The sequence below is a fragment of the Kogia breviceps genome, chromosome 3 (genome assembly GCF_026419965.1).
Source record: "Kogia breviceps isolate mKogBre1 chromosome 3, mKogBre1 haplotype 1, whole genome shotgun sequence".
NCBI lineage: Eukaryota > Metazoa > Chordata > Mammalia > Artiodactyla > Physeteridae > Kogia > Kogia breviceps.
The window spans coordinates 955530-1085039 of record NC_081312.1 but is presented as its reverse complement, the minus strand read 5'-3'; the positions used below and the strand labels follow the sequence as shown (position 1 = coordinate 1085039).

Below are 129510 nucleotides of genomic sequence, written 5' to 3'. Positions count from 1 at the left end.
GCGGTGGCCTCTCGTTGCGGCGCGTGGGCTCTAGGCACGTGGGCTTCAGTAGTTGTGGCACGTGAGCTCAGTAGTTGTGGCTCGCAGTCTCTAGAGCACAGGCTCAGTAGCTGTGGCGCACGGGCTTAGTTGCTCCGCGGCGTGTGGGATCTTCCTGGACCAGGGCTCAAACCCGTGTCCCCTGCATTGGCAGGCGGACTCTTAACCACTGTGCCACCAGGGAAGCCCTGACACACATTTTCGTGTCATGAAGCCAAGCCGTGAGTTTGCTCAGACCACAAAATGCAAACAGCCCAGGGGAGAGAGACCACGGGCATTAAACAGGTTTTCCAGAACTAAACACTTCAACAGATTCACCCTAGCGCCCTGAGCCCTTCCCCGCAACCATCAGTCCCCTCCATTTCGGTGGAACAGCCACTGGCCCCATCCCTCTTGAGTCCCATGGGCTAGGAAGCCACTTCTCAACTGGCTGAAGCTGCAAAGAGCCTACTGTAGTCTGTGCTCAACCAGAAGCTGAGTGGTAGCTTCCTTAACCCTTCACAGTTTGGGGTAAGTTTAGAAAAATAACAGGTCTTTTGGTATCGTTCCAGAGAGGGAAGGGATCATACATATGGAGAGACCTAGAGTCTGCCGGGCTTAAATCCTAGGTTTTTTAAAAAAAACTATTTATATATTTATTTTTGGCTGCGTTGGGTCTTCGTTGCTGCGCGCGGGCTTTCTCTAATTGCGGAGAACGGGGATTACTCTTTGTTGCAGTGCGCCGGCTTCTCATTGCGGTGGCTTCTCTTGTTGCGGAGCGCTGGCTCTAGGCACGTGGGCTTCAGTAGTTGTGGCTCGCGGGCTTATTTGCTCTGCGGCATGTGGAATCTTCCCACACCGGGGCTCGAACCTGTGTCTCCTGGGTTGGCAGGTGGATTCTTAACCACTGCGCCACCAGGGAAGCCCTAAATCCTAGCTTTTTAGAGATGAGGATGCTAGCTGGGTTCACTGACATTGGGCCCCTGCCAACTCGGCTTGCTTCCCATGGACCCTGCCGACCCCGGGCGGTTCCGCAGGGTCCGGTGTCACCGGCTTGCACCACGGAGTCCCAAACTCATGTGACAGCACGCTGGGTGAAAGGGCCACAGGTTGGGTGTGTGGCTTCACACGCGCCAGCCAACTTTTCCAAACAGTGCCGAGAACGGCCTTCAGCAGTCTGAAAGATGTCAGGGGCGTGCGTGTGGACGAGCTTCCCCGGGCAGCAGCGCTACAGGCGAGAAGCGTCAGAAGAAGCTGATCTTGGAGTTTCCCAAGAATTATTTCCTTCCACCACAGAGCAAGCAGGAGGAGAGGAGAGGCCAAAGACCGGTCGAGTTCTTAAGGAAAGAGGAGGTGGGCCCCGAGCTCTCCTCCCTGCCCCCCGGGGATACTGTGCTTCTGACCCGATGGCCATCCTGCTACACAGAGGGGCACACGCTTTGGGCAATCAACCAGAGAAGGCATTTTCCAAAGAAATCGTTCCATTCTGCATAAAAAGCTGCACTCCTGGTTTGGCAAGCTCAACCTGCAATTTAAATTACAAAGCTGGGGCTTCCCTGGTGGCGCAGTGGTTGAGAATCCGCCTGCCGATGCAGGAGACACGGGTTCGTGCCCTGGTCCGGGAAGATCCCACATGCCGCGGAGCAACTAAGCCCGTGAGCCATGGCCGCTGAGCCTGTGCGTCCGGAGCCTGTGCTCCGCAACGGGAGAGGCCACAACAGTGAGAGGCCCGCATACCGCAAAAAAAAATAAAAATAAAAAATAAATTACAAAGCTGCAAAAAGCCACTATATTATGTAGTAGCTGCTAAATTCTCCACTCAAATACAAGTTGTTCCTTCCTTTGATCTCTGGACAAAATCTTGGGGAGGCAGCCCCAGGCAATGTCTCTGAGTCTCTGCAGGTGTTTTACAAGGTGAAAAGACACCAGTTTGGAGGGGAACTCACTCTTCCCTGTGGCACCAGCTTCCTCACTGCCACGTGGCCCACGGGTGGGAGGCTCTGTCCTCTGGGCTGGGTTAGGACAGACAGCCCCCTTTTTCTCAGTATCGGATGTTGTGAGGGTCTGAGTAATTACAATAAGGTGCTGTCTCTTCTTTGCACCAATAACAGCCCCATTGTAGACGAGCTCACAGTGGTCTCAGGTCAATACGTGGATAAAAGACAAGTAAGTGATTTGATAACGTTGTTTGATAAAACGTGTTTTTTCAGGGACTTCCCTGGCTGTCCAGTGGTTAAGACTGTGCTTCCACTGCAGGCGGCAAGGGTTCGACCCCTGGTCGGGGAACTAAGATCCCATATGCCGCGGGGCGCGGCCAAAATGTAAAAAAAAAACAAAAACAACAAAAAAGTGTTTTCCCAAACACTTTGGAAAGCTGCCGGTTTGCTCAGAAGTTTAACATTCATCTACCTTACCATCAAGCCATTCCACTCCTAGGCACTGACCCACAACAAATGACCACGAATGTACAGGAAAAGCCTTAGATGAGAACGTTCCCAGCAGCTGCCCTCATCAGAGCCAAAACCTGGCCCAGCCCAGGTGTCAGTCGACAGGTAAACAAAACCGTGGTCCCTCCACACATGGAATACACTCAGCAACAGAAGGAATGGACCGCTGAGGGGTGCAGGACGCTGGCCGGTCTCGGAGCGAACGGAGGGAAAAAGCCAGACACAAAGGTGCACGTGCAGAATGAGACCGAGCCTGTGAGGTTCTAGGACGGCAGCGTCTCTGAAGGGATGAAAACAGAGCAATGGTCACTTCCGCCCGGGGCAGGGAAGGGGCGGCGGGGCCATCGTAACTGGCAGAACTGTATACATTTACCAGCTGGGCGTAAATACACACAGCCGAGCTGTAAGTAGATTATACCCCAACCTAAAGTTACTCAGAGGAACCATACAACCATCTTACATGACTGCGATGAGAATTACAATTTTAGGACCCCGAGGCAACTCTGATGAAACATATTAATGAATACGTTTCCTGCCAGCCTTACCCACTCTGCATTTGTTGGAGGGGAAGTTTGCTGCACTTCTCATGGGAAAACAGAAAGCGTGTTCCTTCCTCATCTGACACATATTCACTTCCAGAATGTCCAACTTTCTAAGGTCAAATTATGCCGTTCCGCAAATGCTCTGCATGAGTTCGGTTTTCCTGGGAAATCGCCCCGCCCCGGGCAAGGCAGTTCTCCTTACTCTGCTTCCACAGCTCCCGTCCTTCCCCTTTTGTGACATTTGTCCCACCAGAGGTCAGGGACCCCGCCGGCTCTGCTCCACACCACCCCTAAGGGCCTAGCACAGAGCTCGGTATCTATTATGGGCTGAATCGTGTTCCCCTAAACGTCACGTGTTGATGCCTCAACTCCCAGTACCTCCGAATGGGACTGTATTTGGAGGTAGGGACTTTGAAGAGGTCATTTTTTCCGAAGCTTTATTGAGGTATAACTGACATATATTTATTTATTTATTTTTTTTTTTTTTTTTTTTTTTTTTTTTTTGCGGTACGTGGGCCTCTCACTGTTGTGGCCTTTCCCGTTGCGGAGCACAGGCTCCTGACGCGCAGGCTCAGCGGCCATGGCTCACGGGCCCAGCCGCTCCGCGGCATGTGGGATCTTCCCGGACCCGGGCACGAACCCGTGTCTCCCACATTGGCAGGCGGACTCTCAACCACTGCGCCACCAGGGAAGCCCTGACATATATTTAGATATAATTGATATAGAACATATAATTGACATATGAGGTACATTTTAATTGTACACTGTTGACCTAAAACAATAAAAGACACCAGCAAAATGGGTGTATTTGGGAACGGCAAAAAATTGCAATTCAGGACATGTAATCTATGGTTAACCACGGGCAAGTCTGGAGAGCAAAGGAGAGAAAACTCTTGAGAAGGGGGAGATGGAAGGGGCTAATCTGAGCAAAGAACCCATTGGTGGAAACTGGGAGTTTGACATGCAAGTGGTCTTTCATTGGCTGAGTTGTGACAGACCCTTATTGGCTGGGCTGTTGTCGGGCAAGGGGAAATTCTTCCTCCTGCTGGGTAGTAAAGTAGTAACCTTCTTCTTTGTGGATGCAATGTACTCTTTTCCTATTGGGTCCGCAATTAATGTAGCGCAGCAGGGCATGCTTGCTCTCCCTCTTCTGGCCTCCTGACTCTTTTTTCTTTTTTTCGGCCTCACCACGAGGCTTGCAGGATCTTAGTTCCCTGACCAGAGATTGAACTCAAGCCCTCTGCAGTGAAAGTGCGAAGCCCTAACTACTGGACCGCCAGGGAAGTCCCTCTGACTCCATTTTAAATAAGGTTTCTGTTTCTTACTTTTTACAACATTAAGGTGTAGTGTGATGATTTCATACACATACATATTGCAAGCCATAATAAGGTTAGACAATACATCCTTCACCTCATATAATCACCATTTTGTTGTTGTTGTTGTTGTTATGGTGAGAACAGTTAAGATCTACTCTTAGGAACCTGCACGTACACAATACTTGCTAACTATAGTCACCGAGCTGTACATTAGATCCTTGGAATTATCTACCATATAACTGGAAGTTTGTACCCTTTGAAAAACAGCTCCCCACTTCCCCCAAGCCCAGCCCCTGGCAACCACCACTCTACTCTGTTTCTATGAGTTTGATGATTTTTTATTTTTGGTGTTAATATTTATTTATTTATTTATTTATTTATTTATTTATATATTTAGGTTGCGCTGGGTCTTAGTTGCGGCATGTGGGATCTTCGTTGCCACATGCGGACTTAGTTGTGGCGTGCGTGCAGGATCTAGTTCCCCGACGAGGGATCAAACCTAGGCCCGCTGCATTGGGAGCCCAGTCTTACGCACTGCACCACCAGGGAAGTCCCAAGTTTGATGATTTTGGATTCCCCATATAAGTGATATCATACAGTACTGTATTTCTCTTTCTCTTATTTCAGTTAGCAAAATGTCCTCCAGATTCATTCACGTTATTGCAACTGGCAGAATGGCCTTCTTTTTTATGGCTGAATAATATTTCATTCTATGTATATTCCAAAGATCACATTTTCTTTATCCACTCATCCATTGATGAACGCTTAGGTTGTTTCCATGTCTTGGCTATTGTAAAAACGCTGCAGGGAACATGGTGCAGATAGCACTTCAAGATAATGATTTCAATTCCTTTGTATACACAGAAGCAGCATTGCTGGGTCACACTGCAGTTCTATTTTCAACTTTTTGAGGAACCAGGAGGTAATTAAGTTTTAAAGAGGTCATATGGGTTGGCCTTAACCCAGTCTGACTGGCGTCCTTATCAGAAGAGGAGATGAGGACACGGACACACACAGACGGACCACCACGTGAGCACAGGGAGAAGTCTGTCTGCAGGCCAAGGAGAAACCAGCTCTGCACACACCTTGATGTTGGACTTCCAACTTCCAGAACTGTAAGAGAATAAATGTCTATTGTTTAAGCCCTCAGTCTAAGTGCTTTGTTACGGCACCTCTAGAAAACTAATCCAGCACTGACTGGGCCCTCAACAAATATTTCTTAAATTAAAATTAGGTTGAAACAGAAGAGCTAACAAGATTCTCTTTTAATCACAATGTTTTGCATCTATTTGCTGTGTCTTAAACGAGCCTAAGGCAGTTTCAAATCTGAAAGCAAAGAAATTTTTTAAAATTCCCAAGACCTGTAAGATTAAAAACAATACTCCTGGGAATTTCATCTATTTCTGAGATAAAACCAATCAAGCGTCTTTTTGTCACAGTGACTGCACACCGCTAACAGGTATAGTACCCGATCATGCGGTCACGCAACAGGAAAAACGCTGGCCGAAGCCCTGCTTTCGGCCTGGTCTCCCTACACCCGCCATGCCTGGCGGAGAGGGGAAAGTGGACCGGAGGCTGCCCCTGCCCCATCCTTGCGGGTTTCCTGCGCTGTGATGTGCGTCACGTGGGGGAGTGGTGTCACGTGAGGGGTGCGTCGCGCGGGGCGTGGCCTGTAAGACAGAGGCCCTCGGCTTGTCAGCGAAAATCCAGGCGATAGAGGAACGGGCTGGACGACCCCGGGGCCAGCGGACAGGACGAGGGCCAGGCAGGCAGGCGGCCGGTAGAGGCCGAGGTGGGGCCGGAGCCGCACGGCTCTGTCAGAGCCCGACATTTCGTCAGGCCTGCCCCGCATGACGCAGCAGGGCCCGGAACCCGGCCCGTGACGTGTGTCCAGTGCGTTCATGCGGCACTCTCCACTTGTGAGGGCGGGGCAGTCCTCCAAATTAAGAATTACAGAAAAGTGAATCATCCGCGAACTTTTGGTGATTTAAACGGAGAAGCATAACCAGTTTCGAAAGTTGTTTGGGAAGCAAAATTAAAAACAGCCGAGACGCCCTTTCCTTCCGCACCTCCTCGTACGAGTCCCTCCCACAGGTCGCCTCCGACCTATCACGAGCCGCCCCTCACACGAGTCCCGCCCTCGATGTCACCCCAAGCCCATCCTGCGGCGCGTGCGCACCACACCGCCTTCCCGCTTCCCCGCCCCCGGGGCGCCCACTCTGACCCTTGACCTCTCCCGGACTTTCCCGCGTCTCCGAGTCCCGCCTCCCGGCGCACGAGCCCCGTCCCCGCCCCAGGCCTATCCCGCGTCGCGCCGCGCAGCAGCCCCGCCCCGCCCCGCCCCGCCCTCTTCCTGGACCTATCCCGCGTCGGGCCGTGCAGCAGCCCCGCCCCCGCCCCGCGCAGGGGTTGGCGCGCGGCTGTGACGTCACGGGCAGGCGAGGCGCGGCCGCGGAGCTGCGCCGCTGCGGGCCGCGGCCATGCCCAAGCGGGGCTGCCCCTTCGCGGACGCGGCCCCGCTGCAGCTCAAGGTGCGTGTGGGCCGGAGGGAGCTGAGTCGCGGCGTGTGCGCCGAGCGCCTCACTCGGGAGATCTTCGGTGAGTGAGGGGAAGCGGGGTCGGGCAGGCGGTCTCCGCAGGCTGCGCTCCCTGGAGCCGAGGGCCGGGGCCAGCCGCCCAGGCGGGTTTGGGAGCAGCGATTTGGGCGCTGTGAATGCGCCCGAGTCCACGACCTGTCCCCACCCTCCACCTTCCCGAAACAGGCGGCCTCCGCGTGGGGCCGAGACGGGGCTGTGTCCTGTGGGAACGCTGGACTCGCGCAGGAGCCAGCCCTGGTCTGACCAGCCCAGCGAGAGGCCGAGGAGTGGGATGTCCCGGTGGAATAAGCCGGTAGAGGCATCCGTTCTGACCCGAGAGGCGTTTGTGGAGCGCGCTTTCCTTGCCAGGCGCTGCGGCTGCCGGAGACCCTGCCTTGCTGTCTCCTGGGGGGCCAGCCAGAGAAGGACTCTCCAGAGGTCATCAGGGCAGGCACGGGTCGCTGCAGGACCACCTGCAGGCTGTCAGAGGTCTCGTGGAGGAACAGAGTCGAAGCCGAATCCTGCAGGATTAGGCAGGCAGAGAGGGAGAGGAAGGGAATTCCAGGCAGAGGGAACAGCCTATGCAAAAACCGGGAAGCCAGAGGGTGCTGTCCGGTTCATTGTGTCTGGAGTATCCAGTTCCAGAGATGTAAGGACACTGACCTAGGAAGCCTTCTCTGGCTTCCTCATGCAGGTTTTTGGGTGCATCGATATTATTGATCATCACTTTGGGGGGGTTAATACTCTGGGGTAACTACAGAGTGGAATTTACCTTAACTAGTGGTGGGAGGCACAAGGTTTGTGCGTGTAGAACAGTCAGATGGTTACCTGGGTGTCTGTGATTGAGTGGTGCTGCCTTGCATTCGGGGTGTGGGTTAGGGCCTGGCCTGGGGAGACCCTGCTTCTCTTCCTCCTGCTGCTCCCCACCCCTCACCCCGCTGCCCCCATCAGCAGCTGCTGTGCCCTTTCTTTTCTTGCACATGCAGGGTTGCAAATGCAAATGCCTCTCAAGGCCGTGCAGATGATAAAAATGAGTGAAGCTGTGAGTGCTATGGCCAGACTGCAAGTGTTATCCTCTCAGGACCTTCAAAAAATGTAAACAATGCAGACAGAGAGAAGAATTAAAAATAAATGGGGGCTAAGTCAGTCTAGCTCTTGACCACGATGTTCTGGAGCATTTGCAGGGGCTTGTCCTTCGCAGGTCCCGGTCACAGAGGGAGTGCAAGGCTCCCTGGGCCTTCCCTAAGAAGGGCAGGACATAGGCCAGCGTGAACTCATGTGTAATGAATTCCAAGCCTGAACCTTGGTCTCTTTATCTTGAACGGACCACAGTCCCCTCTAAGACAAGTATTAGCCTCGCCACATGACCTCCCTCCAGTCCCACCCTATTATAAGTGGGGGTGGGGGGGATTGGAGAAGGAGGAAGTGGGTGTGAGGGGGCTGTCATCAGCCACTCCATTTGAGTTACCCAACTGTGTGTTTCTTTCGGTTTCACTTAGACCAACAGTTTCTAAGGTCTCCACCCTGGCTCTGTTGGGACAGGACAGAAAACCACCAACAAAGCATTTCTGGGGCTGGCGCCTGGCATTGGACCTTGTGACAGCCCCCAGTGCCCTGATGGAAAGCCACTGCTCTGGTTGCTGAGAAACCACCTCAGCTCTGGGGTCAGGGGGTGGGGGGATGTCCGGGGCCCACAGAGGTCTGGAAAGTTCTGGGGTACCTTGTCCGGAGCTGGTTGCTGCCATGCCTTCTGCTAGCAGCTCTGTGGTAGGTGAAGGGGTGCGTGCTGGCCTGGGGTGTGGGCTCAGCTCTGAGTCTCTGGCTGTGCGTTAGTTAGCGCTCCACAGCGCAGAGCTTCCTCTGCTGGACGAAGCAGGCTTGTGGGTGCTGGGGAGGAGACGAACGGCAAAGGGGTGCGGCCACACATGTGGGAAATGGGCAGAGTGGTAGCACAGGGAGCCCAGGTGGCGCTGCAGGGCCCAGAGCCTTCCTGGAGGAGGTGGCCGCTGAGCCCAGGCAGGAGGTCAGGGTGGGACCCAGCTCGCCAGAGAGCAGCGTGGTCCGGGGTGGCTGGATAGCCAGAGGCCCGGCCACACTCAGCTCAAGGGACGAGGTGGCCACGCAGGTGCTTCCGTGCTGCAGCGGTATAAGCGGGGAAATGGTTGTCCTCCGCAGAAAAGACCACGCAGCTCCTCTTCCGCGGGGCCCAGGCCTGCATGGACCCCGCGTGGGAGGAAGGCTGCGCCATCGTCGACACTCCGGAGTCCCCGAAGCCTGGCCCCACAGAAGCCCCTCGGGCTGCACGCGGGCAGATGCTGATCGGGCCTGACGGCCGACTGACCAGGAGTCGAGCCCAGGCCTCCGAGGCTGGTGAGTGAGGCCCACGGCAGGCGCTTCCCAGCTGTGTGCTAAGGATGGGATGTGGCAGGGGCTTTTCCTACCTGGGCTGGCGGGAGCCAGGCCCTAGTCGGACAATATGAACAGGGCGAGCGCCTGCAGGCTCTTGACATTAGGAGGCGCTGCTGTCACCAACATCCACGTCTGGTAGCTGCAAACAGTTTCTAACTGTTGGATCGGAAAGGAACAGAGACCCCTCTGGGTGACCCTCCTGGGTGTCCTGCCTGCTATCCACCTGCAGCTCTCCCACGGAGTTCCACCTGGCTGGGTGGGAAAAGCCTGTTCGGGTCCCTGTGCAGTGTGGTGTGCGTCTCAGACTGTCACCTGTGTCGCCCCCGGGTCTGGGTGGGGCAAAGGGACCTCTGTGTTAACCCGTGATGCAGGGACCACGCTTTGAGATGCAGCGGTGAGACACACAGGGGACGAAGGCCTAGCGACTTCTGATGCAGGCGGTCAGGAGAAGGGCTGACCCTTAGGTACTGACGTTTGGGTGCTGGGAATTGTAGGTGGGAGTCACGGAAGCCAGCTGGGACCTCTCCCTGGTGAACGGGTCTGCGTGCTGTGCTTACGCACAGGTTGTCGTCTTAGGACTTAGTGGTCGGTCAGGCGCGGGAGGAGGGGTGGCCCCCAGCGCCAGCGCTGCAGCTCCCCTTCGGGCTGACGGACGTTTCTTCCCCACAGACCCGGCCACGGCAGCATCGGGAGCCTGCGCGTCGTGTGTGCGGGCCGTGGACGGGAAGGCGGCATGCAGCCAGTGCGAGCGGGCCCTGTGCGGGCGCTGCGTGCACACCTGCTGCGGCTGTGGGGCAGTGGCCTGCGCCCTGTGCGCCCTCGCGGAGTGAGTGCGGGCCCCGTCGGGGAGTGGGGGCGGCAGGCCCATCCCGCCTTGCCCGGTGGGACGATGTGACGCCAGTAAATGCTTTGCTCAGCTTGCGTTTTTCCAGGACCTTGAGATCCTTTCTGGAGGAAGTCCAGACCTTGCAGGTCAGCTCTGCGCTGTCTGTGGTCTGTCCCAGACCATTCGTGCTCTAGTCCTTTGAGCCCTGGCGTCAGGAAGCCTCACGTGGCCTTCCTACGTAGCGTGCTCATTAGCGGAGGACGCGTGACATGTGAGGGCAGGAAACAAACGTTTGTCTGTGACTTGGGTGAGCGTGTCCGCCACAGCCGGTGGACTCCGTCCCTGCCCAGGAGGTCTCGGGCGGTGTGCTTGTCCAGCGGCCACTCCCGGCTGCCGGGTGGGGCTGGGCAGTGCCCCGTAAGAAAGGTTCTGCAGATCTCAAACCAGTTTAGTCCCGATGGCCTTTAAAACCAATCCCCAGGAAAAAAAACACAACCCCAACCATGGACAGTTAAAAGCGCGCCTCCCGAGAGGTGGGTCGCTGCACGGTTGGAACGCGCTGGGCAGAGGGCGGAGGCCGGGTGTGGGCCTCCCGTGCTGGCCGGTTCAGGGCTCTGGTGCTGGACGACTCGCGAGCGTGGAATACTCTTTTCTTTTGATTTTGCCAACTCAGTTTTTCTTTTCTTCCTATTTATATGTAAACTGAGACGGGCAGGGCCTGGCCAGTGGCTTTTCCCTGGAGGGGGAGCTGCGCACAGCACCAGGGCCAGCTGAGGGGCCAGGTGGGCGCCCCGCCCGCTGGCAGCTGCTTCCCTCCCCGGGGCCGTCCTCATCCTCAGGGACTCCCGTGGCAGCCTCCCCACGCCCCTGCTCTCTGCTGCCTGGTCCCCAAGTGCCCGCAGGGCCCGCCGCGCACCTGCCTGGTTCTCGGGCCCCGGCGGGGCGGGGCCCTCTGACCCGGGTGATGGACAGACGGCGCGTCCCGGCTCCCCTCTGGAGGCCACGCCTCAGGCCTCCGAGCTTCGGCGCCGCCCTGGAAGCAGGCGTCCCGCCCACACCTGGTGGTTGCCGCATCCCCCGGGTTAGGCACGGCCGCCGGTGGGGCATCACCGCCAAGAGCTGGAGCCGAGCTCCTGGCCCTGGACGTGGACCCTTTGCCGCTGCGCCTCAGGCGTGCTGCCGTCTCCGTTCAGCATGTCTCCCGAAGCATGTCCCCTGCCATTCGCTGAGTTGCCACGTCCCTACCCTACCTGAGCTGTCGCCCCTGTGAGCCACCCGGGGCCAGTCAACCCTGCCGCACACCTGGCCGACGTGAGACCCGGGCTGAGTCCCGGGGGCTCCTTAGCTGTCAGTCCGTGGGGACGGCTCCAACGAGCACCCCAGACGTTGACCCTCGTGCTCCAGAGGCAGATACCTGTCGGGGGGGCTGGTTCTAGGGCGGCCGCGGGGGTCTGCTCCTGGAGCCCTGCACTCTGCGGGTTCCGCGCTCCGGCCTCTTCCCGGGCCCTCGAGCCGCCTCCCTCTGTGGGTGTCCTTCTCCAAGGACCCAGCCCTGTGGGCTCGGCCCCCTGCGGCAGTGGGGCCCCGTCTTAACTGGTTCTGTCTGGGCCAGCGGCCCCGCCTCCAGATAAAGTCGAGGGACCAGGTGGGGTCGGCAGCTCCCGTGGAACTCAGCCCTAACGCCAGCTCCTCTCCCCCAACCTCGCGGTATCGCAGCTGCAGTGACCTCCACGAGAAAGTGCTGTGCGCCAGCTGCGCCATGTTCGAGGCCTGAGGCCGGGAGAGGACAGCAGCCCTGCCTGGACGACCTCGCCGCCGTCCACGCTGAGGGACTGGGGGGAGGGGTGGGAGGGGACAGCCTTTCTATTTTGTATTTTGTTCTCCTGACCACAGAAGAGAATAAACCCTTTCTATTTGGACAAGAGGACTCACTCGTCAGCGCCCCTGGGGCCCGTGGTCTGCCCGGCTCCCACCTGGCAGCGCCCTGAGCTCCATGCCAGGTGCCACCGATTGCCCCGTTGACAGGTGGGGACACCGAAGGCCAGAGCGTGTGAGCCCAGCTGGGGCTCCAGCGCCCCTGGGGGGTGGGGCCGCGTCCCAGGCTGTCCCTGAGATGCCACCGTAATACGCCGCTGTCTGGGTGGCTGGGCCCCAGGTGACCTGCCTGTCCAGTTCCGTCTGGGTGGTGCAGCCTGTGTGGCCTGAGGGAGGGGCGTGGACGAGAGGGGGAAGGGAGGTCACAGCCCTATGCGGGGCCTCCTCACCTGGCTCTCGGGCCCCGGCTCCCACGCGCGGGGTCCTTGCAGCACCGGGGGCCCGGGCCCTCGGGGTGAATCCACGGGTGGTCAGTCCCGCCCCTCCGAGGAACCCTGGAGGAGAAGAGAGGTTCTTTGGGGTGGGGGGCAGGGAGGTGTCCTGTGGGCAGCGGGGCACCCACTCTTGGCGGGTCAAGTGACTGACTCTTCGAGGGGGCTTGGGCCAGGGTGGGGTTTTCCCCCGAGTGCAGAGCCTGGGACCCCTGAAGCGGGAGCGTGGGAGGGCCACAGGGAGGCAGGAGGTCTTGGGGGCGGCTGCAAGTGAGCCCGTGGGTCTTCCTGAGCTGAGAACATTCAGAGGCCTCTCCGGCTCGGCCGCGTGAGTGCAGCACGAGCCCTCATCGTGGGGCCACCCCTCTCGCCTGGCTTCCTGTAGAGGCCCTGGGCCTCCGTCCTAGTGTCCATCTGCAGGCCGCAACCCCAGTGAGCACGTGAAGAGATGCTCAGCATCACCCATCATTAGGGAAACACAGCTCCGTGTCACAGGAGATGCCGCCTCACACCCGTCAGGGGGCTGCTGTTTAGTAGAAAACAAGTGCTGGCGGGGCCTGACAGAGGCGGGAGCCCTGTGCACTGCCGTGGGGGTGTAAGGTGCTGCGGCCTCTGGAACACTGTGGCTGTTCCTCAGAGACTTTAAAGTAGAGCTCACGTGACCTAGCAATCCCACTTCTGGCACCTACCCAGCAGGGATTCAAGCAGATGTCTGTACACCTATGTTCATAGCAATAGCATTCGCAAGAGTAAAAACGTGGAAACAAACCACGTGTCCATCAAGGGATGAATGGATAAGCAAATCGTGGTCTATCCATACAATGGAATATGATTCGGCCTTCAAAAGGAAGGAGATCCTGACACAGACTGCAGCACGGATGGACCTTGAGGACGTCAGGCCGAGTGAAGTAGCCAGTCACAAAAGGACAGGTCCTGTGTGATCCCACTCCTGTGAGGTCCTCAGAGCAGTGGGGTTCACAGAGACAGACAGTGGGAGGGGGTAGTGAGCGTTGAGCAGGAACAGAGTTTCAGCTCGTGACGATGAAGAGTTCTGGACACCATGGTGGTGCTGGTGCCACAGCCACGTGAACGCATTTAATGCCACTGACCTGGTCACTTAAAAATGGTTAAAGAGGTAAATTTTACATATATTTTACCAAGTAAGAATATTTAAAATGTTAAAAAGAGAATTGTTGAAAGCAAAACTAATAATGTATGTTGGGGATTTTGAACATGTGGAAACAAAAGTGGTGACCACAGCACGGAGACGGCAAGTGGAGGTGTGTGTTCTGAGGACCGTGCGTGTGAAGGGCTGGATTTCACTCCAAGGCAGAGGCTGCTGAGCGAGTCAGAGACTGACAGCCGACCGGCCGCGGCTATAGTCATTCCTTCAGGAGAGATTTGTTCTCAATTCCACGTGGGATCCTGGGTTGGATCCTGGAACTGAAAAGCAACATCAGTGAGAGAGCTGGTAAAATCGAAATAAGCCAATAAAAGACAGAAACTGGGGGGCTTCCCTGGTCGTCCAGGGGTAAAGAATCCGCCTTCCAACGCAGGGGACGCAGGTTCGATCCCTGGTCAGGGAACTAAGATCCCACATGCCGAGGAGGAACTAAGCCCACACGCCACAACTACTGAGCTCGCGCGCCTCAACAAGAGAGCCTGTGTGCTGCAAACTACAGAGCCCACGCACCCTGGAGCCCGAGTGCCACAACCGGAGAGAGATAAACCCACATGCCACAACTAGAGAGAAGCCCACGTGCCACAACTTAAGAGCTGATGTGGCCAAAAAAATTAAGAAAAAATTTTTTAAAAAGATCAAATGGTTGTTTAAAAATAGTTATTTAATTCAAAATGAGGGAGAAAAAGAGGAGGAAAGGCACAAAGAACCAGTGGGACGCACAGAGGAACAGCAAGATGGTGTTTAGGCTCAGCCACGTCTAGATCCCACTCCTGTAGGTGATGTAAGCACCCCCGTACGGGTGGAGACCCAGCCAACTCTGTTGTCTGCAAGAAATTCACCTTGAGTATGAAGACGCAAGGAAATTCAAAGGGAAAGGGTAGACTGAGTATCTGCTGAATGATGACCCGTCTTCGAGCAGACATCCCCGGCGCGGCATTTACTGGGGGGCAGACCCCGCCCCATGCCGTCCCGACACCCCAGGCTGGCTGGCCCCTTGCTGGGAGCTGCTGACCTACCCGCAGCCCCCAGGGCCTCGTCTGCAGCACCCAGCCATGCCTGCTGAAACGTGGGCGCTACAGGTGCTAAAGGTACTTCTGCTCCTGTCTTGCTGTCCCTCTGGAGGCCCGGCCTGCTGCTTGGAAGGGCTGGGTGGGACATGGGAGGGCGTTCGGCCCCCGTGCAGGCCAGGCCGTGGGACCTCCACCCTGCTGGTCCTCGCTGCCCCAAGCCGCTGTTCACCAGGCCGCTCCGGCTCTGCTCTGGCCCTGTGGCCGGGACGGGATAGCGCCCAGGAGTTTCCTCCCCGAAGCGTCGGTCTCCCTGCACCCCTACCACTCCCGCCCCGACGCTGCTGCAGGAGGCGCCCTCGCAGCTCTGGGGTCTCCGGCCTCCTCAGCTCCTTCCCTCTCGGCCCCACCCACCCGGATGGGACACACCATCAGGGTAAGTTTGTGCTCATGTCCATGCCCATGACCTTGAAGCCTGTCACAGGCCGAGGAATGTCCCTAAGGCCATCCCCCGCATCCCCCAGTTATCCCCCAACCATCCCCCCATCCCCCCAGCATCACCCAAGGAGGTCCCACGAGAAAGAGCAGCTCGTGCCCCTCTGCCTGGCCGCCCCCCGGCCCCGCCCCGCCCGCCGTGCCCCAGCTCCAGCTTCAGAGGCACCTCCCGGTTTTCCACACCACATCTGCCGCTTTGCGGTACCATTTGCTCAAAGTTCGAGGATAATGGAAAGGTACTGCTGTAGGTTCTGGTGTCTGTGATACACATTTTTTCCCCTTTTTTTATGTGTTAAAATACACACCTCTTCAAGACCCTGCCTTCAGCTCTTGGGGGTATATGTGTACCCAGGAGTGGAACTGCTGGGTCACATGGTAAGTTCTATTTTTATTTTTTGAGGAACTTCCATACTGTTTTCCAGAGGCCGAGCCATTTTACAACCCACCCACAGTGCGCAGGCTTCCAATTTGAAGGACGTTTTTATGTGTCTGAAATCTGGATCCGAGGCATCATTTAGCAGGTAACATTTGGTGTGTTTGTGGGAGTGAAATAGTTCAGAGCCTATAAAAACTGAGCAATCAGGCACCGCCCAGAGGCACACGCAGGCCTGACTGACCCACCCACCCCGTGCCCGGCGCAGGCGCCCTTTCCAGCAGAAGGGGCTGCCAGCCCGCCCCAAGGCGTGCCCTGTCGGGGTCACGGGCCCCGGAGCCTGGAGAGGCAGGCCACCTCTGCCCCCTCCCCCGGACCCAGGGGCCATTCCCCGTGAACGTCCGGCCCTGTCCCGGCCACGCCTGCGGGGCCGAGTCCTCTTGAGAAGGAAGGAGCTGAGGCTCCGCCCGCCCCTCTCTGGGCAGGCGCCTGGCGGCCGACGCGCGGGCCCGTGCCGGCAGCCGGCCCCTCCCTGCGCCCACCAGGTGGCGCCCACGGCACGTCCCGCTGGGCTGCTCGGGCGCCCTGGACCCACTCCCGGCTGTCCCCGGCTTGCGGTGTGAGCCCCGGCAGGCCGCGCTCGCGGGCCTCCTCAGGCCCCAGGGCCTGGCAGTGACCCGAGTCTCGGTCTCGGCCAGCTCTGGGCCCTGCAGGGTGGCTGCTCCTTCCTGGTGGTCAGGGTCTGCGGCACTGCCTGGACAGAGCTGGTAGGCAGACAGACGGCTGTGCAGTCTGGGTGGCTTCCTTGGGGCGTGGGGCTGGGGTGAAGCCAGGCGGAGACAGGGAAGGCCAGGGCATCCCCCCTCCAGTGAGTACCGCCGGATTGGGGTGGGGGGAAATCGTCCCTCAAAGTTCCTCCCTGGGGCCTCCGGGCACGAAGGACTGGCCACACGCTCCTTCACCTGCCACCCAGCAAAACAAGCCACAGAGTTGAAAAGCAATTTTTAATTGAAGAATTTGGAGGGAAAGTCTCATAATAGTAAAAATACTAAAGTTGAGTATAAAAAACGCCACGGTGCAGCGCAGCGTCCGGCCGGGAGACACGGAGGGTGCAGCGACGGCCCCTCCAGAGGGTGTCAGGTGGGGCCGGGGCGACGGCAGGAGAGTGAAGCTTCTATAAGGACAGGTGCTACCAGGGGAAGCCATCGGGTGAGACGGTCCCAATGGGGAAGGGGGCGGAGTGAGGGCTCTCTCCTGAGATTAGAAACCCCAGTATGCACGTGAAGAGCATGACACACGGCAGCAGATGTCACCTGGCTCTTCCATCTCGCCGGGGCGAGCCCCGGCCCAGCCCCGCCCCACTGCGGGGGCCACCCTCCTCCAGCCTCAGTGCTGGGGCTGCTGCGTGCCCCGCCCCGAGCGAGAGGGGGCCGGGCAGGCACACCACGGCCAGGGGGCTTCTGGGGCCCCGGGGCCGGGCCGAGACAGGGGCAGCCAGCGAGAGGGACGGAGGGGCTGCGGGCAGGGCCCACGCGGGCCCGATTGCACTTGGCTGCAGAAGTCCTCAACGTTTTCCTACGTGAATCTAATCGTTCCGAAGGCCGAGGCCACTTCTGGAGAACTGGATGAATAAATTAAGAAAAACCGCAGGATGTCTTCCTCCCGACCTGGCTGGCCAGGGGGACACCGCCCCCAAGGCGGGCATCCCTGCTCACAGCACGAGGCGTCTTCCCATCCGTGTTGGAGGACGGCATCGTTCCGCCCAAACGCATCCAGAAATAAGAAACGTTAAATAGAGATCATCCGTGCGAGGCTTCCTCCCGACCCTTCCAAGCCCTCGTCTGGAGCACATGGCTGCCCACGGCGGCGTCCCAGGGCAGCCGGCGGGCCCCTCAGGCCGTGCCACTGGCCGAGTAGGAGAACTGGGGGAAGTGAGGCCGCCGCTCGCTGTCCATGCCCTCCATGCTGTCATCTGTGGGCGGGAGGGGCGGGTCAGCTCCCGGCACCAGGGAAAGCGAGGCCGGCCCAGGGCTCGCCTCCCAGACTCCACATCCAGCCTCAGCGAGCCCCCATCCCACGACCCCGGGGACGGGGGGAGCCGCGGCCCTCCCGCCCTCATGGCCACCCTTGAGGGAGCCTTCCCAGTAAGATGCTGAGCATGGAGGTCTGCTGCCCGGAGAGGAGGAAGGGGTTGGCAGGGAGGCCCACCCTTCACCTTGGTCGGGCGGCGTGATGGTGATCATCTGGGCTGTGAACTCCTCATCGAAATACCTGGTGTCCGTCTCGGACGTGACCTGAGGCTTGAAGGGTGGGCTGAGCTGCAGGAAGGGGGCTGCGTTACAGGCCTCGCCCTGCAGTGCCCGGCACACCCGGACCTGGACCCAACTGCCCACCCAGGAGCCAAGGCTGGGGCCAGGCCTTCCTCTGCCCACATCCCCTCTGGGTCCTCGCCCTTCAGGGATCCACCTGCGGGGCCACCGGCCTCATTCGCCGCCCCCGCAGGGCAGAGTGGCCCGGCAGCGTCAGGCCACAGAGAGGACTCACCACAACGCAGGATGCAAGGGCAACTGCAGACGGACGGGCTGGCGGGAGGAAGGACCCCCACTCCCCCGACCCCTGGCCCGGGGGCAGGGCTGCCTGGGAACTAACAGCAACTAGCAGGGGGGTCTCGGGCCGGGGCTGGGACTGGAGCCCTCGGAGGGCAGGCCCAGGAGGCGGCAGGACCCTGGCTGCAGCAGAGCAGGGTTGGAAAGCCCTGTCTCACAGGGACAAAGGCCCAGCCGGCCATGCGTGGCCTGCAGGGGAAGGGTGGGCTGGAAGCGGGGGGGGGAAGCACGCTTGGGGACAGGCACCCAGCAAGCCTAAGGACAACCTTCCTAAGCCTGCTGGCCCCCCCCACCAGCGCGGGCCAGGGCCCTCAGAGCGCAAGGGGCAGAGGCGCACGCACAGGAAGCAGCCGCCTCGCTCCTCGGAGGCCTCCTCACGTGTGTCTGTGGCGTGTGTGAGCAGGTGGGGGTGCGAGTGGGCGTGTGCGGGAGGAGGGGTGCACACTGGCCCCACGCACCTTCTTCTCATACACGTCCTGCCACACGATGCTGGCGAAGAAGCGGTGCTGCATGATCTCCTTGGCGTCCTCGGAGCCCCCACCGAGCCTGCAGGGAGACGGAGGCCACGGTGACGGGGTTGCTGCCTGCTGGGCCCAAGGTTCAGACCCCTCCTCCCACAGGCTGAGGTCGGCCACCCGCCAGGCAGCAGCCCGGGCAGCTGCAGCAGGTGCGGGGCGCTGGGTGGGCAGGAGCCGCCGGCAGGGCCGGGTCTTCCTGAGCAGGCGTGAGCAGGCCCTCTGCCCAGGCCGGCCCAGGCCGAGGACATCACACACAGCCACCAGCACGGTCGTTCCCTGGGGGTTTCGGGGGGCAGCCCGGGGCAGGGCTCACCGCTGCTTGGGGTCCTTCTTGAGCAGCCCTGAGAGCAGGGACTTGGCCTCAGGGCTGAGCGTACGTGGGAAGCGGATCTCCTCCATGAGGATGAGCTCGAAGAGCTTCTCGTGGTCCTGGTTGTAGAAGGGCAGGCGGCCGCACATCATCTCGTACATGACCACGCCCAGCCCCCACCAGTCCACCGCCCGGCCGTAGTCATTGTCCTCCAGCACCTGGGGTTGCAGGGCACGGGCTCAGAGGGCACCTGAGACATGGGGACTCAAGGGTCAGGAGGGGGGAGTGGGGGACACGGGGACTCGGGGCGCGGCAGGCGCGCACCTCGGGGGCCAGGTACTCGGGCGTCCCGCAGAAGGTCTTCATGGTGGCGCCATCCTTGATGCCCTCCTTGCACAGCCCGAAGTCCGTGATCTTGATGTGCCCATCCTTGTCCAGCATGAGGTTCTCCAGCTGCAGGAGGCGGCCTCCGGGTCAGCCCGCCGCCCCGCCCCGCCCCCAGCCCCGCCCCGGATCCCCAGCCCCGCCCACCTTGAGGTCCCGGTACACCACGTTCTTCTCGGAGTGCAGGTAGTCCAGGGCGGACACGATCTCGGCGCCGTAGAACCGGGCCCGGTCCTCGGGGAACACCCGCTCCCGGGACAGGTGGAAGAAGAGCTGCGGGACGGGGAGCCTGAGCGGGAACGGCGACCTGGGCCAGGGTCACGGGGCGGAGAACCTAACCAGGCGGGGGGCGGGGGGCGGGGAGGGCGGCCACCCAGACACCCGAGGCTCAGCAGGGGCCACCCCCGGGGCCCGGACCCTACCTCGCCCCCGTTGGCGTACTCCATGACGAAGCACAGGCGGTCGTGGGTCTGGAAGGAGTACTTCAGGGCCTGTGAGGGAAGCAGAGCTGGAACGCGGCCCTCAAGCTGGGCGGGAGCTTCGCCGCCCCGTTCAGGGCAGGGGATACCCCACTGCCCCACCGGCCGCGCCGAGGACGAGCGGCTGCAGGTCCAGGGACCGTGCGTTGAGGAGGCACCCCTGCAGGGCCGGCCCTGCTGCCCTCACACCTCGAACCACGGGCGGCCTCGTTTGAAAAGAAAGGCCCGCCGATGACCGGTGACCGCTGGCTCACAGAGACACGGATGGGAGACCCTCCCCGGTTCTCGGCTCCCGCAGGGCCAGGCCGGCTACACCGACCAGGGAACCTGCGGAATGCACCGTCAGCGTCCCGTACAGGGGCCCACTGGAGGGTGGAGGGCACGACAGAGCCCGGCCTTTTCCTCACAGTCCTCCAGCCAGACAGAGGGGAAAAGCGCAAAATGAAGCAGACGAGGCAAAGCCACGATAACGAGTAACGTCTGCACGAACAAACACGACGTCTGCTCTTGAAGTCTGAGGTTTCTCGTAAGAAAGCGTCTCAGGACAAAAACCACCGCAAGTCTGACCACTCCTCCGGCTCTGCCCCTGCTTTGGATCAGGCCATTCCCTGGAGCGAGGACACCTGTACTGAGCGGAGGGGACAGGCCCACGGTGGTCCCAGGCACAAGACCTCGGAGGCCGGCCCCGGGTCGCCCGAGGCCTGAGTCCTGAGCCCCGTCCACTTGACTGCTGACCTTCCGGGGACGGAGCTGGCTGGGCTTGGCAGACTACTTCCAGGCACTTCCTTGTTGCTCCAGAAGACCAGGGGTTCTCCATACACCCCTCCTGGCCCAGGCTCCCCCAGGACAGGGACCTCCCGGAGCGAGCCTCAATGGGGAAGCAGTGGAAGACCGTGCAGAAGGGTGGGGGCCAGAGGGCAGGCCGGGCCTCCTGCCCTCTCTGTGCACCTCCACCCGCCCCTCCTGGAGACCTGCCCGCTGTCCGCCGGGCCCTGAGCCCGCCAAATTCGCAGGGGAGAAGGGGTTGGTGCGAGTGACCGCGCGACCCCAGCACCTGGCGCCTGAGCCATCCCCCCCGGGGTCCAGAAGGAACTCACAGTCAGGAAGGGGTGCCGGGAGTTCTGGAGGACGCGGTTCTCCGTGAGTGTGTGGGCCACCTCGTCCTGGAAAACAGGGCCCACTGAGCCGCCCGCCCCGCCGGGCCCGGGCCCGGCCCCGGCCCCCAGCCCGGGCCCCAGCCCCTACCTTGGCCACAATGACCTCCTTCTTCAGGATCTTCATGGCATAGTAGCGGCCCGTGGCCTTCTCCTTCACCAGGATCACCTTCCCGAAGGTGCCTTTGCCCAGCAGCTTCAGATACTCAAACTCATTCATGGTCTGAGGGCAGCGGGCAGGCACCAGGGTCAGGGGGCCGCACGGTGACTGCTGGAGGCCCAAGAACGGCGAGCGGTGCCAGAGGCCGGCGCCCCCGCAGCCAGCCTCGGGGCCGAGCACCAGTGGGGCCAGACGGGTCCGGGGGGCTCAGGGCTCGTGGGAGATCACGGGGCTGTGCGCCCCGACTTGGAGCCCTGGGGTTCGGGGGGCAGTGGGAGCAATGGCACCGGGCCCTTCCCGAACCTGGCGTCCCTCCCTCACTCCCGGGCGGGGAGCTGGGCGGGGCGGGGCGGGGCCCCACGACTGCAGGGCCCTGAGGGCAGGGCCGGGCCTCACCACACGGTGCTTGGGCTTGGCCAGCGCCACCTCCATCTCCTCGGCCCCTGAGTTCTCCCCGGGCGAGCCCGACCGGAAGTCCATCATCTCCTCCTCCTGCCTCTTGAGCCCGTCGGCCACCGTCTGGATGGCAGTTGTCCACTCCTCCCTGCAGGGCAGTCGGTCGCTTGAGGCCCCAGCCCCACCCAGGCCTGGGGCCTCCCCCTCCGAGGTCGCTGGGCTTGGGGCACCGGCACGCGTCTGTAGCTCGTACCGCTCTTCAGGGGTCTCTACGTGGAACGTGCGCTCGATGACCGTGGTCCACTGCAGGCAGCGGATGATGAAGGTGTTGGGCCGCGGCCGCTCCGTCTTCATCAGCTGGCATTCTGGGGGCAGGCGGGCATCCATCTGCGCCGCGCCCCGGCCCACCTGCCGCAGCCCAGCCCTCCCAAGTGGTCTCCCGCCCTGGAAAAGGGGGCTGGGACCCTGCTCAGAGCTCAGTGGCGCCCCTCAGGGGGTGTCCGGGGGCCGGTCAACCCTCCGTGGTCCTTCCTCAGGTCTCCAAGCCCCCCTGGCAGCCAGGACACAGCCCTCAACCAGCTGGAGGGTGAGAGGTTTGGGAGGGCCCCCCCCCCCCCCCCCGCCAGCAGGAACGTCCCACCACTTTCCCAGCCTCACGATGACCAGCGCCCCGCCTGGCCCCTCTCGGCGCAGGACCAGCCCCAGATCGGAGGCGGGTGGTGACTCACCCTCCGGAGAAGCTGCCTGTCCACCCCAGAGGCCACTTGGGCTGCACCCTCCCCGCACTGCTGCCCACGCCCCCAGGTGCACACGGGAGTGAAAACAGGCACATGCACACCTGGAACACGCACACCTGCAGCCGAGGAACCGTGGAGGTGCCCCAGGCCCGGAGTGGGGCTGGATTCCAGCCCAGCCTGTATGAGGCGGGAGGGGGCCGCGGGGCCAGCGCAGGGGTCTCCGACATTCCAGCGTCTAGGCCCTGGCAACCGCGAGGGGCCCCGGCCGGGCTCAGCCGAGCACAAGGGAGCGAGGAATGGTCTGCCAGGCCACGGGGCCAGGAGGGGGCTGGGGGCCCAGCCTTACGCGGAGGGCGGCCTGTGTCTACACGGGGCGGGGGAGAGAGGAAAACCTGTGCGGCCAGCCTTCTGGGTCCCCACGTGCCCGCCCCCCCCCCACTCGCTCAGCGCATCAGAGACCACCAGGAGCCCCCAGCGCTCAGGCGCCTGACACCCACCCAGGGCCTGGCGTCTCATCCCCCCACCCTGGAACCCTTCCCCCGAGGAAGAGCCCCTGGGGCAGAGGCCCCTGCACAGCCGCCTACCCCTCCCGCATGCCTCTGGCTCCTGCGCCTGGAGCCCCTGCTGGCCTCACGCCCGGGTCAGGGCCCCAGTCCCGCCCACTGCTCAGGAAGCCCCTCTGGGTGGTGCCCACCTCCCATGCGCCTCCTGAGAGCCCCCCCACCCCGCGCTCCCCTGCATTCAGCCTGGGGAACACTCCCGAGGGGCCTCAGCCCCCCAGCAAGGCAGCATCCCCCTGGCGGAGCATCCTTCCCAAACCTGGAAGCCCCCAGCCTGACCCAGGAGGCCCTGCGGGGAGCCCAGACACACTGCAGGGAGGCTCCCACGTGGCCACGAGGCTGTAGGGACGGGGGTCTGCCTCCTTGGCCTCCCCTCACCCCCAGGCCCCTGTTCTACCTGTTGCTTTGTTGAGACCTGAGGAGCCCAGGAGGGGGTTCAGGGACCACAGGAACCAGGCCCTGCTAAAGTACCCCCAAGGGAGCCTCCCTTGTGGCTCTGCTCCTCCCGCTGGAAGCCCCGCAGCACGGGGCCAGGCACACTGGGGGGTGGGCAGGACAGTCAAGGTACCAGGACGGCCCCCACCTCGGCATATCTGCAGGCGTGGGGGCTGGGAATCCTTCCCCATCAGCCGAGGATGGGCCACCTGTGCCACACCCCCTCCTGAGACCCTGGACCAGAACCTGTGGTCTGGCAGCGGGGGGTGGCAGCCCGAGGGCCCCGAGCTCCCAGGCACGTGGCAGGGAGGGCAGAGCCCGCCAGAGGGTGGGGGATGAATGAAGGAGCCTGGAGCGGAGCCGGGACTGTGCTCTGCACCCCAGACAGCAGCCCCGGCAGACCCCGGGGTGTGCTGGTCAACGAGCCCCTCACTCCCTCACCCGCGTCCCGGGCCAGCCCGGGCAGAGCCTCAGGAACAGGGACCAGGCCGGAAGGCCCGCCCAGCCCAGCGTCCCACCCACCCGCCGTCCCCACGCCTGGGTGCCCTGCACCGCGGGTAGGGTCACACCTGCCGTCCTCCTGCAGGTACGTAAAGCGGCCACGGTAGCACTTGGTTTAGAAAAAGTGCAAGTTTGTTCAGCGTCCTGAGACGCCCCAGGCCAGCAGTGCGGCACCCACCCACCCGGCACCCCGGCTGAGGGTGGGAACGCACTGTCACGGTGGACTGGGGCCTCTGAAAACCTCGGTGGGCACTCGTGCTGGGGCGATGGAGGCCCCGGGAAGCCGGCTGCCCCCCACCCCCGCAATCTCTTCCTGCCTCCGCCCGGGGGCTTTGGGGAAAGAGGCCCTGGGGGGCTCGTCTGGCCCCCGCTGGAAGAGGGGCCCCAGTCGGCCAGCTGCCCCAGGCCGGGCCCGGCCCGGCCCGGCCCGGCCCTCCAGCCTCCAGAAGTCCGCCCGGAACCACCTCGGGCTCGGCTCGGAGATCCCTGGCAGCCAGGGCCGACCACTAACCGGTCCCTGAGGTGACGCGGAGCCGCAGGCCCAGCCTGGTCCCCGGAGGCTGGCCTCGGACCCAGAGGCCGGGGGGGACGCCCCGTGGGCTCTCCCCGCCCCGCCCGGCGCCCTCACGCCGAGCCGGGGCTGCCGCCATGCACTTACGCGCCACGGAGAAGTTGTTCAGGGGCGACTCTCGCCGCTCCACGTCCTGCGGCCGCTCCTTGTAGCCAATGAAGGTGCCGTCGTTCTTCAAGAGGAAGTACCGGGGCCGCCAGGTTTTGATGTACTCACCTGAGGACACGCGGGCGGGCGGGCACTGAGGGGCTGCAGCCGCCGGACCACGCTCCCGTCCCCCACGCACCCCGCTCCCCGGGGTAAGTCACAGCCGGTCGCGCCGGGACAGAGGCGCCCAGGATGCCCCAACTCTGGGCACTGACCCCGATTCCCCTGGGGCAGGCAAAGGGTGGGTGGGAAGACAGGTGTCACTGTGTGAAAGCGCCACCCCTGATGAAGTGCCAACCCCGAACCTGTGACTGAAAGGGGGCCAGGTCCGCACCTGGACCTGGGGGAAGCGGTACAACGGACGGGAGCTCCGCCCGATCCAGGGGGCCTTCCTGGAGGAGGTGGTGCCAAACCAGCGGGTCTCCAACCAGAGCGCGGGCACCAGCTACAGCCACCCACCGGGGGCTTCAGGCCAAGAGGCCTCCCCACCCACCCTGGGTGCCGCCAGGTGGTGGACGCGGCAGCTACCGTGGTGTCCGTGGCGACTGGGCTGCCCACCACAGCTGGCCCCTGCCCAGAGGATGGAGCCTCGCTAGCACCCAGCAGTGAGGGGGCCGGCATCGCACTCAGAGCGCGACTCACGGGGGCCTGCCCGGCAGACGTGAGCCCACCTGCAGCCCGTCCCCAGGGTGGGCACTCGGGACAAAGCCCCCTCTGCCCGTGTGACACCGCTCACTGTCCAGGGGCCCTGAGCGCTGTCGTGAAGCCAGACCCAGAAGGCGGCTGCGTGGTCCTCGGGCTCGGACCTGCGCTCCTGGGCCCCCACATCCCACCCGTGGGTCACCCAGGTCCCGAGGAAGGTTCTCCCCGAAGCTCTGCAGCATCAGCCATAAACGGGCGCTCACGCTCAAGAATCAGAGCAGATGTCCTCTGTGACGTTCCAGCGACTGCCATTTTTCATACTGACACCCAGAAAAAACGTTTCATTTACATTTTGCCGAGCAAGGAGTTTGAACACCACTGAAGAACTTACTAATTAGGCGCCCGCTTCAGCAGAGGGCCACCGGGCAGCAGGAGGGGAGGGGGCCGGGCCTTCCCTGTGAGCCAAGCCCCACACGCGGCCACCTGGAGGGCCAGCAAAGGCCCAGGCCCCCGCCCCTCGGTCTGCTCTTCCTCCCCCGCCTCGCCCCCAGCTCTCACCCTGCACGACCCAGGGCCTCTGGGGGGTGCTGGGCAGTCGGGGCCTCCACTGGCCCAGGGAGGACCCGGGCGTCGGCCGGTAACTTGCCCTCACCCCAACAGCATTTAGCGGGGCCTCCGCCCAGTTCCGAGCCCCCAAACCCTGGGGACGTGGGCTGGGAAGGTGGTGAGGCCGCCCTTGGATGCGGCCCCCCGCCCAGCCTCCCCGGCGCCCCTTCCTCCCCCGGCCCGGTGCAGGGTGGGGCAGAGCTGGCCCCGGGGGCCGAACGCAGCCCACCCCGCTCGCACCCGCCGCGCTCCAGTCTGGAGCTGTCGGCCCCTGATGGAGTGCCTCCCCTCCCGCCAGCTGACGCTCCCCGGGACGCTAAGTGCACGGGGAGAGTGATGAGCGCCTCCCCCGTGCAGCCCCAAAAATCCATCTTGATTCGCCAACTGCTGCCCAGCACGGCGGCCCCCCAGCGCCGCACCGCACGCGGGCAGTCGGCACGTGTGCGCCCGCAGAGGCGTCCGCGCTCGGCGGGACCCGCACACGCCAGCCCGGGCCTCGGACCCCACTGTGGCTGAGGCCCTGGGAGGGGGACCCGCCCCCAGCCACGTGACCCTGCACCTGCCCTCCAGCTTTCACCCCACAGGCCCACCCCCAGGGCTGGGAAGGCCCTGGGATCCGGAACTGGGGGTGCGTGGCGGAAGCGGCACTGGCCAGGGAGAGGCTGAGGGGCAAAGCACCCGACGCTGCTGAGCCTGTGGCGAGGGGTCCGGCGGATGGGCCACAAGCCGGCTAGGCCCCCCGCCAGCCCCCAGACCCAGGGCGCTGAGGGGGTCCAGGCGACAGGAGCGGGGCAACACACGGGTAGAAGCGACAGCCGGGGAGGCAGCCTCACTCGGCCCCTGGCCCTCAGCAGCCAGCATCCAGACCCCCGGAGGAGGTGCAGGAACGCTGGGCGGGGGCGGGGCGGGGGGCCGTGCAGGGCCTGGGAGGCCAGGGCCAAGGCTCTGAGACCCACAGACCCCTTTCTTCAGCCTCTGGGACACTCCTGCCTGCAGACGTCCAGCCCGGCGGTCACCTGGGGGCCGCCAGCTGCAACCTGGACCGTGGCCCGCATCTCAATGAGTTCAGTGCAGACAGGATGCCGTTGGGCGGGTGGCCGGCCCAGGGACGGGGACGGGGGAGACACAGGAGGGGCGAGGGGAGGAGGTGGCCGCCCTGTGCCTGGCCACGGCTGTGCTCTGTCCTCCCGGCCGTAACGCCTGCACACACACAAACGGCCCGTGCTGGGAACGCACGAGAAAGCCCAAGTCTGCTCTATGGATGCCGCTCCCTAAACGGGGGGCGGGGGGGGTCCCCCGGTCTCTGGGGTCAGATGCCCGCCCACCACCGGGTGGCCTCCCAGCAGCGGCCACGCCAGGAGTCAGCAGGGACTGGCCTGGACCTGGGCCCAGGTCGGGTCCCCTCGTCCCTGCCACTCCCGCCCAAGCCCAGCCCAGGGCTCCAGAAGGGCTCCCGCTCACCCCAGCCCAGCTGAGCAAATGCTTCAGACCGGGGCCCTAGAGCCCCACATCACAGCTGGCCCAGCTCCCCTCCGCGCAGGGCATGACAGCACCCCGGCCAGGAGACCGGAGCTGGGGGCGGGCACTCGGAGGCACGTGTGGTCTGGTGCCCACTCCCACCTGGAGCGTCTGTCCTCAGTCCGCCCCCGAGGTGGGGGGCTCTCTCAGAAGCCCGGCCCTGGGCCGGGGCGGGGGAGGGGCCCTGCAGCACCCCACCCACCCCTCCCAGACACTGGCACCCCACCCGGCCACCAGCGAAGGGGACCCACACCCCCTGAACCCCGAATGCCCAGGCCTGGCCACCTGCCTCCCAGGTTCCCGATGAGGAGGCAGCTGCCCTGGGTGGCGTAGGCGTCGGAGGGCACCCAGGTCAACCAGGCTCCTGTACCCAGGGCAGGGCTTCCCTCCTCCTCCTAACGCCCTGGGACCCCAGCCCCGGCCCCCTCGGCGCCCCTGTGCCTCGTCCACGGGGAGGGCCCTCCCACCATCCCAGCTCACCCCCAGGAAGGGGCTGCAGGACCCCCGAGGAAGGGGGATCCCTCGCCAGCATCGCTCATCCCCCACAGCCCAAATCACCCTAACAGGGCCACACAGCCAGGATCGGGGACAGGACGTGTGCTGGCCAACGGCCTGTGCCTCTACACCTCCCAGCCCGGGTCCCAGGCCACGCTGTGGGTCAGGGCACCCCCAGCAGGAGACCCGGAGGCCAGGACCCGAGCCGCCGGGGGCCCCAGCGCGCAGGCTCCCCACGTCCCGGGCCTGCCACCCGCGAGCCCTCCCCTGCCAGGCACCTCGGCCCCTCCAAGCCCCCAAGCGCGGGCCACCGGCTGCCACACCCTGAGCTCCGTGAATGGTCTGAGTCCCCAGCTCCCGGGGAAACTGCTGGATAAACGCTTTGCCACAGCAGTGGCAGGCGGCGGCTGGCAGGGAGCCAGGCGGCGCTGAGCTGTTTCTCCACAGCAAAGCGAGCCCCAGCAGGCCGGGGGAGCGGGTGCCAGCTGACGGCGGCCACCACGCGGTCCCCCGCCACCACCACATCCGTCGCTCACGGACAGCTGCCTCACGCCCTCACCCCCTCCGGCGCTGCGCGCGAAGCGGAGCGGGCGCGGGCCCGGCTCATCTCGTGTCCCCACGTCCCCATGTCCCTGTCCCACCGGCAGGACACCAGACCACGGACAGTCAGCGAAAGCCCGAGAGCCGGTGCCGGGGAGCGGGCACGCCCCACTCAGGCGGAGCCCGGTACTGTCGGGCGAGCCACGCCGCCTGCTCCTTGCTCCCGGGGCCGCCTTTCCGAGGGCAGCGCTCCCGGGGTCCTCACGGGGGCACGAACGGCCAGTGTGGACAACAGGAGAGGAGAGATGGCCACTCCCGGCCCAGCAGCTGGGGGGACATGTGGAGGACGGGTGTTCCCCCGACACAGCCCCCTGAGCCCGGCTGGGCCGCCCCCAGGCTGCCTGGCAGGCCGAGAAGGTGGGATCATTATGACCAGTCGTTCCCGGGAGAAACTGAGGCCCAAGGAAGAGGGCTCTCAAGGTCACAGAGAGGCAGATGGTGGCCAGAGTCCAAGGTCCGGCTGCCGAGGCGGGGCTCACTCCTCGACACAAACTGAGAACTCTTCGCAGGTCGTTGGTTCTGTCATCAAGCAGGCAAGAGCCCAGGGCCTCAGCCCAACGCACACACACTCCAGAGGAACGTGGGGAGCAGCGCCGTGCCCCCGCCCCCCACCATCAAGGCGCAGCAGGCGACTCTGGGGTCTCCCTGCCCCTTCCTGCTGCCCCAGGACGGGGCCGGCTTTCGGGCCTCTCACCAGCTACGACCGACAGCCCCCTCGCTCGCGGCAGCCGCCTGCACAGCACCTGGACGTCCCACCCTCCCGGCCACCTCCGGAAACCCTCCTCCTCGGACACCACACATCACCCGCGGCACAGGCCAGAAAAAGGGGCCACCCCCGACCCCCGCCACCCACCTCCCCCGCGCTCTCCGCCTGATGTGCACCTGGCCTCACGCTGCAGGGTTCAGGGGTGCTGCTTGCAAAGAGCTGGGCTGGGGCCAGGGTTCAGGGCAGCCACAGCCATACCTCTGCCTGCAGGGGCACCCGGGGCCTACACTTTCCACGGCGGGTGGGCCTGGGAGGTGGAGCAGGCAGCCCCCAGGCCTGTCAGTCCACCAGCTTCCCCCCATCTGCTGGCCCCTTGGGTCACAGGCCCTGGCAGAGGGGACTCCGGCCACCACGGGTCCTAGGCCAGGGCCTCAGGCAGCGTCTGCCCAAAGCCTCACGGCACTTAAGTTCTAGGTTTCCAGAATGTTTCCCTGGGGACACGCTGCTCACTCCTGTGCTAAGAACCCAGGATAGACCCAATGAAACCAAGGGAGGTGCCGGGGCTCCCCGGGCAAGGCGGAGGCAAGGACGAGAGGGAGGGGGCGGGAAGCGAACAGACGGGCAGCACGGGCTCCCAGGAGAGCAGGTGGGGTGGCAGCAGAGCCCTCCCTGCAGACACACCTGCAGGAAAGGAGAGCCCCGTGGGCACCGGCCCTGCCCAGACCCCCTCCCTGCAGACACTCAGAAGAGGCAGAGCAAGACCCTGGCGTCTAAGTGACCCCCAGCCTCCGTGAGCCAGGGCCCTCCCCGGGGGACGAGGGGCTCCAAGCACCCACCCCACCTCCCCCAGGGAAAAGCACCACCTCCACAGGGGAGCGGGCAAGGGGATGAGGGACAGGTCGGGGGGACCCTCCAGAGAAAGGGCCTCCCACCTCCCAGCCGCCCAGCTCTCATTTACTGTTCCCTGACCGGGAGCTGCGTTGTGGTGCGACAGCCGTTGGGGACAGCGAGACCTGGCCGGGGACGTGGTGAGGACACGGTGACACGGTGGCAGGCTGCATCCCCCCAGCTGCCCGCCCTGTCACCTCCCGTTCCCGGCCACACCAACCCTGGCCCTGGCCCCGGCCCTGATCGAGCTCGTCACAGCCCCCAAACTCCAGCTCGCAGCGTACCCCGCCCCCCGGCCGGGGGTGGAGCGCCAGCACGGGGCCCCTACCCCCGCCGGGGACAACCGGCTGAGGCCTCTGGGCCGGCGGAACCAGCCGGGGGGCGGGGGGCGGGGGGGTCTGTGGTCCTGGGCCTGCTCAGGGATCTGTGAGCCCAAACCAAGGGCCCAGGGGATCCCACCCCAAGGCCCCCAGGGGTGGCAGAAGAGGCACCAGAGAAGCCCCCTATCAACGGCAACATTCCTGAAACACGCGCGTTATTTCAGACGGTGAAGGAGCCGAGCCTGACGCAGGAAGAAAGGCAGCAGGGGCGTGGCCGGTGGGCGTGGCCGGGTGAGCGCACGCGGCCCTCGGCCAAACTGCGGGGGCCAGGTCCGGGCCGGGGGCCTGCCCGTGGGGGTGAGTGGGCGGGGCCCGGGGCACCCACCGCTCCGGGTGCAGAGGCGGCAGGCGGCCGCCGGCTCCAGTTACGGGAGGGCCCGCGGAGAGGGCGGGCGCTGGCAGCGAGCCTGGCCGGGTGCGCCCAGGCAGAGGGGATGCCAGCCGCACCAACGCCCCCGCCCCCACCCTCCCACGGCACTTCTAGGAACTGGCCTGACGCGACCCGGCCCAGGCCCCTCCTGAGGGCTGGCAGTGGGCGAGGCCCGGACCCAGGGCCCCCTCCCCTCCACGTACAGGGCGCACACTCAGCTCCCTGGGGCGGCTGGGCTGCCGGTAGAGGCCCCCTCCTCGCCACCACAGGACCAGGAAGCGGACAGGAGCACGGCCCGCTCAGGGCCCCTCAGGACCGGGGCAGCGGTGACCCCTCATCCCCCGGCGCAAGAACGCCCGAGCTTCCTCTTTCGTTGTTTGTTTTGAAGGGAAAACTCAAGCGGCTCACAAAACAGGAAACGGTCCCACACGGGCCAGCAGGCCTCGGTCTCAGCCTCTGCCACCGCCCACAGGCTCAGGGGCACCCCTCCAGAACGGGCCCCCTCCCAGGAACCGTCCCACGGAGCAGAGGCCCCAGCACCTGCTACCACCCTTGGGCCGGCCGCCTTCACGCACCTGCCTCAGTGGACCAAGAGGAGCCCCCGGACCAAAGCCATGGCCGTAGCGGCGAGACCTGGAGGAGACCTGGGCATCCCTCCCCTGAGCCAGGGACGCTGAGGTGCGGTGGGAGGAGGGCCCAGGACAGCCCCGCCCTCCAGCCCGGGGCTCGGGGCGAAGGGAGCAGCCTGCCTCCCCTGACGGTCCCGTGAGCCCCTTGCCCAGGCAGAGCGGCCCGGGCCGTGCACACAGATGATTCACCCCGACGGGCCCCCAGGCAGGTGTGCTCAGAAGTGGGTTCGACAGGCCCCTGCAGGCCTCGGCCCCTGCTGTCCGCTCAGCAGAGCCGTCGCCCCCTCTAGAGGGGAACTGGGCTGCACCCCCATGGCCCCGCCCCATGGGAAGCCCAGGACTGGGGATGAGTGGGAGTCTGTGTCAGCAGGTGGGACCACTGGCTCCCCTGCTTAGAGCCACCTGAGGGGGCAGGTAAAGCCCAGGGCCGTGGCTGAAACAGGACCTGGCCAGGACCGAGGGAGGGGAGGGGGGAGGAGCCACCACAGGTGGGGGGAGTTAAGCCGACGCACAGACGCTATCCTCCCACGAGTGCACGCACCGGGCAGACCTCACTTGGGGCCATGTCCAGGGAAGGTCCTGGACGGGGGACCCCGTGCCCACAGGCCAGCTCTCCTCCACCCCGCCCCTCAGCCCCTACTTGCCGGGCTGTGGCGTGGTGGCCGCCCTTCTGGACCCTCCTGGCCAGGCCATCAACCGGCCCACGTGAGCCCAGGGGTGCCCGAGGCCAGTGCCCCACCCCCACCCCCACCCAGACCCTCAGCCCCTTCCTTCACCCCGCGGCCAGCATCTCGCTGCCCTCCTCCCTTCTCCCGGCCCACGTGGCCCAGCTGGCCTGTCCGTGGGTTGGAGACAACCAGGAGGAAGCCCACAGACCCCGCCCCCTCCACGGGCTCCAAGAGTGGGACCCGCGGGTGGGGCTCTGCTGGAGCAGCTCTCCGTGGGGCTGGGCTGCAGCCGAGGTGGTGCACAGCCCGGCAGGCACCAGGTCAGGTGGGCAGGGACGACGGGGCCCTGGGGACACGTCCCAAAGCAGCTGCACGGACTCAGGCCCGTGGCCTCGCACAGGCCAAGTCCAGCCAGACCTGCATCCTGAAGGAGGACAAGGTTTTGAAACTGTCAGCCTCCAGATATCAGGAGGGCGCACGTAACAGACCAAAACTCTGGGAAGGCGGCTGTCGGAGCCACGCTGAGCCCAGCGGCCCCCGGCACTAGGGGCTGTCGGAGCCACGCTGAGCCCAGCGGCCCCCGGCACTAGCGGCTGCAGGCGAGCAGCGGCTGCCCCCCGCTCGGGCTGTCCGCCCCTAGCTTGGGGTGCCTGCCGGTCACTCACTCAGGACGTCCTGCTTTCCTCAGGAAGTCTGCCCACCTCTGGGGACACCCACCCGTAGCTCGGGACGTCCACCCGGCTCAGCCCTCTTCCTCACCACCTTCTGAGCCTCGAGCAGCTGGACCCCTCTCTCCTGGGGACAGCTGAGGACACGGAGGCCCACAGGGCCTGCCTGGGTGCCGCAGGGCAGCACAGGGCTGGGACTTGAGCCGTGGCGTCCGGAGAAGGAGCTGGGGGCCGGGGGTCTGTCCTGCCCTGACCCTGGCCAACGGGCCGTCGGGTCGACTCTCAACACCCACTCAGCCCCGAAGGTCCCCTTGGCCCTCACGTGCGGGCCCTGGGCTGGACGCGGGGCAGACACAGCATGGTGGGCAATGAAGGCCCTCATCCCACAGCAGCCCCCCAACCCACGTAACGAGAAGCAGCAGCGTGGGGGGCCTCAGGGCTGCAAGGAGCTGGAGGACAGCCAGCGCTCCCCCAAACCCCCCGCGAGGGGCGGGGGCGCCTCTCACCAGTGCTGCAGGAGCCCTCCGCCCGCTCCCAGCCCAGGGGCCCCCAGCCCTACCTGAGCCACACACCCCACAAGAGGCCTCGCTCCCTCTCTTCCAGCCAGTCCTGAGAGGCGGGGGGCAGGGCCGGCGGGGGGGCAGTGCTGCAGGGGAGGGAGGGTTCTGGGGGCGGAGCGCGGGGTTTGGCCTGCACGTCCGCCTGCCCACAACCAAGGCCAGGACGCTATCCCCACCCAGGAAGGGTACGCGAGCCCCCCACCCCAGTCTCGGGAACGGGCACCGCCGCGTACCCCCAGCCCCAAAGCGGGGTCCTCCTCGATCCCCCAACATCTAACCCAAGCCCCTCCATTTCCCACCCCTCGGCCACATGACCCCTGCTCCTTTCACCCAGTCACCCCAAAGTCCAGCACACAGGAAGAGCCCACGTTTGTGGGAAAGAACAGATCCGTAAAAGACGGACCGAGAGACGGACAAAAGAACAGAGAGGACAAGACAGCAGTGGGGGCGGTGGGGTGAGCCTGCGACCCCCAGAGGTTCCCACGGGGTCGCGGGGAGCGGGGGGGTGACCCCTCGAGGGCAAGCAGTGGAGGTGGGACATGGCACGACCCCTCCCGGGCTATAGGAGGGCCAGGGCCACATCACTGCCCCACACGCTGCCTGGGTTGGCACGTGGGCTGGAGAAAGAAGAGTGGAGGCACATGGGCGCGTAGGACCCTCTGTCCCGGCCTGAGTCTGGCTGCGCTCTGCCCCAGGGCCTACCCCACCACCACATGCACAGTACCCAGGGGGAAACCAAGGCCCAAGGAGTCAACAGACTTGCCCTTGGAGAAGGACACAGTGATGGGGCAGCCGAATCGGGTCAAAACCCAGCTCCCTGGATGCCCCGCTGGCCCCGACACCCCGTGCCCCCAGCGCACACGCCCAGAGTGGCACTCTAAAATCCACCCAGCATGAGAGGGGCGCTCCCACCCGAACCTGGCTGGCCAGTGTTTGCCCCAGTAACTGGGACAGGAGCCCCGGCAGCCCTGAGGCCTAGGCATCTCCTAGGTCAGTCCTTAATCGAACAGTCAGTTAACAAACATTTGCCAAGGATTAAGCGGTACCGGTCCCCGTGTGTTCTTGTGCTGCCACCAGGCACAGAGGGGAGGACGGGGACCAGGGTCAGAGGGGGCATCCTTGACACCAAAGAGGGCTATAAGGTGAGGCAGACAGAGTAGGACCTGAGCTGGGGTGGGAGGCTCCAGGCACAAGAAGTGGTACTCCTGGGGGTCAGGAAGGGGTAAACACTGGGGGAGGGGATCCAGAAGGCTGGTGGGTGCAGGGAACCTTGGAGGGGCTCGCCACAGACCACAGGCCCCTGCGGCCGCCTCACCTCCGTCTTGAGGCCCAGTGCACCGTCCTCCCTGCAGCCGCCTAAGTGAGCTCTAAAAACACACAGCTAACCACATCCTTGATCCCCTGCTTTGTGCCCCCTGCAGCCCCTTGAGGTCTCATCTCCATCACTCCTGTGCTGCCCACCGCAGCTCCTGCAGCTTCCCAGCCTGCTCTGCTGGGAGGCTCCTATGCATCCCACAAAACCCAGTCTTGTGACACCCACTTTTGCCGTGCTCCCCTGTGTGTTCCACCTGTGTCTGAGGTTCCCCCTCCCAACAGCCTGTGGGATCCCGAGGTGCGGACGGGGACACCCTCACCAGAGGGCGTGCTTGAAAAGTGGCGTGGCTAGCTAGCGTGGGATCACCAGAGCTTTCGGAGGGAACAGGTCTAGAGGAAGAGCAAGTTGGGGGAGGAGGCGGTGACTGGCCAATCCCCGCCCTGGAGCAGGAGGGAGTGACTTACCCAGGCACCTGGACAGGAGGCCTGTCCAGCCCCCCACCACCGGCCGCTAAGCAACAGAGGGCGGTGGGGCAGGCAGGGCCGGAATGCGAGGGGCCCAGGCCCAAGCTCCCGTCCCAGCAGCTCCTCTCTGAGCCCCTCCCTGGGCACAGGGCCACGTGAGTGGGCAGAGGCGAGGCTGAGGGGGCTCCACGGCAGCCAGCTCGGCAGCTCCAGCGTAAACCCGCCACTGGGTGGCACGGAGCCCCCTCCCGCCTACAGCCAGGCCAAGCAGCCCTGCCCTGCCCTCAGGAGCCCTCGGGCAGCGCCCCAGGCCGCTAACGCGCCGGGCCTTGGACCGGCCCCAGCGTCCTCACTGCCTTCCAGGAAAGCGGGTGGCTCTTCCTGCCCACGGCCCCAGCCAGGCAGCCACTCCACGGGCTGCACGCTGGCCCAGGGCACACCTCCCCGCCCGGGAGGTCCCGCGAGGCCATGCCCTCCAGGCCGTGGGGACACTGGGCCCCAAAGCGCACCCGGGCCAGTCCAGGAGGGTCCAGGAGCCCAGGAAGGCCTCGCTCGCCCGGCAGCCACGGCCCAGGCCGCCCCCGGCCACTGAGGAGCTGCAGGCCCACTTGGGACCCTCACCCCCGGGCGGCCCCGCGGGCACTGACCTCGTTTGTGCAGCCAGCCCTCCTTCACGATGGCGACGTCGTTCATGGTGCCGGGGCTCCCGCGGGCCTGCGTGGCCCAGACCTCGCTCACACGCCTCTAGCAGGGTCCTCCCAGAGCCCAGCGGGCTGTCAACAGCCTCTGGAAGAAGCAGAGAGAAGTGTCAGGCTGTGTGGGGCTTGAGGACATTCCTCGGACCCCAAGGTGAGCCCAGGAGGCCCGTAGCGCCTGGGGTCTCAGCCCAGGTGTGCCTTCCCACATGACCTGTCCCCTCTTAGCATCCAGAGCCGCCACTGGCCCCCGCTCCGCCTTCCCGCCACGGCCCCTAATACAAAGCCACTCACACTGCTCCGTGGGCCCAGGCCTCCCCTCCCCCTGGGCTTTAAGCCCCTGCCACCACCCCTCCTGGACCCCCAAGCCCTCAGAGCTCACTGCCCCCCTTACCGACCCATTCCCACCTCCCCTGACCTTTGTACAAATCACTCCTGTCCCCAAAAGGCCCTCCTGGTATATCCCAGCCTCCCTAACCTGCCGGCCCAGCGGAGGCCACCTCTTCCAGGCAGCCTCTCTGACTGCTTCAGCCCACACCACTCAGCCTCCCCAATCCCCTGGTGAGGGTGCCCAGTTCTCCTTGTCCATGGTGTTCCTGCCCAGAGGCTGGGGTTCCCAGGCAGAATCCAGAGCTCCTCTTCCCTGCCCCAGACTGGGAAAGGAGAGAAATTCAAACGTGAAGAAGGCAGGGCCAGGAGTGCAGGCAAATGGTACAAATGAGAGCCCGGAGCCCTCCAGGGTGACATGAAAACCCCCTACACACACCCATCCCAGGGAAACGCCAAACCCCTCCTAAACCACAGCGCCCCCGCCGGTCTGAATCTGGTTCATTCATTCGGCCAATATGTACCGGGCATCTCTGGTTTTGCCAGGCTCAGCGCTGGGCACTGGGGACAAAGAGAGGTTCAGATGAGTCCCGTCTGTAAGGAGCACCCGGTCCAGGGTGGTTACAGACCCATAATTATAGCTTTCAGGAGGCAACAAATGGGGGGGGGACTGTGCAAACTCAGAGGCACCGGCACCCGCCCTTTGGAGGCCCACCAGCAGCCTTCTCTTGAGCAGACACTTTGGCCATTGATCCTGTGTGGCCCACCCCATTGCTCCCCTGCTGGATGAACTCCTAGGCATCCCTCAAAACCCTGTTCTCACATCACCAGTTCTGGGCATCCTGGAAAAGAGCACTCTCCCCATGAGCAGTCCTCTGCTACCCTTCCAGTTGGGCACTCATGAGGGCAGGCCAGGAAAGACTCCTCTCGGGGACACCCAGGCCGGGCAGAGACCCTGAGTACCTCCAACATGGGTCTTCCTATAGCCACCTAGACACTCTCCCGCAGCCCACCTTACTGGCCTCCTGAGGCATGGGCTGAGCACCCAGAGAGGGCCGCTCTGCACTGACTGTCTTGGGTTAAATTTGGAAGGACAGGAAGACCCACAGTCACTGCCTCGTGTCTGGGACGGGGAAGACGCTCCTCGCCCAACTCAGCAAGCCCACAGGGAGGGATGGCAAGTAAGACTGGAGGAGGTACCACCAAGGACAGGGCTCTGAGCCCCACCTGGCAGGCACAGGGGGCTCTGGTGACACTTGAGTAGGCGTGGCCTGGAGGCAGAGGGCTGGACCCAAAGACCTCTGGATGTGCCCCTACCCCCACTGGGGCCTGAGCAGGGCCTGGTGCTGACAGAGTCAGACAGCTGCCGATGGCCCCGTGTGTAAAAATATATCTGCACATACACAGGGTGCTGTGCATGTGCACAGAAACACACACACCAAGCCAGGGCCTGGGCTGCCTCTGGGCACGGGGTGGGCGGCACGGAGGAGACCTCTGCTTCCCGCTACTTCTGTCCTGTGAGTGACTTCGCCACAAAGGTGAATCGCTGCTGTTATTACTTAAGTCACAAACTTAAAAAAATAATAATGGTTTGTGCTCCGAAGGGCCCCCTCTCCCTGCGTCCAAAACACTGGTTTATGAACTGGCTGCTCAGCTGGGGGGCAGGGAACCAAGCCCCACAAGTGTACCCCACCCTTCACCTGGACCAGAGCTCACAGCAGTTAGGGGTGGCCTGAGCAAGGTGGGAGGGGGCCAGGAGTGAATGTCGGGGGCCCTCTGGCCACACAACACAGGCGCAGGGCCCCAACTCTGTCCACCGCGACAGTACTCGGGAATCAAGCCCACCCACCAAGTTCACCAGCCGCCCCGGGCCTCTGGGTTGGGTGGGCAGCACCTCCAGAACCCACCCAGCTCAGGAATAAGTCTCAGGGCCTGGGAGGGCTGCAGTCCTTTGTGGGAGGGCCTGGGCACCCAGCCACCATGGACAACTTTTTGTCTATGGGAAAATGATGTCCCTTGCAAGGGCCCACCCACAAACTTCAACGAGGGCCGGGGCGATCCTTTTCCTCGGCCCCCTGAGCACCTACTGTGCGCCGGGGCCCCCCTGGCCGGGCGCCCGGGCAGCCCCCGGCCGCAACAGTGCACCGGACCCCGCGCGCGGCCGCACCCCTCCGCTCCGGCCCGGGCCTCGCCCGGCGGGGCCGCTTCCCCAAGGTCATGCGGGAGGCCGGGGCCGGAGGCACGCACCCCCAGCGCCGGCGCGGCCCGCGCCCTCCCCGCCCAGGCCGCGCTCGGCCACTTCCTGCTCCCGCTCCTCCATTCCAGCCGCGCGCGGCCCTGGCCCCGGCCCCGGCGGCCGCGAACAAAGCGGCCGGGCCGCAGGGAGGAAATCCGGGCCCCGGCGGCGGGCGGCGGACGGGCGGGGACTCACCGGGCGCCGCGTCCGGCGCGAGCGCGGGCCTAGCCGGGCCGCGGCCTCCGGCGCCCGCCGCTCCGCATCCCCGCGGGCCGGCCGGCCGGGGCCGGGCTGGAGGCCGCGGCGGGCGCTGCTCTGGCGGGCCTCGCGCGCCGCCGGACCCGGAGCTCGTGCGCGGCCGCCGGCTGGCTCCTCCGGGCTGCGCTAGCTGCGCTGCTGCGCTGGGCCGGCCGCCCGCCCGCCGCGCTCGGTCCCGCCGGCCCGCCCTCTCTCCGCCCCGCGCCCGCCCCGCCCGGCCGCCCGCCCACATCCGCCTCCGCCGCTCGGGGCGCCCCCACCGCGGGCCGAGCGAGGGCGCGGCGCCGGGGGCGGGAGCGCGCAGCGGGCGGCCCTCGGGGTCGGGGACCGCCGCGCGCTCCCGCCGCGGGGCCTGTCCCCAGGCCACGTCCTCTCTGGCCTCGGTTTCCCCGGTTGTCCGGTGAGCCCGCACGTCTCGGCCCAGTTCTGCCCCGACCCTGTTAAAGGGGCCGGTCTGGGACGAATCCTGGGCTTCTGCCTCCATCGGGCGGGGGTGGGGTTGGGGTGTAGGTTAGTGTGACTTTTAGAATGTGCCCCAAGTGGGTAGTTGAAGCTCGGGAGCTGGGGGCTCCAGGGGCCGGGATGGTCCTGAAAGACCCAATCCAAGGAACCTAACGAGTGCAGGTCCCCTGGGGGTCGGTCGTGCGGGAGGCTGGCTGGAAGGTGAGCGATCGGTCATCTGTGTGCTGAAGGCCTGCCGTGGGTTTGGCCCCGGGGTGACCGGCAGCGCGAGCCCTGCTCCCTGGTTGGGGTCTGCCAGGAGCTCCCCTTCCCCAGAAGGAAAATACTGACACCTGGCAGCTACAAAAGTGGCCGGGGACTTCATGTGGTGACAGAGGGAGAAGAGAGCCACAGGGACCAGTGGAGGGGCGTCCAACTGGCACCGCTTCATCGAGCACGCCTGGCCTGGAGTGACCGACCTGAGTCGGGCACAGACACCCAGAGGGGGTGCTGGCGGGGGCAGACTCCAGAGGAGAGCTGTCACAGCTGAGGCGGCCCGGGACCCTCCCTAATGTCTGATTGGGCCCCAGGCACTCACAGTCCACTGGGGGACAGCTAAGGGGCCAGCAGGACACTGCAGACAACTCCCCACCCCGACCCCTCCCTGGGCCCTGTGCATGGCCAGCTTCTCCAACAGCTGCCCCTCCCCCCAACCCCGAGGCCTCCAAGTTGATGGTAAGCCTTTTGTAAAAGGAAGGCTTGTGGGCTGCTTTTCTGGGGTTGGTATGTATTTGGGGGGAGGAGGACAGTTTTGTTCCTCATCCAGGGTCAGAGTTCAGCTTGGGGGGTATAGACGCTTCATCTGGGTCAGAGGTAGAAGAAGCTGAGCACCCAGGACAGCATCCGCAGCTGAAACGGGGGCCCCGTCCCTTCCTCCTGGGACTGACCGAGAGGAGGACGCTCCTGAGGGAAGGTCTGCCCCCCCCGCTCAGGGGGACCCTCACTCCTCCGGGAGAGGACACCCGGTTCTGGGCCTCTCCCCTTGGTACCCGGCCCTCCCCCCCCAGCCAGCTGCGTGGCTGTGAACATGCACCCCCGGCCCCGACTCCAGGGGCCAGGGGAGAGGCCCAACTGGCCCGCGCTGCTGGGGCACCTGGCCGTCGCTCACGCCCTCCTGGGACCATCCCACCCACCCACCGTTCGTTCTCCCAGGAGCCGTTTCCGCACCCACCCCACCCCCCATCCTGCGCTGGCAACGCTGAGAAGGCAAAGGAGGCCCGGTGGCCTCAAGGGCCACTGGGGGCCCGGGAGGGCGCCCTCTCGTGGATAACGTGGTGACTCCCCAGGCTGTCCTTGGGCCTGCTGGCCATTTGAAGACAGCATCTTGGCCAGAGGTGTCATCACGGTGGTCCAAAACCTTGAGGCTTCCTCACCGCTGGCCCATCTCCAGGAGGGCTCCCTGCCTGGTGCGCCCACCGAGGGCCCGTGACCTGCAGTGAGCCCCACACCCCATCCCGTGCAGCGCCTACGTGAGCCTGCCCTATGGCTCGGGCATCTCTTCGGACGGGGCCAGTGCCCTCCTCTGGCCTCCGGAGGGAAAGCGTAGTCCCTCTCTAGAACACCTCCTGCCTGCCCCCCCAGACAGAACGTCAAGGACGGGACCCAGACCCACCGGCCACCCTGGCTGAGGCTCAGGCCGCGGAGGAGCCCCTTAGACAGATGTTTGCAACAAAAACTGCTGCACCGGCCCCTGGGGAGGAAGGCCACCTGCCCCCTCCTAAAGCACAGGGTCCTCAGGCCCTGTCACCTTCCGCAGCTGCCAGCCATCGGGCAGGACTCAGGGGCCTGAGCCCCGGGCTGCCTAGTCTCGGCAGCAGCTGCAGGGCGGGGCCTCCAGGCAGCTCCCGGGCCAGATGGCCGCCTGGCTGGCTGCGTTCAGGGAAGCTCTGCCCCCACCACTGCGACAGCCTCCTGTCATCCTTGTACCCGAGACCGTACCAGGCCAAAGAGGGGAATCTGGGGGCCAAGGGGCTGCTAGCTGCCAAGTGCCATCTCGGGGCTGCCTGGGATGGCCCCTCCTGGGCCTTAAGGAAGACTTAACTCCAGGAAGACTTAAGAACTTCCGACCAGAAAAATGCAGGGGCCTCTCTCCCCCATCCCCTCCTCCCAGTGAGCTTTCTCCTCCTTTAGCCATCCCTACCCAGCACAACCCCAGCCTCTTGCTGGCAGCGTCCCCTGCTGCTGCTTCGATCCCTCCCATGCCCCACAACCTCTGTCAGGGCCCCAAGGAGTCCTCTGTCCCAGCAGCCAGGCAGGGCAGTCCAGGACACTCTGCCCGCCCCAGGGCCTCACTCCTAGCCTGGCTGGGGAGCTGTGCGCCGGAGCTGGGCAGGTGGGCGCGACGGAGCAGTCAGGATTAGGTTGGTGGCACCCGTGGACATCCCGCACAGATGCCTCTGCCCTGCTTTCACTCAAGAGACACAACTGCACCCGCACTTTGTGCCACGCCAACTTCTTAGCAGCAAGGATACAGCGGGGAGTGGGGGGTGGCAAGGTCACATGACATGGGGAGCACTCTGGAGAAGGCTATAAGGCCACAGAGAAGATTGTGGGTTTGGGGGGACCTGAGCGGGGGTGATCGGGAAGGACCACTCCCAGGGGGTGCTGCTGGCGCAGCGACAGGACTGGGGAGGAGCCGGGAAGGGCTCTCTGGGGAGAAACGTGTGGAACCTGAGGACTGGCCATGAAAGGGCCTGGGGTCTTGCTGTGTGCCAGACCCCACAGTTAATCTACCCATTCTGCAGATGAGAATATCAAGGTTTGAAGAGGTTAAGGGTCATGCCCAAGGTTGGGAGGGGGCAGGGGCAGGGCTCTGATGCAGGCAAGACCCCAGGAGGCAGTCCCCTCCGGGTTCACTCTGAGCTGGCTTGAAATCAGCTCCCCCCGCTGGGGTAGGGGGGCATGGGTGTGGAGGAGGAGGTTGGCCCTCCTCAGGAAGGGACCCCCAGAGCGCCTGGGCCATGGGAGCCAGTGCAGTCTCTGTGGCTCTGAGCGCAGTGTGAGCCCAGGGTTCCAAGCTGAGACTGCCAAATACAGGAAATAACACTGCAAGCTGTCTGGTCACATTTGAGTTTCAGATAGATAAGGAATAGTATTTTAGTATAAGAATGTGGCTTTCCTTCCCTCAGACTTTAGGTCCTAACTGCGGTGGGCCCTGGGGCCTCTGGCCACTCCTCAGGCCCCCAACCCACCAGGGTTTGAATAGGATCCCCGGGGGCTCCCACCCCATCTCACAGCCAGGAACCCCCTCCTCCCAGGGGTTCCAGCCTTCCAGGAGCATGGCTGGAGGGCTCCCCACACCTCCTGCTGCTTCCTCTGCCTTGGTATACCTGGCTGGTGGGGTCCCAGCTCTTGCAATCCAGCCCCTCCCCCAACACCACCCCCACTTCTGGTCAAGGCCTCCTTTCTACTACTCCCGGGCTGCTGGGCTATGCAGGTTGAGAATTGAGGCCACTGCCAGATCTGAATCCTGGTTCAACAACTTACTGCGCACCTTAGCGAACCTCCAGCTAAACAGGCGTCATAATCAGAGCGCCTGACTAACTGGATCGTTGTCAAGAGCTGAGCAATGGCCCACAGTGCCTCAATCCTGCTCTGCCCAGGGTGGCTGGGAAAAGACTCCCACCAACAGGACACCCCATCCCAGGGGCCCCAACCTCTGCAAAATCGTTTCTATTCTTCTGGGCTCTTTCCTTCACGCAGCAGACCTGCGCGTCCCCTCACATCTTCACGGTGCCCTTGCACCTGAGTCACCAAGCCCGGGGGACGCCAACCCAGCCCCTCCAAGGTGTCTCCTCTCCCTGAATGCTTTCCCGCTGGCTCTGGGCTCCGGGTGCACATCCCGCTCTCTCTCCATCACCGCGATGGTCCCCTCACCCCCATCACGTCTTCTGGGACATGCCCAGCCCCCCCCCAAGTGCTTTCCCAATACACCACTCAGCGCCTGGCTCCCGGCAGAGGCTTTGCTAGGTGGGCTGACAAGATGAGAATTCTCTGTTCAAGACTCCAAGGTCGAGAACCCAGCTGAGTGTTTGGAAGAGGGTCCCAGCTAAATCAACTTGAATTCAAAACGAGGCTTTCAACGAAAAAGGGGTGTCATCTTTTCCATATTTACGACCCCCCACTCCCCCTCCTCCATCCCAGGGCAGGCGCCCCGCGAGGTGGCAGGAGGCTGTGTCCCGGCTGTGCCTTCGGGTGACTTGCTCCAGCGCTGGCTGGGAGAGGAGCTGTTCCTCGGAAGGGGTCCCTTAACAGACGGGCGCAGTTGGGACCCCATGGGGGGGGGTACCCTGAGGACGAGACGGCAAGTATCGCGAGAGAGCCCCCCCCACGCGCCGCGCCCCGCGTCCCCTCCCACCCCAGCGCCCCAGATGGCGGCGCGCCGGGCCCGGCCGGGCGGGGCGGACAGGGAAGGGGCGGCGTGGGTGACCTCAGCGGTTCCGCCGCTCCGGGAAGTCGCCTCGGCCCGCCCCCTCCAGCCCCCGCCCCGAGTTTCGCTCTCTCCGGGGCGGGGCGAGCGGCGGGTGCTGCCCGGCCAGCCAAGTTAGAGCGCGCCCCGCCCGGCGCCCTCCCCGTCCCCGCGCCCTCCCCGCCGGGGCGCGCTGCCCGCAGCTCCGCGCGCGCCGGGGCGGCACCGGGGAGGGCGTGCGGCGCGGGCAGCGGCCGGAGAGGAGCTCGGGGCGGCGGAGGTGAGCGCAGGGGGCGGGCGCCCGGCTCTGCCCGCCCCGCCCGCCGGCCCGCTCCCCGCGGCCGCGCTGCCATAAATGGGGCCCGCGGCGGCGGCGGCGGCTGCATCTGGCGGGCCGGGCAGCAGCTGGAGGCGGCGCGGGGGCGCGGGCCTGGGGTGGCGGCGGCGCGGCGACTCGGGCGTCGGGGGACGCGGCAGGCGGCCGCCCCGGAGTGAAGTTCAGAGGCGCCCTGGCGGGGAGGGGCACTCCAGGCGGGGACGTGCGCAGGTTCGCGCGACTCCGGCCCCCTCCGCCCGCGTCCCGGGACCCGCCCCCGCGGCGGATAGGCTCCTGTTTACTTTCGATCGAGTTTTTCCTGCTCCGGGCAGGTGCCCAGGGCGGCTCCGGGCGGGCAGTCGCGCGCGGAGCCCCGCGCCCCTCTCCCCGCGCCGCCCGCCCCCGGGAAGGGCCGGGGGCTGGTCGGGCGACTGGGGGCGAGCGGCGGCCGCGGCGTCTCCAGGCGCGCTCACGGGAGTGCCGTTTGTGCCCAGGTGATGACCGCGGCGGCATGGAGTTCCCGGAGCACGGCGGGCGGCTGCTGGGCCGCCTGAGGCAGCAGCGTGAGCTGGGCTTCCTGTGCGACTGCACCGTGCTGGTGGGCGACGCGCGCTTCCCGGCCCACCGCGCCGTGCTGGCCGCGTGCAGCGTCTACTTCCATCTCTTCTACAGGGACCGGCCCGCGGGCGGCCGCGACACGGTGCGGCTCAACGGCGACATCGTCACGGCGCCCGCCTTCGGCCGTCTGCTGGACTTCATGTACCAGGGCCGCCTGGACCTGCGCAGCCTGCCCATCGAGGACGTCCTGGCCGCGGCCAGCTACCTGCACATGTACGACATCGTCAAGGTCTGCAAGAACAGGCTCCGGGAGAAGGAGCGCGCGCTGCCCCTGGAGACGCCTGCCCCTGGGACAGAGCTGCCTGGCCAGCCCCCAGGCCCCTTGTCTGCCTGGTCCCCTGCACTCTGTCCAGCCGCCCAGAAGGCCAGGCTCCCTCCTGCTGGGGTCAAGGCCACCCGCCCTCCACTGGCACTGGGGCCTCCCCCCTGGCAGGCTCCTGGAGAGTCAGACCGGGCCCTGGACCTGTCGCTGAAGCCTGGCCCGCGGCGGGAGCCAATCCGCCCACCCTGCGTCCTCCAGACCCCCCCTTGCAGCCGGATGCAGCCAGGGGCCCAGACGATCGTGAAGGACGAGTCAGACTCACTGTCCGAGCAAGAGGACAGCAGAAGCCCTCGGTGCCCCCACAGCCCCCTGCAGCCACCCTGTGTTCCTGCAGCCCAGCACCGGGCCGGGGGCTTGGAGCCGCTGCCCGTCAGCGAAGTGGGCAGTGGGGAATTGGCGCTGGAGGCAGAGCCGGGGGCGATCAAGGATGTGTTGCGGCCGGCCGGGCGCCTCTGCCTCTGCCCGCTGTGCGGCAAGCTGTTCCCCAGCGCCCAGGCGCTGCAGCTGCACCTCAGCGCCCACTTCCGCGAGCGGGACGGCGGCCGCGCCCGGCTCTCACCCGACGGCGCAGCGCCCACCTGCCCGCTCTGCAGGAAGACCTTCTCCTGCACTTACACGCTGAAGAGGCACGAGCGCACGCACTCGGGCGAGAAGCCCTACACGTGTGTGCAGTGCGGCAAGAGCTTCCAGTACTCGCATAACCTGAGCCGCCACGCCGTGGTGCACACGCGCGAGAAACCCCACGCCTGCCGCTGGTGCGAGCGCCGCTTCACGCAGTCGGGGGACCTCTACCGCCACGTCCGCAAGTTCCACTGTGGCCTGGTCAAGTCCCTGCTCGTGTGACCTTCGCTGCAGGGGTGAGGGTGGAGGGAGGGGCGGATGGAGTGTGAGGGGCCGGAGCTCAGCAGGTGAAGCCCCTGAGGCTGGGCCCGCCGCGGGGAAAGAACCCTGCTGCCCCGGGAACGCGGCCTCAGACTTGGGCTGACGGGGAGCCCCACGGACAGCCCTTCTCCAGCCTCGCGCCTCCGCCAACTCCCTCCTGCTCCCGGACGTGCCCTGACCGGACACCGTCGTCCTCTCCGCCCCCTCAGCCAGTCCCGAGGAGTGTCGCCAGCTCGAGGAGGCCCATTGAGCCTCCACCTGGGGCTTTCCTGACCAGCAGGCTCAGGGGTACCTGTGAGCCTGGCGCCGCGCTCAGTGCCGGACGCGCGCTCACAGATGCTGCCTGTGGGAGTCCCCGGCGGGGAGCTCTGATGCAACGCGCTCCTCCTGGTGGATGCCAGTGGAAGCCCCTGCAGGGGAGGCCCCGGGCGCAGCGAAAGCCAGCAGGGCACAGCTGGTGTGACGGGGGTGCAGGCCCCAGCGGGGGCCCGAGGACGGCAGGAGGAGAACCAGCCAGACGCCGCGAGGCTCCAGAGTTACAGGCGCTGGGGTGGGAGGTGGGCCCTCCGGAGCTTTCGGCCCTGACCGCAGCGTATCACAGGCAGAGAAAGCGGGGATTTGGACACGATTCTAGATACAGAAGGAGCCTCCGGGGGCTGCCAGGGGGCTGCCCGTGGGTGATGGGCCGTGCCGCCGCCCTACCTGAGCATAGGATCCAGGGCGCCTCCGAGCCTCCCCAGGGCGGGGCTGAGGGGGCTGGGAGTGCAGCTAGCCGCCTTGAGTATCGCAGGTCAACGGTAGGCCTGACGTTGAAGGTCATTTCTCCTCCTCCTCAGGGTCTCCCTGGAGCTGCTGGTCATTTCCAGACCACTGAGCAGGGGGGCTGAAGGCTGCTCTCTTTACCAGGAGCCATGTTTGCAGCGTTTCCCTTCCCTACGGCGGGGCCTGGGTGGAAGCAGCCGTCTCTCGAGGAGGGGCGGGGGTGGGAGGCCCTCTGGGCTGATGCTCCTAAAACGCAAAAGGCCACCACATTCGTGCTTGGTGGGGGGCACCTCGCCCTGCCTGCCCACTCACCCAGCAGGGCTCGCTGCTGGAACCCAAGGGGGTGGGCAGGGCTGGGGCTGCCCCCGCTTCTGGGAGTCCCCAGGTGGCAGAGCCACCTGGGTTCCTGGTTCCCCCAGACTGCATGGGCTCTTTCTGCTGTGACTGGAAGTGGTGCTGAGGTCAGAGTTCAAGTTTAAATGATCTTCTCGGCCCCTGACAACACTTGATGTCGTATTTATTCATTTGCCTGGTCTGGAGTGAGAAGACCATTAGCTTTTGCAGCAGGTGGACAGGCGGGGACCGTCTCCCTGCAAGCCCTCGGCTCTCCCGGTGTGTGGGCAACTGGCCTGCGGACCAGAGAGAGAGCTGGGGGAAGGGGACCTCCGCTTCTTATTGTCCTGGCCCCCCTCCACCTCTGGAAGGGCTGGTGGGACCTCACTCTTGGCATGATGTGTTTCATGACCGGATTTCCGTGTGTGTGTGTGTGTGTGTGTGTGTGAGAATCTGCCTGTGTGGGCACCCGTGTCCAGCAAAGGCGGGGCCTGAGCCGGACCAGCAGCCGCGTGCCCACCCCAGCAGGCAGCGGGGAGATGAGCATCGGGCCTGGTTTTCCCCAAGGAGTTTCCACCGGGGAAGAAATTTATTTTCCTGGGGCAGGAAGCCTGTCCTGAGTTATCAACACTGGATTCATTGTCTTTTGCAAACAGTTACTGTGAAGTTAATGTACAGAGAAGTGGTCAGTTTTACATTTAATAGCTGACGCGGTTCAGAGAAAATAGATATACATACACACACAAGTATATTTAAGACGCTAATCGCGTGCCATCGTGTAGCAGAGGCGGGTGTAAATGCGCTTCGGGTGGAGCCCGCTGCGTGGGGTCCTCCCGGGAGGCCCAGCCTCCGGCTCCTCTGTCACTGCTGTCCTGTCCCTGGGGGGCGGCTCTGGGTGCCCAGAGAACAGTTGCTGCTTCGCGTTCCGCGGGAGCTTTTGTGTGCACGTGCCCGCCTGCTGTGAAGGTCTGGAAATCAGTGCCGTCTTCCCATGTTCTCATCATCGTCTCAGTGACAGTGGTAATAAAGCCCACCCCAGGTGGAGACGGCCGTGATTATTCCTGGGGACAGGAGCGCGTGTGGGAATCGGGGGCGCTGCTGGTCTTGTGGGGGACCCAGGTGGGTGGTGCGCAGTCTGAGAGCCCTGTCCCAGATGCCCCCTGCTGCGTCTTGTGGGTGGAGTGGGGCAGGGCCGTGGACAGGTGACAGACACTCTTTCCCCAGACTTGGACCCCGTTAACCCTGAATTGGGGGAGGGGAATCCCAGGGAGCAGGATGCAGGTTGGGACCTGGTGAGAGGCCTCGTGGCACCTCGCTTGGGGTGCCTTCTGAGCACCCACACGCCCTGGGACTCAGATCTGAGGCTCCCAGTCCTGTGGTTCTGGGTCTTCCTGTCCCGCCGCATCCAGAGGCAGCTCCCCTGCCCTCTCCCCACCCCTCCCCTCCCCAAGCCCACCCTGTGCCCTCTCCCCTCCCTCCACACCTCATTTGTCCCCCTCGCCTACCTCCCTCTGGGCGGGCTGGGCCCCCACAAGAGGTGGGCAGGCTGCCCCCATCCCCGCCCCGTGGAGCCCAGCTTGATGTCTAGAGGGCCGGGGGGTCAGGCCGGCTGGGTGGCTGGGCGGGCCTGGCCCTTTGGTGGTTCCAGGATCCCTGAGCCAGCCAAGCTGGGGTCCAGGTCCCCCCCCTCCGACCCCGCTGCTTCACGGAGGGGCGTGAGGCTGGTGCTTCGCTGAGCCTCCTGGGAGCTGCGCCTTCCCCGGGACAGATGGGTAGACGGCCTTATGTGCGTCCCAAGCCTAGTCCTGGCCAGACACCCTCCGGGAAGAGCTGAGACAGACCCCAAGGGCAGGCCGGGGGGACCTGCTTGCCTAGTGGTCCCCAGAAGTTGCCCCGAGCTGAACTGGTGCCGGGAGGGCTGCCGGTTCTTGGGCCAAGCTTCAAGGCCTCCCCAGTCCCGACCCCAAGTGCAAGGCCTTGCTTCTGGGAGGCTGCGCCTTGGCACCTTCCCTCCCTTGCCCAGCCCGGCCCCCACGGAGCCTTCCTCCTGGACCTGCGCCACGGCCCCGCGGGGAGGCCCTGTCATGTTCCCAGCCGGGCCAGTGACTCAGCCCAGGGCCTTCTCAGAGCCCGGAGAAGGCTGTGGCCGTGCCAGCCGGGCAGGGGAAGGGGGCGGTCAGAAGGTGCCTGGGGGCAGAGCTGACTGGGGAGGGGCTTCTGGGACCCGCAGCCGCAGCCGCGTTCTCGCCCTGCGCACTGACACGCCCGGCCCGAAGCTGTCGCCCTGCCTGGCCCCTGGGCGGCTTGTGGATGCAGCCCCGAAGCCGGGCCCTCTTTGCACAAACTTCGGGACCGCTGGCGTTCTGGACGCGGCCCCCCTTGGCCGGCGGCGCCCGGGGCGGCACAGAGGAGCCCACGGAGAGTGCGGAGGCTCGGACTCTGGGGCAGGGGGGCTCCCCAAGGCCCCCGGGCACGGCGAGCGCTCAGGGCGCCCCAGGTGGACGCGGAGATGGGTGCTCCGGGCCGAGGGCCGCCGCTGCAGGGGCCGCAGAGCGAGGGGTCGTGTGCGAGCGGGCGCAGGGCTGCGACGGCCGGGGCGCCCCCGGGAAGCCCCCGGCTTTGAGGCAGGAGAGGCCAGGGCAGCTCTGGCCAGCCTCAGGTTTCCTCCATCCCGCGCCGGGGGCTCAGCCAGCTGCCCACTCCCCCCACCCGTGGCCTCGCCCCTCCCTGGGTCCATCCCCGCTGCTGAGGGAGGTGCCTCCTCACACACCTGAGGACAGACGCACGGACTTCGGACGCGCCTCCGGCCCTGCCTGCCAGCTTCTGCTGGTCCCCTGGCTCTCCTCTTCCCCCCTCAGCCGCACGGCTCCTTCCTCAACGCCCGACCCTGCACGGCCACTGTCATTGTCAGGGTCACTATACGTCCCCTCCCCCTCTTCCCCCACGCCCACGGTCACCTCCACCACTGCCTTTATGGCGGGTCCCCACGGAAACGGAGCCCTCATCTAGGCCAGTTTCCGAGCTGAGGGCCCGGCGCTCGATGTCTACAAGCCGAGAAGTGGCAGAGACGGTGACGTCCTCCCAGCGGTGCTGCAGCATCTGCGCCCCGCTTCCTGCACCCACAAGTTCCAGGACCTTCTCAGTTCCCTCCCCCTCCCCTCCCCCACCTCCCCCCCCCCCTCAGAAAGGAAGGTGTCTGTGCCTCCCCACCCCACGCAGGCCACCTGGCCCCCCCGATGCCGGCACGGAGAGAAGCCCCCCTCGGTCCCTGTCCCCAGGTCCCTTCCTCTCCCCCACCTCCATGTCCTCACCTGTAGAACAGGCACCGTGGTGTGGCAGACAGCTGCTGAGGGGAGCCTGGGGCACCGCCCAGCGGGCACACGGGCAGTGCTGCTGCTGACGATGCCACCCAGGGCGGAGGGCGGAGGGCTTGGCCACAGCGCCCCACGGAGCAGGCAAGCCAGTCCCTGCAGTGCTCGCCGTGCCAGGTCGTGTGTGACGGGAGGGCAGATGGAGGAGCGTCACCGTCGGGCCCCGGGCCTCCTGGGCCACCCCGCGTGCTCCCCCCGCAGCTGTCCCCGTCCGGCCCCCGGAGGGCTCTGGAGGGGGGCGGCCGTGGACCGGGGAGTCCAGGACGGCTGGCAGGAGGGCAGGGGCTGTTCAGAGAGGAAACCGGGTGGGCTGACAGTGTCCAGGCCCCCGGAGCCCGGCTCCGGCCAGGCTAGCGGGTAGCCCCGCGGAGAAGTCAGTGACCTGAGGGATCTCGCAAAATCCGGGGGCAGGAGGCCTCGCCTCCCTGAGTTGGACCCAGATGGGTTTGTTTTCACCAATTTGAACAGAAACCTGTGTAAAGAGAAACCTGTTCCCTTGCCTCCTTGAGCAGACAGCTGAGGCCTTGAAAGTTAGGTTCTGGAGCCAGTTCCATTCTGTGTGCCTGTGTGCGTGCCTGCGTGTGTGCGTGCCTGCGTGTGTGCGTGTGCGTGTGTGCGTGTGCGTGCCTGCGTCTGTGCGTGCCTGCGTCTGTGCGTGTGCGTGCGCGTGCGTGCGTGTGCCTCTGTGTGCTGTGTGCCTGTGTGTGTGCGTGTGCGTGCGTGTGCCTCTGTGTGTGTGCGCGCGTGTGCCTCTGTGTGCCTGTGTGTGCGCCTGTGTGTGTGCGTGTGCATGCCTGTGTGTGTGCGTGTGCGTGCGTGTGTGTGCGCCTGTGTGCACGCGTGTGCGTGCGTGTGCGTGTGTGTGTGCGTGTGCGTGTGTGCGTGCGTGTGCCTGTGTGTGCGTGTGTGCCTGTGTGTGCGCGTGTGTGTGTGTGCGTGTGTGTTGGGGAGGGGGGCGTTCGCACCCCTCCAGCAAGCAATTCTCTAACGCCAGCTGGGTGTCCTACAGTTCAACTCCATTCCGACACTATGTATCCAGATAAAGCTCGGATCCCACAGTAAAGGGTTCAGTCCTACAAGACTGCCCACCCAGTTGAGATGCCAGGTTGTCACCTGTGCTTCTAACCCTTGGGCTATAGATCAGAGGCTCCCATGACCCCGCGTTGGGTTTGATTAATTTGCTAGGGTGCCTCCAGAACTCGGGAAAACAGCACAGAGCACACAGCACTTACTAGCTCACTGGTTTATTATAAAAGGATATAACTCAGGCAGAGCCATATGGAAGAGGTGCCGGGGCGAGGTGTGGGGAAAGGTGTGAACTTCCAGGCTCCCCCTGAATGAGCCACTCTCCCCGATTCCCCACAGGCTCACCAGCCAGGAAGCAGGAAGCCCTCCGAACCTCGTCCTTTTGGGGTATCATGGAGGCCTCATGCATGGGCGTGATTGATTAAAACATTGGCCATTGATTTTTTTTTTATATTTATTTATTTGGTTGCACCGGGTCTTAGTTGCGGCTCGCAGGCTCCTTAGTTGTGGCTTGCATGCGGGATCTAATTCTCTGACCGGGGATCTAACCCGAGCCCCCTGCACGGGGAGCGTAGAGTCTCACCCACTGCGCCACCAGGGAAGTCCCTGGCCATTGATGGTTGATTCCACCTCCAGCCCCTCTCCCCTCCCCAGAGGTCAGGGATGGGGGGGGTGGGGGGGGGACTGACAGTTCCAGCCCTGTCATCACGTGATTGGTTCCTCTGGCAACCAGTCCCCACCCTCAGGTGCTTCCAAAGCCACCTCGTTCACACAGCAGAAGACACCTTGACCGCTCTCTTCACTTAGGAAATGCCGAGCGTCTTAGGAGCTCTGCCAGAAACAGGGACGAAGACCAAAAAGTATTTCTGTTTCTTTTTTTTCTGGCTGCGCTCGCTGTGCGGCTTGCGGGATCTTAGTTCCCCGACCAGGGATTGAACCCCGGGCCCTCGGCAGTGAAAGTGCAGAGTCCTAACCACTGGACCGCCAGGGAATTCCCTGTATTTCTTATTATAAATCATAACATCACAGCTGGTCATTGGTTCCTTCACTGGTGGTACTAGTTTGCTAGGGCTGCCATCACACGGCATCACAGGCAGGGGCTTAGACAACCGACATCACTGTCTGACACCCTGGGGGCTGGAATCCCAGATCCAGGAGGTGCAGGGCTCGCTTCTCCTGAGGCCTGTCTCCGTGCCATGAAGACGCCGTCTCCTCCCGTGTCCTTACGTGGTCGTCCCTCTGTGAGTGTCTCTGACCTCATCTCCTCCTCTTATAAGGTCGTGAGTCAGACTGGCTTAGGGCCCACCCTAGTGACCCCAGTTTAACTTGATTCCCTTTGTAAAGACCCCATCTCCAAATGCAGTTACGTTCCGAGGTCCTGGGGGTCAGGGCTTCAACATGTGAAGTTGGGGGACAAAGTCCAACCCGCACCTTTGGTGTTTCAGGAGGGCATGGAGGCCGGAGGACCCTGGCCTACGAGCCGGGAGGCCCAGATCCCAGCCTGGCTCTGCCCAGATCCAGATGAGCCGCTGCGGCTTTTTTGTCGGTGACGTTTGTTGATATTTCCAGTCTTGCCCTCCAGCCCATGGGCTGTGGGCCACCTGGCACTCAGAGCCGCAGCTCTGGGGACATGGTCCTCCTCGGGAGGCTGCAGGCCTGACACCATCCTGCCCGCGCCCCCTACAGGGGCCACCATCACCCTGGTTCCATCGCAGGGCAGACGCCTCCTCCCCAGGGCGGCCCCTCGCCTGGTCCCACCTGAGCGTCCCGCACAGACTCTGCTTTCCTTCAGGGGGCACGGGCGAGCCTTTCCTCCCATCAGCCCCCAGCAGCCGGGCCAGGAGGGGAAGCACATGTGTCCCCATCGCCCTTCGCAAGACCCCAGCCCTCTGGAGGCTCATGCCGTCCAGGTGAAGCCCCTCCCTTCCTCGTCCCTCTGGGCCCTCGGCCTGTCTCCCCTCCGCCATCTCCCCCTCCAGTTGCCAAGGCCTCCGAGATTCAACCCCGTGCGGCAAAGGCAGTGCCCGCCCTGCAGGCCTGTGCAATCCCCCCTCAGCCCCACTCCTGGCTCCGTCACCAACAGCAACGGCACCTGCTCTGGGATCTGAACTTCAGACTCCCTCGCTCCCCGTGGACCTGATCAAGCTTCTCAGTGATAATCCTTTGGCCTCGTGGTTGTGAACCCACCGACCTTGCCATCTTCTCACCACGCCTCCCGCCCTGCCCCCCTCTTGACTCACCCCCCCCCCCACCCAGACCTTGAGTCACTGGCCCTCTTTTTCTGTCAAACTCCTGGGCAAAACCAGAACCTGGACGGCTGTAAACATTCCCTTCGCTGTGGAGTCCACGGAAAAGCAGGCCAATGGATCTGCCTGGCCTCCTTCACAACGGTATCATAACAGAGAGGCGTGCAAATGAACCTCACAGCGTCTGCGATGCCGGCAGGACTTCCGCCCACCCCCACAGACGACAGTCAGGAATGCTGGACAAAAATATATGTTTTAAATAACACTTTGAAGGCACTGGAGAGCGAGTGAAGCAGGCAGAAGCTGGACAGGAGCCCATCCTTGAAAAACAGAAGCTGCAACCAGCCAGACGTGTGCGCTTGTGGCCGCAGGGTCTAGAGACACGACCCCAGGGAAGTCACACACATAAATGGCTGAGAGGCACGTGGAAGAGTGTGAAATAAAAGCACAGCGAGCCGTCACCACACGCCCATCCTGAAACTCAACGACTGACACCACCGAGCACGGGCGGGGACTTGGGGCCACCGGAACGCTCGCACACTGCGCGCAAAAGGGATCGCGTTTCTCACCAAGGTCAGCCCCACTCCAGGCGCAGCCCAGGAGAACTGACACCCGTGAGCACAAAGGGACCCGACTCCAATGTTCACAGCGGCTTTTCCCTGTTACCTGGAAACTAGAAACAGCCCAGACGTCTGTGAATGTGCTGGTAGCACACACACCACGGCATGGAACGGACCCGAAGGGGACCAGCAAGTAAGGCACAATGTGGGCGATCGTCACCGTTCGGAGGGGAGAAGGCGGCCGGCCACGCACACTGACGCCAGGAAGCTTGAGGGCAGGAAGAGCTGTCCAAGGGGGTCTGGGCGGAGGGGCAGGACTGACCGGGCAGGATGTAGGCGACCTTCTGGGGTGACAGACACTTCTAGAGCGTATTGGGGGTGTGCTGTGCAGGTGTAGCGTTTGTCAAGAGTTACAGTTGGGCTTCCCTGGTGGCGCAGTGGTTGGGAGCCCGCCTGCCGATGCAGGGGACGCGGGTTCGTGCCCCGGTCCGGGAGGATCCCACGTGCCGCGGAGCGGCTGGGCCCGTGAGCCATGGCCGCTGCGCCTGCGCAAAAAAAAAAAAAAAAAAAGAGTTACAATTAAGCTTTGTGCATTTCAACGCATGTACTGTCAAGACTAAAAGAGCTGCAGGAGGACAAGAGCAGGTGAAGGTCTAGACACAACTAGAATGGCTGAAAGAGGGCGCTCGCTGAAACTGGTGGACGGGTACAGGGAGTTTATTGTGCTGAAAAGACACTTGTGTGTTTGAAACTTTCCGTAATACGTTTATTTTTTAAAGTTTTATTTATTTTATTTTTGGCTGCTTTGGGTCTTCGATGCTGCGCGCGGGCTTTCTGCAGTTGCGGCGAGCGGCGGCTACTCTTCATTGCGGTGCACGGGCTTCTCCTTGCGGTGGCTTCTCTTGTGGGGCACGGGCTCTAGGCGTGCGGGCTTCAGTAGTTGTGGCGCACGGGCTCAGTAGTTGTGGCTCGCAGGCTCTAGAGCGCAGGCTCACTAGTTGTGGCGCACGGGCTTCGTTGCTCCGCGGCATTTGGGATCCTCCTGGACCAGGGCTCGAAACTGTGTCCCCTGCATTGGCAGGCGGATTCTTAACCACTGCGCCACCAGGGAAGCCCCCCGTAATACATGTTCAGAGTAAAGAAAATACATAGATACATTTTGCAGCCGCCTGCCGAAGATAACAGCCTGGTACCACCCTTTCTTGGGGAGGCTGTGGGCCTGACGGGCAGGGTGCAGGCTGGCACATGTCCGCCGTGGAGGGCGACTTGACAACTGCTGTCCACGTCACGATGGCAATGAATGCTTGGACCCAGACGTTTTAGGAAGCTGTCCTACAGATAAGCTCACATATGTGCCCAACGACTTATGTATAAGAGTATTTATCAGAGCATTGTTCGATGTAGCACAACACTGGAAAAGGCTGAAATGTCCAGGGGCAGGGGACCGGCTAAGTGACACCACAGTCGACACATTGAATGGAACACTCTACAGCTGTGGAAGTGGAGGTGCCCTGTGGGGGGCAGGGTGATCTTCACGCTGTGAAGCTAGGAAGTGCCGGGCGTGGTGGTGTGCCAGCCTCCCCGTGTGAAAACAGGGCACATTCTATGCACATGAACGTAATTCACATAGGTATAAAATCTCTCTGGAAAAACACTAAAGAAATAGCTAAGCTGGATATTTTGGTCACTTATGGGGAGGGAAATTGGTGGCTAGTGTGGGAAGCGGGGGACCTTTTTAAATTTTGAATCATGTTACCAATCATTAGTTCCCAGATCGAATGTTAATTAAAATGAAAACATCTTCCTTTATCCCCCATCTCCTTGCACTTTTCTGCTGTTCCCAGTGAGATTTGTCACATGACTGGTTAGCTCTGTGTACCTTCTATTTCTTTTTTTCCCTAAGTATTATGCTCTAATCTTTATTCTTTGTCATTAAAAGACACACACTGAATGCCCCCTCTGACTTATATGTTCCCTGCCCGCTCTGTACACCTCCATCTTCGCGTTACCACCATTATTCACTTCTTGCGTGTTCTCCATTGTTTCTTTTTGTAAATACAGGCAAATATTCCTTCCCCCCATTAGCACCCCCCAAAAGTGGCCTACTATGTATGCTGTTCTGCACGTTGCTTTTTTTTTTTTTCTTTTCTCACTTAAAAAAAGACCATAGAGACCTTCCCACGTCAGCACATAAAAATTTCCTTGACCCTTTTATTTGTCAGTGGCTGCTCGGTGCCCCCTGGTGGGGCTGTACTATTGTATTATTCGGTCTCCTAGAGATGGACACCTGGGTGGTCTCCAAGCTTTCGCTGTTATAAGCAGTGCTTCGGCTAGGCTAATAATCTTGATCGTGCATCCTTCCCCACAGGGGGTATTCGGAGTACATTCCCAGTGGGTAAAAGCACCTATGATCCCATCAGGGGCCCAACTGCCTCCGCGGAGGTCGCACCTACCTTCACCCCCTGCACCTGCTTCCCTACCACCTTGCCAGCCCAGTGTGGTATCAAACTTTGGGATTTAAAACTATCTGATAGGTGAAAAACAGCCTCTCGGACTCATTTTATTTGCATTTCTCTTGTTACATGTGAGGTTCGCTGCTTTCCTGCGCTCAGACCCTCTGCCCACTTTCCCACAGGCATTTCTACTCCAAGGCTAAGGAATTCACCCAGTCCTTTCTATAGCATTTTTACGGTTTCACTTCTTTTACCTTTATATCTTTGATCGACATTTTCGTTTTAACTGGTACATGCTCAAGCTGAGCGTCTAACTTTCTCACTCTTCACATGAGCCAACACTTCACTACAGTGCCCACCTGCCCCTTCGCGGGCTGGAGAGCGGCCCCTCCACAAATGCCCACGTGCGTCCAGGGCTGTCCCCTCCCGCTGCTCTCCCACAGTCCCCGCAGCCGAGCCCCGGGGCTGGACTGAATGGGCCTCGTCACGTGTTCTGATATTGGCGGGGCGAGCAGCTCCAATTTCTCTTTTTTTCTGTTCTTTGGGGGGAGGGGGCTATTTTTGCCGGTTCATCTTCCACTGAACTCTCAAGTCAGCTCATCTAGTTCGAGGAGAAGAGCTGCTATTTATAATGTAATCCTCTCCAAACAGCTTCTCTCCCAACGCACCACCGAAAACTCCAGGTCACCAAGTCAGACGCCCTGCTGCCATTGTGCTCTGTACCAACTTCTCGGCAGCATGTGACTCAGCTGACCATCCCCCTCAAACCCTCCTCCCCGGCATCTCCCAGTTTTCTTTCTACCTCCCTGGCTGCTCTCCACCCCATCCCCTCTCTGCACGTGCTGGCTCTCCTCAGCAGCCCTCCCAGGCACCACCCCTGCCCTGCCCCCGTTAGTGCCCCCTCCCTAGGGAATCTCATCCTTTCCCATCCTGCGGGATGCCATGTCTTGCTGGGGCCTCCTAAACTGACGCTGCCTGTCACGAGCTCCCCTCTGAGCCCTGTCACATATGCAACACCCACACAACTCCTGAGCGCCTTCCAGGAACACACAGTGAAACCTGGACTTCCCCCCACAAACCCACTCTTCACCCGGCTTCCCCCATTCGGTAAATGAGGGCATCAGCGAGCCAGCTGTTCAGGCTGAGAGCCTGGATGTCACCCCTGGGTCCCTCCTCTGCCTCACTCCCCCCGGCCCACAGCGAGTTCTGAAGCCTGTCCGCAGAACAGAGGTCCAATCTCTCTCCTCCACTGCTAACACCCTACTCCAAACGCAAACATCCTCCACACAATCCCCCCCCAACACACCGTGGCTTAGAATCCCCCGCTGGTTCCTCATCGCACTGGCAAAGACATTCTATCTCCTTCCTCCCCGAGTGACCCAGCCCCTGCCCTCCCTCTGACCTCATTTCCCAGCATCGTCCGGAGTCTTTCCTCTCTGAGGCCTGGCGTCACAGCCCAGGCCCAGGTCCCAAGCGTGCTGGGTGCTTTCCTGCCGGGCTGGGTTTTTTTCTGGCGGGGGGATGGCTGTCCTAGCAGCAGCTCACGGGGTGGCCGGGGTGGGGGCTGGGGTCCGCGGTCTGGGATCCAGGGTCCGAGGACTGGGATTCGGGACCCGGGGTCTGGGGTCCAGGGTCTGGGATCCGGGGTCCGGGGGCTGGGGCCTGGGGTTCGAGGGCCTCGTTCCTTCTCGCCCCCCAAGTCCCCCGTTACCCGCTGCCTGCTCACTCTCTATTACGAACGACCTGCCTGTCCTCTGATGCCACCTGCGGAGGTTCGAGAGGGGACAACTCCCCACGCCCCCCTCCCCGAGTTGACCCTGCAGCCAGACGGGTGGCGACGAAAGGCGGGCGGCGCCGCCCTGACACGTCCAAATGAGAACAGCAGGGCGCAGCCGGGGCGGGTGGGGCGGGCAGGGGGCCTGGCGGGCCCCGGGAGGCAGCGACCGGTCAACCCCGCCCGCAGCCCGCAGCCCGCAGCCCGCCCGGAAGTGACCGGCGCAGGCCGCGCATGCTCGCTCCCTCCCCCTGCGCGCTCGCGCGTCACGTGGGACGGCGCGCGGGTCGCAGCGGGAAGTCCCCCCGGAAACGCGAGCCGCTGGGCGGCGGGTTCCGGCCGGCGGCGGTGGGCGGTGGGTCACGTGTCGTTCATGGCCCATCCACGGTGCCGTGTGCCGCGGGGTGCGGTCTGAGCGCCACCGTCCGCTGGGCTCCCGCCGTGCCCGGCACGTCCTGCAAGCCAAGTGTGGGCGGCTGCAGGAGTGAAGGCTCAGTCGTTCGCTGACCGACTGACCGGGCGGTTGGCCTGCCTTGTCCGGCCTGTCCATCAGTGTCCGGCACGGTGACTTCATGTTGGAGGCGTGAATAAGGGGACATGGTAGATGGGTCATCCCTACCCACGCTGCGGCCACCTCGTTGGACAGCAGGACAGAGAGGGACAGGCCAGTGCCTGTTCTGGGTGACTGGAGGAGAGACCGAAAGCCCACCCGCGGATGAGGTCTGCTGAGTCTAGGGCTTTGTTCAGGCCTCGCACCCCCTGTTGAGCCCCCCTGCTTCCCATGTGAAGCTCCAGCCCTATAGATGAGTAGCGAGTGACCCTATGGCCCGGCTGGTCCTTGCTCAGCCCTGGGGCACAAGGGGCAGGGCAGCTCTGTCCTGACCCTCAGCAAGGCAGTCTGCATTTCTTACTCCCCCAAGTCCAAGTGTCTGAATGGGAACCCTTCCACGGCCTGACTAGGCCCAGCTTTGGGGAGACATCTTGGTTTTGTCCCCAGCTGGGCTCACCAGGGGGGCTGGGTGATGGAACCAGCTTGCAGGAAGCTGCGGTGGAGCCTGAATTTCTCTCCAGGGGGCAGAAGAATGTTAGAGGCCTCAGCGGGATGGAGGGGAATTCTGACCCATCTCCAAAGCCTGAGATAAGTGAGCTCTAGGAGAAAAACCTCCACTACGTTAGAGGGCTATATTGCAAGTGGTATCCCGATTGGAGAGCTTGGTTTTGTACAAATCTAGGAATTCTTTAAAACTTCCCATTTCCCTGTAAACAGCTTGCTACAGAGGACTTCCCTGGCATGAACTCCTACTCCATGCCCACTTCTAACTTCCGGTTGGTTTCTATGCCTCCTGTCTCCTTTCCTCCAGGTCTCTGAAGTAAATTTAAGCAGATGTCCCTCATTTCCTTAAAACCATTGTTAACTCTAGGTGGATGGATGGATGGTTGGCTATGTTAACCAAAAGCAATAAAATAGCCAGTTATCTTTACCAGCAAAACAAATTTATTCTGGAGCAGTAAAGAATTGAAATTCAGGACTTGCAACTATGGCAAACCACACGAAAGTTTGGCAAGGCAAAGGAGAGGACACTCTTTTCTAGAGAAGGGGAAGTTGGGATGGGCTGTTAGAAAAAAAAAAAAAAAAGTCTGTTGGAGGAAACTGGGAGATCAGAGTATAGTGGGTTTTCATTGGCCAAATTGTGACTGTCTCTCATTGGCTGAGCTGTTGCCAGGCAAGGAGAAAATCTTCCTTCCTCTGCTGGTAGTAAAGCAGTGTCACTTCCTGCTCCCTCTTCCTGTCCGAATCTGTGCTGATGTGGTACATGTATTGAGTGGTACATGTGTGTGAACTCCTCTTTGTGGCCTCCTGATTCCATCTGAGTGAGGCTTCCCATTATTAATTTTCACAGATACATGGAGGGATTGTGGGATGAATGGATGGCTAGTATATCAGTTAGAAGCACTTTTAGCTTCAAGTAGCAGAGATGATGACAAGTGCAGTGGTTTGAACCAATAGGGGTTTATTTTTCTCCCATAACACGAATCCCGGAGACAGGCAAGTCTGTGTTAGTTCAGCAGCCCAGTCATGTCAGACCAGCATCTCTGCAATCATACCAGGCTTCCCTTGTGCTCACAGAGGGTTGCCACAGCTCCAGACACCACATCCATGTCCCAGGCTGGACAAAGAGGGGAAGGATAGTGAAAGGGATGTCTATCTCTTTTGTCATGGAAACAAAATTCCGCTTCCGGCGGTGAAATCTCACTGGCCAGAACTGTGTCACATGACCAGCGCTACTGCAGCACAGCTGGGGGAATGGGCACTAAGCTTTTCCTGTGTCTACAGTGGAAGAGAGAAGCGGAGAAGCGCGGGCAGTTATGACTGTGGTGGGCGTCTGGCACTTGGACCGCCCAGCGTCTTTTGAACGTCCTCTCTGCAATTTAGTAGTTCCCACATCGTGAATTCTTTCTCTCCCACTTAGAATCCAGAAGGATTACGCTGGTCAGCCTCCCCTCACCACTAGGGGCAGATGTCTGCCTTGACCTGGGAGAGGGCAGCTGCACCAGGACCCCAGTGTGCTGCTGGGGTGACCGTTTTGCTGGACTAGTCCCAGCAAAGGCAGCTTATTTCTGGGGCCGGGGCTGGTGTCAGCTTCTTGCTGCTGCAGACACAGCAGCTCTTTGCGTGGTGGAGGCAGCAGAGCCTGAGCCCAGACCAGTCCTGGCAGGGGTTTGGGGTACTGTTCCTAGAAGCTTAGCTAGATCCTCGAGCCCTCTCACAGCCCCTTATAAATCCATATCTGCTTAAACAAGCTGGAATGGATTCCTTTATCCATGACTGTTAGGGGTTGGATTGTGTCTCCCCAAACGCTCTGCTGAAGTCCTAATCCCCGGTACCTGCGAATGGGACCTTATTTGGAAATAAGGTCTTTACAGATGTAGTCAAGTTACGAAGGCGATATTAGGGTGGGCGTCAATCCGACATGCTGGTGTCCTTATAAGAGGAGGGAAATTTGGACACAGACCCCCAGGGGAGACGGCCGTGTGACAGCAGAGGCAGACATGGAGAGGCTGCGGCTTCGAGCCCTGGAAGGCCAGGCTGACAGCGTGTCCAGAAGCTGGAGGAGGCGGGGAGGACCCGCCCCTAGAGCCTTCAGAGGGAGCACGGCACTGCCCACCCCTTGATGTTGGACTTCTGGCCTCCGGACCGTGAGAGAAGAAACTTCTGTTAAGCCCCCCGATCTGTGGTGCTTTGTTACAGCAGCCCTAGGACACGCATACAGCAGGTAAGGACCGCAGCCCGTGGTCCGAGCAGCAGGGACCGTGTGAGTGGAGCGGGGGCAACGGATGGGCGTGTAACCAGGCCTGAGTGGTGGGGTCTGCTGTTAGCGGTGAGGCCCCCGCACCCTGAGGATAGCTGGAGCAGCTGACCCCGACTCCCCTCCCTGTGCCTTCAAAGCAAGTTCTGCTGAGAGCTGCCAGCCAGGGCCGCCCGCCTCCTGCCACGCGCCCCCACCCCTGAGCTGTCCTGCCTGAGCCCGGAGAGGACTGGGGCCGCCGCGCCGCGTTCAGGCAGAGGCGGTGCCCCTGCTTCCCATCAGCCCTGGAGCACGGCGAGGGCCTGGCGAGGGCTCCGCGGTCCAAAGCGGCTGCGCGCAGACGGGCATCTCGCTGCAGCGGCGGAGTCGTCCGGCGCCCACCCCGTCGGAGCAGAGCCAGCCGCGGGGGCTGGGCTTACCCTCCCTGAAGGCGGGCCGCACTCCGGGACACAGTGCCCGCTCCCTGGGGTATTTCGGAGGGCGGGAGACCCCTCAGAGCGGCGGGGCACCCGATGGCTGGGAGGTGGGCCTGGCCCCGGGGGGCCGCAGGAAACGGCTCACTCGGCAGGTTCAGACGCAGAGGCGGCCGTCGGGGTGCTGTTCATAGAGGTGCAGGCCGGGCTGGGGGGGCCCCTCTGTGGAGGGGCCGGAGCTGCCGCGCTCTCAGGGCCGCGGGCTTCCAGCCTCAGGGGCCTCACCCCCACCGGCCCTTCCACGGCTTTGGGAGGGACCCCAGAAATGCATTCTCATCGTCACATGTTTTTGAAAATTTGTAAAAGCTGTATAAAAAAATGAACATAAGTGTATATGAAAGATATATACACATGTGTGTATATGTACACAGAGATATATAATACATTATATATTATGTATATCTATATGCGCTTGGGCTGCCGAAACAAAGTGCCGCGGACTAGGTGGTTTAAACAATAGAAATCCGTTGTCTCCCTGTTCCAGAGGCTGGAGGTCTGAGCTCAAGGTGTCGGCAGGCGTGGCGTCTCCTGAGGCCTCTCTCCGTGGCATGCAGACAGCCATCTCCTCCCTGGGTCCTCACGTGGCCCTCCCTCTGTGTGTGTCTTGTGTCCTCGCCTCCTCCTCCTGCGAGGACACCGGTCTTGGGAATTCCCTGGCGCTCCAGTGGTTAGGACTCCGCGTTTTCACTGCTGAGGGCCCGGGTTCCATCCCTGGTTGGGAAACCAAGACCCCACAAGGCACACGGTGTGGCCAAAAACATAAATAAATAAAGGACACCAGTCAGACTGGAGTAGGGCCCACCTTAATGACCCCATTTTCACTTGATGACCTGTGTAAAGACCCCATTTTCAAACGCAGTCACATGCAGAGTTAGGGCTCCAACAATGAATTTTTTTAATTTGGGGGCTACACAACTCAGCCCATAGCTATAACTGTGTCTTCAAATATTCTTTATATATATATATTAAAAAGACTTTTTTTCTTAAAGAAGAGCTCAGAAACGTGTGCCCGTCAGGCCCGCTGGCCGCACCTGCAGGGATCCAGTGGCCAAGGAGCCAGGCGGGCAGCAGGCAGCAAGTGGCGGTCGGGGGGTGGGAGGGAGGGACAGAGCCCCAGCAGCGCCCAGCCCCGTGCGGCCGTTCCCGCCCCTTGCCGGGCCGAAGTCCCCCCGCCAGACAGGAGGAAGCGAAGTCAGCAGGCAAGGCCAGCGAGGCCACACGCGCAACTGAACCCTCAGCTGAGCGCCGGCCTCCACTGCCTGCTCCTTGGGAAGTGGGGGGAAAGAGGGTGTCGATAGAAACAGCAGGTTAACCTTAAAGCCTGTGTCCCGCCAGGCTCAGCCCTAAGGCTTGCTGAGCGCAGGACCAGGCACAGATGGGGGTCCCGCTGCGTGTGCCCTCGCCTCGTCCCAACCTGCACGCTGAGGGCCCCCAAGAAGAGCGTCAGCACCTCAGCTTGTCACTGCCCGCGCACACCAGCGCACCCCGCGCCCTGGGCCAGACCCAGAGACGGGACTGGTGGCCGGGGAAGCAGCTTGGGCCGTCTGGGCCGGAGTTCTGGGGCCCAGGTACCAGCACCTGGTCGGGCAGGGAGGGGGATGGGCTGCGAGGGACACACCCCCCGGCTGCAGGCAGCTCTAGCGGGTGGCCCCGGACGGGCCGCAGCTTCCGGGCCCGAGGGCTGCCCTGTCCGCTGCTGTCCACACTTCAGAAGCTGGTCGTGAGGCCGCTGTCGGCCACAGGCTTTGCGTTGGGTCGCTAGGCCTGTCGTAACAGAGTGCCATAAACTGGGTGGCTTATAGCTGCGGTTTTTCCTCTCGCTGTCCCGGAGGCCAGAAGTTTGAGGTCAAGCTGTCGGCAGGGCTGGTTCCTTCCGAGGCTGCGTGGGAGACTCTGTCCCGTGCACCCCTCTGAGCTACTGGTGGCGGTGGCACCTTTGGTTTTCCCTGGCTTGTAGAAGCGCCACCCTGGTCTCTGCCTCAGTCTTCACGTGGCTTCTCCCCGTGCGCGTCTTTGTCTGATGTCCGCTTTTGTAAGGACACAGTCATGTGGGATGGGGGCCGCCCGCTCCAGGAGGACCTTGTCTTAACCGATCTCATCTGCAGGGACCCTATTCCCAAGCAAGGCAACACGCGGAGGTGCCGGGGTCAGCACTGCAGCCTGTGAACTGGGGGCACGAGTCACCCCATCACAGCCTCTTTCCTCTCCCCCAGGTGCCACGTGCTTCTCTCTCTCTCTGCCACCACTTAGCCAGCTGGGGTTTTTACCAGACGGTGGGACCCAAACCCTCACTCGTGAAGCTCCGAGTCCTCGTGGTTCGCTCTGGGTCCCACAGTTTTCTACGGCCCTTTACCACCACCCAGGAGGCTGTCCTGTGGCCCCCGAGTCCCTGGGTCCCCGACATGGGGCTCTCTCCCACCCCACGTCTCCCTAGCGATGAGGACGGACCCCCTGGCTGGCACACTAGCCCCCTTCTCCAGCCATTGGTCCAGCAGCAGGAGGAGCCCAGTGGCCAAGGGCAGTCTCTGCTCCACGTGCAGGAACAGTCCACGTTCCCCGGACGACTGGGGACCGGGACCTCCAGTCCCGTGGATCCCACGTGGCCAGGACGGAAGGAAAAGACTCTCTGCTCGATTATTAGACGTCACGGTAAGTGGTCGCGCTGCCTCTACCCCGTGGTTCCCAGACACGTCACGCGCTGGTCCCCGGCGTGAGACTGTACCCCATCCTGCTGGGCGCATCTCGGCATCACTGTGCAGCATCTCTGGGCCCCCAGGAGGCCAGGCCGCCTGTGTCGGGCTGAGCGGTGTGGGACGAGCCCAGAGAAGTTCGTGGACACAAGGCCACTGCCACACGCCCTGCCTCTGAAATGAACCCCTTGATTAGAAGTGCCGTTTGTAGAATGCAAGTGTCTTAGTCCGTTTGGGCTGCTGTAACAAAATGCCGTAGGCTGCATGGCTTACAGGGAACAGGAATTGATGTCTTGCAGTTCAAGGCTGGAAGTCCCACGTCAAGGTGCTGGCAGGGGAGAACCTGCCTCCTGGTTCACGACTTCTTGCTGTGTCTTCCTGCTGTGCCCTGAAGTGGTGGGGGGAGCCAGGGAGCCCTGCAGGGGCTCTTCTATGAGGGCACTAATCCCACTCCTGGAGGCTCCACCCTCCAGACCTAATCACCTCCCTAATGCATCACCTTGGGGGTGAGATTTCAACGTCTGGTTGTGGGGGACACAGATGTTCAGTGCCCCTCACCAGGATAGCGAATGAGGCACCCTGCAAATCCGCGATGGCAGCGCTGGCGGGAGCTGTCCGGTAGGAAACACAGAACCCTGCGGCACGACCTGCCCTGCCCCCTCCCCGACGGGAGGGCCCGCGGCACTCTTCCTGCTTCCAGGAAGCTAGGTGGCCCCTGGGGATGGAGCCACATCGGTGGCTCAGACCCTCTCTCTGCTGCTGAGACGAGCACCTGGCAGTGAGGGCCGCTGGACGGGTATGGGGGTGCCGGCCGGGTGTGGAGGCTGCGGCCACCGTGCCCGCTGCCCCGAGCCCACTGTGCGAGGGTGAGGGGGCGACCGACACCGCAGAAGGGGCCGTTCTGTTGACCTGACCTTCCAGAGTCTCCTGGGCAGGGGATGCTTCTGGGGGCACTTCGTCAGGCTCTGCCCGTTTCGAGTGGCTCCTTAGAACAGCCCTCGCCGACCCTCTGCGCCGCCTGCCACCCCACCTGTGAGCCACACCTCGTGAACCGGGGCAGTCGCGCCCCAGGCTGTCCTTGTGACCTGTCTGGTGATGGCTTCACCACTGTCCTCCGGGGCCTCCCTGGGGGGCTGTGGCGCCGGCTCAGACCCCACGTCGGCTCCTTCCCTTCTTCTCTCTTCTGTTAACCTGTCAAGTGGGCGCCGCGTGAGGCCACAAGCGCACTGTGAGGGAGGGGCCCGAGCAGCGGCCTCAGTGTCTCAGGCAGACACCCTCGCCTTCGGCATCCGGGGGGCCCGTCTCAGGCAGAGGCCTGGGCTCACGTCCACTGTCTTCATTTGGGGGCGGGCGGCTGCGAGGCATGTTCAGTTTTACATTTGTGTGGGCGGACGGTCAGCGAGGGCAGCGCGGGCAGGTCACCCCGTGGCCCACGGTCTCATGTCCCGGGCCCTGCAGCTCAGCAAAGAGCTGCCTCTTGCACGGAGAGCTCTGAGCTGAAGAGAGCACGACCTCGCTGCGGACATCTCGGGGCCTTCCCTGTGGTTCTCCCGTTAGAGCCGCCAGCGGTTCCCCACAGAACTCCACCTTCTGCGGGACCCTCAGCAGCGCTGACCCCGAGGGGTCATAAGCCCCAGATGGCAGAACAGCCTGGACCACGCCTGGCCCCGTGCAAGAGCTCTCTTTCCTGCTCTGAGCCCCCCCCCAAACCCGGAAGCCCACGTGTCACTCAGTAAATACGTTGGGGAAACGTATCCAAACAGGCTACGTGCTGCCTCCAAAATCCAAAATGACCCCCCGTGGGGCTTCCCTGGCGGTCCAGTGGTTAGGACTCCGCGCTTCCACTGCAGGGGGCACGGGTTCCACCCCTGGTCGGGGAACTAAGAGCCTGAAGCCGCCGGGCACGGCTGGCCAAGCACGGCGCCCCATGTTTCGAGGTGAGAGGCGCAAATTATAGCGACTCATCTTTCACTTTGCAGGGAGGGCTGACCACCACGCTCCAGATCACCAGACCCTGGACATGGCACCACCTGTCCTTCCACGAGGCTCACCTCCCACCCTCCGACACACGTCTTACCGTGGCATCTGGTGTCCTTACCACTTCCTAATAACTGGATCCGGTCAGTGTTATACAGTCAATGCAGGGGCGCAGGGCAGTGAATCAATGGTGGGATGTCAATGTGACCAAGTTCCCCAGGAGCCACGCCGTGACAGATGAAAGGCGGTGGGGGGGGGGACATTGCCATGAGGAGAACAGCAGGGTTTACTGACACCCCTGCCAAGTGAAAGCAGACGGCTTCTGATTTTCTAGACTAGTCGGGATTGAGGGGAAAGCAAAACAAAACACCAGACAGGTCACTAGCCGCGCGCTGGGTGCAAAGGGTGCGGTGGTTTGCTCCATGAAGACACAACATCTGGAAAAGCTGCAGATGTCGCCACCTGATTAAAATTATCACAATATCCCGTTGTTCTTCACGCCCAACCTGCAAATGCAGAGGGGAAATAAACACACAGAATGGGATGTGTGTTAGTTTCCTGTCGCTGCTGTAGCAAATCACCACAAACTCAGGGGCTTCAAGTAACCCGCGTTTATTCTCTCAGGGTTCCAGTGGGCAGGTGTCTAACATCAAGGTGTCGGCAGGGCTGTATTCCTTCCGCAGCCTCTGAGGGGAAGATCCACCCCCTTGTCTCTTCCAGCTTCTCGAGGCACCTGCATCCTGTCTCGAGGCCCTTTTTCCATCCTCAAGGCACCGCCTAACCTCTGGTTCCTTTCACTCTAACCCCCCCATCCCCTCTTTTGTAAGGACCCTTGTGATTACTGTGGATCACCTGGATAACCCAGAAGCATCTCCCCATTTTAAGATCCTTGCATTAATCACCACTGCAAAGTCCCTTTTACCATGTAAGGTCCCATATCCTCAGGTTCCAGGGTTTCAGAGCTTAGGACATGGACCTCTTTGGGGGGACCATTATTCAAAGAATCACCACCCCTGTGTTTTTCAAGACTTTCACGGTGACATTAATTTCATTTCCCTCAGGGATATACTGTGGGTTTGCTTTACAGTTTTGGCGAGGTTGGAGTGTAGCCTCGGATGTTCTGCTTGGCCCTTTCTACCTGTGATATAATAAAAAATGTATTTGGTCTTTGTCCCTTGGAATTTTCTGAGTGATAGAAGTGTCTTTTATTCTTCATAAGGAGCCTTTTTTATTATTATTATTTTTTTTGCAGTACGCGGGCCTCTCACTGTTGTGGCCTCTCCCGTTGCGGAGCACAGGCTCCGGACGCGCAGGCTCAGCGGCCACGGCTCATGGGCTCAGCGGCACGTGGGAGCTTCCCGGACCGGGGCACAAACCCGTGTCCCCCGCATCGGCAGGAGGACTCTCAACCACTGCGCCACCAGGGAAGCCCCATAAGGAGCCATTTTTGATAACACCTGGATTCATGCTAATGAGGTGATTGGGGCTGAGACCCCTAGATGGCTTCAGGGTGGGGCCAGGACACCAGAAAGGCCCAGTGGTAGAGGGTTGGAATGCTCAGCCCCACCCGCTGACCTCCTGGGAAGGGGGAGGGGCGCTTCAGATTAAGCCCTGTGAAAACTCTCCAACCACAAGATGTGATGGACTTCTGGGTTGGGGACACATCCAGGTGCCAGGAGGCTGGCGCACCCCAGTTCCATGGGGATGGAAACTCCTGTGCCCAAGACACTTCTGGACCTCACCCTATGGGCCTCTTCATCTGGCTCTTCTCCTGTATCCTTTACAATAAACTGGTAAATGTGAGTAAGCATCTCCCTGAGCTTTGTGAGCCATTCGACAAATTATCGAACCGGAGGAGGGCATCCTGGGACTGCCGACTTGCAGCCTTTGAGTCAGACGCACAGGTGACAACGTGGACTTGTGACTGGTGCGGTAAGGGGCAGGCAGCCCTGTGGGACGGAGCCCTTACCCTGTGGGATCTGGGCTACTTCCAGGCGGATAGTTTCAGAATTGAGTTGAACTGTAGGACACACAGTGGGTGTCCGCTGAGAACTGTGAGGGCGCGTGGTGTGGGAAAAGCCCACACCTGGGATCCAGAGTGTTGTGAGAAGAAATGAGTTTCCCTTAAACTAGTTTCTTAGCTCTTGTTCCATAGGTCAGGGAGCCAATATGGAAGTCACTGCCGTGCCACGTCTGTCTAAGTTCAATACATCCAGGAGTGGGGAAATGACCGGGACAGTCCACAGCCCACTGGCCTCACTATGAGATGGACTTGGGTCAAACTTTTTCTATCACTTCACCTCCCTAAGCCTCCCCTCTGACATGGTGGCACTTGGAGGCCCGAGGGGCTCGTTCAGAGCCAGTGTGGCCACTCCCAGAGGATGTGGCTGTTCTCCTTCCCCGGCTCACGTGGTTGGTGGCCACGGTCCTCTGGGACAGGCCTGGAGAAAGCTTTGAGGCAGACACACGTGACCTCACAGCAGCATCCTTCCTCAGAGGGACCCGGCCTCCCTTCCAATCATGGAGCTTGGGGTCTACGGCCCGACGCGCGTCGGGGAGCTGGGTGACGGTCTTGAATCCCCGGCCTGGTTCTGCTTCAACCAACAACGGAGCGAACCCTTAGCGCCTCTCGCAGCAACTCAGCCGCGCCGGCGAATCCCAGTCCTGCCTGGGAGCACCCACGAGGCCTCACCCAGTCTCGCGTTCCACCCTCCCTGGCCTCGCCCCTCTGGTCTCATCCTTTCATGGACAGGATGATTCCGGAGCGCCTGCCGATGTGAATTAGGGAGCTCTGGGAACTCACCTGGTGTCCCAGTAGCTCTTCCTGGACCACATCTGCAGCGCTCCCCTGGGGTGTGCTGGGACGGCAGTGACAGAGGCAGGGAAGTAGGCGAGTGTCCACCCCTGGGACGTTATTGAGGGACGGTCAGGAGGCCAGGCCCGTTTCTCCAGAAAGGCAGCTGCATCTTACCCACCTCTGGCAATGACCTGCATAACTGAGGTCACTGCAGGCATGGAGTCTCGCTGCCCCACGGCCCCTTCGTGGCAGCCCGCACTTTCACCAGTCCCGAGATCCATTTGGAAGGTCTCTTTCCTGGGGACACTCCTGTAACCAGCACTGCTTACAGGATCAGTCAGGAAGCTGTCTTCATCCCAGACAGTTTGAATGCAGAAACGTTACAAAAGGTGCTACTTCTGGAGGTGTGGGCGTGCCTTGGGAAGCAAAGAGGAGGTGGTGAGGCACTGGAGCCTCTCAAAGTCAGGAAACCATCTCCATCTTTCGAGATGAAAGGATAAGGGTAGCAGCTAATGTTTCCAGAGCCCACGAGGAGCTGGGCCCATGGAGGAGGGCTGCCCAGGGGCTGTTGTCATGGAGGGGCGTGGCTGCTGCCGGAGACCTGGCACTAACGCAGGGCAGAAGCTCAGAGAGATTATCTAAACTACCAAAGAATTCCCTCCCCGGTCACTTGCTCGTGTCCCCCTCGGGCTGAACCAGCCAGAAGCCGGCTGGCGTGGGAGCTCACATTGGTGCAGTCCACAGGGGCCAGCCTCCCAGGGCACAGAGCAGGGTAGGGGCTCCGGTGAAGGGTTAAAGGGAGGCCAGAAAATGAGACAGCCAGGTGGTCAGCTGGCTGGGGGCTGCCACCTTGGAGAAGGGCCTGGAGCCAGGGACTGCTCCTGGGGCCCATGGGACACACAGCTGCCCTCTGGGGGCTCAGCAACGGAGGGGTCCGGCTGAAGCTGACTACTGCCCCAGGACAACCACAAATGACCCCCCACTACTGCGGAGACATCAAATTGTAGGGATAATAAGACCAGGCAGGAGTAAAAACTGGGACGGGTCCCCACTGCGATGGCCCTGGCCTCCCCACCACACCTCCTTGCCCCCAGACAGGAAGGACCAAAACCCAGGAGAGGGAGGTAAAGGCCTGTCCCCGAGGCAGATCCATGGCGCTCCTCCTCAGCCCAGGGTCCAGAGCAAGTGAGCTGACCCCACCCCACCCTAATTCAGATCCAGTGGGTCACAGGTGTGGCCAGCCGTGGATTAGCGAGGGAAGCGGGGCTGAAATTGGGTATGAGACGGGTATTTTCAACTAACTGGGCTGTTTTGATGCCTGAATGTTGTGGACCCTGCCTGAGCCTGAGATGTAATTATGGGAGGGAAAGGGGGGATTGGACAGAGCACGGATTGACAGAGACAGCTCATTACACCCCAATGAGCTGAGATGCCTCAAAGAACTGATACAGGTGGATGATTGGATGGATGGATGTTTGGGACGGATGGATGGACAGGAAGGTGATTGGGTGGGTGGAGGATCCGCAGGGATGCTGCCTGAGAGCTCTGGGAGGTTCAGAAACCTGGATCACATCCTCCAGTGGATTACTTTGCTCCCCTGTCTGCTCCCCGCTACCCTCTGCTCAAGGCTGACTCAGTGACCTGTTGATGGGCTGAGAAGGCAGGAGAGGGGCAGCTTTCTCCTGGGCCAGGTTGGGGGCAGAGGTGAGGCACAGATAGGCAAGAGGTGCAGGTATACTCTGGGGCAAGGTCTGGGCTCTCCTGGGGAAGCTCACCTGGGGACTCCAGGTGATTCTAGAATGCCCCCAGGGCCCTTCTGGGTGGGAGTCATGAAGGCAGGTGGCAGAATCCCGTGGCCCAATAAGCAGATAGAAAAGTAAATATTTGGGATGCCAGATTGGCATATTGGTGGGAGGTGCAGGGCTGGCTGGCTGACCGGGGACGTTTGAGCAGAGGCGGGAAAGATACAGGCGGAGATTGTTGGTGTGTTGCGGGTGCAGCAAGGAGCCCAGTGTGTCTGGAGCTGAGGCGGGGAGAGGAGGGGGGACAGGGTAGGGCACAGAGGCCTCGCGGCCATTGTAGGGGTTTCGATTTTTACTTCGAGTGGGAGCCTCTGGAGGGTTCAGTCCGCTGGGTGACAGGATCGGACTTGGATTCTGACTGCATCAGCTGCTGTGTGGACAGCACACAGGGCAAAGACGGAAGGAGCAGGGGACAGCGAGGGGGCCGCTGCGATGGAGCAGGACAGCAGTACAGGGGGGATGCTGGAGGGAGGGTTGGGCGCGGGGGTCGGCGAGGCTGGAGGATCTCGGTTCTTACGCTCAGGCCAAGGCTGGCACCGCCCCGAGGGCTCACTCAGCCAGGCCCTGCAGGGTAAACTGAGGGCTTTAAAGTTTCCAAATGAGGGCTCCTGAGCGAAAGATTTGGTCTATTTGGAAAGCTGTGAGGACAGAGAAAGTTGGGCGGTGCGTCCCAAGTCATCCTCAGGCCATAGAGTGGCCAGCCCTGCGCAGAGGAGCGCCAGCCTGGAACCAGGTGTCTGCATGGAGAGGCCCCTTTCCTGCGGCGCTCAGGCGCCCTCAGCCTCCCGGAGGGAGGGCTCTCGGCATCGGGGGCCTCCGTCAGCATTCCGCGGCGCTTCTGGAGGCAGCCCCGCCTGGTTCCCGCAACCAGCGCGCCACCTGGCGGCGTCGCTCCGCCATAGCACCCCGTGCGGGCCTCCCCTCTTTCCCTGCCGCTAACGCGCTTCTCCGCGGAAACCCCTAACCCGCGGCCCTCGGAGCGCAGAACCATGAGCAAACGCAGCCCTTCGAACACAGCTGACGCCGGTGAATCTGGGTTCACGCCCCGCAGGGAGGGGGGGGGGGTCGCAGGATCCGGGGATGGAGACCCGAGGCGCCCGGGGTCCACCCGCGCTGGGCCAGAGGGGCGGGAGAGGGCGGCGAGGGTCCGCGGCGCTCACGGGGGGAGCTGGAAGGCTGCGCCCAGTTCTCCGGGAAGGGGCGGGGCGTCGCAGGGGCGGGGCCGGGGGCCGCACCTGCCAAGACACCAGCAGCCCGGACGCTCGGTCCCGCCTGACCCGGGCTTCACCAGCAGTCCTGGGGCTGCAGGTGACCAGAGAGGAGCGGGGTGAACGGGGGCTAAACTGTGGTGGGGGTCCTAGGAGAAATGGGGGAGCACGGGGGATTTAAGCAGGCGCGACCCGGTCGGGTTTGCGCGCGGGAGGGCTGCTCTGTGCACTCAACGGAGAATGGTTGGGAGAGCTGAGGCGGGGTCTGTCCTGGACGCCCCCACGAGTGCTGAAGGCCTTGTTGGTCAGTGGAGGGAGGGAGGGAGGGAAGGAAGGTGCCCGGGGCTGGGTAGCAGCTGGGCGGAGAAGGATAGAGGGCACCGGGGGCACCTCAGCTCTGGCACTTCGATGGAACCCGAGGGGCAGAGAGAGGCCTGGGTGGTGACCAGCGTTTGGGAGCGGCCAGCACGGGCCTGTGGTGAATCCTCGGGCCGGCCGCGCACCCCAGCCCGCCGGTGGGTGGCACCCGGAGAGCCAGCCCCCGGCCAGGTGCGGTTGGGGACCCGGCAACGGTCTCGTGTGCCGGCGGAGGGGGCGGGGTGGTGTCCTCAAGGCAGCTCCGGTGCCCACACGCAGCCTGCCCTGTGCCCCTTTCTCCTCTTCTGCCCGCCGGGAGCCCGGGCAGCCCGGGGCTGAGGCCTGGTACTGTGGGGACACACCAGCGCCCCGGGCTCCCCCGTCTGCTCGAGTGTCTCCGAAGCCATCACCGAAGCCGCTCCCTCTGGGGTCTCTGGACCCGCCTGCGCCTCCGCGTGCCCCAGGCCCTGTCTCGGGTGGCCCCAGGTGCGGTGGGAATCCCTCGTGCGGGAGAAGCTGCCCGCAGCTTCTCGCGGGGTCGGGTCCTCGGAGAGTGGGGGGGGGGGGGGAGGGGGCGGGGCGCCGTGGCTTGGACGGCGGGGCGGGGCCCGCGCGCATCACTGCCCCCTACCTGCGGAGGAGCGAGCGGGCTGGAGGCCCAGGGCCACGGTGAGTTTGGAGAGAAAGAGAGCTGGCTGGGTAGGTGAGCTGGGCCAGGTCAGGGGCGGCCCAGGGGGTGACCCGGCCTCAGTAGTCGCGGGGCTAGGGCAGCGACCCCGGGTGCCCAACGCCGCCGCCTCCTCCAACGTTTTCCTTGGCCCTCCCGGAGTCCCTCCCGGCCTCGGCCGCCCCCAGGATAAAGTGTTCATGTTGGTTTAAAAAAATGTTTAATCTTGTTTCCTGTGTGATTTTCAAACTTACATGAGTAGTAACGTGCTAAAAAGCATGCTGTTTCTTTCTTCATGTAACGCATTTTTATTGCGGTATCCTGTACACGCAGTACCCGCCCAAATCTTAAGTGGACAGTTAGATAATTTTTACTTGTGTAGACATCCCTGTAAACATCCGCGTTCTCCGTGCCCCCACTGGACACCCCTGTGCCCACTCAGCGCGGTCCCAAGGGGACCACTCCTCTGGCCTTCACACCACACCAGCTTTGACTGTTTTTGAACTTCCTCTAAGTGGACTCAGGGTACATTCTCTTCTGCATCCAACTTTTTTTTTTTTTTTCACTCAATAACGTCCATGAGATTCATCCACGATGTTCGAGGAACAGTAATTGGTTTTTCATGGTTCAGCAGCTGATGGCCCATCTACTGACATTTGGATTTTTCCAGTTTGGGGTTATTAAGAATAAAGCCACTCTGATGGTTCTTGTGCGTTCTTTTGGTGGATACAAACATGTGCTTATTGTGCTTTTTTTTTTTTAAACTTAACTCACTCATTTTTACTGCAAATCTCTCCATTTTTATTCATTCACTCATGAAAATTTTATTGAGAAAGTTTACAATGCAAGTTTCACTAATATGACCATGGAAAGAGGAGGTCATAGCACAAAATCCTGGGTCTCCAGAAGCTCACAGCCTAATAGGCAAAACAAACTGGAGAGAAACAAGTGTCCTGACCTCCCAGGGATTGGAAATGCAAACAGTATTCCACTTAAAAATGCAATCTGGTTTTCATAAGGTTTGGGACTTTCAAACAGCAGACCCTCCAATATTCTAGGTATGCAATGCGAGGCCCGTACAGCTTGAGACAGTGTATTCCTGATCATCTGAGTCATTTCGATGAGCTCCTCATGTTTGAAACCATATTATATCTATTGACCTTAAACTCCATAATTTCCTTATCAAGCTCCCTCACATGTTTTGGAAAAAACTTGGGGGCCTTTCGCTCGCTTAAAACTGATTTGTCAGTTAGATGGAGACTTTCCTGTGCTTTGATCACAGTTCAATATAGGATTTTATGTTTGCATTCAAAGACCATTTACAGTGGATGTTTCCTTCACATTTCTTCTTAACCACAGCCATTTTGTCACTTATTCTTTCCTGATCTTGCGATTCTCACACCTGGAGTCCCTTATGCTTCTACCTTACCTGCCACGTTGGTGTATTTCTCTAGCCCCCAGTTTTAAGAGCTCCCCATAAATGGAGTAATCGTTCCTCAAATGTCGACTCGCACTTTTCTGCTTAGTCTTCATCTGTTTTCCCTTTGAGACTTGATCTTTATCTGGATACAGGTTCCAATAAGGTGCTAAAGTAATTTCCAAGCTTTCTGTGTTTTAAAAGGTAATTCTACCCTAACTCTTTTTCTTACCACATCTTTATTTTGTTGTATGGGTTGGCCAAAACGTTCGTTCGGGTTTTTCCATTACATGTTATGGAAAAAAACCGAACGAACGTTTTGGCCAACCCAATAGTTCTCATTTCCTGTTGATTGATCATAGGTTCGATTTTAAAATTTTCCCTTTCATAGGTTACTATTTGTTTTAAATATTTATTTATTGATTTGGCTGCACCAGGTCTTAGTTTCGGCATGCGGGATCTTCCTTGCAGCATGCGGGATCTTTAGTTGCGGCATGCGGGATATAGTTCCCTGACCAGGGATCGAACCCGGGTCCCCTGCATTGGGAGCATCCTTTTGCTGTTATTATGTTTTCCTTTATTTTTTGTTGACATATAATTCAGTATAATTTACAATGACAGGCGCAGATCTCTGTTGAAAAATGCCTGTAGAATATTGGCTATAACACAATGTCTGTGATGCCTCTTTTCAGTCTCTTTCTTTTTAAAACTCTGAACTGAGATATAATTCACAGACCATAAAATTCACCCATTTAAAGTGTATAATTCAGTGGTTTTCAGTATATTCAGAGTTGTGCAAGCATCACCCATCACCAAGACCTAATTCCAGAACATTTCCCCTCTGCACCTATGAAGCATTGCTCATTGGCCATTTGTGTGTCTTCACTGGAAAAATGTCTATTCAGATCCTTTGCTCATGTTTTAATTAGGTTTCTTGTCATTTTATTATAGCCGAGTTGTAAGAGTTCTTTATATATTCTGGTTATTAGACTTATCAGATATAAGATTTGCAGATATTTTCTCTCATTTTTGGGGTTGTCTTTTAACTCTCTTGATAGTGTCCTTAGAAGCACAGAAGTTTTAAATTTTTTGAAAAGTTAAATTTATCTATTTTTTCTTTTGTGGCTTGTGCTTTTGGTGTCCTATTTAAGAAAACTCTGGCTAATCTAAGGTCATGGATATTTATCTCTATGTTTTCTTCTTTGAGATTTATAGCTCTAGCTCTTACATTTAGGTCTTTGATGCATTCTGAGTTAATTTTTGTGGACGGTGTACAATAACGGTCCAACCTCATTCATTTGCATGTAGATATCCAAACTGCCCAGCACCATTTGTTGAAAAGACTGTCCTTTCCCCCAGTTAAAGGGTCTGGACACCTTTGCGAAAAATCACTTGACCATATATGTGAGGGTTTGTTTCTCGGCTCTCTGTGCTCTTCCAGTGGTGTATATATCTGTCCTATGCCAGTACCATAATGTTTTAATTACTGTAGCTTTGTGGTAAGTTTTGAAATCAGGAAGTGTGGGTCCTCCAACTTTATTCTTTTTCAAGACTGTTTTGGCTATTTGGGGCCCCTTGCAATTCCATATGAATTTGAGAATGCTTTTCTACTTCTGTGGGAAAAGGCTGTTGGACTTTTCACAGAGATTGTGCTGAATCTGTAGATCCTTTTGGGTAGTGTTGACATCTTAACAATGTTGAGTCTTCCTGTCCATGAACACGGGATGTCTTCCCATTTATTTCGTTTTTCTTTAATTTCTTTCAGCAGTGTTTTGTAGTTTTCAGCATACATGGCTTTCACCAACTAGGTTAGATTTATTCCTAAGTATTTAATTCTTTTAGATGTTATTTTAGATGGAATTGCTTTCTTAATCTCCTTAGTCTTAGGTACTTTCCACTACCTAACGTTTTAAGTATATATATTTGCTTATCTTCTGTCTCCTTTACAAGAATAAACTTCCATAGGGGCTAGAGTTTGGATTTGTTTATTGCCATGGTATCTTAACAGTGTCAGGCACATAGTTCAGTACGTAACTCTTGAGAGCATTAATAATGACAGAACCATTTACCTATATCGGCATTCACTTCATTTACCATAGTTTTTTTCTTGTGCCACAACAAACAATGTTGCACTGGATAGCTGTGAACATATATTTCCTGCAATGGAGGTTTTATTTTTATGGCAGAAGTTCTCCATCAGGGGATTGATGTCCGCTTGTCTTTTTAATCGTATCTGCAGTTTTCAGACTGCTTTCCAAGGTGTTGTAATGATTCTCATTTCTGCCATCAGCATACAAGGGTCCGTGATCCCTTATACTCCCAGGACCACTGGGCCCGTTTTCAGTGTCTGGCAGCCTGAGGGTAGAGCGCTGTGTCAGTGGTCCTTTAATTGGCATTTCCCTGATGACTTGTGACTTTGAACGTCTTCTCCTGTTTCCCAACAGATTGTCAATGAATTGCTCTTCTGTGAATTGCTTATTTATATCCTTTGTCCATCTTCCTACTGGTTCCTAAAAATCTTTTTCTTGTTAATTTCCAACAGCCTTCAGTCTATTATAGGTATTCATCATTTGTCTATCGTCTGCTTTACAAATATGTATTTTTCCAAATTTATCATTTTTATATTGTTTATTTATGGCTTCTTTTTCCACACAAAATTTAATATTCCTACAAAGTCAAATATATCTACCTTTCTGGATTGAAGTAAGATGGTCTTCTTGACCCTAGATTACATATGTGCTGATTACACATGTGTTTTTTCCAGTTCTTTTGGTTTCTGCATCTATTACTTAATCAATCTGGCTCTAACGTTGACACACTATGTAAATTTTTCTTACAGATGGTTATCTATTGTGCCAGCACATGGTTAGTAGATAACCCATCCTTTCCCACTGAATTTACCTTCCTCTTCTGTCATGAATGAAATTCTGCTGGCAAATGGTGACTATTTCTAGCATTTCTATTCTGGTGCATGGGTCTATTTATTTATTCCTAGATCAATACCATATTTATCGGATTAGTAGCGTTAGAGATTGGCCTCATATTTGGGATGGCAGATCCTCCCTTGCTCTTTTTCAGTCTTTTCTTGCCTGTTATTGGGCATTTATTCTTACATATAAATTTTAAGATTATTTTAGCCATTGAAAAGACCTTCTTGGGCTCTGCATGGTACTCCTTTCTTTTGTTCAGGTCTTGCTTTATATAGCTCTGTAAGATTTTATAGCTTTATTCATATAGATACTGTGCCCTCCTTAGTGGACCTCTTAAGGCTGTTTGTTTTGTCACTGTAGGGAATGGAATAGATTCCTCATTTCTAGAGGCTCATTATCGGAGTAGAAAAAATGATGGATTATTCTGGATTCTTCTCTTCCTGACTAGTCACCAGATTATTTTATTCACTCCGGTAGTTTTTACTAGAGCCTCTGAGATTGTCTGCTGTTCAAGCATATCATCCTCAACAGGAGGTGGCTTTTCACTCTTCTTTTTCATGGCCTATGCTAACCCTCCCACCTCCATCTATATTCATAAGGGGGATGGCTATCTTTTTGGACCATCTGTCCTTCGCTGCGGGGGAGGGGTCCCGCCTGTCCCTGTGGAATGGCATAGGGTCAGCGCTCAGACTGTCCGTTCTCTGAAGGCGAGCAGAGGTCTGCTCCTCCTGCAGCTCTGCTCAGCCCCCAGCCGTCACCGCCCGGCCTGGGTTCCTGCAGGACAAACCAGCTGCCCCCACCAGCTCCCGGGCGGCCCTCCCCGCTCATCACGGGAGGCCTCGATGACCGGTTCCTGCCCACCTGGAGCCAGGGGCCCTTTAGCTGATGGCTCCTCTCAGCCTGGGGTGTAACTGGGAGACCCCACCTTGGAGGCCTGGGGGCTGAGGAGGGGGAGCCCAGAGCCTGCCCCAACCCCGGGGCAGGGCATGGAGACAGGCCAGCCCCGCTGCTGGGTGTGTCACCCATGCTGTGACCCGTCGGGGTCACAGAGCCTTCCTGGCTGGCCCACCTGTAAGTGGAGGTGGTGTGCGATGCCCTCGGGGATGAGGCCAGGCCGGGCCTCCAGGGACCAGCACAGGGCAGTGCTCAGTCCTGGAGGTGTCCCTCCCGCCTGGGGCCAGTGCTGACTTCTCCACCCCAGGCCCCAGGGCCCCTCCTACCGAGTCTGGGCTCGGGCTCCCTCTTCGGACACCTGTACTCTCTGCACGGACGCCCTTCGCCGCCCTTCCCATCCCCGGAAAGGAAGTGGTGCTGAGCGCCACCCTGCCACCTCATCTCAGCGGCCTCCACCCTCTCCTCCCCCGCTCCCCGTGGAGCAACACCTTCCCAGTTCCTCTGGCCCGTGCTCTTCCCCAGGTGGGGCGGGGGGGCAGGTAGGAGACTGCGGGGGGGGGTGGTTCATGTGCTTGACACCTGGCAGGCGCAGCCGAGAGCTTCCTGGCCGCCTCGTGACTTCCCTGTCCTCTCCTCCCCGTGGTGACCGCAGGGCCTCTCGGGGTGGCAGGACACTAACTGTCCACGCACCAGCCCCCTGCCCCCTCCCCGCAGGCTTAGTCCAAGGCCTGCCCCTGAAAAGCAGAGCCACGTTCTGGCTCAGATTTCAGAAACCCCTTCTCCATGAGCACCTGCTACTGAAAAGGAGAAGTGGGTTGGCTTTGAGACCAGGGTCTTGGCTGGGGATCTGGCCGCTCGGAAGGAACAGAGGGACCATCTCTCCAGGTCCCTCCACTGCGTGCGGAGGTGTCTCAAAGTCCGGTTCTGCCACCTTCTCCCAAATTGGAAAAGAGCACACGTTTAAAACCTTCTCGGGCTTCTCTGGTGGCACAGTGGTTAAGAACCTGCCTGCCAATTCAGGGGACACGGGTTCAAGCCGTGGTCCGGGAAGATCCCACATGCCGCAGAGCAACTAAGCCCATGCGCCACAACTACTGAGCCTGTGCTCTGGAGCCCGCGAGCCACAACTACTGAGCCCACATGCTGCAAATACTGAAGCCCATGCACCTAGAGGCCTTGCTCCGCAATAAGAGAAGCCACGACAGTGAGAAGCCCGTGCACCGCAGCAAAGAGTAGCCCCCGCTCGCCGCGACCAGAGAAAGCCCACGTGCCGCAACGAAGACCCAACGCAGCCAAAAATAAATAAATAAATAAATTTAAATAAATAAATAAGTAAAACCTTCTCATCTGTCTCCACTTCCTGGCCAGGCTTCCACACCTTGCCCCTGGAACGGGGTCTCCCAGCTCCCCTCGATGCTCAGTGGCTCCTGGCCATGCAGCCCCAGGCCGCCCCTCCTCTGCCAGGCCAGCACCTGGCCCAGTGGTTCCAGGCCCTTTCCCCGGGCCGTGGCTGTGCTGCCACATTCTCCTTGGCCTCCAGGCTCAGCATCACGCACAAATCCGCAAGCTTCCCCAAGGAGGAAAGTGGCCGAGAATGACAGCTCATCTCAAGGTGATTCCCTCTGGTCAGGGTCTCAGCCCCTCAAGTCTGCCTCGGTTGCTCGCCGATGCCTTCAAACAGCTGTTTGTTTGTTTTTCAGTGTTTATTTATTTATTTATTTTGGCTGCGCCAGGTCTTAGTTGCAGCATGTCGGATCTTCGTTGTGGCATGCGGGATCTAGTTCCCTGACCAGGGTCGAACCCAGTCCCCCTGCATTGGGAGCATGGACCACCAGGGAAGTCCCCAGCTGTGTATTTTTTTTAAAATTAATTAATTATTTATTTATTTTTGGCTGTGTTGGGTCTTCGTTGCTGCGCGCAGGCTTTCTCTAGCTGCGGCGAGTGGGGGCTGCTCTTCGTTGTGGAGCACGGGCTCTAGGTGCACGGGCTTCGGTAGTTGTGGCGCACGGGCTTAGTTGCTCCGCGGCATGTGGGATCTTCCCGGACCAGGGCTTGAACCTGTGTCCCCTGAATTGGCAGGCTGATTCTTAACCACTGTGTCACCAGGGAAGTCCCTTCAGCTATGTATTTTTAAATATGGCTTTTAGAGTTGCTTTTGGTACAAGGTTTTGCCTGATGTTTGCTATCTGTCATATCTGGAAGCACAATTAAACATCAAGTGGTCTTATAAACTATAGTGAATGCTATGGAGTTGCTTGGTATGTGGTAAAAATAATCTACTTGATTTTCTTGACGTAAGAAGTTATCAAAATTGTGTGTGTGTGTGTCTGTGTGTGTGTGTCCGTGCCATGTGGCATGCAGGATCTTAGCTCCCCACCAGGGATCAAACCACGCCCCGCCCCCCACATTGGGAGCATGTAGTCTTAACCATTGGACCACCAGGGAAGTCCCTGTGTGTTTTAAATTTTATAACAGTAATAAGAGAAATCAAGTTGCATTTATTTTAGTAAGAACCATATTAAGAAACATATCAAGATAGAGTATTTATTTTTCTTTTCTTTTCCTGCTCGTGAAACTTCACCTGAGAGAGCACAAGAATCTTAAGCCTGTGTGACTCCCCAGCGAGTGGTTTCTGCATGGGAATCTTACACCTAACTCAGCCCTAGTCCCATTCCAGAATAGTCTGAAAGCTGCTTATGTAGCGCAAAGGGAAGCAGCATGCTAGCCACAGGCACAGTCTTGTTCTGATACCTGGGAGTTCGTTCATCTGGCCTTTCCTGCCTCAGGGAGGCTGCAACCACTTATCTCTACTTGGAAGAATTCTGCTTTCTGCTTATTTGATTTGGGTCCAGTTTGAGACCCTAAGATCTTGCTGCGTTTTAATACATTCCTGTTTCAGCCATGGAACTAGGAGAAACGAGTCTGCACGGTGTTATGCGTTTGGGGTGCAACAAACATTGACGGGCATCATGATATTGGCTGAAATTGTAAAGCAAGGTACCTGGCTTGGAGCGACAAGCAGACAGGGCCGTGGGCGCTGCCAGGGGACGGAGCAGACTCCGGGCGCCAGCCAGTGCGCACATGGGACTCCAAGGTAGGTGGTGCGTAACGACGTCTATAAATGCTGATGTAATGCAGTTAAAAAAAATGTTGACTTTTATGAAAATTTTACAACTGTACAAAGAGCACATGTGTGTGACTTAAAATACACAAAGGAAGTAAATGTTGAGAGTTAAAAAAAATAATATAAATCTGAGACACGAAGCAAAAAATTCCACTCTGTGCATCAAAATAAAAAGGCATTTTGCTTAATAAAAAGGGGCATTTCAATATATTAAGAAGTCTTTGGTTAGGGCTATCACAGAAGATTTCTTGTACCACGATTCATTAAAGACCAGATTCAGTCTCACCGACCACAGAGGGACCACGGCGTTACCTTGGCAGCCCTGCAGGCTGCCACACGGCATGTGCACGTGGCACCACGTTGGAGGGTTGTCTACTGAATCCATTCTTATTAGCTGTTCAACAAATCACCCATGGATGTCACCCACCATTCACCTTCCAATGGGGAGACCTCACCTCCAGCCACTGTCTTCCTCCAGAGACCCTCAGGGCCTGGAGTTCTAGTGGCAGTTTTCACTGTCCCACTTCAGATGCAGGAGGAGAATCCAAGTGGCCACGAGGAAGGCCACCAGGCTGTCCGAGTGCCACCCTCTCAAGCGTCCTGACCTGTCGGGAGCCCGATTTCTTCTGCTGCTTCCTGAGGTAACACTCGGAGATCCATGGGCAGGTCTCAGCCCTGGGAAGGATGGCTGATAAGATGGCAGCACCTGGCCAACCACCACCCCATTGGGAGAAGAGCTTCGAGCGGGTCACCTCTGCTACTACAATGGCAGTCGTCACCATTGTCACCAGTGCTAACGCTCACCAGCGGTGGGTGGCACAGGGCATTTGCAAGAATTAACATCTGACAGAAAACTGCCAAACGAGTCTATCGCAATAGGAAGGGAGGGGAAGGGATGCCGCCCACCTTTCCTCCCACATGTTCACACATCTAACGTCTAACAGTGGTGCTCCAAATTCGAGGTCAAAGGCTCTGGAGGAACAGCACGTCTTGCAGATGTCCATGTGCTCTTTGCCTTCCGTCCTAGCATGCGCTCCTGGCCCTGAGGTGTGTGGGCTGATGGAACGGACGACACCCAGATTCTCAAAAGCTTGGCCCCAGCGGGGTTTCTCCAGGTCTTCTGGCACATGCTTCATCCTGGAGGAGGGCTAATGGAGCCTATCTCCAATGTCACCATCCCCAGAGAGAAGGGACCTCATCGGTGGTTTCCAGGTGGTCACCGGTGGTCATGCTTGGGGGGGGGAGGGGGTAACACATTTTTATTAAAAAAAATAAATATCACCAAAATGGACTTTTCTTTCCTAGATATACTAATTACTAATATTCCAAGGAACAGTTTGGAGAAAGCCGATCTGAACATATTATGCTATATAGATAGCTGAGCTGCAATTAACACAACATTCAACCCAAAGTAGCTTAAAAGACAATGAGGGCTTTTTGTCTGTTTGACTTAATAAGAATAAGGTGTTTATTCTGGGTCCAGTTCAGCAGCAAAGGCAGGGAGCTGGACTGGCTTTGCTGCTCAGCTCCTGGTCTTCTCCTCTTGGTCATATTATGGCTTCTGGAGCTCCAAGCATCACAACCTCAGCCAGCAAAGGCAGCGAGCAGATGGCAGTGTCTTGCCTCACCTCATCTCTTAAATGGGCGAAACAGCATTCCCAGAAGCACCCTTCTCCGCTCCCTGGCCGACAGCAGAAGTCACCTCACTTGGGCAAAAACTGGGCCTGTGCCCACACCCAGCTTTGGGTCTGGTGCATCTTCCCTGAGATCAAGAGCTCTGCACTGATGGCTGAAAGCACCTGGTTCTGTTGGAAGGAACAGGGCGGGACGCTTTGGAGTGGGTGCCCTCCGGATTGCCGTGATGGAGGGAGGGCTGAGGCGGTGCTGCAGATGTGAGCAAAGACATTCCTTGTTCCCTGGGGGATCCCTGAGAAAGGGTCACCCCGAGTCGGGAGGAGGTGACTCCTGCAGCCCTTCCTCACCCGCCTTGTCTGTCACGGAAGCTGCAGGGTTATGGGTGTGTGTGTGTGTGCGCGAGGGGAGTATAAGAGCCTGGACCCGGAGCAGAGATGGACTCTGCCCTCCAGCCTGAGGGCGTGAGAGAGGACACCCACAGCACAGGGGCACAGTGCTCAAAGCCCGTGGCCAGTATGTGAGTGGGGGAGGGGGCAAGGGGGCACGCATGGGGGGAGGGGAGCAAATGGGGGAGGGGGCATACCTATGGGAGGGGGCATGAATGGAGGAGGGGGAAAGAATGGGGGCATGAAGCTGGCGGGGCGTGTGGGGCGTGGCCACTGCCCTGCCCACCCGTGGGTTCCCTTTGAGGGGTGACTTCTGTGTGGCGTGCAGGCCAACACTGTGCCCTTCAGGAGGGAGGCTCAGGGGTTATGGGGGCACAGCCCGGCAGCCCCTCCCCCCGCCTTCAGGTTTAGGGGTGCAGGGGCCAATGACTGTCCTGCCACAGCCCAGCACCCGCTGCTCCCATGCCAGGCCCCAGCAGAACTGGTGCCCCCCACCCCCCAGCCTGGAGCCCGACCCTTCAGCTGCAGGGCTCAGCTGGGCCGAGTAATGAAACACGGACAAGTGCGACCCAGGCTTTAGGACTGGCTCTCCTGCCTCCTGCGGATAATGAGGATAATTACCTCGGCCCTGAGGCTGAGCCCAGAGGACAGGGACAGTGGCCAGGGGCCCTCCCGCCTCCTCCGCCGCGCCACCTGTCTCCCACCTCTGAGCACAGCCCTGCCCCAGCTGCCTGGCCCAGACCAGCCCCGCAGGACTCCCAGGTGCAGGCCGGCGGGGCTCAGGCCTGCAGGCGATCCCTGTCGTGTCCTGGGCCGGGCAGCTCCAACAGGCCTGGGCAGCCATGCAGCAGACACACAAGTGGGAAGCCGGCCCCTCAGGAAGGCCCAGCTCCTGGCTGCAGCTGACCGTGGTGTCTGGTCAGCAAGGCCGGACAGACAATCGGGATGGAAAGAACGGGCCCTGGGCCTGACTCTGGGAAGGTGCAGGGGCTGGGCCCGTCACCTCTGTGTCACCACTGAGGTTTCTTTCTCCCCCTAGCAGCAAATGCACGTGAAACTAGGGACTAAATGCAAAACTCCAAAGGCAAAAGGACAGCCGGGGTTCCACAGTTCTGGACCGCAGAGAACAGGGCCGTTAGGCTGGCAGATGCTCAGGTTATATGAGTTCAACCAGAGAACCCTGGCGAAATCCTGGAGAGCCGGGTAGAGGGTTGAGGAGGAGGCCAAAGGAACGTGGGCCAGGTGTGGGCCAGGCCGCTGAGTCCAGTGGCTTCAAAGCGCAGCAAGGCCCTAGGGCTGGGGGATGGGAGGCCTGCTTTTATCTTTTCTCTGCATCCTCTGGCTCCACTCCCACCCCCAAGGGGGTGTGCAGCTCTAAGTCAAGCCCCAGGCACCGCCTCAGTGCCCCGTCCAGCCCTGGAGCCACGGGTCCCCAGGATGTGCTGGCCGCTCCCTTGCCTCTTTCTGCACGGGGACCCTGGCCCCTCCTGACTATCCCCTAAAGAAAATAGCAAATCTTGTCATTGTTAATACGGCTTCCTGGTTTAAAAAATTCAGGCAGAGCCAAGGGCCAAGGGTGGAAACGAGGTCTCCCCATCCCCAGTTCCCGCGTGCAGGGGCCACCCCGTGACTTCTACCCCCTCCCTCTGGCTCCAAGTATCATCCACACCTGATGAGGCCTCCAGCTGCCCCTAGCTCTGTCCCCAACAGCTCACCTGAGTGTCCCCAGGTCTCTCCATCCTTCTGCATCAAACTCTCAACAGCGGACCCCTGCACACCTGCTCTCCTGGCCTGTTCACCTGTTTCCCAGTGACAGCAGGGGGTCCAGGTGACCACTTGGCGCCCGTCTTTGCCTCCTCTCTTCCTCACCTTGGAGGAAGTCAGGGTCCTGGCAGGAGAAAGATGCAAGGAGAGAAAAGGACTTCTATAAAGGTCCATTTACCAAGGTGCAGGCAAGGGGTAGGTGAAACCAACAGGGTAGTAAAGACCGGGTGGGGGCTGGTCTCAGAGCCCTAAGAGGGTAGAAAGGGCCTCAGGGCAGGGACTGGGGCCTCAGGGAGAGGACCTCAGGGAGAGGAGAGGTCTGTGCCCAGCCGGGAGGGAGCTGGAGAAATTCCCCAACCTCCGGGCTGGCTTCCAAACTCACCCGGAAGCCAGGGGAGAGTGGGGGATGGGGCCACCGACGCGGCCCAGAGCGCCGGCCATGGGGAGGGAGGAAGGTGGGTCTGGGGGGCAAACCGGGAACGCCCCGCCCACTTCTCTGCCCCCACCTCTTCCATTCCAGGACTAGGATTGCACACCTGACCATTCCCCACCCCCCAGTCCTGTTTTTCTTCCTTCCATGCCCTTTGGCACCGGGAGCTCTCTGAAAGCCTCATCTGAGCAGGTCTCAGCCAGCAGCAAACGCTCCTTGGGCGCCACGTTGTCCTTGGGACGAAGTCCAAGCTCCTTGATCACCTGGCTACAGGTCCCTCCCCTGGCCTGCCCCTCCCCCCCACCCCTAGCAGTCCGGCTCCCAACTCAGGTTCTGCCGGTGAGTCCCGCACAGGCGGAGCCGCCCACCGTCCGGCACACTCCCCGCACCCTCATAGCTCTTCCCTCTGCAGGTGGCTTTCCACCTGCGTAGCGGGTATGGGGCTCCCCTCTGTACTCGTGGGTGCGGGACTCCCTCCGCACTCCAACCTCCAGGCCTGGCTCTCTCGGGGGCTGGTGACCATGGGGCGGTGCTCCCGGTGCAGGGCAGGGGGCCCGTGAACGCTCAGGGGCGCCAGCCGCCCAGGCCACGAAGCCCAGACTCCCCGGCACACGCCTCCTCAACCCCAGCCCCCAGGACTTCCCTGGCTTCGCTGCGCACCTCCTCCCTCGGTCAAGGCCAGTCCCCACCAGTAAAGCAGGAATGCCTGCAGGGCAAACCCCCACCTAGGCGTCTCCCCCAACGCCCCCGCCCTCAGCGTTAATCCCTTTCCCCCTCTCACTCTCCGGACACCGGATACCTCTATCGTAGCGCCCAGCGCGGAGCGAGCAGCGCGTGAGAACTCACTCCAGGACCCCCGGCCCGCCCTCGGGCAGGGCCCGGCCCGCACTCAACAGCGGGTAGCACTGCGTCGACGCCCACGACCCACCTCACCCAGCCCGGCCGAAATCCCGCGGTTGGGGCGCGTGGAGCACGAGAGGGCGGGGCGGGCCTCTGGGACTCACCACCACACCTCCTTCGCCCTCCACCCCTCATTTGGGCGGGCGGGGCCAAAGGTTAGGGCCCAGGGGTGCGGTTCGAGTTTCGGGCTCCCGGAGCTTGGTTAAGCGTTAACCGCGGGCTCAGAGCCAAGACGCGGGGCTGCTGCGGGCACCGGGTTGCGCCCGGCACGCAGGGGTGGGTCCCCTAGCCGAGGCGGTACGGAGACCGGGAGGGGAGGGGTCTGGGGACAGACCTGTAGGGCTGAGTGGGGGAGGGGGCTGGGCCCATTCGGCGGGGGTGGGAGGGGTGGGCGCGGGGGCGGGGCCCGCTGAGCCTCCGGGGGAGGGAGCCGCGCTCACCTGGCGCTCCGGGCCCGCCCTAACCTGGATTTCCGGGGGGCGGGGCGGAGCGGGGGCGGGGCCTGGCCGGGGCGGGGCGGGGCGCCCGCAGACGTCAGGGACCCGCCGCGCGAGGCCGGGCCGCCGCTCTGCCCGTGGGCTCGCCGGGCTGCCGCGAGCGTGCGGGCCGCGCCGGGCATGTCCTAGGCGGCGGCCCCGCCCAGCGCTCGGCCGGCCGGGCGGGAGGGCCGGGGCCGAGCCGGGGCCGAGTCGGGACCGAGCCGCAGGTAAGACGCGCCGCTCTGCGCCCGCGGCGGCCGGGCCTCCCTGCTCCCGCACCTGCGCGCCGACGGGGCCGCGCGGGCAGCGGGCAGGGGGCGGGGGAGCGGAGCCCGGTGGGCCGGACAAAGGCGCGGGGGTGGGGGCTGCCGGCGCACCTGGCCAGGTCGGTCCTCGCCCCCGCGGAGGCGGCCCAGGTCTGAGTCAGGCCGGGAGGGACCGCCGGGCGCGCGTCTACGCGGCCTGGAGAGGGGGGCGCTGGCCCGGGCGCCGGGGTCCCCGCCCAGGCACCGGCTGGGCCCTCGCCGCGCCCGGCGAGCGCTGATTCAGGAGAAGGCGTCGCTCCCTCCCCCTCCGGGCCCGGCGCTCCCGCCCGGCCTCCTCCCGGCCTGGTCTCCCCTCCCGCGGTCCCTTCCTCCGTCTCCCTCCGTCTCCCTCCACCTCCCTCTCTCCTCATTTCCCTTCGCCGCCGCCGCCTCTCCGCTGTCCCGGCCTCCGTTCAGTCTGCGCTTTCCAGCCGCCCGCCGCCGCTCTCTGCCCCTCCCGGCCCCTGCCCCGGGCGACTCCACCTCCTCCCTCCCCTCCAGGCGGGTGGCCCTTCGCGGGGGGACAAGTTTGGGGTGTTCAGTATTCTCCCTCCTAGCAACGATGGCCAGCCTAGCCCTGAACCGGCCGCAGGCTGTTTGGGAGCGTCCACGACTCCAGGCCTGGGCCTTTTCGAGATGGGCTGGCAGCGGCAGGGGCGGCCTGGCTCCGCCACAGCCGCATAATCCGGCTTTGGGGGTTTGGCCTCCTTTGCCATAAGCAGAGGCTGTGGCCTCCTCTGGGTGGGGTCCCCTTCCCAACTGCCCATCACGACCTGGTGGCAGGTGATGGCAGAGTGTGGGAGCTGGGCTGGGCTGGGGGCTGGGTGGGGACTCTCCTAGAGAGAGCACTGTCATCTTCTCCGGCTGTGCTGGTGAGGCCTCCGGAGGCTGCCGGGCCTTGGAAGTGCCCGCCCCTTTGGCTTCCAGAGCTTTTGCCCCTCTGGCTGGACCCTGAGGAAGGGCAGGGGTCCCAGGATGAGGGACTCTGGCCGGCTGGGGCTGTGTTCTGGGTGGATTTTTCGACCTCTTCCCACCTGCTTGCCCGAGGTGACGAGGGTTTGCCATGGGTTACATGGTCACTTGGGCCTTCACCGATGGGTGGGGCCTGGTGTTGGGAACTGGCTCTTAGGAGCCTCAGGCTGAGGCTCTGGGTGTGGGCGGTGCAGGGACAGGGCCTGGGGATACTCCCTATGTCCTGTGCTCCCGCCAGGTGCCAGCACCATCTTCTGTCTACCTCGTTATTGTCTCACGTCTTAACTAGTCTTCTGCTTGACCTGACATCTGTTCTGCACACTGTGAGTCAGATCGTGGACCCAGGACCTCCAGGGCTGGCCTCACGGGCGTGTGACACACGCTCTTCCGTGGGCCCCGCACTCAGACCCTGCGCCGGGTTTAGCATTCTGCTCTCGCTGTTTGGAAATCCATCATAATTTTGGAGCAGGCCTACTGCATTTGCATTCTGCACTTAGGGATGCAGCATGTCCTGGGCCCTCCAGGGCCTCCCCCCTCACTCCCGGACAAGCCACAGAACTCCCAGGAGCATGTGGCCCAGCCTCTTGGCCCTGCCTGTTCCCTCTGCCTGGAGCATGACCCCCAGATGTTCGCATGCCGGCTTCCACCCGCTCCCAGTGAGCCTTCCCTGACCACCCTCCTTAGATGGACCCCTCACTGCTGCGCTGCTGTCCCCACCCCTATGTCTCTCTGTGCCACTCGCACCTTCTCACAAGCGGTTTCCCTTCTTGCTGCCCACCTCCCTGGCTGGAGGGAAGCCCCGCGATGCAGGGACAGTGTGTGTCTCTCAGAGCCCAGGACACCACCTGGCGCGTGGCAGGACTCAAGACACGTTTTACCCAGTGTGTGTGTGTGTGTGTGTGTGTGTGTGTGTGTGTGTGCGCGCACGCGCGCATGCGAGCTTCCACAGGAGAGCGGCCAGGGCACTTGTAGGCGGTGCTCCGGGTGTGTGTGGAAGCTGTGTGCACACGTGTGGGGCACAGGTGTGTCTGCACATTCTGGTACCTGTGCCCCTGTGACACGGCTCTGGGCAACTGGCATCTGTGTGAGAGCACATGCACACTGGCTGCGTGGGGCCCCGGGCTGCCCCAGGGCCTGATCTCGGGTGACATCGGCCCTTGTCGTCACTCAGGCTGTCCCCTCTGTGCCCCGCAAGGCACCATGATACCCCCGTCCGTCCTGACCATATCAGCCCCCAGGATCTCAGGCACCAAAGCACCACCTCCCTCCTGGGCACTGGAGGGACTGCCTGCTGCCCTGACCACCTGGTACTGTCCTGGCCTGGGGGCGTCTGCAGGGCGGCCACAGTGGCCGCCAAGGGACGTTCAACCCCGTCTCAGTGGCAGGCGTATTGATGGCTCAGGGCTCTCGTCTCCAGCCCTCTCCTCCCAGCCCCCTGCCTGGGCCCACCCCAGAGTGTCCAGCAGGGGGAGGCAGAGCCTCTGGTTCAGAGTCTGTGTCCTGGGTGTGGCCCTAGCCTCGTGGGGACCCTGAAGGGCCATGCTGAGTCCCACCTGGGAGCAGCTCCTGCGGGCCACGGGGACACATGTGGGTCCACGCGCAGGCAGTGTGGCTAGCACCCCATGCACCCAATCTCTGGCACCCAGAGAGAGAGAAGAGGCTGTGTGTGGACCTAGAGTGTAAGGGAGGACCGGGCGACCTTAGCCTGGGAGGGATCCACGGGGGACAGGTGCACTTGGTGAGGGGCCGGCCTGGAGCCCAGCATTTCTGGAAGCGGCCACTGCGGTGCCATGAAGGGGCTTGAACCTCATCGGGGCAGGATCTGTGCTGGCCTTTGGGCTGTCCGGGGACCCCAGCCCAGGCAGGGGAGCCCTGCTCTGACGACTCCTCCCCGCAGGGCCGGACGGGCCTCGCCAGCGCCAGGATGAGCGTCACCTCCTGGTTCCTGGTGAGCAGCAGCGGCGCCCGCCACCGGCTCCCCCGAGAGCTTATCTTCGTGGGGCGCGATGAGTGTGAGCTCATGCTGCAGGTGAGTGCGAGCGCCGGGCGGGGAGGCGCCGCCCCGCTTGCTGCGGGGCCCCTGGGGAGGAGGCCCGGGCGTTTCCCCCTGGGCCCTGGGCCCACAGCGGGGCTCGGGGGCCTCGGGTGGGTGTGTGCACTCGTGGGTGAGGGTCCCTGCCTCTGCGTATTGGACCATTTCTTTTTTTTTTTTTTTTTTTTTTTTTTTTTTTTTTTTTGTGGTATGCGGGCCTCTCACTGTTGTGGCCTCTCCCGTTGCGGAGCACAGGCTCCGGACACGCAGGCCTAGCGGCCATGGCTCACGGGCTTAGTTGCTCCGCGGCATGTGGGATCTTCCCGGACCAGGGCACGAACCCGTGTCTCCTGCATCGGCAGGCGGATTCTCAACCACTGCGCCACCAGGGAAGCCCTGGACCATTTCTGATGGGAAGGTGCTATCGGATTCTGAAGGTGGCGGGGCCCACCTTGGCAAGGTGCCCGAAAGCAGATCCGTCCACGTCCTTGTTGTCCGGGGCCCCAACAGGGCCGTGAATCCGGGGGCCACAGGGTCAGCTCTGACCACCAGAGCTGTCCAGTGGAAGGCTAGTGCCCTGGGGCGGGGGATGGGGGCCTTTCTCAGGCTCGAGAGGCTGGCAGGGCACTAAGAGCCAGGACACCAGCACCCGGCAATCGGGAATTTCTCTTTGGCCCTGAGTTTGAGTTCAGCCAACCTTGACTTCCATGGGGTGCACACGTCCAGCTCCTAGGAATGAGGAAGGGAGGGGGCGGGGGACTTGACCCAGTAGGGTCCACAGGGTTTCCCCACCCTCCTGGGGTGATCGAGTTGGGTTCCCTGCAGCCCTGACCCCTCCCCGGGGTGGCACCTGGATCCGTGTCCCCAAGCCCTGCCAGTCCCACACACCCACTATGGGAGTCTCAGGAGGAGTCCTAGGCAGGGCTGCACTGCCCGGTCCAACCAAGCGGCCCACTTGGGTGCAGGGTGAGACCCCTCCCCTGTTCCACGTGCAGCCCTGGCTGCTGCTGCCCACTCACTCCCTGGGATCCATGGGGCTTGGGCTGCAGCCGGGGGTCCTGACCACGTGCATGTCCACTTGTGCAGCAAATGCAAGGCCTGTCCCTGTCCAGACACCCTGACTTCTCCCCAAACGTCCTCTAATTTGCCTGATTCCAGACCCAGCAGGACCTGCCCTTGCTTGTTCGGTCTTTTCAGTATCTTTGATCTACAGCCGTCTCTCCCTTTTTCTCTTTGCTTCTTGCCTTTGGAAGACAGTGGGTCTGTGCAGGGCTGGGTGAATGTTTTCTGTAAAGGGCTGGGTATACATTTGAGGCCTTGCAGGCCACACGCCTCCATCACAGCCACTCAGCTTTACTATTGTTGGGAAGACAAAGGGTGGGCTGGTCACTTTGTGGACGTTGGTGTGTCAATTTCATATCATTTTCATCTGTCCTGAAAGAGTCTGGTTTTTTTTTTTTTTTTGACCAGGTAAAGTGTAAAGACTTCTCAGGCCACGACATAAAGCAAGCGGAGGCCGTAGGTCACCCCCCTGGCCTCCTCGGGTGGCCGCTGCGGGGGTCCTGATGTGGCTGGTGGCTCCCTGATGGTGTCACGTGACATGACCTCCGTTGTCTGTCCATTGGCGAGCGATCCACAGGGGTCACCACGTTTGGCCCTGACCCCTGGCCGGGAGTTGTGTGTTCCCTGCTGTGACGTTACTGTGTGGCTTGTCGACGGCCCTGCCCTTCCACCAGCGTGGCTGGGAGGGCCTCTCCTAGGAGGTGGCACTCGACGGGAGCCTGTGCGTGCTGGGGGCGCAGCGTGCTCCCCCCTGCCGCCCGCCGGCTCTGTCCCTCACCAGGCCCTCGCTCTGCCTGCTTCTCTTCCCAGGGGGTGGGGCAGAGGCTGCCGGGACAGGGGGTGGGCAGGGTGCTCAGCGTGAGTTTGGGGTCCAGTTCCTAGTTTCTGGGCTGATCAGTGTGGAGCCCTGAGCAGGGTGGAGGGAGGGGGGATCCTCAGCCCCGCATGCTGGGCCGGCCCTGGCCTGGGTGCACCTGCGTTTCTGCCACAGGCTGTCCTGGGCAGCGTGGCCGTGTCTCCATCACACGGGGAAACTGAGGCCCAGGGAGGTCACGTAGCTGTAGAGTAGGTGTGGGGATGCCGCCCCTCCCAGCGCCTCCCCACTCCAGCCCACCTGCCCCTTGCTCAGGACGCCCGTCCTCTTGCTGTGCTGTCCTGCCAGCCCCCTTCACCCCGTACTCTTCTGTGGAGCCCCTGCTAGGGAGTTCCTCACCTGCACACCACGGCCTCAGTCCCCACGCCACCGCCCGGATGGCCACTGCACACGCCGTCCCCCCCGCCACAGCTTCTCCCTAGGATGGCAGCTCCAGGCTCCCTGGCCTCTTGGCGCCTGCCTGGCGGCCCCTGCGGCTCTCCCACTTGCCCTGGGCTCTGGGTGTACAAGACCCCTCCCTGGAGGTCCTGTCCACACCCACAGCCTCGGTTTCCACCTCTGCTCACGTGATGCAAATGGGTGCGGGGACAGGCACGCCCGGCCACTAGGCCTCCTCGGGGCCGCAGCCGCTCCCCACCTGCCTGGCTTTCCGGGGTCCTCCGCGCCTGCCCCATCCTCACCCTCTCCCTGCCACGTGCTCCCGGAGCACCCGGGCCTGCCCTCTGTGAGTCCTGGCATCCATTCCCACATGTGTCACTCGATGGTCACTGACCCCACGCTGGCGCCTGGGGTCTCCATTCCAGGGCTGGGCCGCCCACAAGCACACAAGCAGGAACCCAGTGACCCCCCAGGAGACGAACCCCAAGGTGGCACCGCGTTTGGGATGGGGGGCTATGGGGCCGACTGGACACGGTGACTTTGTACTGAGAGTTGAGGAGTGGGAGCTTGGGGGGCGGTGCTGGCGGAGGCGGGGGGGCCCTCTGCCCGGCGGGGAGGGGGAGGCGGTGTGGCGGGAGGAGACGAGGCTGGGGAACGGGCCATCCAGGAGGCTGTACCACAACCGAGGCAGGAGTGCCCACGCGTGGACCTCGGAGGGGCGGGGGCAGGGGCGCTGTGTCCCAGAGGCAGAGCCGCCAGCCTGGCCTCATGCCGCCACACTCTCCCGCTGGGCCGCCCACTCGCCACGGGTCCTGGCCCCCAGGGCAAGCCTGGCACAAACTGGGCCAGTGAGGACGTGAGCGGGGACACGGGCCCAGGTCTGCCTGGTGTCCGGGCCCAGGCTGCCTGCTGTGGCTCCTGCCCCTGTGTCCCCGGGCTCTGGTGCAGGGCGTGTGTGTATATACGTGTGTGGATGTGCACGGGCGAGTACCTCTGCATCGGCACACGTCTGTGCACACATGCGTGCACACGTGTGTGGATGTTGTACGTGTGTGTGTGTGTGTGAGACAGAGGGAAAGCGTGTGCATGTCTGTGGCAAGGTGTCTTCTCTGCCTTCGCCTGGTTTGCCGCGTGGGAGGGGAGACAGCTGGGACTCATCTGCACGCATCCTTACCCGGAAAGCACGGCCCCAGAGACACAGCTCGGGGTCCCCCCGCACACACAGGCCATGGGCGCTGCGGCCCCGCTGGGGTGGCGCTGGGTGTGAGCTGGCAGGAGGGTGTGCCCAGAGCCTGGGGTTTGGGCCGCTGCCAGATCCTGGGCAGGGCTTTCACCCACGGAGGGCGTCAGACCCAAATTTTGGAAGCACGTCTTTATTCCGTTTTAAAGTGACTACAAACAATTAGGTTCTTTTCCAAAACTCCGTGTGTTTGGAGCCTCTTGAGGCTGTTTTACACGTCTGTGCCCCATCCGCTCCACTTGCCACGTGGCCTGCTTTGTGTCCTTTTAAGTCTTGAGTCCTGCCTGGGCCAAGGGGCCACCTCCCCCTCGGAGTGGGCTTCCAGCCTCTGGGCCCCTGGGCTTGGGGCGGGGCTGGGGTCTGCCTCGGGCCCGGGAGGGAGGGAGGGAGGGAGGGAGGGAGGGAGGGAGGTCTCTGGACGCGGGACCCTCCCTGCCTGTGCCCAGAGCTCCTGGGGCTCTCCGCAGTCTGGGGAGGGGCTGGGGCAGCCCAGGCTCTGGGTGCAAACGTCGGGGAGCCTGGGGCTGAGGGTGGGGGGGACGGGGGGGTCTTGCTGGGAAAGGGAAAGTGGGCACCCGGAGAGCGTGGCCCAGGAGAGGGCATGGCACCTGCAGAGGCAAAGCGTCTGGCCAGCAGGCAGGCGGGGGGCAGACTGAGGGCTGCTGACCAGGAAGGCCAGCGGGGGTCGCCGCCTGGGCCTGAGGGGGGGTGGCCAGAGCAGCCGGGTGGGGGCTTGGTTGGTGGCCTTCCCTAGGGAGGCTGAAGGGCCAGGTGGGCAGGGAGGAGGAATTGGGTTTGGCCAGGCTGGGCTTGAGTTGGAGCTCTGAAGCTTGGAGAGGGAGGGAAGGTGTTCAGGCTGGAAAGGTCAGCCCAGAAGCCCCTCTAGGGGGCTACACCTCGGCAAAGGTAGTGGCCAAGCCTGAGGCACAGAGTGCCCTCCTGTCGTCGTCCACCACGTCTGCCTCGGGCCAGGCGGAGCCCCGATCCCGCCACATCCCAGCGTGCAGCCACCAGCAGCCCCTCTCAGGCCCGTGGTCCCCGGGAGCCCGATACCCGGCCATGTGGAGGGCAGAGTCCGGCCCCATTGGCGTGCAGGTGATGGGCAGGGCTGAGGTGGGCAGGTGGCTGGGCACGGAGGGGCGCAGGAGGAGGGGAGCCCCCAGCCCCTCAGTGAGCCCCAGGCCTCCCAGCTGCCAGGCTGGACTCTAAGGGAATGCCTGACCCACGGGGCCACCCAGGGGGGCAGCTCCCTGGGCTGAAGTGGGGCGAGCCCAAGCACGCAGGCCCCTGGGGCAGTTGCTGACCCTTGTCTAGGCCGCCCGGGGCCCGGGGCCTGGCGCCTGGGGAAGCTCTGCCAGCACCTGCAGCCGGGAGACCGAGGCCCAGAGGAGGGCGTGTGGGTCCCCCCAGCGTGCCCTGCCCCCACCCTTCCTGGGCCAGGCCAGTGGGAGGGCGTGGCTCGGGGACCAGCGGGGGAGTCCAGTGGAGGAGGTGGTGCCCACATCCAGGGCACAGGCTGCGGCCAGGGTGACCTGGAGCTGTCTAGCTTTGGGTGCTGACTTTGAGGAATTCGGGACGGGGGAAGAGCTGAGGCCGGGGGCGCGGGGCAGGGGGTCTCAAGGTCAGACTCACCTCGCCAGAGACCCGTTGCTTTGGGAGGCAGGTGAGTTGGCACTGGAGCCCTGCCAGGATTAGGCCTGGGGGCTTCCCTTGGCTCACGGGGGTGGCGCTGGGGCAGATGGCTCCGGGCTGGCCTCTGTGTCCAGGAGGCCCCGGCTGGCCCCGCAGACTCTGCTCCCCCCTTGAAACTTCCCCTGCACCCCTGCTGCCTTCTGGAGGACCCAGGGTCCGTGGCAGCACGAGGTGTGGGCCTGCAGGCCCCCGCCGGGCCCCCGCTGCAGCAGCAGCATTGTGCGTGAAGCCAGCCACCTCGGGCCTCTGAGCCCAGGAGAGGCTGGAGCCCTCACAGCCCTGCCCGCCGCAGTCTCCTTCCCAGGTCCTGCCCTGGCACCTCGGCCAAGCGGCGTGACCTTGGGTGGGGGCGGGGCGGGGCCCGAGCCCATGTCCACCCCCCCCACACCCTGCTGTGCACTCCTGTCTCTGGGTGAGGGAGGCCCAGCCTGGGAGCTCTAGTCCTCCGGGGAGGGTGTTGGGCCCCCCCGGAAAGTGGCCATTTCTGGATGGTGCCGGAGGGGCTGGGTAGGTGGAGAGAATCAGAGAGAAAGTGGCTCCGTGGAGGTGGCCGCTGCCTCGGGGGAGGGGTCTGGGCACTCACCTGTGAGAACTGAGAAGCCTGGAGGCGGGTGATGCAGGGACTCAGGTGCTGGGTCTCCCTCCCAAGGGCCGGGCCATCCTGTCCCAGGCGGTGGGGAGCGAGTGTGTGGTCCTCGTCATTCCTGTGACACGCTCTGGAAGTGGGGGGTCCTGCGTGTCTTGTGTGGGCCCTGCCGGGCAGGTACCGTCATCTGCCCGGGGCTGGGCCCCAGCACCCCACGGTTGGCCGGTGCTGCTGGTGTTTCCTGGGGCTGCCCCGGGCCTGGGCTCCTCAGGTGGTGGGGGAGGGATGCAGCGGCCGCACGGGGCCTCCAGCAGCGAGGTGTGGGCAGCGGGCTGGCGGCGGTGATGCTCTCTGTGTCAGGACCGGCCACCCCCTGGCTGGGCAACGCAGCTCGTGCTGGCGGCGCCTGACCCAGCAGAATGTGGCCCTGTGGCCCCATCCCCGCCTCTCTGTCCCTGGAGTGGAGGGGCTGCAGCCCTCCAGCTTGACTGTGTGAGGGAGCCGGGTGGCTGGCCTTGGGGGGAGCCCAGGGTCGGCCGGGGGCCAGGGCAGAGCTATAAGCGCGCGGGGCGGGGCTCCCTGCACGTGTTCACGTGCGTGTGGCATCTGGGTGACAGGGTGTGCTCAGGATGTGTGAGCTCTGTGCACATGAGCAGAAAGCAGTGGGGTCTGAGGCACGTCACGCGTGTGTGCGCGTGTCCGTCACTCCGAGAGGTGTGCACTGTGGGCCAGGCTGGGCGGGGGAGGGCTCCCCTCCCCCCCAGCATCCATAGCACTTTGATCCTGCCGCCCCCGGCCAGCCCGGCCTGCCCTTGGGAGTGAACAGCGTGTCCCAGATCTTCCGAGCATTCCCAGCCCCTCCCACGCTGACCCAGGAGCAGTGGCTGGTGTGGCAGGGGAGGCACTGGCCTCCTGGTGCCGTGGAGGGCTGCTCACAACGGGAGGGGCCCCGCGGCCTGCTCCGTGGCCAGGACGGCTGGCTGGGTCAGGCCTGGGTGGGCTTTCTGGGGCACACACGCTTGAGGTGTGGAGGCGTGGGTGGGACCTCGTGGGCTGCGTGGCCAGGGGCCTGGTGGTGGTGTTGTGGTCGGGTGGGGGAGGGTTGGAGAGTGGGGAGCGGGGCCTCCTGCAGGGTGCCTCTACCTCCTGGGCCACCTGGCCCGGGCGGCCACCCGAGGGTTTCTGTGTCTCCCCAGTCCCGCAGTGTGGACAAGCAGCATGCTGTCATCAACTACGACCAAGACAGGGACGAGCACTGGGTCAAGGACCTGGGCAGCCTCAATGGGGTGAGTGCAGGGCCTTTGTGCTGGCCCCAGCCCTCTTCCCAGCCCAGTTCCACCCATACCCTGGCTCCACCCTGCATCGTGGCCCCACCCCCTGCCCCTCTCCAGGACCTGCCCCCTGTGCTGGCCCCACCCCTCCGTGACCCCTCCCACGGTGCCGGCACCGCCCCCGCCCCATGGCCACACCCATCTGCATTGGTTCCCCACTCCTGCTGGGCCCCCCATGGCTCCACCCCCTCCATGGCCCTCCCCCTGTGACGACCCCACCCCCGTTCGTGACCCCTCCCTCAGTGCTGGCACCACCCCAGCTCCATCCTCACCCTGGCTCTGCTCCCTCATCGTGGCCCCACTCCTCTGCTTTGTCCCCACCTGCCGCCAGGACCTCCTGCTCTGGTGGCCTTCTTGGGAGGGCTCCCACTGGGTGGGGCCTCTGGGAAGTGGGGCTGCCTCCTGGGTGAGGAGGGAAGTGGGCCCTCAGGTGGGCAGGGGAGGCCATGGGACCTCCTGCAGGCTGGGAAATGGGGTTCCTGTGATAGATGGGGCTGTGCTGGGGTACCCTGTCTTACGGGGGATATGTGAGCTCTTTTGTGAGTTGGGGGCAACAGGGACAAGGAGGTGACCAAGAGGAAGTTCCTGGCTGCAGGAGCAGAGAGGGGTTCAGGTGGAGACAGGGCGGGAGGGACAGGGAAGGGCTCTCTCTAAGGTCCAACATCTGTCTGGGTGCCTTGTTCTTTCTGTGTTTGGTCTACTGCCCTGGGAGGCTGTTTCAGTAAGAAAACAAACCACCAGCCTCCACCCCCTTATACCAGCTGAGGAGGGCCCTTCCCCCCTCCCTCCCAGCTTGTGCAGTCCGGCCCCCTGCATCCTGAGCGGGGGTTCCCCCAGGAGCCTCAGGCTGGCTCTGCCTCTGCCATGTGAGCACTCCAGCAAGTGCGGGGTGCCACCCCCCGGCCCCCCTCAGGGTGCCCCCAGCTGAGGGTCTGCCCCCTGAGCCCCTCCTCCCTTGGCACCCCATCAGATGAAGCGTCCCTGCCTGAATGGGCTGCACAGTCTCACCGGCCTTGCCCCTGGGCCACCCTGTGGGTGTGCCTCTCTGCTCCCAAGGGCTTTGGGGGCTGGGCCCAGCATGAAGCTCTGTGTGGAGGAGAGACGGGGCCGTCTCACAGGGGTGTCCATGGGTTCTGTGCTCGAGGGGCTGTGTCCTGGGTGCTGGGTGGGGTCTGGCGCCTCGGCCCCCTTGGCCGATCCTCCTGCGGCCGTCTGTCCTGTGGTCCCGTTGGGGTGTGAGGCTGGTGCGCCCGTGCTGGGAGGACGGTGCCGGGCCCAGAGCATCACAGGAGGGCCTGGTGGTCCGCTTCTGGGGGCTCCAGAGTCGTCGGCCCGCCTGCCGTGGTTCATCTCCGCCTCCTGCCTACTCCGCAGACATTCGTGAACGAAGTGCGCATCCCGGACCAGAAATACGTTACGCTGAAGCTCAACGATGTCATCCGATTCGGCTACGATATCCTTCTGGGGGCGCTCACCCCTCCTGGCCTCCCCCTCTGTCCCCAGGACCTCAGTCGCCCTGTTATGCTGGAAGTGGGTGGGGACCTCGGGGGGTTAGAGGCAGGAGGGTGAAGCCCGGGCTAGGCTCCAGCCTGAACTCCAGCCCCCCCCACCTGCGCCCCAGCCACAGACACCTTCTGCCCTCCCTCGGGGCTGAGCTCACACAGGGCCCGAGGAACGGGAGAACTTTCCCGGGACCCGGAGTCCTGGTGTTTCTGGGGGCCGCCCAGGTGTGGCTTTCTATACTCGGGACGTGGGTGAGTGGGGGCCATGCCTCTGCCCTGGGCAGCCGGGGACCGTACGTACGTACATGTGGCAGGAGTGCATCCTCTCCTCCGTCTGCATTTGCCTGGGCACACCCGCCGGCGGGTGTGGACCCAGTGGCTGGCTGAGGCCCTCCCCACCCCTGAAGCCTCAGGAGGCCCAGGGCTGAGGGCTGGTCTGGGATGGGAGCTGGACGCATGTGGCATGGCCTCTGGGGCCCTGCTGGGCTCCTGGGCTGAAAGTGGGATGGAGAGCATCCCCGCGGACCTAGGGCACGTGTGTGCGGTGACCTGGAGCAGCCTCTGTCCTGTCCCCTGACTGGGGACAGCACGGCCTGCAGGCTGTCCCTGCAGTGTGGATGCATGGCCAGTGCACACGCATGGGGGGCAAGCTTGCAGGCATCTGCACCAGCCTGCCCCCACCCCGCGTTCCCTCTTCTTCCACAATGCCTGGGAGCAGAGGGCCCCCGAGGGAGGGCCCAGGCCCCGCCCCCCGCCCCCTTCCTGTTCCCTGTCCTCCTTAACGCGCTGTCACATTCCAACATGTACGTGCTGGAGCGGGTGCAGCACCGAGTCCCCGAGGAGGCACTCAGGGTCAGTGCTGGTGCTTGGCCTGGGGCCCCTGCACCCCTGTGTCCCCACAGCCCTCCGCTTCCCACTCTGCCCATTTCCCCCAGGCCGCTGGGCCACCCTGGCCCGAAAGGGTGCCGTGAGTCAGCCTGGTTTGGCCTGCCCTGCCGGATGGCCCAGTCTGGCAGGCAGGGAAGATGGTCATGCCCCCCCCCCCGCCCCGCCTGCCCCGCGCCACCCCACCCCACCCCACCCCACCCCTGGCTGATGCAGTTCCAGATGGCTGCTTTGCCCAGCAGGAGGGGTTAGTGGGGAGGGAGGGGAGGAGGGCGGGAGGGGGGAGGGCCCCACCCGGGGAGGGCCCCACCCGTCCCCCACCCGTCCCCCACCCGTCCCCCACCCGGCATCTTGGGTACCGGGAGGACCCTGATCAGGCTACCGTGGGTGGGGGTGGCCAGGAGCAGGCCGGAGGCTAGCAGGGGGGCAGCCTTTGGGGACAGCCTCGTGGGAGGTCCTGGGTGAGGGGCACCGCCGAGCACCCTTCCTTCAGCTGGGGCTCGCAGGTCCCGGTGTCGGGTCACGGCAGGTGGAGCCTCTCCTTTGCCCTCGCTCAGTCGTGCAGGTGTCATGGAGCTGACTCGGGGGACCCTGCCCAGAGCCTCACCCAGGAGCCCCATGGCGAGGGGGTTGTGGGGGAGGCTTAGTCCCATTTTCCAAAGTAACCGTGGGCAGCACAGGGAGTGTGGGCGGCCTGCCTGGCGTCACACAGCCGTGAGAGGCGGGCTGGTGTGAGCCCGGCGCTGATGGCCGCCGAGCTCAGCCACGTGGGGCCAGGCACGCGCAGGCGCAGGCGTAGGCGTATGTGCACACACATACAGGTGCACGTACACGCGCACAGGTGTACGCGCACACACGCACGCACACACACACACGGGCACGTACACGCAAGCACGGACAGGCTGCTGCTCCCTACCTCCCACTGCTCCTGAGGGCTACCCCACCCCTCTCTCTGGAGGGGCCTGTGGGTGCAGTCTCCCCTCTTGACGGCTGCTGTCCACTCCCTCGTGGAAGCTTGTGGACCTGAGGATGCCCCCAGTCCTGGGCGCGGACCCCCAGCTTCTTGCCTCGTGACACGGGCACGTCTTAGGGTGTCTGCTCCGCGGGGGTTGTGAGGGAGACCGTGCCACTGGGGGGCGGAGGAGTGTCCAGGCAGGCGCCCTGGGCGGGGGCGCCCTCCCGAGGCAGCCCCCGCCCCTCACCCCAGCCACTGCCCACAGCACGAGAAGTACACCAGCCAGCTACAGGTGAGCGTCAAGAGCCCGGCACCCAAGAGGAGCGAGGCTGTGCCGGAGCAGGCGCCTTACTGCGAGGCCGTGATCCCCAGGCCAGAGAGGGGGGACCGGAGACCGGGGCCAGGTAGGATGATGTGCAGAGGAGTGCGGGAGGGGCAGGGGTGTGCACACAGGCCTTCATCCACCTCATCCAGGAGCTGACCTTTCGCCCCTGCACCCTGACCTACACACGTTCCCCTCCCCGCACAGCCCCCTAGCACGTGTGCCTGCACCCCTGCACCCCTGTAGAGACAGCCACCCGTGCAAACCCGCATCCCTGTCCTATGTGGTTCAGTCACACCGCAGTGGCTCCCAGCCCCAGGTCGCCTATCAGTGACCCGAACAACTTACAGCCCCTGGGGGAGAGGCCAGCCCTGGGTGGGGCTCGCTGCTGCCCTCCTGCTCCTCTGTCAGGCAGGCCCTAGGGGCAGAGGGCCCGGGCCAGGCTCAAGGGATTGCCTGCCCCAGGGCCGAGGTGCTGAGAACAGCGCAACCCCAGGGACGAGCCTCCCCAGAACAGTCACCCTGTGGGGAGGTTGTCACTGCCGTTGTCACCCGCCAGGGTTGCAGAAGTGGGGCTCAGGGTGGCTGGCCCAGGTCCTGGGCAGCCGCAGATCCGAGCTGGGAGGTGGTGCCAGGGTCCCCTGCAGACCCCAGCATCTTCTCCAGCTTCGAGTCTCTGCCTCTGTCTGTGTTGGGGCCACAGGGACCCAGGGTCAAACTCTCCCTCTGCAGAGGCGGCGGCCTACCGCACACCACTGTATGGGCAGCCCTCCTGGTGGGGTGAGGACGATGGTGGCAGCCCGACGGAGGAACGGCGCCAGGATGAGCCCGACACGGGTAAGTCCTGGAGGGCGGCCTGCCCTGGAGGTGCCCTGTCGGCGGGGCCGTGGGCGGGGAGAGACAGCGCCGATGGTCCTCACGGGTGTGGGTGGGGTGAGGGTGCCGCCCGTGAGCACATGTTCCCCCACAGAGCGGCCCAAGGAGCTGGCTCAGCAAGACAGTGACCTCGTGGGGACCACGGCCGCCTTCCGGGCCCCTGCGGAGCCGCAGGGCTACTCGTTCCGGCGGGAGCCCAGCTACTTCGAGATCCCCACCAAGGAGACCCCCCCGCCGCGGGCCCCAGAGGTGCCGGCACACGAGGCACCCACCAGGGATGCGGAGGCGGGCGGGGGTGGGGTGGCCCCCGTGGTGCAGAGCCACGCCTGCTTCACCATCGAGTTTGACGACTGCAGCCCCGGCAAGGTGAAGATCAAGGACCACGTCACCAAGTTCTCCCTGCGCCAGCGCCGGGCCCCTGGCAAGGAGCCCACACCCATCGAGGTGGTCTCTGCGGAGACCAAGGTGGCCGACTGGCTGGTGCAGAGCGACCCCAGCCTGCTGCACCGGGCCGGCCCCGCCGACGACCGGCACAGCACCAAGAGCGACCTGGCGGTGCACACGCGCACCCTGAGGGGTGAGTGCGCGGCCGTCTGCCCTCGCGGCGGGGGCCGTCCGGCGCGGCCTGTCGCTCCTCTGGGCCACGCGCGCTGGGCTCTCGGCGGGGCGGTGTGTCCCCGGCCACGCGACGGCGGTGGTTGTGTGTCGACCCCCGGGCGTTTGCGTTCCCTCGGCCTCATGCGTTGGGCCCCCGCCCCCTCCAGGCCACAAGCACGAGGACGGCACGCAGAGCGACTCGGAGGACCCCACGGCCAAGGTGTCCGGGGCAGCTGGGCTCCCCTCAGAGGCCAGCGGGGAGCAGGTGCGGCTACAGAGGCAGCTCAAGCGGGACCCCCAGGAGCTGCTGCACAGCCAGCAGGCCTTCGTCATCGAGTTCTTCGATGAGGACGCGCCCCGCAAGAAGCGTTCCCAGTCCTTCACGCACGCGCCGCCCGGGGACTCCAGGCCCGACAGGCGCCGCGGCCCCGGGGCGGCCGACAGGGACCGCCCGGCCGCCCCCGCCGCGGCCTCGGCCCGGGGGGCGGGCAGCAGCTCGGGGCCGCAGCGGGCCGGCTCGCTCAAGCGGGAGAAGACGGAGGAGAGGCTGGGCAGCCCCTCGCCCACCGCCCGGGCCCCCGCTCGCCCTTTCGGCAGCGTGGGGCGCCGCTCCCGCCTGGCCCAGGACTTCGTGGCCCAGTGCCTGCGGGATGGCTCCCCGGCTGCCCGGTCAGGCCCCGAGAAGACCCCGCCGACGCTGCCCGCCCCCCCACTGCCCCACAGGGCCGGCCCTGTGGCCCCCTCGCCCCCACCGCCACCCCCTGCTGACCCCCAAGTGACGAAGGCACGCAAGCAGGAGGAGGACGACAGCCTCAGTGACGCGGGGACCTACACCATCGAGACGGAGGCGCAGGACCGGGAGGTGGAGGAGGCCCGCAAGATGATTGACCAGGTACCCGTGTTGCAGCGGGAGGCCTGGGAGTCTGGCCTCGGGCGTGGGCTCTGACCTGCTGCCCGGCTGTCCCTCCTGGCAGGTCTTCGGGGTACGGGAGTCCCCTGAACTCTCCAGAGCGTCCTCGGCCGCCTTCCGTCCAGTTATCAGAGGGGACAGAGACGAGCCTGGTGACGGAGTGGCCCAACGGATGGCCTTGCTGCAGGAGTTTGCCTCCCGGCCAGTGGGCGGGACCCCCCAGGTGGAGCCCCAGGTATGTGGGACTGAGCCCCGACACCTCCCTGGGGAGGGACTGGGCAGGGAGAGGACAGCGTCTGGGCCGGGGCCCCGGTCGCTGTGTCCTGTACGCACTCGAGGGCTCTGGTCCTGCCCGAGCTGTGGGCTCCGGGCCCTGGTGCCCACCTGTGCAGAGGGATCCAGGCTGCCTGGGTATATGTGCCCATGGGCGGGGCTTGGCTGCGTCTGGGGGGCGGGGACCGCTGACCTCCAACCCACTGAGTAGGGCTGAGACGTGGGTAGTTATGCCAGGGTCCTGCAAGCCAGGTGAGGCCACGGGGGCCCTCTGGCTGCTTCTGTTGGGCCGGTGGCAGGCACGGGGGTGGTGTGGGGGCCAGGTGTTGGGTTGGGCAGCCTCACCCCCTCCTGCCCCCAGCACCTCCCCGTGGGGCTCCTGTCTCTCCCTGCCGCGGACACGCTCCTGTCCTCCTCTTGGTAGGGCCTCCCAGTACCAGGCTCTCCCGGGGGTCAGAAGTGGGTGTCCCGCTGGGCCAGTCTGGCCGACAGCTACTCGGACCCAGGCCTGTCAGGTAAGTGGCTCCAGTGCCGCAGCAGGGAGGGGTAGCCGGCCACCAACTAGGCAGATGACACGTGCACGTCCCTGTGCCCAGGGGAGGGCCAGCTCCTCGTGTGGGCCCGCGGGCAGCACTCACTCTGACCAGCCCCCTGCTCTTCCAGACGACGGCCCCGGGCGTGGAGCCAGAGAGCCGGAGGGAGCCCTGCCTGTGCGCCAGCGACGGCTGCTCCCACAGCCGCCCGGCGACAGGGTGCACAGCCCCGCCGGCCCCGAGGCCACCAGGAGGAGTGGGCCGGGGCCGCCGGAGCTGGGAAGCGGGCAGGCCGGCCTCCTCCTGGGACCCGAAGACCTGGAGCCCGACAGCCTCAGCGATGCCAGTGGGTCGGACGGAGGCCAGGGCCCTGAGCCAGGCGGGGGCCTGCAGGAAGAAAGGCGCGGGAGCCCCCAGGAGGGACTGGCGTGGACGAGGGGCCGGCGCTCACCGAGGGCCCCTGGGGAGCCGGCCCCCACCTCGTTCTTCGTCGGGGACCAGAAGGAGGAGGCGGCCTTACCCAGGAAAGCGACTGTGGCTCCAGGGCAGGTGGAGGGCCCAGGGCGGGCAGCGCAGCCCAGCCCCCCGACACGGGACAGCGTGTACGTCAGCACCCGTGGGCGGATGGTCGTCCAGCTGCGGACGGGGCAGTCCCCGGAGCCCGAGGGCCCCGCCCCAGCGCCCCCCAAGGAGGCCCCGGCGTTCGTCCGGCAGGAGAGCTTCACCAAGGAGCCGGCCAGCAGCCCCGCAGCTCCTGGCCAGCTGCCGTACATCCGCAGCCACCCGCTCCTGCAGGACCTGGCCGTGGCCCGGGCCTCGCGCGTGGACCCGCACCCTCAGGACACCCAGCTGATCCTGAAGGAGACAGAGACGGCGCTGGCCGCCCTGGAGGCCAGACTGCTCTCCAAGTCCGTGGAGGAGCCGGAGGGTGAGCTGGGCGGCGCCCCCGGGCCGCCAGAGGACTCCCTGTCCGGGGACTCCGACGTGGACACAGCCAGCACCGTCAGCGCGCTCAGCGGCAGGAACGGGCCCAGCGCGCAGCCCACGGGGCCGCGGAGGGAGAAGCCGCCATCCCCGCCCGCAGCGCGGGACCCGGGGGGCGCCGGCCTGAGCAGCGCCCGCGAGCGCCTCTCCGAGAAGCAGCGTCGCCCGCCGGGCCCAGCGGACGCGGGCCACGGGGAGCCGGCAAGGCGCCTGGCCGCGCGGCGTGGCCACGGGCCCCGGGGGTCCCTGGACTGGCCCGATGAGGAGCGAGGCTCCAAGCTGGCCCACCTGCCCGGTGTGGACACGGTCACTTCTGACCACGAGACCTCCGGGGCCGTGGGGGCAGGGCAGTGGGGGCCTCGCCGGAAACCCACGGCCCCACCGCCATCCCCTGCTGCCCGGGAGGAACAGAGCCGCGGCTCAGCTGGCGTCCAGAAGGTGCAGCAGGCGCTGACCCGCTCCAACAGCTTGTCCACCCCACGGCCCACGCGGGCCTCCCGGCTGAGGCGGGCCCGGCTGGGGGATGCCTCGGACACGGAGGCCGCAGATGGCGAGCGGGGGCCCCCAGCCAACCCCGAGCCGGCGGGGCAGCCGGCTGCCGAGCAGGCCAAGAAGCTGTCACGCCTGGACATCCTGGCGATGCCCCGCAAGCGGGCCGGCTCCTTCACGGGGCCCAGCGACGCGGAGATGGCCCCCACCCGCGCCGGCTTCTCCGGCCGCAGCGTCGAGTTGTACTGTGCCGGCCGCAAGCCCGCCGTGGCCGAGGCTCGGGCCACCGCCAGGAAGGCCGCCAACACCACCACGGTCCCCCGCCAGCCCTTCAGCAGGGCCCGCCCGGGCAGCGCCCGATACTCCTCACCCAGTGAGTGCTGGGGGCGGGAGGGTGGCCCTGGGTCCGGTCGGCGTGGGCAGCGTGTCTGCAGATTCCTGTCCGTCGGCCTTTCACCAGCTACGGGGCCCCCAGTCCTGGCCCCGGAGGAGCCCCTTTTCCCATCGGCGGATGTTTCTCCCCCCGACACACATGCACGTGCACCCGGGTGGCGGGCCTCCCGCAGCCCCCAGGCAGTCCTGGTGTGAACGCGGAAAACCCCGACCATCTCCAGCCTGGAGGGACTGCCCCTGACTCACAAGCAGGCCTGGGTGACTGCAGATAGGGGGCTGGGCCTGCTCCTTCCTGGAGTTGCGGACCCCCCCGCCCGTGTGCAGCAGGGAGGGACGTCTGCCGTGGCACCGGAGCTGGCCCCCTGCCGGCGTGGACGTGGGCATCCCTGCAGCCAGGCCCGCCCTGTGCGGGGACTGACCCATCCTCTGAACGAATTGGTTTAAGGTGTCAGCACCGCTGGTCCAGCCCTGTGCTGCTGCTTCCACACCTGCCCCAACCCCCAGCCCCTCCCGCACCCATAGCCTTGGAGTTCAGGCCCCTCCCTGCCCGCCAGCTCTGCAGGGGGCCAAGGTGGCATCTGCCCCATGGCCAAGCGGTGAGGGCCACACCTGCTTGGTGGGAACCCGCTGCCCCGCCCTTCCGTGTCCTGTGCGTGTTTGCGGCCGCCGCAGGGGCTCAGCGCAGGGGTGGGCGAGCGGTCCGGGCTGAGGCCGGGCAGGTACAGGGAAGGGCTGTGGTGGCTGAGCCGGGTTCCGACCACGGGCTGTGTGCGGCCACGTGTACGGCCCAGCCCAGGGCCGTGGCTGGCCCACGTGGAGTGGTTTGCCCCCACCCGGGCATCTGCAGGCACCCATCCCCAGTTCCCTAACCCTAACCAGGGGCGCTGGCTCCCGCCCGATGGGCACACAGGCACAGACTCCTCCCCCAGAACGCGGCCCCTGCCACTGCCAACCAGCCACGGCCCTGGGCTGCTCCACAAGGGCCCGTGGACACTCCGGGCTGCCCGTCTGTGCACGTGCTTCTGGGCGGGCAGTGGCCTTGCAGTCCCCGGAGCCCAGCAGCTGCTGGCGCTTCAGCCCAAGGGCGTCTGAGTGCCGGGTTACCAGCCGCCACACAGCTCATCCTGCAGCGCCGGGCTCTTGCCTGGAGGGGCCCCAGGGCTGCCGCAGGTGCTGAGGGCTGCTCTGTTCTGTTCTTGCTTTTGGAACCAATTTGCTCACCCGAGACGTGCGTCACCGGCAGCAGGGCTCGGATTGCACGTCCACGTCCGAGGAGGAGTACGGCTCCCACCACGGCTCCCCCAGACACACCCGCCCCCACGCCTCAGCAGCCACGCAGACCCCACGGGCCGGCGGCTCTGGCCGGGCCCGAGCCCGGGCCCCTGGCCTCCGGGACACAGATGACGAGGAAGAAGAGCCCGACCCTTATGGTTTCATTGTGCAGACAGCCGAGATTGCTGAGATCGCCAGGTGAGTGGGGCCAGTTGACAGCACACGCTGCTGATTCACAGGGTTCCTCTCCTCGGGACTGGGCTGGGGGGTTAGTTCCTAAAAGGGCTTGGGAAATGCTTGTCAGGGGGATGGATAGATGGGTGGATGGATGGATGACGGGTGGATGGGTAGTTGGATGGGCAGTGGGTGGTTGGATGGATGGATGATGGACGGTTGGGTGGGTGGGTAGTTGGATGGACGGTTGGGTGGATGGGTAGTTGGATGGACGGTTGGGTGGATGGGTAGTTGGATGGACGGTTGGGTGGATGGGTGATGGACGGTTGGGTGGATGGGTAGTTGGATGGACGGTTGGGTGGTTGGGTAGTTGGATGGACGGTTGGGTGGATGGGTGGTGGACGGTTGGGTGGATGGGTGATGGATGTTTGAGTGCACGAAGGGATGGATGGGCAGTTACATGGGTAGTGGGTGGTTGGATGGATGGATGCAGATCTGCCCAGAAGGGTGGGGGAATCTCTGGTACAGGAAGGGCTTCACCAAGATTTTTATTAAAGATGAGTTCCTTCATGCAGTCATTCAGTGGAAGGATCGCCTCCAGGTCAGGCACTGGAAAGGGGGGTGCAGAGGTGGCAGGGAAAGCGAGTGGTCTTTCGCTGAGCAGTGGTGGGTGCTGTGATGGCTTGGCGCTGCAGGGTTTGTGGAGAGGGCAGGAGGTGAATGGCTGGGGCTGGTGAGTGGTGAGTTTTGGTGCCAAGGATGCTGAGCTTGAGACAGTGAGGCACCTGGAGGGAGGCGAGCGGGGGCAGGTGGCTCCTAGGACAGTGGCCCACTTGGGGGATGGAGGTGTGGGCGTGATCGGCGTGAAGGTGACCGAGGCTGTGGGCAGTGTGAGGGCGTGGAGAGCGTGAAGAGAAGTGGGCTGGGGTCTGAGCTCTCGGGACACCTGGGGGTGCTTGGAGAGAAGTTGCCTGTGCAGAGTGGTGCTTGGGAAGGCGCCGAGGAGTCGGCCAAGGAGATGGGGTGGGGTTCTGGAGGGGGGTGCTGCACCTGGGGGAGGGAAAGGGGGTGGAGGTGGAAGGAGAGAGGAAGGGGAAGTGGGGGCTCCCTGGGGCTTCCCGAGTGGGCGAGCTTGAACACACTGCGTGCAGGGTGCGGAGGACAGAGGAGCGGAGGGCGGGGCTGGCTGGGGGCAGGGCCACGGGTCCGGTTGCCAGCAGTTCGAAGGGGGTCTTTCCGTGTTTTTTGATGTTGGAAGGGTGGGACCAAGTCAGGGACCCCTATCTTGATGGGGCCTGGGGCAGCCCTTGGTGGGAGGCAGAGGCCAGCCAGGGAAATTTCTCCCGCTGTGCCCAGCGCCTGTCGGGAGGGGCTGTAGTTGCTGCCGAGAGTGGACGGGCACGAGGGCTGGCTGGGGGGCGCCCTGAGCGGAGCTGCGACAGCTGCTTGCGGAGACCTGGGCCTCGGTCCTTGGTGGGTCCTGGGGTCCCGTCCCTGGAGCAGCTGCAGGTGTGGGAGGGGCCCGAGGGAGCCAGAGGCTGGAGCCCGTCCCCCCCGCCCCGAGCCTGACCGAGGGCTGGAGTAGCGCAGAGTGCGCCGGCCACGGGGCTGAGGTGCTCCGAGGGCGGGCGACGGAGGCTTTTGGCTCCAGCCCTGGGGCTTCACGGGCAGTGGGCAGCAGGGAGCTGGTCCCCAGCTGGCCCGTGTCCTTTCCTGGGTGGCCTGGGAGCCTCTCAGGGAAGCGTGTGTGACCGTCGTCAGGGCGGAGGGGACGGAACTCTAGGCTGTCTCTGGGGCTGCAGGCTTGGCCTCCCTGCCCTGTGGAGAGTCCCTGGCCTCTGGGCCTGCCTGGCTCTGACCCTTGTCAGTGCCCCTGCCTGTGGAGTGGGGCTCGTGGGGCCCTGGTGGCCAGAGGAGCAGTGGGTGTGGCCCGGAGCCTGTGGGTGTCTCTCCCCACCCTTCCTCCCAGGGCCACGCCCCAGCCCCCCCACCTTCAGGGGGTCAGGCGCTGAGGCGCCCAGTGGGAGTCCCTCTGGCACTGCTAGTGGCTGGGTGGGTGTCGTTTGGGCCAGGCTGGAGGCTTTGTACCCGTGGCCCTGCCCCTCACCCAGTGGCTGCCTCCTGGGAGGGACTCCCACCCTACCTGGGCATGGGGGAGGGGGGCTTCTGCCTGTGGGGTGGTGACGTCGTGTCCCGTCTGGCTCCTGTCCCCACACTTCCCTGCTCTGAGACCGGGCCCAGGAGGACCCCGCAGGACCTGCCTTCCCTCCTGCCGCTGCAGGCTGAGCCAGACGCTGGTGAAGGACGTGGCCACCCTGGCCCGCGAGATCCACGACGTGGCAGGAGACGGCGACTCGCCGGGCTGCCCGGGGCCTGCCCACAGCCCCTCTCGCGCCAGTGCGCCCGGCACCCCCGCCTCCACCATCTCCGCCCGTGAGGAGGTGAGCCTGCCCTCAGCAGCCCCTTGCACGCCCAGGTTGGGGGCCGTGGCTGTGAGCCCTGCCCGGGGCCGCACCCCGTGCCCAGCACTGCCCCCCACCAGCCACCCTGAGAGCGCGGGCCCGGCACCTGCTCCGCGAGGGCAGGGCGCCCAGGGACCCTGAGTGGCCGGGCGGCATCGGCTCCGTCCACTGCCTGGTGGGTGCCCCGCCCCACGGGCCACGCCCCTGCTCCCCCACCTCTGCAGCTGGTGCAGCGCATCCCCGAGGCCAGCCTCAACTTCCAGAAGGTGCCGCCCGGCGCCCTGCGCTCTCAGGACCTGGACCAGAACATGAACGACCGCTGCGAGGACACCCTGGCCGGCAAGACGCGGCTTCGGAACCGTGAGGAGGCAGGCGCCCCTCCCCTCGGAGAGCTCGCTCTGGGCTCTGGGCCGCGGCAGGGCGTGGAGGGCACGGGGCCTCCTGGGGCGCCCAGGCGCCGGGCTGATACCGGGTCCTCGCAGGTAATCTTCGATAACCTGATGCTGAACCCCGTGTCCCAGCTGTCCCAGGCCATCCGCGAGAACACGGAGCACCTCGCTGAGAAGATGAAGTGAGTCGGCCCGTGTGCCCGCTGGCCAGGGAGAGCCCCTGGGGGACGGGCCAGGGAGTCACTGCTCCTGAAAGGACACCCAGCCTGAGGCCCTGACACGGGTGCAGACACGTGCCTCTGCGCCAGGACCGTGCAACGCGTGCGCGCTTGCACATGCGCAGTTTGGCAACCAGACCCTGGGCCTGGGAGGGTCAGAGCCTCCAGGATGACCCGCTCCTCCCTCCCTGCCCCCTCCCTCCTCCCAGCCCTCCCCACATTAGGCCCAGAGACAGGACACTGGTACCGGCCTGCCAGGTCCTGCTCCAGGCCTCAGTTTCCCCCGTGCCCAGGAGGGGCTGGCATGGACGTCCCCGTGGCTGGTGGGCTGGCTTGGGAGGGTGCCATGCCTGGGTCTCCTGGTCACTGTCCTCTGCTTGTCTCCACCCCCACCCCTCGGGGCCCAGGATCCTCTTTCAGAACACAGGGCGAGCCTGGGAGGACCTGGAGGCCAGGATCAACGCGGAGAACGAGGTGCCCATCCTGAAAACGTCCAACAAGGTGAGGGGCCCCCTCAGCCCGCTCGGCTGCAGGGAGACTGGGGGAGCTGCCCGAGCCCGGGACCCCGACTCCTGCCCCGGAACCCCAGGGAGAGTCGGGCGCTGGGCGGTCCTGCTCCATCGGCCTCTTTCCCGTCCGCCTCCAGGAAATCAGCTCCATCCTGAAGGAACTGAGGCGAGTGCAGAAGCAGCTGGAAGGTGGGTGTGGCCCAGACCCGGGGGCTGCACTGGTGCCTCTGGCCGTGCGGGGCGGCGGGGCGCAGGTGGTGGGAGGGCTGGCGGGGGCCTTGGTGGGGCCTGGCTCACCCCCACAGCTAACCGGCCAGGAGGCCCCCGGGTGGGCACAGAGGCAGGGCAGGGCCCTCCGGCCGTCCTGACCCTCTGCGCCTCCTCAGTCATCAACGCCATCGTGGACCCCAGTGGGAACCTGGACCTGCTGACCGGAAACCGGGGTTCTGCGGGCTCGGCCCTGCCGGCGAGGAGCTTCCCGCAGCGGGCGAACTGCGGGACCCCCGGCCTCCCGGACCCCTCCTTCCTCCCCGACACGGAGCGGTTCCTGATCTAGGTGGTGGGGCCGGGCGGCCTCCCCACATCCTGGGCCTGGACAGTTCACCACAAAGACTCCCACACGTGCCATAACCCCGTGGGTGCCCAGGTCCCCCCTCAGCTCCCAGCGCCACCCCCCCCCCGCCCCGCTGGCCTCCTGGCCCAGCTCCCGCTGTGGCCGATGCCAAGGGCCAGTGTCCGGGCATGTGCCCAGCCTCCTCTCCATCACTGTTATTTTGTCGTTAGCTTTCAAGGAAGGGGTAGTTTGTGCCATTGCAGCAGCCTCCCAGGCCCGGAGGGTCCCGCTCTGCCTCGTGGGCTGGGGGACACGTGCGTACCCGCCCTGTCCCTCTGTGCTGGCCGGGACCGGGTGGGGGGAGAGGACTGGGCGATGCGGTCTTTCAGTGCCAAACAGAGCGGGGTGGCGGGGAGACGCCTCGTGACGCCCCGGGACTTGAGGCGGCAGAGTGCAGGCTGGGCGGGGCAGGGTGATGGCAGCTCCCAGCCTCCCCAGAGCCTGGTGGCCCGGGGCAGGGACGCAGCCTGTGGAAGCATTGGTGGCAGGAACCCCGCCGCTTCGAGCCTTTGGTGCCAACACAACTGCCAAACTCACTGAGCGCGTGGGCCGGGCACTGTGCGCTCACACGAGCCCAGGTTCAGCCCGCCTCGCGGGCGCATCCAGGGAGGGGGGCGGGGCCCGGCACCTCGCTTCAGTGGTTCTGGGCCAGATGCAAGGGAGCGATTAACCAAAGTGGCCAAAAACCGGGCTTCAGAAGCTCCCCGGACAACGTGCCCCCCCCCTCCCCTCCCCGCTGTCCTGCGGACTCTGTGGGCATTAACTGGGTGCCTCACGGGCCTCTGTGCTCCAGGTCCTGTGAGGGGGGGGTAGGGACAGACCCCCAGGAACAGTATATTTCTCAGGATTCTTTCAGCTGGGAACGTGCCAGGCGAGCAGAGCCCGGCCCCCTCCTGGGGGCTGATGTTTCCGCAGCCTCGACGCCAAAGAGCCCACTGGCTGCGGCAGGTGGGGCTGGGGTACCCCCACCCTGCCTGGCACCTGCGCTGATGTTGATTTCGGGACAGGGCCGACTGGGGGGGCGGGGTCACCGAGGCTGGACCAGAGGCCAGCGGGCGCGGGTCTGGGGCCGCGGTAGGTGACGCGTGTGTCCGTGTTTACATTTAGCTGATGTGGAGCCCCGGGCCCCCTCCCTGATGTGTACGTGTGTGGGTGTCAGTGGGGTCCGCGAGCCTGCTGTGTGCACACGGAGGAGGCGCCAACTGGTGCCCTGTCCCGCGTGCTCCGCACAGCTGCCCACGGCCTGTCCCCGGAAACGAGCGGTGGCCGGCCGTCCACCACGCTTCCCTCCGCACCCCCCGCGGTCATCGCCGTACAGTTTTTTTATTCACAAATTCATGCTCCCTCCCTCCAGTCTTCGCCTTGGGATTGGTAACTTATTTGTCTGGCTTCTTGGAGGCACCTCTGTGCATTTTGTCCTCAGGTGGTCTTATGGATGTCTTTCGGAAAATGGTTATTTTATATGATTTGTCATGAAATTTGTTCTAATAAATCATTCTTCTATCATGTGGCAACATGCTGGCGTTTGTCGCCTTGGCCTCATTTCTCCAGTGGTGGTGTTTTGGGTGGGGAGAGGGCTCCCTGCCACCCCCGAGTGCTCAGCCCAGGGGGCTCCCTTCCCGGACTGGAAAGTCCCATTTGACCCCCAAGACCAGCACGGTGCGATGCAGACATGCCGCCACCAGGGGGAGACCTAGGCAAGAAAGCAAAGCGGGGAACTTTCTGGATGTTTGCTCCTCAAAGAGAGAAAAGTTATTTTATTCAAGCCGCTCAGTGATGCAGCGTCCAAGAGCACCCTATAAAATAGGCCGTCCCGTGTAGACGTGGCACAGGAGGGCACAGGCGCTGTGTGCGGGGCCCAGCTGCGCCCGAGTCCATCTCCCTCTTGACGGCTTCAGAGGGGTCTGAGGCCTCACCTGCTCTGGGGTGATGTCACACCACCCAGTCCCTCCAGCCCAGGGGCGATATTGTCCCCCACCTCCTGCTACAGGGAGGACCCAGAAGCAAGAGGGACAAGGCAGCAGGAGCAAGCGTCCCACCCCCGAGCCTGCTCGCAGGTCACGTGGCCTGCCGCGCAGGAGGCACTTGTACCCAAGCAGGTCCCCTCACGTGCTCTGCCTCCCCCCTGCCCTGTCCCCACAGAGCTCTGTCCTTGCACACATAGTAAACCCCAGAGCCAGCTGTCAGTTTTAAAGTCCCTTTGCCCTTGGCCTGCATGTACCTTTGGTGTTCTACTTTGCCTCCTGCATTTCCATGTTCCCCTCCTTGGTCATTTCCCAAGAGACCGCCACTGGGTTTGTTTTCAGTGGAGGTTTTGCTGTGATGAGATGAACGCCAAGGATCACACTCAGCTGGATTTGGCCCAGGGCTGTAGTTTGATGACCTCTGACCCAGGCCACAGGTCCACCCAAGCTGGGAGTGCTACACCAATCTGGGACATCTGTAGGGGCTACACTCTGTGTGTCAGGATAGAAAGGCAAAAATCCACCTGCCTTCAAACTTTTTTTTAAAAAAAATTATTTATTTAATTTATTTATTATTTTTGCCTGCGTTGGGTCTTCGTTGCCGTGCGTGGGCTTTCTCTAGCTGTGGCGAGCGCGGGCTACTCTTCGTTGCGGTGCGCGGGCTTCTCACTGTGGTGGCTTCTCTTGTTGCGGAGCACGGGCTCTAGGCACGCGGGCTTCAGTAGCTGCAGCACGTGGGCTCAGTTGTGGCTCGTGGGCTCTAGAGCGCAGGCTCCGTAGTTGTGGCGCACGGGCTTCGTTGCTCCGGGGCATGTGGGATCTTCCCGGACCAGGGATCTAACCTGTGTCCCCTGCATTGGCAGGCGGGTTCTTAACCACTGCGCCACCAGGGAAGTCCCTGCCTTCAGACTTGAAGAAACCTGTCTGTCTCTGCCCCAGCATTGGATGAAAAAAAAAAAAAAAAAAAAAAACCCAACCAAAAAACCCCCCAAAACTCTCTGTGTAAAGGAAGCCGAACAGAAAGCTTAGGCTCTGCCTGGTATATGTGGAAGATAGCGGAAAATGGGTTAAACACACATAAGTGAAGGAGAAGCACAGCACCCCGTCCTGTAGGTCCCCACAGACTTGCAGAGAGGCAAGCTCAGGCGGGTACTGACGGGCCGGATGCGCTAGAAAAAGGTGTCAGGGAGGGTATTAGCCGCGCTTTACTGCCTGTAAGGATGCTTTATCATCCACCTGAGGGCCTGTTAGCCATCACTAAGCAAATGAAGACTCGCCTGGGGTACCTGGAGTCCTCACACAGCTTCAAACTATACGCTCGGGCCTTCCCTGGCGGCGCAGCGGTTAAGAATCCGCCTGCCAATGCAGGGGACACAGGCTCGAGCCCTGGTCTGGGAAGATCCCACATGCCACGGAACAGCTAAGCCTGCGCGCCACAACTACTGAGCCTGCGTGCCACAACTACTGAAGTCCACGCGCCTAGAGCCTGTGCTCCGCAACAAGAGAAGCCACTGCAGTGAGAAGCCCGTGCACCACAATGAAGAGCAGCCCCCGCTCGCTGCAACTAGAGAAAGCCCACGCGCGGCAACGAAGACCCAACCCAGCCAAAAATAAATAAATAAACTTATAAGAAAAGAAAAGAATAAGTCAGTGATGAGAAAGACGAGAGGAAGTTATCCAAATGCAATGCACAGGAACATGGAAGTAGAAGCTATGAGATGGGTTGATGGCAGAGAGGACTGAGTGACCAAGTGGAACATATCTACTTGGCGCTCCTGACAAGGGAACGGGAACAACAGGGGAGAGGACGTACTCACAGAGAGAACAGAGAGGAATTTTCCAGAACTGGGAAAGACATGTGCTGTGGGTTGAATTGTGTCCACCAAAACGATGTTCAAAGTCCTAACACCCAGGACCTGCGAATGTGACCTTATTTGGAAATGGGGCCTTTACGGATGATCAAAGTAAGATGAGGTCACTGTGATGGACCCTAATCCAATACGACTGGTGTCCTTAGAAAAAGGGAAATGTGGACGCAGAGACAGATGTGTACAGAGGCAAGATGACGTGAAGACACAGGGAGAATGCCATAGACAGTCCAGGGAATCCCAGGGGCCACCAGAAATTAGGGGAGAGCCTGGACCAGACTCTCCCTCCTGGCCTCAGAAGGAACCAACCCTGCCGACACACTGATTTGGGTCTCCTAGATCTCAGAACTGGGAGACAGTCAATTTCTGTTGTTTAAGCCGCCCAGTCTGTGATACTTTGCTACAACAGCCCTAGCAAACTAATACAACATGTATCCACTGCTACAGGAAGCATAATGTATGCCAGAATAAAAGGAAGAAAAGAAAACTACACCTGGTTACATCATTGTAACACTGAAGGATAGCCACAGACACCGACAAAGAGAATCTGCTAAAAACAAGCAGAGCAAAGGAGTCCTTACAAAGGAGTGACAGCAGGTCTCCCAACAATGATGGAACCCTAAAGACTTTGGGGTTCCAGAGAAAATGACTGTCAGTTAAGAATTCTGTACCTAGAAAAGTTCTTTCAGTAATGAAGGAGAATTAGAGACATTTTCATGTTACTAAAAACTGAGCATTTGTCAACACGCTCCCAGTTCATAGAATATAATTGGCAACCGAGAATTTTATCCCCAGCTGAACGATTAGTCAAGTCTGTTGACGAAAATTCAAGGAACTATCAAGTTAAGAAGAAGGAAGGGAACTTTATTCAAGCCAACCGAGGATTCTAACTGGGGAAGCAGATTCTCAGAAGCTCTGAGGACGGTCCTGCCCGGAGTGGAAGACACAGCACATTTTCGAGACAAAGGATCGAACATCAGAATGACCTGCGGTATTTTACATAAAGGTCACCAAGGAGGCACAGACCAGGGAAGCACGTACAAAGTGGACAGGGGGTCACCGTGACTCCTACAGAACTGGGAAAGAACGCAATTCTTTAAGAAGTTGCACTGCCAGCGTCAGAAGAAAGGACAAATCAATCTTTACAGGGGGGCAGGCACGTCCACCTTTGAGGAGCTCTGGCTAAGGTGTGACACAGATGCACCTGGCACACTAGGGAGGGAGGAGGTCCAAGCAAACACAGAGAGAGAACTTCACGTTGAATTTTTTCTTGTCCTGCCTTAAAATATAAATTTTATATCAAGTCCATTCCAAAAGATGATTTCAGGAAGAAGGATGGTGATCACAGAGGGAAGCTCTGAAATAAAAGAAGGAATGATGAGTAGATAAATCCGTAAAAGTGAGTAATTCTTAAACACACCCTGAGTGGATAAAATAATTATAAGATGGGGGCTTCCCTGGTGGCGCAGTGGTTGAGAGTCCGTCTGCCGATGCAGGGGACGCGGGTTCGTGCCCCGGTCCGGGAAGATCCCACGTGCCGCTGAGCGGCTGGGCCCGTGAGCCGTGGCCGCTGAGCCTGCGCGTCCGGAGCCTGTGCTCCGCAACGGGAGAGGCCACAACAGTGAGAGGCCCGCGTACCGCAAAAACCAAAAAATAATAATAATAATAATAATTATAAGATGCATAATTGGGGGGGGGTCTTTTTTTTTTTTTTTTTTTGCTGTGCCACACGGCTTGTGGGATCTCAGTTCTGTGACCGTGGACTGAACCCGGGCCATGGCAGTGAAAGCCTGGAATCCTAACCAGTAGGCCACCAGGGAACTCCCTTTGGGGTTTTAAAATAATAATAATAGTATTACAAGCTGGAATTTTTTAAAAAATGACAACAGCAGAATAAGGAGGGGATCACTGGAGCTGAAGTACTCAAACGTCCTCACATTATTCAGGAAGAGGGAAAGATGTTTAGTATGTATATATCTTCTTATGTCTGTGGGGCAAAATTTTAAAGATGAGCTGAGTAGTGTGGAAACACACCACCTCCTAACGTCAGTGGATCAACACAACCACAGAATAGTTACTGCTGATGGGAAAGTCTGCTGCTTATGAAGCCTGAGGAGGTCTCCCATCGGGGCTGCATTGTCAGAGCCCCGGACAGACAGGAGGGAGGAGTGGTACTTCCTACACCCAAGATTAAAGGCTTCAGAAGAGAACTGACATACCGCCCTTTCACTCACAATGAAACAGGTCAGGACCTGTCTGGTGACCTGCCGGACCACAGGATGGCCAGGGCAAAGATTCCTCCCCTGCGTCTGAGTGGTCTGTGTGAGTTTCCATCACAAAGCATCATCCCCCAAAGCCTAGAATTAAGGGAATAGGAGAAAATAGAATAAGAAGAAAAATCCAGGGAGCTTCCCTGGTGGCTCAGTGGTGAAGAATCCACCTGCCGAGGCAGGGGACACGGGTTCGAGCCCTGGTCGGGGAAGATCCCACATGCTGCGGAGCAACTAAGCCCGTGCGTCACAACTACTGAGCCTGCGCTCTAGAGCCCGCGAGCCACAGCTGCTGAGCCCACGTGCCACAACTACTGAAGCCCATGTGCCTAGAGCCCGTGCTCCGCAATGAAGAGTAGGCTCCTGCTTGCCACAACTAGGGAAAGCCCGTGTGTAGCAACAAAGACACAACGCAGCCAAAAATAAAAATATGAATAAATTTATTTTTTTTAAAAAAGGAAGGAATGAAGAGAGCAGCCGAAGAGAAGAGAAGAAAACCAAATCCAAAAACAAAAAGCAAAGAGAAGGGCTAGTCTAAAGGCCACTGTCTGTGGGGGGGCAGGGAGCATGGGGTGGGGGTGGGGGTGAAAGGGTCCTGTGTTCAGAGAGTCCTGGTCGGAGGTGCGGTGGTGGGATGGGGTAGGCGGAGGCAGAAATCCTTGCTGGGCACCCAGGCTTAGCACCAGCAGACTATAGCCAGGCAGCACAGTAAGCTGCCCACCTGCATTTTCCAGGATGGGGGTCCTAGCTGCCTCCATTTCCCAGCCTCCCTTGCAGCTAGATGCAGCCATGTGACTAATTTCTGAATCATGAGACACAAATGGAAGTGCCCTGTGGGACCTCCAGGATGGCGCCTCTGGGCTATCCCTTATGCTCTGCTAGGAACATGAGGTGATGTCTGAGCTCCAGCAGCAATTATGGGGCCATGAGACTGCCGGTCAACCCTAGGGATTGGGAGCTGAGAGCTGGAGGGACCTGGCTCCTGATGGCTGTGGAACCAACGCCATCCCTAGGCTGCCAGCCCCAGAATCTGGTCAGTGTGATGGAGAAAAACAATGTTCAAGCCCTGGTTCCTCGAGTCAAGAGTCTCGGTGGTTTGCACCAGAACTAACTCAGATGCATAAGCCTGTGACTTGGGGTTGGGGGGTGGGGAGGGATTTTCTCTGGATGTGGAAGTTTTCAGCCCCACCCCCTGGCTGGCCCACCCAGCTCCAGATGTCTGTCAAGGGCACGGAGGGAGGTACTCAGGAAAAAAAGGAAGTGGCCAGAAGGGGAAGCAGCAGGCTGCAGAGGGGAGGCAGGTGGTGGAACTTGACTGGGCGCTTGCTGGCGAGCTGAGCGCCTGCGTCTGTGGCAAAGCCAAGATGAACGCCAAGGCAGGATCCCCAGAGGTAAGTGCCAGTGAGGCCAGATGGGAGGGTCAGGCCAAAGGTCCCGAGACGGGCGCTTTGGTCCACTGCCCCATGGCCCCGCGCTGCCAGCAGCCCTGCGCCCAAAGGGTCATAAAGTCTCCAGCTGGGCCCGCAGAGCACCCATTCCTCCTCCAGTTTGTACAGCCAGGACCACCAGGGCCTCGGGGTCTCCCAGAGAGTTCAGAGCAAGCCCTCCCTCCGCCCCAGCCTGGGCCGGGCAGCTGTGCCACATGCCCTGCATGGCAGGAAGCCCCACCTCTTCACCCACGACCTCCGACGCCCGCAGGGTCCCACGGCTGCCCAGCGCAGGGCTGTGGGGCGCTCAGAGCTGTCCCAGGGGAGTCTCCCGGCCCGTCACGGCCCTGAGATGCCAGCGCTAGTGGGTCATCCTCTCCCAACAGCCAGCCCCACGCCTGGACATACAGGGTCCCCAGGGCTGCAGCTGCCCAGACCCCCCCCGGGCAGCTGGCCTCCCCAGGCCCCTGTAGTTCCCAAGGGGATGGGTGGCCTGGCAGGTGCTCCGGGTCCCAGATGGGGGCCGTGGGGGCAGGGCCGCGCGCTCCAGCCTTCCTGTCTGCCTGGGGCCCAGGGCGGTGCGGCAGAGGCAGCCTCTGTCCGAGGATGTGGCCCCGGGGCCCCGCCCAGGCCTGTGCCCTGACGGCCTCTCCTGAGGGTCAGTGAAGGGGCCTGGGGCCTGTTCACTGTGAAGGCCTGATGCGTCCCCGAGCCCTCCCCGGGCAGGCAGGGGAGGGGCAGGCCCCCCGGGCGCTCCTCTGCGGGGTGCGGGTGGGGAACACCCTGACTCCCCTCTGTGGGGGCTCCTGGCAGGGGGAGGGGTGCTGGGCCTCGGGCACTCTGAGTCACCCTCTCTCACTCTGCTTTCTGGGGCCCCCGCTCCTGGGAATGGTTCTGGCTCAGGGCAGAAGCAGCCCCCCGGGCCCAGCTCCTGTGGCCGCCCCCTCCCCACACGGAGGCCAGCGTGTCCCGTGGAAGGGCCAAGCTGCACTCACAGGCGGGCAGGGCAGCCCAGGCCCCAGGCCCCAGGCTACAGGGGCCACTTCCCCACCAAGGCCAGGAGGGAGGGCTGCACCCACCCCTCCCGGATGCTGGCCGGGTGGGGCGTGGGGGAGGGGATCCCTGTCGCTGCGCACGGGCCCCTCCCTGCACGGGCCCCTCCCTGCACTCGGGACTGAGCGCTGAGCTCGGGGGCATCCCACTTACCGCGGCATTTGAGGCTGCTTTGGGGAGGGGCCCACCTCCAGCCGGGGCCCAGCCGGGGCCCAGCTTCCAGCTCCTTGTGGCAGTGACCACTCTGAGGGGACAAGACGCATCCTCCGTCCCCAGCTGGCTGCAGAGCCCTGCTGCACAGGGAGAGCCCCGCTGCCAGCCTCAAGGGGTCCCGACTCAGCCCCCAGCCCCCTGAACAGCAACACTCTCTCTGTGCCGGGCCTCCCCAGCCAGGACAAGGGCTGCTGCCCGGCGCCCAGGAGGGGCTGCAAGGGCCCAGGACGGGGGTGCCCAGCCTGGGAAGGGAGGCAGCTATTTATAGGCCGGCCTTGAGAGGGCCAAGCTGGAAAGCAGAAATGGCATCAGACTCGTTGAGGTTGTGACTGAAACAAGGAACTGAGATTCAGACGCCCACATGCCTGCCGAGAGGGGGTCCAAGAGGGAGAACGGCGGGTCGCGTGTGTCCCGGGAACAGGCCGGGGTGCACACGCGCACGTGCACATGCATACGCACTAGCAACGGGCACGGGACTCGCCAGCTCCAGGCCAGGCTGCGGTGAGGGTGCGACCACGGGCAGGAGTGGTGGCTGTAGGGTCCCCGCGAGGTGGTGGCCCCTGTGCCCAGCTGCCCAGGCACCGTGGAGCCACTGCAGCCGGGCCTGGAGCTGTGGGTGATGCCAGGTCACCCCAGGCAGGTGCGGAGGCCTCTGCAGAGCGTGTCGGTGGCCCCCGAGTGGCCCCGATCCGTGTCACCCCGCAGCCCGCGGGACAGGGAGGCCCACCCAGTAGGACTTGGGGGCCTGAGGGAGGGGACCCAGCAGCCTCACAGGACCCCTGGGCCAGAGTAGCAAGGACAGAACTAGCCACGGGGGAACCGGGGCACCCTGGCCGGTGGCTGCGCGGCACCTGCCACGTGCCCTATCTTGGTGGACCAGGGAAGATGGCCAGTGACCACGTGGCCCCGGGCCGGGCCCCGGCGGTGGGCTCGGGCCCGCGTGGCCCCATCCTCGCCAGCCCCGCCCAGCTGTGGGCCTGGCCTCCGTGGCAGCAGGGACGGTCTGTCTCAGCACCGGAGAGGCCATCAGGCCCACCGGGAAGAGCACGGCCACGCCCCGGGGACCCCGTGGTGACGCCCTCCTCCCGTTGCAGGTGCGGGGGACTCTGGCCCTGCTGGGCCTGAGCGCCGTGACCCTCACCTACGTGCTGTGGCAAGTGTTCTCTTCCTCCACCTGTGGCCACGCGCGCCCCGAGGAAGGGCGCACCGCGTCTCGGGGCCTTGGCTCCAGCCTGGCCTGGGCGCCCCTGGGAGGGGAGGCCCGGTGGCATCAGCAGAACGATTCCTGCCAGTGAGTGAGCCTGTGAGGCCTGCAGGGTGGCCGCGCGCCACTGCTCCAGGCCGCCGCCTGGCTTCCCCCTGGGGCTCCCCGGCAGAAGGCATCGCCCTCTGCCACCTCCTGTTGGAAGGGGCGGGTCCGGGAGGGTAAGCTGTGAGGCGGGGGAGTGGTCGGGGGAGGGGGAGGAGCCCCGAACTGTATGGGCCGGAGTGGGGGCAGGGCGCGGGGAGGACTTGGGGTGCTCTCTGCAGCAAACGCAGGCTGCCACCCAGGGACTCCGACAAGGCCGCGAGCCCCAGTCCTACCTGGGCCGAGGTGGCACCATCGCAGCCCTTCCGCCTGGGGTGAAGTCGCAGCCCCCGCCCCTCCCGCCCTGCTGGGGGGTCCTGGAATCCCAGCACACCCCCAGCATACCCCCACCCCCCACGGGCCCAGCCCTCCCTTCTGGGTCAGCCCGGGCATCTCCAAGGGCCTCCACGGCTGCAGGAGCCCAGGCCCGACACCACTGCCGGGCTCCACAAGCGACAGCCCCGAGCGGACAGCGCCTGGGCTTGGGGTGGGCCTGCGCCCCACCCGCCCTACTCTCAGGCCCCCCACTCAGGCCCCTCCCCGGGGCGCTCCTGGGTGTCAGGCCTGCCCTGCCCAGTCTGGCCTGCGGCCCCCTCCCTGCACCCTCGGCCTGGGCTCAGCCCTCCCTCTTGGCTGGACGGGACGGAGCAGGTGATGCGAGGCTGGCTGGCGGCTCCTGCCCTCACACCTGGCACCTCCCTCCGCAGGCTCGTCCTCGTGGAAAGCATCCCCCAGGACCTGCTGCCTGCAGCAGGCAGCCCGTCTGCCCAGCCCCTGGCCCAGGCCTGGCTGCACCTGCTGGACGCCGCCCGGGAGAGTGTCCACGTGGCCTCTTTCTACTGGTCCCTCACGGGGCCCGACACTGGGGTCAACGACTCGTCCTCCCAGCTGGTGCGCCACCCCTCCCCCGGCTTGGAGGCCACGGGCCGCCCAGGGGCCAGGCACACAGCAAGCCCGGCGGGCAGCGCGTCTGTCTGGTGGAGCTGTGGGCGGAGCTGTGGGTGGCCAGAGGCACCTCCTAGGGAGTCTGGGCCCTTCCTGGTGCGATGGGGGTGGCCTCTCACCGCTGGCCTGCTCTCGCAGGGAGAGGCCCTTCTGCAGAAGCTGCAGCAGCTGCTGGACAGAAACGTTTCCCTGGTTGTGGCCACCAGCACCCCGACACTGGTCCGGAACTCCACCGACTTGCAGGTCCTGGTGGCCCGAGGTAGGTTCCTGCCGTCCTGGGCCTGGGGACGGGCGAGAGCAGTGGGGCTGCCCGGGAAGGGGAGGCCGGGAGCCCAGGGCTGCAAGCGCCTTCAGGTGGGCTTCCCCAGCGGCTGGTTCCAGGGAGCCGGACGGATCAATTCCCAGGGGGCAGAGCACAGGGTGGTCTTCGGGCCTTGCTGAGCCCGGCCGCTTCAACCTGTGGGTGGCGGCTTGGCTGGGAGAGGGGCAATCCTCACAGAGCTGGGCTGCCTGGAGGGACCCCAGGCTGGTCAATGCCTCAGTTTTCCCGCCTGTAAAATGGGAATAACAACATCAACTGAGTAGGGCTGCTATGAGGAGAAAGGAATCCACCCAACTGCAAAGAAAGAGCTGAGAATCTGGCTCAGCATGAAGCGGGTTCACCGCACCATCCTGCACCCTCGTCAGGCGCCCAGGTGCGACATGTGCCCATGGGAAGGCTCACCGGCGGCGTTTTGCACTCCAAGTTCTGGGTCGTGGATGGGCGGCACGTCTATGTGGGCAGTGCCAACATGGACTGGCGGTCACTGACACAGGTGAGTCCCCGAGGCCCGAGAGGGGAGACCCCACGTCCCCCTGCAGGCAGTCACCCGGGGGGAAGTGGCCATGTCGGTAATGTTGCTGTGGTAGAAACACCTGGAGACTGGTTACCGGATTCTAACGGCACTGAACTCCGGCTGCGGAAGGTCATTTAACCGTCCGGAAAGATGCTGAAGTCACCTTATCCAGGAAATCATGCAGACAAAGCACGATCCCTTCTAGGAAAAGCAATGCTTTAACCATGGGTCAAAACGGTGACAGCAGCCGTCGTTTAGCAGTGGAGAGTGATTTTTTTTTCTTCCTTCTCGGTGCATTTATGCGTTTTCTATTGTCTTTCGGTAATAAACACGTATTGCCCTCGGAATACAACGTTCACGGAAAACTGGGACCCGCAGGGCACCCCACCCCATGGCTTCGCCCAGCGCACCATCTACTACGGATTCTCGCGGGTGATGGTTGAACGGCTGCCGAGCGGGGGCTGTACCTGCCGGGCACCCCTGGCCCAGGGGGTCCACACGGCCCCAGAGGGGCCCCTCCCTCAGCGCTGCCCCGGTGCCTGCAGGTGAAGGAGCTCGGCGCCATCATCTACAACTGCAGCCGCCTGGCCCAGGACCTGGAGAAGACCTTCCAGACCTACTGGGTGTTGGGGGTGCCCGAGGCTGTCCTCCCCAAACCCTGGCCTCGGAACTTCTCCTCCCACATCAACTGCTTCCAGCCCCTGCGGGACTACTTTGACGGGGTGCCCACCACTGCCTACTTCTCGGTAAGAGTGGTCAGGGGGGCCGACTGGAGCCCCTGCTCTCCTGGCTGCCCAGGGGCACAGGGAGCCCCGCCCACCCGGGAGCCCCGCCCACCCGGGAGCCCCGCCCACCCCGGGCCTGCCCTGCAGACTCGCCAGGCCAGAGTCGTCCAGGTCCTGGGGCCCACGGCTCGGGGAGCCCCAGGGTGAGGGGCAGGCCCGGCCCCAGGAGAGGACGCAGTCATCGTCATCCCCAGGAGACAGGCAACCTGAGTGCCTGTGGGGGTCGTCCTGAGGCCCTGGGGGCCTCCAAGCACACGGCTGGACCAGGGAGGTGGGGGGAGGACCCGTGAGTCAGGCAATTCTGTCACTCTGGGGGGAGGAGAGGGGGACTGAGGGGCGGGAGGTCAGGCCCACCAGCCATGACCCTCCCTCAGGGTACACGGCAGCTACCGCTGTGCTGGGCTACAGCGGAGACCCTGCCTCGGAGGCAGGGACGCTTCCGCAGATGTGGGGACCCAAGCTGAGCCGTGCAGGGAGCTTCCTCAGGAGTCAGGCCAGCCCGGGGCCCCTGTTTAGACCCCACGTCTTGTCTTCCTCCTGGTTCCCAGGGCTGGAGGGTGGGTGCACCATGGCGTCACAGGTCCAGAAACCCAGTGGCTCAGGACCGGGTGGGTGGTGCCCTCAGGGACCTCTTTGCCCGCACAGGCATCGCCGCCCGCACTCTGCCCCCACGGCCGCACCCGGGACCTGGACGCGCTGCTGGCGGTGATGCGGGACGCCCGGGAGTTCATCTATGCCTCAGTGATGGAGTATTTCCCCACGACACGCTTCAGCCACCCCGCCAGGTAGGCCGGGAGGGAGCCGGGCGGCCCCGGACGGGGGAGGGCCCTCTGCCCGTGGGCAGCTCCTGGCCTGGCTCCTCGCCCACCTGGACCCCTGCCCACTCGGGGCGTGTGGGCGGGGCCCGGTTGACCTGAGGACCCTGACCCTCCCCCGCACCCCTCCCCAGGTACTGGCCGGTGCTGGACACGGCGCTGCGGGCGGCGGCCGTCGGCAGGGGTGTGCGCGTGCGCCTGCTGGTCAGCTGCTGGCTCAACACGGACCCCAGCATGTTCCCCTACCTGCGGTCCCTGCAGGCCCTCAGCAACCCCGCGGCCAACGTGTCCGTGGACGTGGTGAGGACCCACCCCCTGGCCGGGCCGGGAAGCAGCCTCCCCGCCGGCTGACACGCGCTCTCTGTTCCCCCAAGAAAGTCTTCATCGTGCCTGTGAGGAACCACTCCAACATCCCCTTCGGCAGGGTGAACCACAGCAAGTTCATGGTCACGGACAAGGCGGCCTATGTAGGTGAGCGGGGCTGCGGGCCGCGGGCAGGGGCTCAGGACCCTTGGGTCCTGTGGGCTGCCGAGCGAGCAGACGCCAGCAGAGGGCCCACAGGCCCGCAGAAGGGATCGCGTCGCCCGGGCGGTGGCCAGGCCAGGGCGCTGAAGGGGGCGCTGTTCTTCCGTCCGGCGTGGACCCCGGGCGGGGACCTGCTGAAGGGCTCAGGCCCTCCCCCAGGGAGGCAGGTGGGGACCCCTGGCACCGAGCCCCCCGAGCACTGAGTCCGTGGGCTGCGGGGCGCAGTCCCTCGTGTGAGGAGCGGGCTGCACTCGGCGCCAGAGAGGCTGCAGGGCTGGAGCCGGACCACGGCAGAGTGGCCACTGGGGCCATCGGGCTGGGCCAGGCAGCAGAGGACACCCCGTGCGGCCCAGTCACCTAGCGTCTCCGCCCACAGGCACTTCCAACTGGTCCGAAGACTACTTCAGCAGCACCTCGGGGGTGGGCCTGGTGGTCAGCCAGAGGGCCCCCAGCACCCGGCCAGGGGTGACCGCCGTGCAGGAGCAGCTGCGGCAACTATTTGAGCGCGACTGGAGTTCCCGCTACGCTGTGGGCCTGGACGGACAGGCCCAGGGCCAGGACTGCGTTTGGCAGGGCTGACGTCCAGCCCTTCCTCCCGAGCAGGCCTCCCTGCCTGGCCCCCAGTCTGGACCCCGAGCAGCTCCATCCGCACAAGCCCTGGTCAGGGGCAGGACTGCCCAATGCAGGGCAGGCGCAAACTGTTTGCTCTCCTAATCTGGCCCCTCTTAAACCCCCACCTCCTCCACGGAGCCCTCCAGGATGCCCTCCCTGGCTCCCACAGAGCCGCAATTCCTACCCACACACGGAGCCTTTACAATACTGTGTGCCTCCCTGTTTCTCCTGGGAGTCCAGGGTCAGGCTGCGTCCCACCTTCTCAGCCCCAGGCTGGAGTTCAGCCTCTACCCACCTGCGAGGCACCTGTGTCCACGAGGCCACATTGAGGCGGGGCTGGGCTTCCGCCTTGCGAGCCCCTGACTCTCGCCAGCGTCCAGCCTCCCGCCCACAGGAACCTAGGACGGAGCAGGGGGCAGGGCCGGCGCCTGGGGTGGGCCCAGGCCTGATGGGGGCGGGGCTGGCGACTGGGGTGGGCCCAGGCCTGATGGGGGCGGGGCTGGCGACTGGGATGGGCCCAGGCCTTATGGGGGCGGGGCTGGCGCCTGGGATGGGCCCAGGCCTGATGGGGGCGGAGCTGGCGACTGGGATGGGCCCAGGCCTGATGGGGGCGGGACTGGCGCCTGGGATGGGCCCAGGCCTGATGGGGGCGGGGCTGGCGACTGGGGTGGGCCCAGGCCTTATGGGGGCGGGGCTGGCGCCTGGGGTGGGCCCAGGTCTGATGGGGGCGGGGCTGGTGCCTGAGCATGGCATGGGGGTGGGGCGGGGAAGGCCTCATGGGGGCGGAGCTGGCGCCTGGGGTGGTGGGCCCAAGCCTGTAGAGGCCAAGCTGTTCGTGGCACCCAGTCCTGGTGTATAAGGGGCCAGGAACCGGGTGGTAGAGTGGAGAGGACCTGGGTTTGAGCTGGGGGGAGGGTGACACCAGCCAGGATGGGGTTTGGATGCAGCCCCATTGGAGCTCACCCTCTCCTGGGCCTCGCCCAGCACCTGCCCTGCAGAGGCAGGAGCCGAATCCCAGTCTGACAACTGGGTTCTGGCCCTTCTGCTAGAAATGCTGGGTCACAAGCCTGTCTCGGCCCCGGCCTCGCCACCTCCTGGTTTCTGACCTTGGCTTCAGAGCCCACCTGCCCTCGCAGAGGCCCCCAGTGCCCCCGAGGCCAGAGCTGGGGGCTGCCTCAATGTCCAGCAGACCCTGGCCGCCGAGGGAGCTGAGTGAGTGGACCCCAGGCCCATCCCGGGCCACGGCTCCCCAGCCCCCGCGTCATCGTGGCCCCAGAGAGACCCGGCTGGGTTACCGTTGGACGCCTTTGACATGCGTGTCCTCGTCTGCGAGGAAGGTCCCCCAACCCAGGCTGCCTCCCTGCCCAGACCCGCGGGGATCTGGAGAGAGTGCCTCGGCTCCACGCGGCCTGAGAAGCGCCCAGGGCCTCTGGGAGCTGGTCTGTGCACGAGCTGCCCCTGGCGGCACCCCGCTCCCACCGCAACCGTGCTGCAGGGCAGCGCCCCGGGAGCGGCAGACCCCAGGCCCTCTGTTGATCAGCTGTGGTCCACGAGGGCTCTGTGCGCCAGGCTGTGGCGGGGCAGCAGGGCGAGAGGCCGCGGCCAGTGCAAGGCCCACTTCACACACTGTGGGTCTGGTGGCCACACCTCGGTGGCAGCCTCAAAAGGCCTCCAAAGCAGACCCCTGTCACAGGAGGCCCAGCTAGATGAGGCGTGAGAGGCCCCGGGGACCCCCTCTAGGGTGTGGGGGACGGACCCTGCCTCCCGGGACCCTGGAACCCAGGCCCTTGAGTGACCCCTCCCTCGAGGGAGGGCACCAGCTGCCTCGCCTGCGACAGGTGGAATGCACAGAGGTGGTTATGGGACACGAGGTGGTAACAGCATGTTGCCGGGGGCCGACCCTTGCTGGTTTGATGAAAGAAACTCCCGCGAGCTGTCCTACAGAGAGGCCCGCAGGGCGGCGCCCCGGGAGTGGCCTCCAGCCTCCAGCCAGCAAGAAACAGGGCCCTCAGCCACCCAGCCTGCACCCAGCAGCCTTGTGCGTTTGGGAAGTGGTTCCTTCCCCACTTGAGTCTGGAGATGAGACGGCAGCCCGGCCAGTGCCTTGATGGCGGCCTCACGGCACCCGGCTAAGCTGTGCTTGGACTCCTGACCCACAGAGACTGGGGGGTCATAAATGTGTGTTGTTTCGAGCCACTCATTTCTGGTGATGCTGTCACACAGTGCAGGTGGCTCACACACGCTGTCACACAGAACAGAGGCCACGCGGAAGGTGGAAGGGCCTGTGCCGTCAGCGGCTCCCCACGGGCTGACAGCTGCCTGCCCGGCCTCCGGCACCAAGGCTACGATATCTCATGCCTGGACTCTGGGTTCAGAGAGGAATGACACCCATGGAGCCAGGCAGACCCCCACCGCAGTGTTCCCCGGGGGCTGTGCTCCCCACGTCGGTCTGATGGGCAGGGCCAGGCGGGGGCTGGGGGAGGCGACTGCAGCCTCCTTGACTGCGCGACCCAGTCCCCCCTGAGCTTTCCCTCCCCCGCCCCACCTTCCAGAGGGTTCCACATCCCCTACCTTGGGGGACCTTCCCAGCCGGCCAGGGGAGATGGGACTTCCCACGGTGGCCAGGGGAAGGGCCCAGCCTCCCAGGCTCTCTCAGGGCAGCACAGGGAGGGGGTTGGGGGAGGCCGCCTTGGGAGCAGCAGGGGGCCCTCTGGGCCCAGGGTCCCCCAG

The 129510-nt window shown here is 62.8% G+C and overlaps 5 protein-coding genes and 2 long non-coding RNA genes across 12 annotated transcripts; 4 read left to right on the top strand and 3 right to left on the bottom strand.

Annotated features, from left to right (window-relative positions):
- The first annotated feature begins 6766 nt into the window (after positions 1-6766).
- Positions 6767-12056, top strand: SIVA1 (SIVA1 apoptosis inducing factor). The gene is made up of 4 exons (XM_059058867.2): positions 6767-6921; positions 9075-9269; positions 9978-10134; positions 11851-12056. The coding sequence occupies exons 1-4, from the start codon at positions 6804-6806 to the stop codon at positions 11906-11908; spliced, it is 528 nt and encodes a 175-aa protein (XP_058914850.1). The 5' UTR covers positions 6767-6803; the 3' UTR covers positions 11909-12056.
- Positions 12057-16488: 4432 nt separating this feature from the next.
- On the bottom strand, positions 16489-38495 carry AKT1 (AKT serine/threonine kinase 1). Of its 3 annotated transcripts, none has more exons than XM_067027632.1 (14): positions 38419-38495; positions 35613-35751; positions 24397-24525; positions 21759-21870; positions 21506-21653; positions 21041-21172; positions 20893-20958; positions 19739-19807; positions 19464-19589; positions 19257-19385; positions 18936-19150; positions 18563-18650; positions 17714-17816; positions 16489-17470 (listed from the first exon to the last, which is right to left on the bottom strand). In XM_067027632.1, exons 2-14 carry the CDS (start codon positions 35656-35658, stop codon positions 17391-17393), a joined length of 1443 nt encoding a protein of 480 aa, XP_066883733.1. In that variant the 5' UTR covers positions 35659-35751; positions 38419-38495; the 3' UTR covers positions 16489-17390. The 3 variants fall into 3 exon arrangements, with proteins under 3 accessions (XP_066883733.1, XP_066883735.1, XP_066883734.1); XM_067027634.1 differs by having other exon boundaries at positions 18936-19051; XM_067027633.1 differs by lacking the exon at positions 38419-38495 and adding an exon at positions 36139-36289.
- Positions 38496-43624: 5129 nt separating this feature from the next.
- On the top strand, positions 43625-47667 carry ZBTB42 (zinc finger and BTB domain containing 42). The gene is made up of 2 exons (XM_059058859.2): positions 43625-43670; positions 44201-47667. Exon 2 carries the CDS (start codon positions 44218-44220, stop codon positions 45487-45489), a length of 1272 nt encoding a protein of 423 aa, XP_058914842.1. The 5' UTR covers positions 43625-43670; positions 44201-44217; the 3' UTR covers positions 45490-47667.
- A 6925-nt stretch (positions 47668-54592) lies between these two features.
- LOC136793743 (uncharacterized) lies at positions 54593-57951 on the bottom strand. Its single transcript, XR_010839360.1, has 2 exons — positions 57682-57951; positions 54593-54895 (listed from the first exon to the last, which is right to left on the bottom strand). It is a non-coding gene; the product is annotated as an uncharacterized lncRNA (long non-coding RNA).
- Positions 57952-81104: 23153 nt separating this feature from the next.
- LOC136793900 (uncharacterized) lies at positions 81105-87048 on the bottom strand. Of its 4 annotated transcripts, none has more exons than XR_010839977.1 (3): positions 86841-87048; positions 85434-85606; positions 81105-82928 (listed from the first exon to the last, which is right to left on the bottom strand). It is a non-coding gene; the product is annotated as an uncharacterized lncRNA (long non-coding RNA). The 4 variants fall into 4 exon arrangements; XR_010839975.1 differs by lacking the exon at positions 81105-82928 and adding an exon at positions 83157-83581; XR_010839974.1 differs by lacking the exon at positions 81105-82928 and adding an exon at positions 83157-83502.
- Positions 87049-87431: 383 nt separating this feature from the next.
- CEP170B (centrosomal protein 170B) lies at positions 87432-113635 on the top strand. Its single transcript, XM_067027631.1, has 19 exons — positions 87432-87518; positions 90466-90597; positions 97629-97718; positions 99138-99218; positions 100061-100117; positions 101371-101509; positions 102160-102264; positions 102398-102880; positions 103068-103792; positions 103875-104045; positions 104508-104598; positions 104747-106462; positions 107709-107952; positions 110210-110369; positions 110615-110758; positions 110873-110961; positions 111405-111498; positions 111644-111695; positions 111893-113635. The coding sequence occupies exons 2-19, from the start codon at positions 90493-90495 to the stop codon at positions 112060-112062; spliced, it is 4716 nt and encodes a 1571-aa protein (XP_066883732.1). The 5' UTR covers positions 87432-87518; positions 90466-90492; the 3' UTR covers positions 112063-113635.
- A 5855-nt stretch (positions 113636-119490) lies between these two features.
- On the top strand, positions 119491-126988 carry PLD4 (phospholipase D family member 4). Its single transcript, XM_059058855.2, has 10 exons — positions 119491-119612; positions 122009-122205; positions 122970-123153; positions 123346-123466; positions 123895-124022; positions 124589-124789; positions 125474-125613; positions 125778-125943; positions 126018-126114; positions 126545-126988. Exons 1-10 carry the CDS (start codon positions 119586-119588, stop codon positions 126745-126747), a joined length of 1464 nt encoding a protein of 487 aa, XP_058914838.1. The 5' UTR covers positions 119491-119585; the 3' UTR covers positions 126748-126988.
- The last annotated feature ends 2522 nt before the right edge of the window (positions 126989-129510 follow it).

What these genes read in the sequence shown, in the direction of transcription:
- AKT1 (XM_067027632.1), bottom strand. Translation starts at nt 35,658, where the DNA reads ATGAACGACGTCGCCATCGTGAAGGAGGGCTGGCTGCACAAACGAG. An exon ending in GAACAACTTCTCCGTGGCGC is followed by an intron (nt 21,871 to 24,396) that starts GTAAGTGCATGG and finishes GCCTGCCCCCAG; the next exon opens with AATGCCAGCTGATGAAGACG. An exon ending in AGGACGTGTATGAGAAGAAG is followed by an intron (nt 17,817 to 18,562) that starts GTGCGTGGGGCC and finishes CCCTTCCTGCAG; the next exon opens with CTCAGCCCACCCTTCAAGCC.
- CEP170B (XM_067027631.1), top strand. Translation starts at nt 90,493, where the DNA reads ATGAGCGTCACCTCCTGGTTCCTGGTGAGCAGCAGCGGCGCCCGCCAC. An exon ending in GCACACGCGCACCCTGAGGG is followed by an intron (nt 102,881 to 103,067) that starts GTGAGTGCGCGG and finishes CGCCCCCTCCAG; the next exon opens with GCCACAAGCACGAGGACGGC. An exon ending in AGTGCAGAAGCAGCTGGAAG is followed by an intron (nt 111,696 to 111,892) that starts GTGGGTGTGGCC and finishes GCGCCTCCTCAG; the next exon opens with TCATCAACGCCATCGTGGAC.
- SIVA1 (XM_059058867.2), top strand. Translation starts at nt 6,804, where the DNA reads ATGCCCAAGCGGGGCTGCCCCTTCGCGGACGCGGCCCCGCTGCAGCTC. An exon ending in AGCCCAGGCCTCCGAGGCTG is followed by an intron (nt 9,270 to 9,977) that starts GTGAGTGAGGCC and finishes TCTTCCCCACAG; the next exon opens with ACCCGGCCACGGCAGCATCG. An exon ending in GCCCTGTGCGCCCTCGCGGA is followed by an intron (nt 10,135 to 11,850) that starts GTGAGTGCGGGC and finishes GCGGTATCGCAG; the next exon opens with CTGCAGTGACCTCCACGAGA.
- PLD4 (XM_059058855.2), top strand. Translation starts at nt 119,586, where the DNA reads ATGAACGCCAAGGCAGGATCCCCAGAG. An exon ending in GCAGGTCCTGGTGGCCCGAG is followed by an intron (nt 123,467 to 123,894) that starts GTAGGTTCCTGC and finishes CACCCTCGTCAG; the next exon opens with GCGCCCAGGTGCGACATGTG. An exon ending in ACTGGCGGTCACTGACACAG is followed by an intron (nt 124,023 to 124,588) that starts GTGAGTCCCCGA and finishes CGGTGCCTGCAG; the next exon opens with GTGAAGGAGCTCGGCGCCAT.
- ZBTB42 (XM_059058859.2), top strand. Translation starts at nt 44,218, where the DNA reads ATGGAGTTCCCGGAGCACGGCGGGCGGCTGCTGGGCCGCCTGAGGCAG.